The sequence below is a fragment of the Lycorma delicatula genome, chromosome 1 (assembly GCF_047948215.1).
Source record: "Lycorma delicatula isolate Av1 chromosome 1, ASM4794821v1, whole genome shotgun sequence".
Taxonomy (NCBI): domain Eukaryota; kingdom Metazoa; phylum Arthropoda; class Insecta; order Hemiptera; family Fulgoridae; genus Lycorma; species Lycorma delicatula.
In genome coordinates this window covers 25704818-25848996 of record NC_134455.1, presented here as the reverse complement: position 1 = coordinate 25848996, position 144179 = coordinate 25704818, and the positions used below count along the sequence as shown (strand labels likewise).

The 144179-nt window shown below is 30.0% G+C and overlaps 1 protein-coding gene across 2 annotated transcripts; it reads right to left on the bottom strand.

The window, feature by feature from the left end:
- Positions 1–54138: 54138 nt before the first annotated feature.
- LOC142333297 (uncharacterized) lies at positions 54139–112740 on the bottom strand. 2 transcript variants are annotated; one of them, XM_075380353.1, is made up of 4 exons: positions 112265–112740; positions 81279–81326; positions 63401–63547; positions 54139–58175 (listed from the first exon to the last, which is right to left on the bottom strand). In XM_075380353.1, exons 1-4 carry the CDS (start codon positions 112340–112342, stop codon positions 58074–58076), a joined length of 375 nt encoding a protein of 124 aa, XP_075236468.1. In that variant the 5' UTR covers positions 112343–112740; the 3' UTR covers positions 54139–58073. The 2 variants fall into 2 exon arrangements, with proteins under 2 accessions (XP_075236468.1, XP_075236538.1); XM_075380423.1 differs by lacking the exon at positions 81279–81326 and having other exon boundaries at positions 112265–112733.
- Between the last annotated feature and the right edge of the window lie 31439 nt (positions 112741–144179).

The window sequence follows — 144179 nt, the reverse complement described above, 5'->3', positions numbered from 1 at the left end:
ATTAATGTGTTAGTTTTATTAAAAATCTTCATTCACAAAGGGTTTATTTGTGCTTCTCCTCTTTAAAAAAAAAAAAAAAAAATATATATATATATATATATATATATATAAATTTCTTGTCTCAGTTCACATGAACGAGATATAAATTACCACGAGAGAGCCATCGATATCACTATAAGTGCATGACTGTAAGTGCAGTTGTAAAACAAAGACGTGTGTTTAGATCCCATATCCTTACATATTTTTTGAGAAATCTTGCCTAAACGGCCGCTTTACTATATTAATTACATATTCTAAGACCTAGTTCAATGTAGGATTCAGATACTTTTATACGAGTGCTACCTTTGAATAACGTAGTGGATCAATAGTGCTTCAGGAGCTTTGCATAAAATAAAAAAGCTTTTATGCACTCCATAAAAGCCAAATATAGAACGCGTACCATCAGATACCAACGCACTTAGTCTTTTCTAAAGTGTTTTCGGATAAAAATATCAAGGATCTTGAACAAGACTTGAATGTTTTTACTAGAGTGATAATTTGATAATAGAGGTCTTCCATAATGTTATTGCCAACTATAAATCGTACATAGGAAATAAAGTGAGCATCATTATTGTTATCATCTGTCATTTAACTGCAAGCTAAATTCCTTCCCTTTTAATTTTTTAGTTAATTGATTATTGAGCTCCTCCGCTATGAGTTGTGTTCTGTAGTTGATGGCGTTATTAGACAAAGACACTTTTGAAAATAACTTCCCAGCAGACTCACCGACCATAATGTTCACCATATCTGCAGCAGCCAGTGTAGTAACTCATAACGCAATATGAGTTATTCTGCGATTGTATTCTTACATTCTGATATCTTGTAATATGCTAGCGAAGCACTGCTTGATATTAATGGCAGCTTATAAAAAGTACTTTTTTGTTGATTTAACTTTTTAAAGAGTTAACTCTTTTAAAAAGGTCACGATATTTACAGGAATGAGTGATTTCTAAACGGCTGTTCTACTGCTTGGTAGCATGCACTCAGGTGCAAAAACGTTCTTGAACAGAACCAGTGTGGGGTTAGTTAAATTTCTTTATTGTTAGTAATAGTCAGCGGCATCTCTTTAAAATAACTGGGCGTTTGCAGAAAGGAGTTCTCACTGTTTATTTCTATATTTGTTTAAAATGTATCTGGGGTGGTTGAAGGTCGTAATTATAGCGGTTGCGAACAGAAATTTTCTTTGGTATGAGAAAAGGACCTTTGATATTACATAGACATAATTATAAGTTGATTATCACAGTTAAGCAGCTTCTTAAAAATTGTTTGGTTGTGATTAGCCTTTTTTGGTGTTAAAGTGAGGCGCGGGGATCGCGCTTCCGCAAACTCAGTCAAATAGCTGTGAGAGCTACGAATTAGGGGGAAGAGAGAAAATGTCCGAAGAAACCTACAATGAAGGCAAAACCTGAGTGAAAGTGACTGATGGAAATGTTTATCAAGGCAATGGCATAAACATTTGGTCATAGCATCGGTGGCACCCTTTTTTTTTTTTTTTTTTTTTTTTCTCTTATTCTTTTACTTCCCTGGGCCGGACCAACTTGATGGTATTACGCCACCCAGGGGATGTCCGTTACTCTAATAGGCCCTCCCCGCCTACCGGCTATATACCGGCATGGCAGGTCAGGCCTACGGTGGCTCTTTTGAGATTTTTTATTCTCTATTATGTCCTCTATGGAACCACATCATACCTACAAGTCGTGATGTGATCCCCGGATCTTTCATAATACTCTCTTGTCCCTACAGCACACCCCAAGGAGTCCACAGCGGATCATTGAAACCAGCACACCTAAGCATGCTGGCTCTCACCGCTGAGGCTGTCCACCCAACCTAACATACTAGAAACCCATACTTCTTTCATCTTCATTCTTTCGGTGGCATCCTGACAGAGGCCTAGCTGATGACTGTAATGTGTAATCAGTGTCTGAGGGTCAATAAGACGATCTCCCGTAAAGCCCATCACACCTAGGAATGGAAAGGGTAGTGTGGCAACCGGAATCTTCATAAGGTGGGTGTCTTCTTTCTAGGGGTCAGAAAGTCGACGTAAAACCAACGTCCAAGTAGCTGTCATCATATTTTCGATTTGTCACTTTATCACACTCTTTCCACTGGTTGATGATATGCCCTCTTCATTTTCTTTCTTACAACGCTTATTTTTGTTTAGTAAAAACCGATCCATTTATAAAAATGCGTACAAGAAAAAAATATTTCATAAATTTCACTTATTTGATTACCAATAATCAGTCGATAAAATCCCCAAAAACAAATTCAATACTAAAACCGTAATACAGAGGCTTTCGAAAACAGTAACTTACTGATTTGAACCAGCTCAGCTAGATCTCGCGTTTTATGACATTGAATTGAAAGTGGAAATAATAGTATTAAAATAGTTCTCGGTGGCCCTGAGAGGAAGTTGCAGCTTTCCAGAGCGCCGGCGGGTACACTTTGGGAACCACTAGTATAAGTAATAGTAGACTACGCAGTAATTTCGAAATCATTATTCTATGCCAGATGATTTTATTTATTCTTGTCATCCTCTCATACAAATTTAAAACAAAAGAGCACAGTACGAGAAAGAATACTTTGCACAGTAAAAATTTTAATTTTAAATTTTCAGTTGATAAATCCAAATTTGTCAGCAATAATATTTTATTCAAATTCAAATAAACACCCTATATTAAATGGATAATTCACAGAATAAACATATCAATTTATTTAACCTGAATATTTTTTTTATTTTTAGATAAATAATATTGTACAAAATTTTCAATTTAATAATTTAAACAAATTATTTTATTTTTACCAACTTCCTACTCATATCATCTTACCTCATAATAATCCTGTATAAAATTTAATTAAAAATAAAGATTAGCTGCAAAACGTACCATTAAACATTGAAGTTTTTAATATTTTATTTTAATCAATTTGAAATCCATTTTAAAATGATAATTTTGTATTTTGTAACGATTTTTGACCATCTTCTTGTTTTTAATTTATTTCATTACCATTTAGCATTGCACAGTTTCTTATTATTTATTTATTTTTATTTTTTCGAAAATAAAATGTAGCAAATATATTATTCACGTAACGTAGTTTACTTTATTCAGTTTGTCTTTCCTTAATAAAACACCTTGATATTTTCAAATACGAGTTATTACAGACACAATGAACAATCAGCTTATTACTTTTTCTTTTATTTTCAAAAAACTAAAAACAAACGCCATGATCATGAAGTGAGAAGGAATGTAGTGAGGAGAGTATTTTTATACATATAGGTCGTTTTACTACCGACCTACTTTTGTCCGTGATTGTACACCTGATTAAAGAGAAGGCGGGTGAGTACAGTCACTTGTGATTGACTTTTTGTTTTAATCCAGCGGGACTATTGTGCTCAAATTTGGTCACAATTTCTAAGGAGATTCTTATATGGCGATATTCGGAATGAATGTTCTCTGTTAGAATGCGTACAGAGCAGCAAGAATAAAAACAAAAGTAAATTGTTCCAATAAATAAATGGACGCATAATCGCACTTTTATATATGGGGAGGAAACAACAAATTTTAAGAATGAAATCTTATCCATATTTTTCTTATGAAGACTTGAATGGATGGAACAAATATGCACACATTTTTCAAGTTACTCAAATTTGTCTTACGGCTTAAAAGTAGTGTTAGAAATAGCACCATTTTATAATTTTAATACACATTACATTCAAAAAGCAAGGATTAACTCGAATCCCTTTTTTTACTTTAACTATAAAAAAGTGGAAAATCATATCCTGAATTTTTAGAATCTTTCTTTTTAAACGAAAATTTATTTACGCTTTCTCGTTTACACTATCTAAAAAAGGTGAATTTTTAAAATGTGTTTATTTTATTAAAATTTTCTTCTTTTTTTGATTTTATCTATATATTAAAAACTTTAATTAAAGTTATTGACTAAAATTAATGATAATTTGATCACCTTAAATAGAATATATTCAGTATGTTTAACACCTATTCCTGATTATACAAGAACTGTTCAAAATCCTGAATAAATAAAAACTATATTTTATAATAAGTAAATTGTTACCAGAAAGTAAATCTAATTTACAATGTGACGTATAAAATTATTATGTCAAATTCATGGATTAAATTTTCTAATAAAATAATTCGTGCTGAGAGGAAAGAAAGATATTTTAAGTGCAGTCAAACATCCTTTAGGCAGACTTGAAAAAACGTTTGCTTCTTATTTCTCTTAATCATCAATTACAAAAATGTTTATTATCAGTTTTGTATAGGAGTTATTAACGCCGGTATTTATATTTATAATCTAAAAATTTAGTTTTTGCTCAGTTTTTCACTAAAAAACAAAAAAGAATAAAATTTTTAAAAAGTTATCATAAAAAGTAAATTTTAACAGGATCTGACCACGATCTCCCAATCACCGGAAGAAATAAAAAACAATTTTTCTTTGATTTAGCTGCACCTGCTTTGAAGGTCCTTTACTTAAATTACAATTTTTGAAAAGTTTTAAGCCATTTCATTAAAGAAAAATTACTTATCAATACACCAAAGCCTTGCTAAAAGATAACATTTAATTGCACGTTTAGATTAATATATTGAAAAGTTAGCTTACCACTTCAAAAAAAGTGGCATAAGGAACTAGACAGATGTACAAACCCTTATTGAATAGAATAAATCTGTTCTTTTCTGGTGAACAGCATTTCTAAGTATAAATGCGCTTAATCGACAGCACGATCCGAGAAGCTGTCATCCCACGCACAATACGTTCTAATAAGATAATTTATCCATTAACTTGGCTATTCGGAATACAGAAGTAAACATAAAAATCACTGCAATGTACCATTTTATTGACTACTTTCAGTTATGAATTAACATGTAACTCTAAATAAAGGCACCGAACTACTAAACTGAATCCTCGAATTGACAGTATGCAATCATTTGTATTTTAGGATAAAATTTCAGAAAAGACCCTAAAATAAAAAAATTATATGAGTAAAATAATAAAGAAAACGGAAGATAAATTTAGAAATTAGTAGCCAATTTAAAAAAAAATAGCAATTTGTTCTGATAAATTGAAATTTTAATATTCGTTTGATGAAGATATATGAATTTCATTTAAGTAGCTTTATACTTCAACTACATTTTAAACGGAAATTTTATCCTAGAAAGAGTCAAGAAATTATTTAAAAAGCTATAATAAAAATAATTTGTACAAATTAGTGTAGAAAATATCTATCTTTACTTTCAAAAACGTTTTGACATTTTGATATAAAGCGTGAAATGCACAACATATTGCCTTCACGCGCGAGATAGGGAAAACATTATTCAATGAATTGTGTGGATATCTTTAAAATTCTACTAGCATTTACCCTGTTGCATTCCTACATACTTATTTTAACTTAAAATTATGATAAAAGCTAAAGTCATTTGATAATGGTCACTTAATACTACTTTTTTTCATCATTTAATTTATATATACTCCAAGAAAGTTATTTAAAATGATACCAAAATCAAGTCTGCATTAATATTTCATTAAGCATGGAGAAATAAACTTTTATAATAATTTTACAATTTTATTACATTTATCTTTTTAAAAACACCAATTTGAAAAGTTGTTTGGTCAATTAATTTGTTTCATCAAATTTCCGATATTAATAGGTATATTGTTAAATTATAGGTTTCCAGATGGTAGAATAATACTTAATATACTATTAAAGGGAATCCCATACAATTGATATTAATACAGGTACGTGAATATGTTTTTTTTTTAACTGAATACTAAATCCTGAAAAAAAGGGAAAGAATGATTTGTATGTAAATTATGTAGTTATTTATTAATATCCTAATGGTATTTTCTTCATATAAATACCAGAATATTGTTTCAACTCTGGCTATTTTAAATAATAAGTCATATTTACTTAAAAATTAGTTAAAAAATCATTTCTGAATCAAAAGGTTAAGGTCATACATAATGTATAATAGAATAGAGATAATAAAATTAAAAGAAACGAATTAAAGGAAATAGTATAAGAGTAGGTGTTTCAGGTAAAAGTAATAATAAACGTATATTTTATACCATTGATTCCCAAAGTGGTCCAAGTGGACCCCCAGGGATCCACGGGAGACTCGACGGGGGTCTACGTTGGCGTGACAAAAAAATGTGAAAAATTCGTAAGCGGGGGTCCACGAAAATTCATCTGGTTTTGATAGTGAAGAACCAAAATGTTGGCTTGACTTGCGTACCAATCTAGGCAGATAATGTTTTGAGAAGCTCAGCGACTGTTGTAAAAATTTGCATATTCCATATTCAGTACAACGAACGTGTCGAGACTTGCAAAGCTAGCAGTTTTCAAACTTGTCACAGGTAGAATGCCTTGATGAGAATATTCAGACATACGTTCAACATTTAATTGCCCTGCATGATGACTTCAAAATCAGATTTGAAGATAGAAACACCACCATCGATCATAAATCCATTTGATGAAACGGAAGTGGAGAATGTGATATTACAAGAGGAGATACTCGAGCTTAGTACTAATGAGGAGCTGAAGTGAAATTTAAAAGAGGGTATCAAACATTTTGGCTGCAGGCAGAAATACCAGAAAAATATCCTGGACTAGGGAATTGCGAGAAAGCTTTTGATAGCATTCCCCTCGTCATATCTTGTCGAAAACAGTTTTAGTGTCGTTACAAAACTTTTATCAAAAAAAAAGGAGAAGATTCAATATCACAGAACGGGGAGATTTGCGCTTATTCCTAACAAAACTGAAGCCAAATATTGATAATTTGCTGTCAATCCATCAAGTAATGCCTCCCATTAAAATTGTAACTATTTTGTGATTGTCATTGTAGAAGTTACATTACGTTATTAATGATTAATTTTAATTATATTACGACAATTTTATTATATTACATTGCAATACGATAACAATAATAATTAATAGCGTAATGATTACATATTTGAATAAATGTAACACAAAAAAATATACTATTTTTCTTTTGCTTTTTACCACTCTGAATGGGAAGTTTTCTAAATAAAATAAGTGAGAATCGATTGCTTTCTTGTGCTGTGAGTAGATGTCAAAAATGTAAAGTTAGATGGAAGCATTTTTTTTGATCGGCCAACTTTACTTTTTTGACATCCACTCACAGCACAGCCGATCAAAAATTAACCGATCAATTCTCACTTTTTTTTCGGAAGCTGTTAGTTTTTGGAACTCAGCCGTAACGCAAATTTTCATAGTTAGATCTAATCTTCACATTTTCCGTCGACTGGAAATATGGTAGAAATGTAGCTGCAGGGGGTCCACGGGAACCAGCAAAATTGTGAAAGTGGTCTATGAGAAAAATAAGTTTGGGAACCTCTGTTTTATACATTTGAAATAATAAAAAAGGAAATACTTTTAGTAAAAATCTAAGATAATCCAATTTTTAAATCAAGAGAACTAAATTGAAAACGAAGTTATTATTATTATTAACAAAGATAAATTTTGTAATAATGCTATTAGATAGCAATCTTTCATTATGCCAGAGCTTTTAAAAGTATGAAACTAAATAAATCTTTTAATTCTTCTCTGGTCATCAGTCATGTGAGTGGTTTGGAGCTATTCATCATTCCTTACTGTTCTGGAATTTTTTAACCTCAACGTATTCATTTCATTCTACAATCTCAATATCTTTCTTTGTTCTTTCTTTTTCTGTTTAAATTCCGGAATCACCGTAAGGTAATACTCCAAAGGCTGAATGAGGATGATATGTTTGAATGTAAATGAAATGTAGTCTTGTACAGTCTCAGGTCGCCCATTCCTGAGATGTGTGGTTAATTGACACCCAACCACAAAAGAACACCGTTATCGACACTGTTTTTTATATTATACTTTGTGAACCTCTTTCTTGTCCATCTTACTAAATTAGGATTTTTATTCTTATCTTAATTTTCCCATCTTACAAAATTAGGTTTTAGATCTTACTCTATATATTACTAAATTAAGTAGTCCCGATTATCGAAATATATATAATTCAATCAGATACGTCTCTTAACAAGATTTTGCGTCAAAATTCTTAACCTTTTTATATGTTTTAAGATATCTTCTTTTTGAATTTATCTACCCGCTTAATTTTCAATGTACTTCAGTCACTTAAATATTTTATATCAAACACCTGTATTATTTTATTCTCTAATTTTCCTACTGTGTCAAATTGATATAAATTGCTACAATCCACAAATATTATTAAGAATATTTTTCAATTTCTTTATTGTGTATTTGATATAAGTAGACTTCTTTCTGTTCGAAATTACTTTCTTATGCCAGTCTGTTTTTGATATCTACCTTAGTTTATCTAACCTTTTATTTCATTTTTTTTACTACTTACAATACAAGAACTTTAATGTATTGTGTTTCACTATCATCTCTCTCTTCCTTGCTTTATTAATATACATAATGATTAATATTACGTATATAATTCCTGTTGTGAGACAAAAGTCTCCAGGGTAAGCAGTAAAACAGTAAAAAATTTCAATTCAGTTTGGTCTCATTGAACGGAGTGTCATTCTGGAGTTCATTTTATCGTCCTTCTCTTATCGGGTCAAGCCATGTTTCAATCGTCGATCTTCCAACTGCCTACACCAACTGTTCTTCGGTCTTCCTCGTTTCCTGACTGGCGGGATATCAAGAGCCATTATATTTTTTGTAACACTTGAAGGGTGCTGAGAATCAATCTTTTCGAACCAATCGTTTCGCTCTCGAGAGATTTTCTCCGCCACTGACTCTTTTATTTGAAGTGTATTCCACTATCATAATAATTAATTCTTTACGAATCCTTTATATGACATATTGCATGTCCTTTTTTTTTATCTTATTTAAATAGATAAATTTTTTTCAGGGTAAATTTTAATTACGTAGTAAAATTAATATAATTTGTAATTTTTCATTAGTATAAGATATAAAAAAAAGTTTTTATAAATCGATGTACTACGTGGTTAAAAGCAAATTACAATTTGTTTTATGCAAATGAATAATTAAAATTAAGTATACTTTTAAAAAAGCTTATAGGCAGCTTATAGCATTACTATGAAATTGTTAAAGTATTACAAATATAATTTATTTCGTAATAACTCTACTTAAAAAAAAATATGAATGAAATAAATACGTTTGGAATTGAAACACAAACAATTGTTATTAATACCTTAACAGAATTTGTTAAAGAGGAGAAAAAATAAGTAATAAATCCAAGAAATTGCCCAGGTTTTTAATCTGAAAAAATTTATTTAGAATACTATATTTAAAAAACAAAAATTTCAGAAAATAAAAGGATTATAAAATGCGACATAGATAAATTACGTTAAATAAATGGAAATGATTTTTTATGGTAATAAAATCTGATTTAGTCTATTAAAATAAATTTCAATTAGAGGGTAGCTATTTTAGAAAAAATGGTTTTAAGAAATCAATGCTTATTTAGCTTAATATTTTTCTTTAATTTATTTATTTTTTTGTTTTTTTATGAAAGGTATTTTTATAAAATTTTCATTGAGAAAATTAATTTAAAAAATTGACCCTTCAACTGTGTTAAATGAGAAGTTTATACAGATTTTAGTAAATAATAGTATTATCGTGTACTAAACGTTTACATAGTAATTAAAATTTTTACTATTTAGCCTTTAATATTAAACATATACATATTAAATAATAGGCATATTAAATACAATTTATTATAAAAAAATAATTTTGAAATTCTTTTATTCGAAATAAAAGAATTACCAATCCATAATTATCTATCTAATGCAGTATATATTATCCTCCTTCAGATAACCGTCGCATGTAAAATATTTAGCTGCACATTTATAATATTTGCTAGTTTGAATTTTTTATTTAAAAATAAAACTCTTTGCTGATTCTACTAATGAGATGTAAAATTGAAATGAATTTTATTGTTATCAGAATGTACTTCTTACTAGTGACCTAAAAAAATTAATTGCTTCTATTTTAACGTAACCAGTCATTTTATGAAAAAATAATAATATATATAAAAAATAAAAATTAAGCCTACAATTCGTAAATATTCGTACTTAGTTATAATTAATTGCTCCATAAATGGGCTAATTTTTCAAACAAGTTTCTAACTTCAGGTTTCTATCTGATGCACGCGACGCAAATAATACATGTAATTTTTTATAATATATAATTTATGATAGTAAATAATTATTTACATTTTTCTAAAGTATTTATTAATTTTAAATTAATACTTTTCCATTTTTGTCACATCAAATTTTATTTTAATTCAGAAAAAAACGATCGAAAGGGAACGTATAATGTAGCTTAGTGGTTTATTAAACTCATTAAACCAAGCTGTTAATGAGATTTTATATACTGTAAATTACAGTATATTCGGCTGTTTAAAGAAGGTACGGAAAACCACTTCATTCCTTAACTTCTTAGCAAAACTGTCATATCATAATTTGTTACTTTTGAACAAGAATGGTAATGAGATTTTTAATTTATGTATTTTTATTGACTTATGAAACAATTTATAAGTTACATAAGGGATAACGATTATGTTATGACATCTAACAAACAGTGAACGTTATCGATAAATCCATCACGATTTCGTGTCCGGTAGAACTATCTTTCAATTCTTTAATTATAATTACTTACATGATATTTTCTTTGTTAATACATAGGGACTTTATTTAAGAATAATTGCAGTTATGGAATATTTTAATTAATATTCGCTTCTAAAATCGTAAAAAAAGAATTAAATTACTCCTAAATTTTTAAATTCAAAAAGATATGATAAACGATCGCGCCAAAATTAAAAAAAAACAATGTAAGCGACTTATTCAGTTAATGAAATCTTTTTTATTTGCATAAATATAACTGAGTATTTTACTGTTCAAGTAACAGGATTTAAAATAAATAATATGCACGTGGAATATGTTCACGTGGTACTTCATGAAAAAAATAAAATAAGATATGTAGATTTTATTCATTATTGTTTAACGTTTACTAGTCAAAGGTAATATTGATCTTACAAATGAAGATATATTATATCGTAAAAGGTGGAAGATATTCAATTCTGCGGGTTATTGTAGACCACGACAGTGTGAGGAAGGCAGATCTTGTCGATGACTAGTGGAGGCGATCTAGTGTCTCCAGGATGGGCTTGGCGACTTATCCAGTCTGGTCAGAAGGCCAAGGCTTGGGTCTGAGTTGCGTAACACCCACTCGGACCGATTAATCTGCACTGCCGGCCGGTCGTCGCTGCTGCCATCTCAACTGACCAGTTTCCCTAGCAGAGCAGAAAAACCACAATTTTCACAGGTGAAATACCGTACCGTAGAGATCCTCTCTTAAAAGTCAAGGTCGTCTCAAGGTCAATGTCACGTGATAAAATCTCAACTAGCCACTGCCATGTAAGTTGTCACCCCCAACGTCCTTAGTAGCCATCTCGTCACCGTATATCTTCACATACATACAATGTAATACATACTGAATTTCAACGATTAATTATAAAAGATTGCTGGTTCGGTATCTGTTCTATAATTATTAATTTTCAAAATTACTTCAAGTTATATCTTAAATAAAAATTAACAATGAAATCAGTATTATAAAAATAAAAAAATAATTTAAAACGGTTATCTTAAACAAGACAAAGAATATAAAGGAAATGAATTCTTCTTTATCAATAAAATTAAGAATACCTTTTTCTTCTTTCTTTTCCTGTTTAGCCTCCGGCAATTACCAGTCAGGTATTACTTCAGAGAATGAATGAAGATGATGTGTAAATGAAATCAAGTATAGTCTTGAACAGTCTCAGTGCGATAATTCCTGAGATGTGTGGTTAATTGAAACCCAAAAACCAAAAAACATCGGTATCCACGATCTAGTATTCAAATACGTATAAAAGTAACTGCCTTACTAGGATTACTAGGATTTGTAAGTTGGAATTCTCGACTTCGAAATCAGCTGATTTTGGAAAACGCGTTCACCGCTAAACCAATCCAGTGTGTTAAAATTAAGATTACTTGATTTATCACTACGTAATCATAAAATATTTTTTAATATATTTTAACAAATTTGAGATATTGAACATTTTTAATTATTTAATAAATTTTACATAGGAGGTTGTTTAAATTTAAACTATAGATTTTTACATTAAAGCTACATTTAAAGAGAAAAACAGTGCTTTAACGTCTGTTTTTTTTTAAAGTGTTTATAGCAGCAACATTTACTTTTTTTAACAGAGGAGGAAATGCAATAAATTTCACGAATCCTTTATCTAAAAGAAGATAAACTAAATGTCATTAACGCATATATTTGATAACAATAGTGACCAGAATAAGATTACTATTGTTCTCAAAATATTGAGTAATCTTATTAATAATAAAACTACTAGATTGAAATCTGTAGGAATAACATTTAATTACAGTAATTAAAAGAAAATAATTGTTTATGACAATAGTATATATGAATTCTATAAATATTATAACCTTTAAGCAGTTTATTAAATATATAATGTGGTTTTTTATTACGAAATTTTATTGTAATGTGTTGTTCGTCATCGATTTTTTTTTCCAGCACTTTGTTAATAACGTGATACTCTATAATAGTTGTATAGGGTAATACCTATTAATAAACACGGATGTAACTTTAATATTACGATACAATTTCCTGCCCAATTTCCGTGAAATATTAATGGCCTGATAAACCAAGTTGCACTGCTTTATGTTAAAATTTAATGTTAAATAAATATTCATTGGTGGCAGTACATTACACTAATATGTATTTAACATTACAGATATCAAATTTATTAATTTTATTTAACTTTATTAGTTAATAAATATCATATAATTAATGTAACGAGAATTCTACTTTCCATATTTTAAGTTTATTACATTTCACACGTATCAATAATATAGTATTTTTATCAAAGTATATTTCATAATATACTGCTAAAAATGAATATTTATTTATGACTAGTGGCTACCTGCAGCATTGCACGCGTATTATTATAACCTTTAAGCAGTTTATTAAATATATAATGTGGTTTTTTATTACGAAATTTTATTGTAATGTGTTGTTCGTCATAGATTTTTTTTTCCAGCACTTTGTTAATAACGTGATACTCTATAATAGTTGTATAGGGTAATACCTATTAATAAACACGGATGTAACTTTAATATTACGATACAATTTCCTGCCCAATTTCCGTGAAATATTAATGGCCTGATAAACCAAGTTGCACTGCTTTATGTTAAAATTTAATGTTAAATAAATATTCATTGGTGGCAGTACATTACACTAATATGTATTTAACATTACAGATATCAAATTTATTAATTTTATTTAACTTTATTAGTTAATAAATATCATATAATTAATGTAACGAGAATTCTACTTTCCATATTTTAAGTTTATTACATTTCACACGTATCAATAATATAGTATTTTTATCAAAGTATATTTCATAATATACTGCTAAAAATGAATATTTATTTATGACTAGTGGCTACCTGCAGCATTGCACGCGTATTATTATAACCTTTAAGCAGTTTATTAAATATATAATGTGGTTTTTTATTACGAAATTTTATTGTAATGTGTTGTTCGTCATCGATTTTTTTTTCCAGCACTTTGTTAATAACGTGATACTCTATAATAGTTATATAGGGTAATACCTATTAATAAACACGGATGTAACTTTAATATTACGATACAATTTCCTGCCCAATTTCCGTGAAATATTAATGGCCTGATAAACCAAGTTGCACTGCTTTATGTTAAAATTTAATGTTAAATAAATATTCATTGGTGGCAGTACATTACACTAATATGTATTTAACATTACAGATATCAAATTTATTAATTTTATTTAACTTTATTAGTTAATAAATATCATATAATTAATGTAACGAGAATTCTACTTTCCATATTTTAAGTTTATTACATTTCACACGTATCAATAATATAGTATTTTTATCAAAGTATATTTCATAATATACTGCTAAAAATGAATATTTATTTATGACTAGTGGCTACCTGCAGCATTGCACGCGTATTATTATAACCTTTAAGCAGTTTATTAAATATATAATGTGGTTTTTTATTACGAAATTTTATTGTAATGTGTTGTTCGTCATAGATTTTTTTTTCCAGCACTTTGTTAATAACGTGATACTCTATAATAGTTGTATAGGGTAATACCTATTAATAAACACGGATGTAACTTTAATATTACGATACAATTTCCTGCCCAATTTCCGTGAAATATTAATGGCCTGATAAACCAAGTTGCACTGCTTTATGTTAATATTTAATGTTAAATAAATATTCATTGGTGGCAGTACATTACACTAATATGTATTTAACATTACAGATATCAAATTTATTAATTTTATTTAACTTTATTAGTTAATAAATATCATATAATTAATGTAACGAGAATTCTACTTTCCATATTTTAAGTTTATTACATTTCACACGTATCAATAATATAGTATTTTTATCAAAGTATATTTCATAATATACTGCTAAAAATGAATATTTATTTATGACTAGTGGCTACCTGCAGCATTGCACGCGTATTATTATAACCTTTAAGCAGTTTATTAAATATATAATGTGGTTTTTTATTACGAAATTTTATTGTAATGTGTTGTTCGTCATAGATTTTTTTTTCCAGCACTTTGTTAATAACGTGATACTCTATAATAGTTGTATAGGGTAATACCTATTAATAAACACGGATGTAACTTTAATATTACGATACAATTTCCTGCCCAATTTCCGTGAAATATTAATGGCCTGATAAACCAAGTTGCACTGCTTTATGTTAAAATTTAATGTTAAATAAATATTCATTGGTGGCAGTACATTACACTAATATGTATTTAACATTACAGATATCAAATTTATTAATTTTATTTAACTTTATTAGTTAATAAATATCATATAATTAATGTAACGAGAATTCTACTTTCCATATTTTAAGTTTATTACGTTTCACACGTATCAATAATATAGTATTTTTATCAAAGTATATTTCATAATATACTGCTAAAAATGAATATTTATTTATGACTAGTGGCTACCTGCAGCATTGCACGCGTATTATTATAACCTTTAAGCAGTTTATTAAATATATAATGTGGTTTTTTATTACGAAATTTTATTGTAATGTGTTGTTCGTCATCGATTTTTTTTTCCAGCACTTTGTTAATAACGTGATACTCTATAATAGTTATATAGGGTAATACCTATTAATAAACACGGATGTAACTTTAATATTACGATACAATTTCCTGCCCAATTTCCGTGAAATATTAATGGCCTGATAAACCAAGTTGCACTGCTTTATGTTAAAATTTAATGTTAAATAAATATTCATTGGTGGCAGTACATTACACTAATATGTATTTAACATTACAGATATCAAATTTATTAATTTTATTTAACTTTATTAGTTAATAAATATCATATAATTAATGTAACGAGAATTCTACTTTCCATATTTTAAGTTTATTACATTTCACACGTATCAATAATATAGTATTTTTATCAAAGTATATTTCATAATATACTGCTAAAAATGAATATTTATTTATGACTAGTGGCTACCTGCAGCATTGCACGCGTATTATTATAACCTTTAAGCAGTTTATTAAATATATAATGTGGTTTTTTATTACGAAATTTTATTGTAATGTGTTGTTCGTCATAGATTTTTTTTTCCAGCACTTTGTTAATAACGTGATACTCTATAATAGTTGTATAGGGTAATACCTATTAATAAACACGGATGTAACTTTAATATTACGATACAATTTCCTGCCCAATTTCCGTGAAATATTAATGGCCTGATAAACCAAGTTGCACTGCTTTATGTTAATATTTAATGTTAAATAAATATTCATTGGTGGCAGTACATTACACTAATATGTATTTAACATTACAGATATCAAATTTATTAATTTTATTTAACTTTATTAGTTAATAAATATCATATAATTAATGTAACGAGAATTCTACTTTCCATATTTTAAGTTTATTACATTTCACACGTATCAATAATATAGTATTTTTATCAAAGTATATTTCATAATATACTGCTAAAAATGAATATTTATTTATGACTAGTGGCTACCTGCAGCATTGCACGCGTATTATTATAACCTTTAAGCAGTTTATTAAATATATAATGTGGTTTTTTATTACGAAATTTTATTGTAATGTGTTGTTCGTCATAGATTTTTTTTTCCAGCACTTTGTTAATAACGTGATACTCTATAATAGTTGTATAGGGTAATACCTATTAATAAACACGGATGTAACTTTAATATTACGATACAATTTCCTGCCCAATTTCCGTGAAATATTAATGGCCTGATAAACCAAGTTGCACTGCTTTATGTTAAAATTTAATGTTAAATAAATATTCATTGGTGGCAGTACATTACACTAATATGTATTTAACATTACAGATATCAAATTTATTAATTTTATTTAACTTTATTAGTTAATAAATATCATATAATTAATGTAACGAGAATTCTACTTTCCATATTTTAAGTTTATTACATTTCACACGTATCAATAATATAGTATTTTTATCAAAGTATATTTCATAATATACTGCTAAAAATGAATATTTATTTATGACTAGTGGCTACCTGCAGCATTGCACGCGTATTATTATAACCTTTAAGCAGTTTATTAAATATATAATGTGGTTTTTTATTACGAAATTTTATTGTAATGTGTTGTTCGTCATAGATTTTTTTTTCCAGCACTTTGTTAATAACGTGATACTCTATAATAGTTGTATAGGGTAATACCTATTAATAAACACGGATGTAACTTTAATATTACGATACAATTTCCTGCCCAATTTCCGTGAAATATTAATGGCCTGATAAACCAAGTTGCACTGCTTTATGTTAAAATTTAATGTTAAATAAATATTCATTGGTGGCAGTACATTACACTAATATGTATTTAACATTACAGATATCAAATTTATTAATTTTATTTAACTTTATTAGTTAATAAATATCATATAATTAATGTAACGAGAATTCTACTTTCCATATTTTAAGTTTATTACATTTCACACGTATCAATAATATAGTATTTTTATCAAAGTATATTTCATAATATACTGCTAAAAATGAATATTTATTTATGACTAGTGGCTACCTGCAGCATTGCACGCGTATTATTATAACCTTTAAGCAGTTTATTAAATATATAATGTGGTTTTTTATTACGAAATTTTATTGTAATGTGTTGTTCGTCATAGATTTTTTTTTCCAGCACTTTGTTAATAACGTGATACTCTATAATAGTTGTATAGGGTAATACCTATTAATAAACACGGATGTAACTTTAATATTACGATACAATTTCCTGCCCAATTTCCGTGAAATATTAATGGCCTGATAAACCAAGTTGCACTGCTTTATGTTAAAATTTAATGTTAAATAAATATTCATTGGTGGCAGTACATTACACTAATATGTATTTAACATTACAGATATCAAATTTATTAATTTTATTTAACTTTATTAGTTAATAAATATCATATAATTAATGTAACGAGAATTCTACTTTCCATATTTTAAGTTTATTACATTTCACACGTATCAATAATATAGTATTTTTATCAAAGTATATTTCATAATATACTGCTAAAAATGAATATTTATTTATGACTAGTGGTGACCTGCAGCATTGCACGCGTATTTGACTTGTAGCATGAAGGCTTTGACGCTCATTTATTAGATCTTCAGTCTTAACATGTCTTGATGGTGCTTGAAGTTCAGTTTGTGGATTGTTTTTTGTAGTCTATATGATTCCTTAAAAAAAAGAAACAAAATTAAAAAAAAATATTCATTGAAATCGGTGCAGTAGAACTCAGTTTTTGAATTAAAAAAATCACACTTTTACAAACTAATAAATGTTTTAAAAATTACATAATTTCTTCATTTTTCGAAAAAATTAATTAATTATACTGGGTTTTAAAGATTCATCGAAATCAGTGCAGTAATTTTTGCGTGAATGAGTTACGAACAGAACTTTCAGATTTATATCTTAATATGAAAAAAAATTCAAAATATTCGTTAATGAAAGTATCTACCCGTTTTTGTAAATCTATAAAAAGCTTGAATCGATTAAATTTTATTGAAATATTAGTCGAACGATCTTCATCCCGCGGGGAAGGCACCCACCATGTGACAGGTCCAACCGTCCCGCCCTCTCTTCGTACCTAGCCCTTAGGGACTTAACCGGAGGTTATTTTCATGGCCTCAAGAGATATATCATCTAGCCGCTGTCAAAATGCCACCGATGGGAATGCCATAAGCGACATTCACATCGGTGTACCGCGTCTAGCTCGGAACCCACAATCATAAATAATCTTATCAGGTGCTAAACAGGACCACCCGACTGAGCTGATGCAACCACTATCCTACCCTGTGTTAGGGAAGAGTTCAGCACACAACTCAAGCATCCAACTAACCTACAAAATAATAAGCAAAAAATTGAATTAACTGAACAAATAAATAAAAACTAAACCATCCGTAATACAAAATACTAACTGAATAAATAATAATAAATACCAAACCAAAATAATGCCTTAAGAATACAAAAAAAAAAATTAAAAAAAAACCTATAAACACAAAATATAACAACTAATAATAAAACTACACTAGAAAAACAAACCTATTAACACTAACAAACAAAACCTAGATTTAAAACCTAATAAATCACAAACGAGAAACAAGTGTGGACAGTCATAAACACAACCTAAACAAATCACATAAAAACTAACAAAATACCTACAAATAATTAAAAATGCACAACAAAACTACAATAAACTTATAAGAAAACATTAAACTCAAAATTAACCTAATCAAAACAAGAGTAAACAACACAAGAAATGTATAAAAAACCTAACACATCACAAACAAGAAGTGCGAACGGTAATAAACAAAAACATAAACTAACGCTAATAAACACAAACTAAATAATTCTTAAAAACGAACAAAAAACCTACAAGTAACTAAAAACTTACAATAAACGCAAAATTAAACTAACCAGAGCAAGAATAAACAACATAAGAAATCTACTCTAACTTCATCATTAAATTCAGCTAATCATAACCTTAAAACCTAAGCGAAACAAAATAAAAATATAACAGAATAATCAAACCTATCAGAGCATAAAAAATAATATAATTCCTGAAACATAAAACTAAAAACTTAACAAACAAAACACAAAGGATAAATCAACAAAACGAAACAAATACCCGGAAGCCAGGAAAACATTTAACCCTACTACTAACCGCCTAAATATCTATTCTGCCGCTCGAACGTTCTCACGCACGTTTGTATGCGGGACATTACTCGAAACGACAATCGTGATTCACCGGCTTCCGAGCACGAGAGCAGTTTATGCAGGTAGGGGACCACCGTCCTTTCTAACTTGACAATCTTTCGCCAGATACCCATCCTACAGAAGAAACAAAGTTCCTTCTCCTTGCAAATCCTGGCTACATGGCCGAGGTCCTGACATCGAAAACATCGACATTTAAATAATCTTTAATTTTACATAACTGATAGTCTACAAACAATATACTGGTTTCTAGAAAATTTGTTCGCAATTGCTTCTTGCATTCGACTTCATAATGCGCCACATTAGATTCGTTGCAGCCAGCCTGGAATACCACCTTAAAAAGACACGCAAATTCTTCTACACACTTATCCGTATTTTGAACTTTTAGTGTGTCAATAAACCTCTCCTTACCGACATCTCGTGGAACGTAGTATACAATCATACGTGGCCTCAAGACCTTTGTAGTGACAGTCATGATTGGATATTTATTTAATGCTTCATTTTTTCTGATTCCTTTCTCAGTTTCACTATCATTGGCCACGATTCGTACACTTTTCGGGTTATCCCGAACACTAACTATCCTCAGTCTTTCCTGGCTTCCAGGCTGTTCACCTTAAAGGATGAGGAGGTGAGACCTTCTGGCTTGTCAAACAATATCACCTTGGATCTCTGAGCCTTCACAGCTTCTGCTGCCGTCCTCTTTGTCGGCGTCATTTCAGTCATTTGTCACTTTCCCATACCAGCCCTGAAAACCTGTATGTATTCCTGTAGTCTATCAACTCGCTTGGTTGTTAAAAGGTGTAAAAATCGTAGCTTCCTCATTCGTGTCATTATATACGTCGCATCCATCTCCCTAACGTTCTTTGAATCACCGACGAACTCCTCAACGTCACAACAGAAAGTGTTGAACATACCAATCACCTCTGTCACCACGTCTCCCGAGGTCACATCGGATGACAACAATCGCGCTTTTAGATCTTTCATGGCCGCTACTTCAACCTTTCTTCATCGGTGGCACGATCCGATTAGACTGACTGTTGGACCGGCTTGTTGTATGACCGAATAGTTTCTCCATTAATTTTAGGATCCTGTGTACATTTCTCATCTTTTTCTTACGCTTCTTTTTTCCCTTCTCCTTTTGCCTCATTTCCCTCTCCATTCGTCTGCATTGCCTATTATGGTGCGCTTGTATTTTCGATTCTTTTGCCTTTTGCATTTTTTCCACCTGAGTGTCCTTTCACCACAAATAATCAGGCGAACGCCGACTCTCGTCCAGTTCTACTTCACTACTCTATATATATATTAAACAAATATAAACAACTAAATAAAGATTTACCAATGACAAGAAATGACAAAAACCTAACAGCCAATCCTAAAATGTAAGCAAAACAATCAGCCAATCAAAATGCTAATATGGCAACCGCTTTGTCAGGCGGTTGCAACAATTAACAAAAAGATAATAACAAAATCAACTATAATAAAAAACATATACTTATAAAAAACAAAAAAACAAAAAATATAACAAAAGAAACCGATAAACTACTACAAAACTATAAAAACAACCCTAAAAATATAACTAACGAAACCCAAAATAACCAAGACAGCATAGGACATCTTGATTAGAACAAACAAAACTAAAGTAAAAATAACGCAAAACACAACGAAAACTAGTAACTAACATAAGATATAAACATTTAGCAGTAAACAAATTAAACAAGAAACTAAATAACTAATATCTAAGTAAACAAAAAATAACTAATTAGAGCATCCAAAAACACGTCCATACTGGCCAGAGTTGCGAGTTGAACTGGTATATTAGTCGAATATCCACCTTCATCTCTGTCACTCAAAATCCCATAATCATAGTTATCAAATAATTTACGAAGAAATTAATCCAAAGTTTAAGATGTGGCCATTTAATCTTACTCAGAAAGTTTCGAAAACACTGGATATACCGTTCGTATGTAAAATAATATTTCACATATAACTCATTTCCGAAAGGTAATAAAAAAATTAATTCTTCCAATAAGCCTATACATATTTAATAGAAACTGTATAGGCGATTCTTATGCAGGTATTTCTTAAACGATTCAAAGAAAGAAATCAACCAAAATAATCCAAGCGACTGCGGTCTTTACAACTCAAAGAACAGTTGGTTGCAGCTAAAGAATTCTAGTTATGATTACAGGTCCTCAAATTTTAGAAATCTTGTGAATATGATTTATAGTAGAAAGCGAAATTCCAAAATTCATTATATACAGACACTGTAGTAATTAGTCGGTTCTAGGAAAACAAGAAATTAATAGACAGTTATTAATTTATTCTGATATTAACACAGTTACTACTTGCTTTTTTCATTGATATTCTATTATTTTTTAGGTGATAATAGGTGATAGATAAAAAAAATTCAAATCCTACCGCGTACATATAAATATAAATCATATACTTTCTCGTCATCATATATCATAAATCAATATCTCGTCATCATATCGTCAATATAAATCATATACTTTTTTTTTAAATCATATATAAATCATATTATTTGTAAATCAGTAAAGTTTAAAATATCGTTAACATTTTATTGTAATGATCATCCATCTTACAGTAGCAAAACTAAAAGAAGAAATTACTATTTTTATTTTATTTTAATCTCTCCACACCTTACTGAGTCATCTGCGGAGTAGGTTGTAATTTAAATTGATAGACCGGCTAGCCATGGTTTTACCGCAAATTATCATAAAATTGGTCCTTTGTGTAATTTATAGACCAGTATTTTAGTTAACGTTGTGTATTATTAATCCACAAAAAATTTTAAATGCAAAGTAAAATTTGTGACTCATGCAGCATAAAGTAATAGATTCGATAAAATATGTGAATCATTCGGCCATTTAAATGTAAATTAATTATTATAATAATATAAACATCATTAACGTTAATTGTGTAATTTAAAAAGGGTTTCATTTAAATTTTATCTGAGTTATATTAAATACTAAGAGATAGTTCTACTACCGGGTTAAACCTTAACTAATATAATCTACCCAGCCAAAATGTAACATATATATCCTGTTTAACAAACCTTATTAAGTTTTCTAAACTTTAGAACCAAGGTGACAATTATGTTAATAGTCCTACGAATCATCTAGGTTAATACCTCCCTTGATACATCTATAACACGTAAGAATCGGAGAGACTAATTCCATATTAAAACAATCTAACTCTTCTTTAGTGAAAAGTATTATCAGTCGTAGCGATTTTTAGCTATAATTAAAGTATCCCTAAGCAATATAGTATTTCTGTCTATTCCATTGGGCTAAGTAATTTCTACTAATCGAAAACTGTGAGACGCTCAGCGTAAGATATTAGGTTAATCTTTCTTTTTTATCGACTTTTCTTTCAAAGTTTTTTTGTCCCAAATCTGCGGACTATTTCTAGAAAATCCGTCTATCACTACCAAAAGTCTATAAACGAGCCTTTCTATCTTTGTACGTCACTGAATGAATGTTAGTTACATTAGAATCTTTTAAAAGAGGTATAAACTAAACAGAAAGCACCCTATAGACTTCCAAAGTGTAGGAATACACCATATGATGTGGCCAATTCACGATTTTCTCTTTAGAATTTAAAATAGAAATTCAAAAACCGAAAGAATCAGACGTTAATTTTTCTTATAGATATCACATCCATTAATAAACTTTTGAATTATTTCCACTGGCGGCAAACTGTACGAAAAAAAAACTAAAAATTATGTAATATGTAAATGTTATTACTAAGGAATCCTTACCATTAATTTTCTTTTTTAGAGAAAGTAATTTTTTTATTGTTTGAATGATTATTTCTGTAGAAGAATTCTACTGTTCTTTTCAGTAGAAAATAAACATTTTAATCTCGTTCAAATCGATTCATTAGTTCTTCAGGTATACAGAGAATAATTTGCAGATACATTGATCCTCAAACTTGTGCGCATAAATATTTTCCAAAGTTGTTGCTGAGTAGATTCAAGAATGATAAAAAATTAATTTTAATAATTTTCGTACGTTTTTGTATTCAAAATATAAAACTGATGTTAATTGGTAAATTATATGTATTTACTGTGAAGCTGTGTTTGTGCTTCTACATATTTTGTATAAAGAACTTGAAAACTACATACACCAAATTAAACCTGGTTTTAATTTACATATAAAAATGTTTCATTTGTTCTAGGAACTGGTTTAAAACGCAAAAAACGTATCCTTTAGACTTAAAGATAGAAAAAAATTACATCCTTTTAGTCTATGTAATTTCCGACAACAGTAACTTCCACAAAAGTTTGTAAAATCTGTAGTAAAATTGAAAGTACTTTTTCCTGTACCCTCAATAATTTTTGTTATAAAACTATTTGCTATGGTTAAAAGATCATTTTGCTTTCCTATCTAGATAGAAACAATTTGTCTTTATACAAAAGGCTTACTATTGTCGAAACAATCAAAGAATCATTCTGAAGTTTGATGAGGTTAAAAATTGTTATCATTAACCTAATCAAACTTTATTAAAAAGTGAATCAACTAGACGTACATAAATATTAAGTGGAAATTATTGAGGTATAAAATTGAGCACAAAATATATGTAAAACTATGCTTTATATGATTTCCTTTAAACTCAAAAGATTCGTTTATTTTTTTTTATCATATAACATAGTTTTTAATAAAATAATGCAAATCAGAACAGGCTTTAATTTGGTGTACACTATGTTTTTTTCCAAATCACTTGGTTACAATATTGAGATAGCTCAGACTCGCATATCGTTTTTCGTTAGCAGTCTATAGTCATATTACTCGAACTTAGAAAAATAAAAAAGTTTGAGCAAAAAAAATTGTCTAACCGCTTAATAGCGTGTCCCGAAAATGATAGTTTTTATAAATGAGAACCATTTAGGGAATGAAAATAGAAGTAAAAAAATAAAATATTACCGCAATGGAAATCCACATAATTCTTCAATTTAATAGTAATTTAAACTTTTAATTATGAAATCACATATTTAAACGAATAAATTATAACATTACTGGGAAGTTAAACAAAATGTCAAATGAATATATTCAGATGAGGTGTAAAAAACCTGATTATTACGATTTAGTCTTACCTTTATTATTTTATAAATAGCGTTTTCACTTATAATTTTCATTAGTTTTAAAAATAGATAACAAGCTTTAAAGGATACGACGAATTTTTTTCTTTATTAATCTGGAAGCGAAAATGTTAATTCTGGAATTTTAATTATTTAGAAGTAAGGGAGTGGAAGGCCATTAATTTAATACTGATTATATAAAAACATGACCTATCGTAACTGAAAAAACCTATCAGAAGTTGTATTAATAAGATTTAAATTGTATCCTACTATGACATAACATTAAAAAGTTGTAACACATATTCGTATTTATTATATTGAACACGAGTCCGTTTATGAGTACAAGCAAAGGTTTGCGCCTGTTAGTTACTGTCTTTTAATAAGAATGAATTAAAATTAGTAGCAAAAAAACCGCAATAATAATAATAAAAATCGGTTCGAATTATGGCGTTAAATAATCTAAGATCAGATTTAACACTTGTTAATATCTTAAACAGAAAGGGAAAATCCTATCGTATAACTTATACCGGCTGACTGACTCAGTGACCTGCTTAGCGGCTTTAAATCCGGCTATGGAAACTCCGAGCTTCATCCGAGATCACCAACCTATCCGGAGATGGTGTATTGTTACTCGTAAGTATAGCTCCATATGTTGTATGCAAGAGGAAGGACAACATTTATTATAATTACTATGAGAGCTGTCGGTAATCTGAATAATGAATAGCCTTCTATTATGTAAAATAAAGTAGGTGTGTTTATAACAGCTTAAGTTCCGAACTAAGTAATAATAATATTAACAACAGAAAACAAATTGATATATGTTAATTCATAGCATGAAATCAGTGACGGAAATCACAACTTCTTTTAGCATCAACTTTAATAAACATACAAAGGAAGCGCTAAAAATTTTCATAATTTTTTTTTTTTTTAAATTCAAATAAACATGTGTCATAACGTAGGCCTACAACTTACAATCACCCAAACATGTAACAAAAAAATTAAGATTTTTTACTTAACGCAGTATCCTAACAAACTGTGGATTCAATTAAAAACAAATTAATGTTAGCGTAATGTTTTTACGCTTCCAGGTTTTTTTTTTTTTAATAATGTAATCAACAGATATCAAAGACTCGATTCAGTTGTATAAATTATAGTGTTATGGATTTGAGAAAAAAAATGTTTTTCAGTATTACGACCTTGGGGTACGCTATATATGTATTCTAACAAAGAACGTGTGGTGGATGAAATGTCCAGTAGACCCTTCCTTATCTGGAACTGAACCTCAGACTAGCTGATCTACAACAGACGCCAGCTGTTACACCAAATGGTGATTTTAATATTTAAAAAAACTTTAGTTTATTAGTTAAAAATAATAACAAATTTAATGAAAAATAAATTTCAAGTTATTGAAATTATTGAATATCTAGACAGTCCGATTTCTCTATGTCTATTAATCTAAGCTTTTTTCAAAATCGGAGGTGCTAACAGTAATCAAGGAAAGGAAGACATTAAAAAAGACTTCAGACTATGATTTGATCACTCATAAGATGTTAGTAATGTTTCCGCACAAGGCCATCCGGTACGTAATAGAGCTTTTAAATCCTCCGAACTGAGGATTACCATTTTTTGTTTCCAATCTGAGTGGAAGGTCTCCCACATAGTAATACTCCCGAAGCCAGGTAAAACTGATGATGTTACTTCCTACAGATATACTGTATAAGTCTTCTACTGGCACTATCCAAGTTGTCTGAAAAGCTGTTTGTTCGGAGGCTGTGATCTACCTTGGAGCAAGACGAGATTATATCAGATCATTTTACCATTGAAGAGACCCATAGAGCTGCTACCATCAAAAACAAGTGCTTGTAGGAGAAGAAGTAATGCTCAGCAGCGTTTTTGGGTGTTCAACAGGTCCTCTGATAAGGTCTAGTTGCCTGGTCTGCTGTATAAGATAAAACAGAGCCTCTTTCAGCCATTCTACTTAGTCCTGCAAACTTATCTGGATGAGCGCTTTTTCCAGGTTAAGTTCAATCAGGCATTATCTAAGTTCACCGATACGAAGTTGGAAGTTCCTTAGAACTCTGTTCTAGGGCCTGTTCTGTAATCGATTTTCGAACGTCACCGTCGCATCTTTTACACATGACACGGAAATCATAGCTAATGATGAATATCCGAATCAAGCTTAACTACAATCAGAGTTAAATGAGATTACCGCGTGGCTAACAAAATGGAAAATGAGGGTGAATCAGAACAAATCGAGTCAAGTAACATTATCAGAAGCGGTGATTGTCTACCAGTCCACGTGAATGGCGTCTACATCACTCACACGGATCGGGTACGTTACCCTGGCCTACACTTGGATCGTTGCCTGATCTGGAAGGGCTAAATGGTAGAAAAGAAGAAACAGCTTATAGGGAACTTAAATAGTTGCTGTGTAGAAACTCACAATTATCGTTATCTAATAAACTGTTGATCTACAGAGTTATCCTAAAATCTGGACAAATGGAAGCTAGCCATAGGGTACGGTGAGTAACAGCAGCATTGAGACAATTCAAAGATTCCAAAATAAATTGGTGAGGACTATAACAGATATGCCTTAGTTTGTTAGGAGTAGAGAAATTCAGACTATCTAGATTAACTTCTGTTTACGAAGACGTGAAAAAAATTTTCTTGCGTTACAGAGGTTGACAAACATGTAAACAATCTGGCAGTAAATCTATTGGACAATAGAATTGACATCAGGCGACTGAAATGTTTCCATGAGCTGAACTTGAGAGATGTAACCAGAGGAGAGATCTAGAGAAGGAACCTAGGAGTGGAAACACAGGACGAGTCTGTCACTGAGTAGTGTTCGTCACTTACATAGTCTACAAATTATAGCTATTTCTATTTATCAAACAATATTTAGTGCTGTTTTAATACATTGATTTCTTTTTGTCTTCTCGAGATATACGTATTTCTACTGCTATCTTAAGTATTGAACTTTACTTGGTATCAAAAAATCACATTTAGTACACGTTTGAGGACTTTTACTAGAATCAAAATAACAAAATAAAATCTTTTAAGCATATATTTAAACTTAGTTAATATATCATGTATTCTGGCCAATACATCTGACAAAGTGTTTGGTTCGAAAATACACGCTGAAGCACCAAAGAGGTTAGTGAATTTACAAACTCAGTTATATTATTTTTCAGTTAATCCAGGTATGAGAATTGTTATTTTAAACAGATCCTTTCATTCTTCTTAGGAATAAAAATCTGTAGGTGTAAGATCTGGGGATCTTATTCGCCAGATGTGGTTTGAAATTAGTCCTTCCTTGAAAACTTCATGCAGCAAATTTAGGGAAACATTGGTGTTTGCGCCTTTACTCCATCTTGTTGGAAGTACACTCCAATAATTTCTTTCTTATTTAGTATGTCTCGATGAACGGCTGGATGAAAGCATTGCAATAAAATTCTGAACTTATTATGTTGTAGAAAAACTCAATGATTATCCTCTTAAGTTTAACCTACTAAACTTTAATTTTTTCGTCTCTTAATGGTTGTTCCAAGATCTCATGAGAAATATATTCTGTGTCTAAATGTTCGTTCATGACGGTTGATAAAAAAAAATATATAGGGTTAAATCAAAGGAACATACCTCAATACAAATGTTTAAATACTGCTAAAGGAATGGTGAGATACTGCCTTAATCTTAGAAAGAAGTAATTTATAAACGTGAATATCTTATTTTTTATTCAAAAAATATAAATTAACAATAATTATGTTTATGTGTGTGTGTGTGTGTGTGTGTTTTTTTTCTGTGATAAAGTTTGTGTCCACTCTTAGCAAGCCTAATTATTCCAATACAACTGGATCTCCAAAGTATTTCTACTGCAGTGATTTAATCATTTTTGTTTTTGAGTAAGTTAAATTTTCTATTACTTTTTTAAAATAACATTTTATATAGATTCAAAAACCGGTGTAACATAATTTAATCGTTTCTAAAAAATACAGATTTTACTGGAAAGACCAAGAAAGGTTTAAAACGTAAAATAAAGAATTTCTTTCTTATGAATTTCAGTGTTATTCAATTCTAGTTATAGGGAAAATGTTTTCAGGTAACAGTTAAATTAGTCAGTTCTGACTAATTTATTACTAACGAGTTAAATTTTAATTAATATAATTTTTAAAAAAAGTGCTAAGATAATTTCGTATCTTATACACAACTTCTCAAAGAACGTTGCAGCCTGATCTGAAATACAGTCATTTTCTGTGAATGAGGAATCACCTGTCATATACTTACCTCAGCAGTTGTAACTAACTTTTGTTACGCACGAAAGTCTACATCAGAAAATTAATGAGACGAAATGTCACTTTTGATGTGAATTTTACTTAACCTAAATATGAGCATCGTCCAATTATTATTGTAACTAATACGAACGGAAAATATAAAATAATATATCGATCTAGATTCAGTCGCCCTGAATGGAGAAAACACCTTTATGAAAAGGAAGTCATTTGACTGTACTCTGCACAAAATGCATTGGTTCCATCGGCCCAAATCACTACGTTATCCGTAATCGATAAATTGAAAGTATACGAGGTGATTCTAGATTCGGTATGGACGTACTACAGTGTACATAAAAGAATATAGGAGTGTAAAAGCTGAGGGTTGGTCTAGTGGTTAACGCGTCTTCCCAAATCAGCTGATTTGGAAAGTCGAGAGTTACAGCGGTCAAGTCCTAGTAAAGCCAGTTGTTTTTACATGGATTTGAATACTAGATCGTGGATACCGGTGTTCTTTGGTGGTTGGGTTTCAATTAACCACACCTCTCAGGAACGGTCGAACTGAGAATGTACAAGACTACACTTCATTTACACTCATACATATCATCCTCATTCATCCTCTGAAGAATTATCTAAACGGTAGTTACCGGAGGCTAAACAGGAAAAAAAAGAGTGTAAAAGCTATTTAATATCTCCTAAATTGGAATGAATCGCAAATAAAATGAAAAAATACCTCTTACAGTTTTACCATACAAATGTTCAATGTGAGCACCTTTCGTAACGTATCCAATCAACAGGAGTGTTCAAACCCTACGTTAAAAAGCATCTCTGAAGTTATGAAACCGACTGCTGCTTCAATTCTTTGCCTCAAATAGGGTAGATCAGTAGGTAGCGGAGACACATATACAAGATCCTTTATAAAACGTTATTGCAAAAATTTACAAGAGGTACGATCAGGGAACCCTGGATGCAACCACAAACAAGCTTTGTCATCGCTTTCATGCCAACCGATCCAGCGTGTTGGGGAAAGCGTCATTCAACTGATCTAGTATAAAGTTATACCAGTGAAAAGGGCGCCATAAATATTTGTTACCAAATAAAAATTGCCATCGGGATATCGCACAGAAAAAATTTAGTTTCGTGGAATCCCTGTTGCATATAAGAATTCATGGATATTTTCTGATCCCCAGATACGGATATTACGTGTTAATTTTTCCACTAAGATGAAATATTGACCCTTCAGTAAGCACAATACAATCATGAAGGTCTTCATGCTTCAACATTTCAAAAATCATGAAATCTTCATGCTGTAACATTTCAATTGCAAAGTCGGCAGGACAACGTAGTCGATAGACTTCAAAACCTGAAACAGCTGTAAACGATATGGACGCTATCAGCAATGCCAGTCACGAATCTGTTGATATTCCTAATAGATTTTTAAGACAACGCAGGAAATATTACCTGATACGTTCAAGAGATTGTTTCTATTGCTTGATTTTCTATTAATAGGTTATTTGATATTTTATTTTTTGTTATTTTCTTCAAACCCCCTTGGTTATCCCGTACTTTTCCTTTTACACACACATCCGAACTGGTTATACCATAGACGAATGTTAATGTCACTTGAAGGATGATAATTAAACTTTCTACGGAACGCACACTGAACTGAAACTACAAATTCACATTTAGCTTACTGCAAAACAAAGGAGGTTTTCTGTTCATCAGTCACCATTTTGCTAATGGCACTGCCAATCGGATATGATTGGCAGCATTGTTACCTTCTTAATCATAGATTACATTCTTATTTAAAATATTTATTCACAGAAAAAGCTACAATAGAATTATATTCAAGATTTCACGTAAAACTACTAGTTTATAAGAATCAACTTGTCAAATGTCTGGGAATCTACTGAATTTTACTTAAAAATTAAAAAGAAGATGAAACAATCGGACCTTTTTCATTAATAATTTAATTAATTCATTCATTTTGAAACAATTTTATTCATGTTATTGTTTTTGTCTTCTTTTTTAAATTACGCATAAAATAATAAAAGTATTATTGAATTTTGCCCTGAGGTAGATAATCTCCACGTCCGGAACACAACATCTATGTTCCACGTCCAGGGCGGCAACAGCTGTACCTTTGTACATCACATATAGCTGGCTAACGGGGTTCCGAGTAAATTCCTCGGTTATGCTTTGTTAAGTTTGACCTGGTTCCAACTTCAGGTCACTAAACGGACTGGATTTTTGGCTACCTGCAGGAAATGGAAAAACAAACGATTTTGGAAATGGATTTATACCACTCTTAGAGCTGGCGATGTGGCGGCCAGGGTCAATGTTATTGCAGGTGTAACGGAGACCCTTCCGTTGTCCACATGCCCCCTGCGATGGCAAGCATGTAGCAATGGTGCCCATGTATGTCGGTGCATGGGAGCTCTGAAAGCTTCGGTGAGTAGGAGCCTGGAGTCAGTGCAGAGACTGCGCATCCGCTCTCTGCCAGGACATATGCCGGTTCCACCGGAGTACCGGATCGGACCTCCAAGGTTAGTAGCCCTGGAGTGGGGGTGTACCCCGGCGGCTAGCCTTGCTACAGAAGGGATCAATGTTCATGAATTTTCCTGAACCAACTAACGTGGTAGAGGGTGCACGTAAACACCCTCGTTTAGAAACCGCCGATTCGCCACAAGCGAAGAGGAAAAAAAGTAAGGAGAGTGATAAGATTAGAAAAGATGCTGATAAAATCAGTAAAGATTTAAGAAAAGCTTTGTTTGGAAATAATGTTCCCAAACCAAGATTTTTGGTCATTACAAAAGAGAATGGTAACTTCCAAAAGGTAAGTCCATTCTTAATTGCTAGAGAGATTACAAATTGTGCTGGTGGTCCTGTCAAGGAAATCCGTAAGACGTTTAACAGATTACATGTCGAAACTATAAACGACATGCAAAGCCAGAAAGTCCAGGCGTTGAAGAAGATCGGTGAATTTGCGGTTACTGTCCAACCGCATAGTACACTTAATTCATCTAGAGGAGTTGTTGTTTGCCGTGATCTTCTTAACTGTACTGAAGAAGAAATAGTGCAGGAAATGTCTAGTCAGGGAGTGACACATTGTCGCAGACTTTCTATGAGACGAAATGGTGAGATTCTTCCTTCGGCCTCTCATGTTTTGACATTCAATAGGCCAAGTCTTCCTGAAAAGGTACGAGCTGGCATCCATCGGCTTGATGTACGGGCATTTATTCCGAGGCCGATGAGATGTTTTAGATGTCAACGTTTCGGACACACTGCAGCTAGATGTGAAGCGCAGGAAATTTGTATATGCGGAATGAAGATACATGAGGGTGATCCATGTAAAGACCCTCCAGTCTGCATTAATTGTAAAGGGCACCATAACTGTCGATCCAGGAACTGCCCAGTATACAAATCAGAAACAGCCATTCAGGAGGTTAAAACGCTTCAAAAAGTCAGCTACCCTGAAGCGAAGAAGATTGTAAACCTACGTACACCTAGACCATCGACTACATACGCAGAAGCAGCTGCTGCTCCCCCCACACCTAAAATCAACGTGGAGCAGTTGCTTAATACGATGGCACCAAGTCTCGCGACAATGATAGAAAGAATCATTGATTCCAAGATCGAGTCGACTCATCAGATACAACAAAGTAAACATGAGAAGGCTCATTCCCGGACTGACGTCGCCGACAGAAGACCCGTACCAGCGCAGTTTAAAAAACCGGCAAAATCTTCGATTATAACTCCAGCAATAGACGTAATGAAGAAAAATCTTGATTTATCCGACAAAGATCTAAAGATCACCCCGACGACGAGTCATATAGCTAAGGATACTGTGACAAGAGTACAGGAAAAATCTGCGTCAACCAAAATGGAGGTGCAAGTAACTATCGAAAAAGCACCAGACACAGACGATATTAAAACCGTACCTACAGAGGCCCCAAAAGCTCAGAGAACAACTGTGGCGAGAGCATCTGTATCAGCCGGCCAAGCACAGCCTTAGACATTGAATCAAGTTCATCAGCCACCGAAAGTGCATCGGTTGCAAGTTTAGACTCAATTGCAACGATGCTCACAGCACCATTGAAGCTTTCATCACCTGATGTAAGCCGGCGAACGTCATTGGCGTCAGAAAGAGAAGACGATGCCATGTCCGAAGCCTCAGACACTCTGTCGTCGGAAGTTGAGGCAGTTCGCAGAATGGAAAAACGTAAGAAAGGATGGCCGAAAGGAAAGCCTAGGCGGTAATTTGTTGGATTTTAAATTAGAAGATTGAAATTTTGATCACTTATTTTCTTCATGGAAATATGAATTAAAGAACCTTTTTTTTTATTTGTTTTTTTGAAGTGGGATGGGGCTAATGACCAAAGTAGTCGATGCCCCTAAAAACCTTAAAAAAAAAAAAAAAAAAAAAGTATTATTGAATATTTATCTGTTTTATTTTCATGTTATATTTTTGTTATAATATCTTGTTCTGCTCTATAGTACTGAATTAAAAGTTAAAATCTTATATATATATATATATATATATATATAGAGAGAGAGAGAGAGAGAGAGAGAGAGTGAGAGAGAGAGAGAGAGAGAGAGTTAGAGGATGAGAAAGAGAGTTATTAGACGTCAGTAGCGGTGATTGTGTATAAACAAATAAAATTTTTCTCTGGTATAAACTTTTATTTATAACATTATACAACGAATACAAAAGATTTGATTTTATATAACATTAAAACTGTAATGTATTTCTTTTGTGTAATTGATTTGTGTTTTATTATTTTCCAATGAAATTTATATAACCAAAAAACAAAAAACAAGTGATATTTGTACATTGTATGTTATCTGCAATCATATTTTTGTATTATCTACAAAGAAATTATTATTATTTTCACTTTAAATTTCATATACCTATAATTATTAGAATATATTTGTTAATATGACAGACACACGACAGCAGTGTACTTCTTAATGACAAAATAGCAATACTAACTATTAAAAAATGATCGCTTTTATTTATTTAATCTCAAAATTTGTAGGAATATTTTTCGGATAGAAAAATTTAAAAATAATACGTCTTTTTTTTAGCTGAACTAGATTTAGTAATTCAGGTTTCCAAATGTTTGTTATTTAATTAAATTTTTTGTATGTAACAAATGACTGATTTTTTTTTTTTGTTTTAAAATATAATTATAAATGGAGCTAAATTCATTAACTAAAAAAAAATGGAAATAAGTACTTTTTGTAATTAAAAAGGACGAGTACAGCATTTTTGCAAAAAACTAACATATAATATTCTGATTCACACTCTCTCGTTTAAATGCTTTAACTCATTTTCATCATTCCTTCAACATTATATAATTTTATGGCATATCTTTCCTTCTGAAAGGGACAGTTTTTAAAATAAATAAAGTGAGACTTTAGAATAAGAGGTAACATAAAATAATTAATCTAATAGATATTTATGCATTGTCTACATTCAGGCTGATTTATTACTATTAAACGTTAAGTTAATAGTTGGATTTTGCTATAAATTTTAATCTTATTTCATAAAGCGGTTGTTAGCCATATTTCGGCAGCCATCCGTTTTTTTCCATCTTATGTTACTTACGTGGGTAGATCACCTGAAATACTACTACTATTCAAGTACTCCAGAATTATATATTTATTTTACTGTTCAGTTACACTTATTATAGTTTTAATTTCATCTTGAAACGTTAACTCTGAATCCGATCAATCCTTTTCGCTTCTGATTTGGACGATGATAATTAGCAACAAGTTCTTCTTTGGGTTCATATGAAAAGGAAATTTTCATTCCTAATATCAACTTGGCAATTCATCAAACTGAAAACAGTTTTTTGTTAAATATTTATTTCTTATCGCGTCACTTTTAACGGTTTTTTAAGTGATTTCAAAAAAGAAGATTTTCGTTTCGACTTCCTTTTTTCTTAATTTAATTTCAAACGTATTTTTCCTCAAATAGACCGATAAATGAATATTTTATTTTATAGAAGAGGTTTCTCTGGTAGTCCGTTATAAGCTGTTTTAAGATAACTTAGGAGGACGTTTTTTTTTAAACTACGAGTAAATATTACATAAGCGACTGGTATATTTGAAGAAATCATTGATTTTTTTTAATTTTACAGTTTAATTATAAATAATCTGATATTATTTAATATTCAAAAAATATTCATCCTAAAAGTCAAGAAAATTCTGTAAAATACTTATAATGCACATATCCATAATCGTATAGTTACAGTTCTTAACATGAACTGAAAGTGTTGCAGAGAAATTTTGTTTCTTGATTCGTAGTAATTTTTATACTTTTTTCGTTTATCCGTACTTTTTTTATCAAAACGCAGGATACTTATAATTTCGTTTCTTAGAGAAGGGATTTTGATCCACAAGAGCAGAATTTTTTGTAGGCTTATCTATATTTTAAATAAAAAAGGAAAAATAAATTTTTTTTAAATGAAGAACGATTTAAAACTACCCGTACTGAAATCTACAAAATAACACATTTTCCACAAAGTTAGATACATTCTAAATGTATCTAAACATAATACATTCTAAATGTATCTGAGTGCGTAATACATTTTACACATTCTTTAGACATTCATATATTGGACTCATCGCCAAATTAACAGTTAGTTGTTTTTAGCTGTGTAGTTATTTTAATTTAGCTCCAAGTTTTAAAATTCTAAATTTAAACAAGAAACTCCTAGAGGAAAGAATACCCAGTAACTTTTTTTTGTATCAGTTTTATTAATTTATTTTTCTATGTTTATAATATGTTATGAAATTTAATTTCATAGCTATTACTTTAAATATCATAAAAGTTTTCTTTTTTCAAAAATTCTGTATGCACTTTTTTTAATTTCTAATAACTGAACAAAAACTTATGAATAAATGTGGGCTAAACTTTGCCTTTCACTCACAAACTCTCACTGTAACAACAGTAAAAAGCACATTACCTTACAAGAGCCTATCGTGAAGCACTGTACTGATTGTAACGAAGCATTTACAGTATTTTCTTAGAAATATATAGATATATTCTTCGTATGCAAGTAAGGTTTTAAGTCTTCATGCGTATAAACTGAAAATAGATACGTGACATTAAAACAAAAATATATTTATGCAGCCATTCATAAATTAAAAATAATATTTAAAAAAAAAATACATTGATAATAATTTATAAATCATCTTTAACCCGTCTTTATATTACGGACCGAATTGTTTATCATTGCATGTATTAATGTCCTTGACATTTCAGCTGCTGGTCATAGGTCAAATAACAGCAGATACCGATGGTCTAATCCCTATCACATGAAAACGTCGTCAATTAATCTTTTGGTTCTGCACGCAAAATAATTAATTTTCATTTTAAAAATACATGAATTTAATCAATAATATTTTTTTTCAATTCTCAAAGTATTTTTTCAAACAATCTGATATTTTGTAAAAATAATGTTAATAATTGTTTATACTTAAAACGTAAACAATTAAGCACATGTAGTCCTATATTGAAATTTAACTTAAGATTGGCAATGATTTTAAAATTTAATACTTTACTGATAAATTTTGTAACTATCTTCAAAAATGAATTTTTTCTTATTAATTTCACAGGGTGTTCAAAATAATTATTTTTATAATTAAATTAGCTTTAATCTGATTACCTCATCCCTTTTTCCGATCTACGTAGGTTTGTTATAATTAATAATAATAATAAATAAATTTAACTTGAGAAGTTAATAATTCATTTTTATATTCTATTTTAACTTTTTCGGTGGATCCATATTCTTCAGAGCTACTTGCATTAACAAAAGTCCATCGAAAACTTTCACCTAAAATATAAAGGGTAAATTATAAAGGGCATTTTCTCTCTTTTTTCTCTCCTTACAATCTTTAATTATAAAGTAAAGATTCTTTATAATTGTTAATAACAGAAAAGTTTGCAGAATCTAAAACAAAAATTTATTTTTAATTGAGACTTATAATATCGATGATGTTGTTTCTCAAAATTAATAAAAGATTAATACATTAAAATTGATATATACACACTAACAGTTAGTGAGTTGACCTGAGAATTTATGCGTATTATAAATGATTGAAAACTTAACACAAATCTTTAAATAAAAATATTCAGTTTTTGTGCGGTTATCATTTCTTACTAATTTAAAGGGTAGAAATGAAAAAAAATGTTTGAGATAAAGATATATTGCCAACAAAATTCAAGTTACTTACGCTTACGTAAATTTTTTAAGATATATTTTTCACTTTTGAATAATCATGAAAATTTAATATAACCTACTTCTATTGCAGGTGTACATAATTACGTATACAGGTGTAATCTGATGAGATTAATATTTGTTCGTTCATATATCACATCTCTATCAGGTGTTATCGCAGATTAAAGTAAGCCGCAAGTTGCGCACTAGAGTATATTCAGCCAGGTAATCGATCAACAGAATAAACCATATACATTAAAGACGGAAAATATAAGCATAATAAGAATATAAGTATTATAAAATAATATAAATGTATGATTTATTAAATAAAAAATTTTTCTTTAAAAAAATGTACGTTTTTATTATAAGAAGATAAATAATAGACGGATATTTAATACTAATTATTAAACCTAATTAATTTCAATTTCTTCGTAGTGTAAAAATTTGAACATGATTGTACATTTAAACCACATGAAAATGGTTCCGCTCCGAACATGACACAATACTAAACCCAGACGAAAGGAAATCATCTCAGCAGTACGAATGGTAGCCTCTTCTACCAGGATCCATTAATTAAAGAAAACTAAAACTGGCACGTGCAATATGATTAATTAACATAAGATAAAATCATTTATTTATTTTGTTACTGAATGGGATATAAGAAAAAAGTGATTTTTCTCTCCTTCTACTATCTTGATTAATATGATTAAGTTGGGTTTAATTGATGTATTAGAATAGATACAAAAACCATAAAAAGTAGGCAAAAAAAATGTTCGATTAATTTTTCAGCTTACCTTATTTCATATGACTACTTAAGATATTTATCACAGATGAAAGGTTTTAAAATTCCTTACGATAAAATATTTCATTGTAAATTGAAAAATAATACTGTTATTTAATACCTGTAATACATACTTTTTGTACTACAACAGGTTTTTTTTAGTGTTCTGACAATAGATTTAGTAGAGGGAGGTTTAGAATTTGGTATAAAACATATTCTCAATTTTCTTTTGTCTCGCGCCTTATCAGTTTTCTAGCTGTAGATATAATGAACCACACCGTCTTCTCTCTCTCTCATTCATTACAGGGCCTAGCTTCTTCAGTTATTAATGAACTGATGTCGGTAAAACACATTTTTTTTTTTTTTGTCTTCAGTCATTTGACTGGTTTGATGCATATTCCAAACGTGGCCTGCCTACACAATATTTTCCTTCTACCTGTCCTTCCAATATTAAAGCGACTATTCCAGGATGCCTTAGTATGTGGCCTATAAGTCTGTCTCTTCTTTTAACTATATTTTTCCAAATGCTTCTTTCTTCATCTATTTGTCGCAATACCTCTTCATTTCTCACTTTATCCACCCATCTGATTTTTAACATTCTCCTATAGCACCGCATTTCAAAAGCTTCTAATCTTTTCTTCTCAGATACTCCGATTGTCCAAGTTTCACTTCCATATAAAGCGACACTCCAAACATATACTTTCAAAAATGTTTTCCTGACATTTAAATTAATTTTTGATGTAAAAAAATTATATTTCTTACTGAAGGCTCGTTTCGCTTGTGCTATTCGGTATTTTATATCGCTCCTGCTTCGTCCATCTTTAGTAATTCTACTTCCCAAATAACAAACTTCTTCTACCTCCATAATCTTTTCTCCTCCTATTTTCACGTTCATTGGTCCATCTTTGTTATTTCTAATACTTATATTTCTAATATTTCATTACTTTTGTTTTGTACTTGTTTATTTTCATGCGATAGTTCTTGCGTAGGACTTCATCTATGCCATTCATTGTTTCTTCTAAATCCTTTTTACTCTCGGCTAGAATTACTATATCATCAGCAAATCGTAGCATCTTTATCTTTTCACCTTGTACTGTTACTCCGAACCTAAATTGTTCTTTAACATCATTAACTGCTAGTTCCATGTAAAGATTAAAAAGTAACGGGGATAGGGAACACCCTTGTCGGACTCCCTTTCTTATTACGTTTCGTATAAAACACATTATATACAGATATCTTTCTCTATTTATATTTTTAAAATTGGACACGTCTCGGCTGTAGTTATTTAGTTAAAGGAGTCTCTGATTATTTTCAAGTTTTAAAGAAAACGTTTTATGTTCATCTAATTCTTTTAAACGTTTTATGTTCATCTAATTATATTCATCGATATAATTTTTAAATAAGAATTTGTTACATTAAATTATTAAAAAAATCATGAAAACAAAAATAATAAAAAGAGTAAAAAGAGTAAAAAATAAAAAAATTGTAAAACAAATCTACATTTTACCTTTTTAAAATCTGGTAACCTTAAAAGCCAGTTAAGGGTTTTTCTAGAAAAAAAAATAAAAATATTGTCGTAGTTTTATTTATTTTGAATTTTGTAATTTTTATTTTTAAATATACTTACTTTACTTGGAAAATATCTAGAGTATTTTCATTTTAAGATTATTAGTTTTATTCCTACATAATTTGTCTAAACTATTTTTTCTTCAAATTAAAAGTATTAATTTGCTTAACCTCGAGCAGGTCATTTTTTTATAATAAAAAACCTTTAGTCAAGCAATCTTACATTTTCATCGCTAAAAAAAATAACAAGTAAACACAAAAGATATCAATGATAATTTTTTCAAAAGCACAAATCATTTAAGCACTACACTTTTATTTTAATAACTTGAAATTATGTATTCATTTGTTTTTTTTTTTTTATTACAGATTACAGAAATATCTATATTTTTGGCTGAAACTCTTTTATTAGAAAATAGATGACTTTGAAAGAGAGATAAGTGAAAAGTAGTTGCACGATCATTTTAAAAATTAGAAATTTATATATATTTCCGATCATTACATCCATGTACTCATGAACCAATTGTATTATCACAGATATATTTTTAATTTTTAAAGTAATTAGTAGTAAAACACAGCTGCTTCGAGCTGTGTTTTTCATGTTTGTTTTATACGACCAGGGTACGTTTCCCGATTAAGGACAGATTTTGGTACACTATTCTTTCTTCGATATTACTATGGCTGTTTTACAGCTGTTGCATATATATCATTTAAAGTAAAGTACATAAAAGTAAATCAAAAATAACACAGACAAAGGACAATATGATTATATAGTCAAACATTATACATAGGTGGTTCAATTCACAACAGCTTTCAGATCTGTAACATATTTAATACAATTTATTTTCTGAAGGTAATAAAATAAACATATACATTCATAAAATTTATTAACAACTTATGAAATTTATTCAAGTAATTGAATAAGCAAACAATAAGGCTAAACTTCTTTGTATCATAACCTTGTTATTTTATTAGGTCTGTTTAACTACTGTAATGAAACATAATAATTATTAAAGCGGGTCAGAAAAACAAGGGGTAAAGTTTATTCTAAAAACAATTTTCATTTACATCCTATAATACAACATCTTATTATTTTTTATTCATTTATTTTATTTATACTTAAAAAACACAGTAGACATTTTCTAAATTTAATATTTAGACAGTGAAGAAAATATAGTTGCATTTTTACACGCCAGTGGACTTCCTAAAAGTCTATAAAATGGAAGTTTAAAGCTGTGGTAAAAGATACTCTAAGCATATAAGGGAGTCTCGAAGCGTGGCACGTATAGTGACGGGAGGTAGCCCTCTTGCCTAGGCCATTTTGGCTCACCCGCATTCAAGAGCAGTGAGTCGGGGTGTGTCCGATGATGGCATGGGGGACCCTCAAAGGTGGATTGAGGGCGCGAGGCTATGGGTGTACGCCGTGCATGTCTATGGCCTGATATAAGAAGGATTCAACTGCCACGGCACCCTGGCACGACTGATATACTGCTCAACGGCGGTTCTGGTCGCCCCGAGGGTGCTTAAACAAACTATAAATGAGACTTCGTAGAAGAAAGAAAGAAAGATATGGTATTGATAAGTTTAACTTTAATTTTAATTTCATGGTCTTTTGAGACCTATCTCAAATTTTAATATTGGGGCCCTTTACACCCCGTAAGTGTTTGTGATTGTCCTTGTCTTTTATGTTTTAATGTTTATTGTGAAGTTTGTGTTTTTAAATAAAATGTAAGGGCCCTTTACACCCTTACATATGACGATCCTGATGGAGATAATAATTTCTTTTAAAGAATGTGACGAGGGCTAATGACCTTAGCAGTCGATGCCCGTAAAAATTCAGTTAAAAAAAAAAAAAAAAATATTTAGACAGTTTTTATCTTTCTGATTAGCCTCCAGAACCACCGCAAGGTATTACTTCAGAAGACGAATGAGAATGATACGTATGAATGTAAATCAAGTGTAGTCTTATACAGTCTCAGTTCGACCACTCCTGAGATGTGTGATTAATTGAAACCCAACAACTAAAGTACACCGGCATCCACGATCTAGTGTTTTGATCCGTATAGAATTAACTGACTTTACTAGGATTTAAAACTTTGAACTACGGACTTCAAAATCAGCTGATTTGCGATGAAAATTTACCATTAGACCAACCCGGTGGGTTTAATATTTAGACGGTAGACAAACAAAGAATTAAAACTAATCAGTACGAGTGTTCTTTTTTCAGAGATTTTTCTAAGTCTGTTAAACAATATTTCATATAAACATCTATTGTAGTTATGTTTATTTCTGTTGGAATAACAATATTAAAATTAAAATTTTAATATCTGGAATATTTACATGTTATATTTCACGTAAGATTCCGCGTTAATCTTAAATTAACCAATTTTAATGATATTTATTAGTTTTGTAGGAAATACTCTTTTATTGTAAAATTTTCAAGTTTTTATAGTATCAGATACTTTATTTTTATTTGCGTAAAAACGTTTCTAGCAATTCTTTTTAATGAAATTTCTGTTCTAATAAAGAACAAACATTAGCGAATTTAAAGATAGCAATCTAGTAAAAGTGACGTACAGTAAAAGAAGATTAAAATAATATTTATGATCGAGACAAAATCTGTGATGGTAGTAGGGTGACAGTTATTCCTTTTACAATTAAAAATAACATTTAGTTCCTAAACGAGAAACTGGTCATGAACATTAATGTTAACGACTTAAGTATTTCCAATATATTTACAGAAAAAAAAATTTAGCGATGATTTAATTAAAAATGATTAAGATAGTCGGTTAGATTTGTATAACATCGTACCCTTATAAATCATGTAGCAAAATTTTCTGCGATACCCGTGAAATTGAATTTATCTACTACACCTGTGATCAGACATATAAAATGCTTCATTTATAAATGTTAACGATGAGAAATTTGTATTTTCTTTGGTATTAAGAAATAAAATCTAAAATACAACTATTTATTTTAAACAGATACCACTTCAAAAAAATAAAAGAGATAAACATTAACTTAATTAGGGCTAGTATTGATACTATAACTGATATTGGAAACCACTTAATATCAAGTTCATGTAATTACGTTATTCTAGAAAAAAACTCCTAATATCGTTATCTTCCAGAAAACTTGATCTTTTAAAATATAAGTGATATATTAGTAAGCATTACAAGTAAGCTTTTTCTAAAAATAATTTTTAAAATTTTCTAATTTTGGCAATATTCAGAAAAACCCGCGGAATAGAAGGGTTCCGTAGCCGAGAAAATATTACACACTTCATCTTGTCGGATGAAAATGTGAAACCAGCAGATCTTGAACAAGCCTCAAGGCGAAATATAGTGTTCTGTAGCAGTCGCTCTGCTGTGGGTGTTGAGCGACTCGCAACGTAAATAACAAAATAGTCAACGAATAGAGAACATGAGACAGGAGCCTGTAGACAATTGGTAATGCTGATTATGGCTACAGAAAACTAGGAGGCACTTAATACACTACCTTGAGGTACTCCATTTTCCGAGACGACACTGTCTGAAAGTGAATCGTCTACACGAACACGAAACGTTCGGTGATTTAAGAATCCCCAGATAAAAGCAAGCATACTGCCCTTGATTCCCCATCTCCTAAGGGTGTTAAGAATACCACGTCACCAGGCTGTGTCGTACGCCTTTGTTATATCGAAGAAGATAGCAACGAGGTGTTGCTGGTTCAGGAAGGCGTTTTATATGGCTGCCTCCATTGACACTAAATGGAAGATCTTCCTTGTCGGAAACCACACTGTTCCGAAGAAAGAAAGCCATGTTTCTCCAAGTACCATGTAAGCCTGCGGTTTACCATTCTCTCTATTATTTTACACAACACGCTTGTTAAAGAAACAGGGTGGTAGCTTGAGGGATCGGTTTTGTCTTTACCAGGCTTTAGTACTGGTATAATAAATGCGTCTGATCAACCGGGCGGAAATACTTGTTCAGAGAATAAACCATTGTAAATATTCAAAAGATGTTGTAGTGCTGAGGTAGGAAGGTGTGAAAGCATACAAAGGCGAACGTTGTCTTGTCCAGGGAAAGTATCACGTGAGTTCTTTAGAGCGTGCAACAATTCTTTAAATAAGAATGGGGTGTTCAATTCACCAACCGAATCACCAATGTTTAACGCCAATATTTCTATATGTGCTTTGTACCTCTGAAAGTCGTTACTATATGATGAAGTGAGAGACACTGAGCGGAAAGATTTGCTAAAGTATTTGTTACAGCCGAAGATGATGAAATGAGTTCTCCTTCATCAATGAGACCGAGAATAGATTGCCTTGGTGATCTGAAAATCGCATGGATTTTTTTCCACACAGTAGACGTAGGAGTAGTACGTGAGATGGTATTCAAATATTTCGTCCATGAATTCCTCTTAGCGTTCAAGAAGACCCGACGGCATACCGCTCTAGCCCTGCGGTACAAATTTAGGTATTCAGTTGTAGATCTATTATTAAACCTGCGTAGTGCTAGCCGTCGATTCTTGATAGCACATTTGCAATCATCATTCCACTATGGAATGGAAGGACGTTTAGGGTTACCCGATGTTTGTGGGATATATCTGCAGGCAGTTTCAAGTATCATGGACGTAAAAGAGGAACATTGCTCAAGGATGTTCACACGGTTGTCATACTGTGATTGGAAGGCTTTATGATATCCATCCCAATCTGACCTTTCAAGAATCCACTTCCGTGGCCTTCTCTTAATCTCGTTGTCCACACCGAAACCAATAATAATTGGTTTGTGGTCACTGCCATGAAAGTCATCACAAATAGACCAATCAAGACGAGGGAGTAAATTCCGTGAGCATATGGAGAGATCGTTGTTAGACATAGTACCGGGTGATAAAGACGTGAATGTATGAGATCCATTATTCAGCAAACATAGGTCTAAGTCTTGTCTCACACTGTGTTGTATATTTCCTCGAGTGGAGCAGAAGGTCGAGCCCGAGGAGAAATGGTGGGCATTGAAGTCTCCTACTATTAACAATGGAGATGGTATTTGTGTGAGGAGATTCGAAATATCAAGAGCACTGAACTTAGTGTTCGGCGAGAGATATAGATTGCAGATATGTAACTTGAAAGGGATAGAGATCTTTACTGCAACAGCAGGAACGAGAGTGATAAGTTGAATCCTTGTAGCTGATATTTCATCCTTCATGAAAATAGCCACTCCACCACTCTCTCTACCGTCTACTACACAGTCGTACCTCTCACAGAAGTATCCTCTGAGTGCTATTGGGTCACGTTGTAGAAGATGAGTTTCCTGGAAACACATGATTACCGGATCATGTTCGTGTACCAGTATATCTTCAATGCGGGATCGAAGACTTCTAACGTTCCACTGAAAAATGTTCATGAAGAAAAAATAAAGACAAATAAAAAACAAGAAAAATAAATAATAAAAAATAATAAATAATTAAAAAAAGAAATTAAATATACTTAGGAAACCATATACAATTTAGTTGTATGTGATTCTGTTTTTCTTTTTCGTGTTCTTTAATTTAGATAACTCCGACGCCTTTGGGTCGGGAGGTCCTTCAACCATATCCTCCAGTATATGGTGTGATGGTGGAGGAGACTTATGAGAATGGGATGTCGCTATTGACATCCCAGAGGGGCTGGTTACGTGGGTTCCCTTTGTGGGGAGCTTGTTAGTTGGTTTACTGCCAGCTGTAGTAGCTTCTGCCCGTACCGGTAGTATTTTGGGTAGCACATCGAGCACAGATCTCCGTCCTCGAGCAAGATGTTGTAGTGTGACCGTACCTTTCGCATCTGAAACACTGCCTTGGGTTGGATATGAATGGGCGTACTCGAACGGAGAGGTAACCCACTTTAATCTTCTCTGGTGGAAAATAGGAAGACTGAACGTCAGTATAAGAGACGGTGTTGGTTCTTCTGTTCCGTTCTGCCGTTTCATTATTCATTTCACTTCTACAACACCTTGCGTACGAAGTTCATCAGCAATTTCACTTAAATCCATTTCCAGAAGCTCACGACAAAAATTATCCCTCGGCTGGTATTTACGGTCGTGGTATGTCGTACTGACAGTTATGCCACCCATATTGGTGAGACGCAATAGGGAGCGACTCTGCTCATCGTTAAATTTTTCAACCAGAATTGTCCCATCACGTAATTTCTTAATGTTCCTCGGAGAACCAATACATCCTGTGACGCTTTTGTTAATCAGGAAAGGTGAGACCTTTTGAAGGGGGCCACCTTCCTGATTATTTCGGATAACAACAAAGCAAACATTTTTACACCTGACACCATCTTCGTCTGCTGTAGCAAAATTATCCGCGTCAGATGAAGCTGACCGAGGCCTTTTCACTAGACTGAAGTTGGTGGTTTTTTCAGATGGACCACAAACCATCATAGAATTTGCTGTAGGAACTGAAATTTTGGTCCCACGAGAACCGGCGATACAATAGACCACTCCAACAGAGCGCACGCGTACTGGAGCTACAGCTAAATACAACTGGGTTTGCTCTGGTGCCCAGAGGACATCGTTGGAGACTCACTACATAGAGCCATTACCCATCGGCACGATAGTTCCCACCTTAGATTACGGTTGCGTTTCGTAAGATGTCGCAACACCATCGAGTGTAAATGAAAGAGAAAATTGTGTTGGTTATTGTTGTGTAGTTGTGTAAATGTATATGTTGTAATTCGTGTAGTGTTTTTGGAGTAGTATATGTGTATATGGTAAAGTATTCTGCAGCTTAGTGTGCAGTGGAAAGAAAAGCTGCAGAGGCTAGATCCGAGGGGACCCAACCTTAGGAGGTAACAGATTAAATAGTGTAAGTTGTATAATTATTCAGTAGCAAAGAAAACTAAAGTCTGAATAAGCAAAAGTTATGTTAAATTCCAAGTAATGGATTTAAAATGATTTATACGATAAGAAAAGTAGAATATGAAGTAATAACTTGAATTTCAAACTAAAGAAAATATATAAATATTTTACTACATCAAATACAAATTCTCAAAATATTATTTCATGCCTTATAAATGATTGTGAGATTTGTACACGAAGAAAACACGAAACAAAGAGAACGGAACCATTGGAAATGTGTATACGGAAGAAAAAACTAAAGATTCAGTGATCGAAAAGGTAAGAATCGAGGAAATTAAAAAATAAAAGAAAGATCAAAGGAAAAACTTTTTTAATAATACAGTCATGAAAAAAATAAAGAACTCTTTTGAAATATATACTAAGGAAGGGATGTTTGCCAGAGGATTGGAAGGAACGGTGAAAGTTAAGTAAGAAAAAAGGAAGTGGAAGAATCAAGTTTATAGATGATGTGAAAGGGATACGCTTACATCGTTGAACATGAAGAGAAAGAAGTATAATACCTTACTACGATAATAATACTAGATAATAACTAAAATTTGTAGAATAAAAACTTAATAGTGTTCAAAATCGTGGGGCATTATTGCTAATTTCTTTTTTTAGGATTAATTTTATTTCTGATGCAATCAAAAGTTCTAAATAAAACGTCATGTGCGCCTTTATTGACATGCTAATACGATTTTCTTCTGAGCATTTTACTTATTACCGGGGCAGGATTTCTTTTTATAAATTTACTTAGTTTTGGTACTTATTTGTTACGTTCCCTTAACCTAATTTACCATGTTGCCGGCCTTCGTGGCGCGAGTAGTAGCGTCTCAGCCTTTCATCTGGAGAACCCGGTCAATCATGGCATTTTCACATACGCTACAAATCATTCATCTCATCCTCTGAAGCAATACCTAACGATGGTCCCGGAGGTTAAACAAAAAAAAGAAAAAATTTACCATATTAGTTTTAAGATTAAAAAAATGACTTGTGTGAATAGGTTTCATACTTAAGACTCTATTCAGGATTCGAATTCCTTTCCTAAGAAGCAATTTTTTAGATCTGCAAATAAATTGGTATTACCTTAAAAAAAAAAAAAAAAACTTAGGGCGTTAAAATATATTCTTATGTTTGAAAGTAATAAACTTTAATTTAATTTTATTCTTAAAAATTAATATTTGTTTAAAGCAATTAATTTATTTTTAAAATGTCATAGAAAATTTACGCTTAGTGTTACCGTATTCAGCTACGTAAAGTATGAAAGAATTTGATGTGTTTAGAAGTAATGACAAATGTAAACTTATTATTAATAATAAGTTACCGGTGCATAGAAAATTTAAGTATTTGAAATATATAAGTATTACGCGTGTATGTTACAATTTCTTTAGATGCTATAAAAAATAATAATTCTTTTTTTTAAATAATGTAGCATTATTTTTACTTAAATACGAGGATGACAGCGTTCAATTGTACATTAGAATACTTACGTCTGGTTAATCGCATACAGATTGTGTTGTAACAAATTAATAATATCTATCTATTACACAGAAATTAATCTACCACTCCAAAAATGGAACACTAAATAATGTTCATTTTATACTTTCACAGATCTGAAACACCCTAGAAAAAGAGGTGCATATTTACATAATATTAGCCATGCTTATTATACATTATGTTTAGTAGTGACTTAGTAATGCCTTGAAAAGATAGTTACGGTTATGGTAGAAGGATAATTAAACGTTGAACATCATTAATACTTGTTAGTCATCGGTAGATAATACAATTAACTGATTTATAACGCAATTACAGGAGTACTGCGCGTAAAATAATATCTGATTGTCATCTATCCTAATAGGTCTTCAGTTTCTTCTTGACCCAGAAGAACGACCTTAAGGACACATTTCGATAGGCTCCTGCAGATATTAATAAAATCAATCCTATGTCCAAATATTTATCTATAAATTGAATTATAAAATACAACTAGGAAATAATAACTACTTCTTGAAGTGAATATAATGGGTTAATTATGTAAAAGGTTAAACAAGATTGCTAATGAGAAATATTGATTTTCTTTTGAAATTATCTTTTTTTATACAAGCTATACAAGTTTTTGTATTTCTACATAATTAATAGGAAACTTTTTTTTAATTTAAACTCATGTTTTATGAAAATTTATGCGGCAATAAAAACACTAAGGAGCAGTTTTTTTTTTTAAATACTGAAACATAATTAATGATCACAGCTATATTTGTGTCAGACGAAGTACTTCCTTACATTTGTCTCGCTTAATGGGTCTTACTGCAAGTAACATATACAGATTGAGAATTTTGGGGAAGAAGTTACCTGAAATTTACTCGGGTTTAATAAAACGTTTTAGTACATATAAAATAAATTGGATAGGTTTTCGTAATAGTTTTGATTTAAAAAATAAATACATTTAAATTACTATTTTTACACATATTTTACAAATATCAAAATTTCTAGGCTTATTTGCTAGCATCCTTAAATATAGTAAAGGTATTTTTATCATTAATATGGAAAGCTCTGGATTTTTTTCTCAGACCAGGAAAGAGAAATTCAACTCTTAAAACCGAGTAAACTTAATTAGACTTCGGCATGTTAATAATAATAAATGAATAAATAATAAAAATTTACCATTATTACTAATATATCCATAACTCACATTAATTTATCCATCACAAACCTTCATAACATGATACATCATAAAAAATTCATACTTTAAACGAAATACCAGGTTAAAATTTAAACAGGCATACTTTAGTAGGAAAAAAAAACATTTTTTCACTCCTGAGTTTATTTTACCGTCTTAATTTATAGAATACTCTAATTTATATAAAAGCGTATATTGTTAATAATTTACTGTCGTTAGTCTTCAGTCTTATGATGAAAAGGTTTTTAATCGACCTGTAAATTTAGGTTCATGCTAAGCATACTAACACATAAGCCTATACTGGTCTATTTAACAGAGATTTCTCTGTATAAAATAATGATTGTTAACTTTTTTTAAATCATAAAACAAAATTACGTTTGAGACCAGATTATTGAGAAGAAATTAGATAAGAATGTGTAATGATTTAATGATTCTTTAGAGATTTCGATACCGAATTATGGTTTGAAAATTATGTTCACGAGCAGACATTGATTCTGACATTCTACGTAGGATGAAACATAAATTAAAGAAGTTAATGAAAAGTATGAGTATAAAAGGATGGAGTACAGAAAAACTAAAAGAGAACAATTGAAAGTTAAAATTTTAACAAATTATAAGTACAAAACTATAAATTATTTCCAAAATTAATTCAGTTGAAAAGAAGTGAATATGATCACAATAAATGAGATATGATTTTCGAAAAAAAAGTAGTAAGTATTGGTAAAAAACCACATATTTAATGGATGAACATTATCTAATTAGCATTTTTTAAAGTAAAAAATTCTAAAATTGAACATAGGAAATACTGTACTGTACTAATTCTTTAGAAATGAAATCAGTAAAAACCCAAAACTGCAGATAAAAATTATATTTTGATGCACAGATGTAGCGAAATTGAAAATAAAATGATTAATGGAAAGATTAGATATAAAAAACATATAGAAAAAAAAACAAAACTATAACCGAATGAATCGAAGTCAAACCGAATTTGTATCAGAACTCCAGATGGAAAACTGTTTATAGAAAAAAAACAAAGATTAATCTGTCTCATAGAAACTATCAGAAATGTATACATGAACTAAAAAAAAAGAAGAAATTACCTGATATCGAACTGGAAGAAAAAAAGAAATTTATGATTACATCAGCACAGTCTTTATTTTGAGAATCATTTATATAGATGTCTGCTAGACTTAAATTTAAAATAAAACAGAAGGGAAAGAATATATACCTTCAAAATCTTAGTCTTATGAGAAACAAGACTGAATATACAATAGATTAGCATCCAGAATTTTAACATCCATAATGTTAACACATCAAAGAAAGTTAAACAGATAAGAGCGAACAGCTACCGCATTACATGTACGGCCAACATTCCAAGCATTCAGAAATATTCACTAGGTTAGTTCACAGACTAATATGACGTGTGGTGGAAGGAGAACTAGATAAAAACCAGTTCAATTTTATAAAGAGCATATATACAAATAGGACGTCTGACTATCAGATTAAAACAGAATTATGAAAAAGTGAAGCAAGCTGAATAAGATTTATAAAATGGAACAAAATGTTTCAAATTTTGGCTGAGAAGATATGGAAACAAAACTATAATGTGTTCAAGAAGCGGATAACAATTACTAACACTAACCAGGGTTAATTAGATGACATTCATTCAGAAAGGCGTGAATCTTGATTTTGGTTGTTTGTCATTGCTTTTCAAAAAATATGCAGAAGCAATATAAGAATTAAAGGATAATTTAGAGAGTGTATTTAGGCAAATTGAAAAAAAATTAAATATTAAGGTTTGTCGATGATATTCTTAAAGAAACAAAAGATGAATTTAATGATTACTAAATCGCGTGGCTTTATGCAAATAACTTAATTATTTATTTGAGGTAGAAATTTAGCTTGAAAACGAATAATTATAAAATGTTTCGGAATCTGAAGAAAGGTTATTAGGAGTTAAATGTTGAGATAGGGACTACAACATACCAGAAAATATAAAATTTTGTTATTTAGGTAGTAAAATTATTAAAAAAGGACGAATTGATCGAGATATCAAAAACAGACTAGAACAAGAAAAAAGTACTGTCATACAGAAAAATAGTCTGATTGTATTTTTAAGAACTAAAGAAATGTTCTTATAAATATCATACGGAGTACACCGTACCATTTTGTATTAGCAAAATACTGATTAACAAAGAAAACAATAGAGACTTTGTAATTTTGAGTAACATGAGGTTGTTAAAAATTAGGTCATTATTAAATACAAAATGAAGAGGTATAAAAGATAAAAAGAAAGAAAATTAAATATTACACAACTATATTACTAAATAAAAATGAAGGTGAAAATCTGTTTGCGTGTTTCCCCTCTTTCAAACTCGCGCCTTTTTTGTATTCTTGTAATTTTAGCCTCTGATAACTCAAATTTTTGAATACTTACCGAAAAACGTGTTTCAATATCGTACTTCTACTCAAATTTTACATTTGTACCACACGGCCATCTTGCAAATTAAAAACTTATTATTTATACAAAATGATGGACAGAAAGCTCAAGTTTCTATAAAATAGTGTTTAAAAAATAATTTAACAAAAAATAGTTTTGTAACTGGATACAGTATGTAGAATGCGCTGTTTTTCATACAAAGAGGTTCATTAATTTGGTGTTTTAAGCTATCTTAATGTTTCTTACAGCTGTTAGTCACAAACGAGACTACTCAGAATTTCTTTCACTGAGAGTGATGGTTCTCATTATACAGGCAGCCACTCCGTGAATTGAAAAAAGGCTTCACTTGCAAGGTTGAATATCTCCTACATTCGCTGGAGTTGACGTACTAATGAGTAACTAATGAGTAATGAGTACTAATGAGTAATTTATTCAGTAAAGAAGGCAATAGGAACCCGCTTCACTCACTTTCTTAATTATTTTGGAATTAAGCAACGATTATCTCAATTTTGGAAATGTTTATAGTGTCACAGTCAGTTGCGGCACGTAATATACACATTTTTTTTTGCTATACATATCTGCATCTGTTTCTTCTATCTAAAACAGTTTTAAGATTTTTCTAACAGTCTGTATGAAGCAATTTATTTACAGTATGTAATTAATTGTGTTTCCGTGGCGCGAGTGGTAGTGTTTCGGCCTTTCATCCGGAGGTTTCGGATTTGAATTCCAGCACGGCTTTTCTAATACGCTACAAAAATTACATTTCATATTTCTATAAACAAGCTTCGAGTTTCTGTATTAAACATCAAAAAAAAAACTGTGTTTCTGTTTTATTTTACTTAATTCCAAAGAGAATGTAATCGTACTTGAAGTAATAAATTTTAAAAGCCTACTCATCCAGAACATGGCAGGGCTATAACGGCAGTCTAATTGCTATTATTATTCATTTAAATGTTTAAATATATAACTATTGCAATTTATTATGTAATAGACTTATTTATATTTATATTAGTAAAATAACATCAGATAAAACCGTGCATTTGAAAAAAATAATAACTAAGAAACTATATACGCACTTTCATATCAGTTGATTTAGATTCAAACTTTTTTTTATAATTATTTTGGTTGAAGTATACAAAAACTTCTCCTTTTGAACCTTTAAGAATGCCCATTAAGTGTTATTTGACGTTATTGTAACATTCATAAAGTAATCTGATCTAAAACGATGGAATAAACACACTGTTCAAAAGGAAGTAACTCAGTACACAGCAAAGGAAAACGGCTATATAACATAAAAGTTTATGCAGGTAAAAAAAAATACATCCAATAAAATGCGATATATTTCTCTGATCTAATAAAATTGTCTAATAAAACGTTGTTACCCAGGTCACATTACATGTCCCTGAGTAGCCTTAATATAAACTAAAAGGACTTTCCATTGGTTTGTCACAATTTCTGCATTCTTAATAGAACTCATTTAGCTTATTCGTAAATTTTTTTAAAAGTAACGTCAGAATCTTGTTTCTTCCGTTACCTGATTTCACTTTTTATAATCCTTCCTACAATTTCGTAATTATTTTAAAATAAATTTAAAGCGAGCCAACTTCTACTTTATTAATGAATATTAATTTAAAAAAATATATGAATCGTAATAGATTGAAAAATCATTCAAGCAACCGTAAAAGTATTACAGTTATTGATTACAGCGTTGTAAGTTTTCTCCTCTGCTTATCTCCAATTTTGTAGTTAGGAAATTGTCGTAATTATTTCATTAAATACTCGAGATTTAACATCCTTCTGATAAAGATTCAGTCGATTCATGTTTAATCTTTTGTTAACCCATAAAATAAGTATTTGAATATATTCATCCTCCCATTATCTTTATGTTAATTACAAAAATAATAACCCCAAAATGAAATCTTTCATTATATCTCAAACGATCTTTGATAATTTTGAAGTGAAATGATAAATTTGTTGTAGAAACAATAATATATCTTTGTAGATAATGTCTTTGTAGAAACAAAGACATTATTTCAAAAGTTGAAATGTTAATAGTTAACAATTTCTCACTAAATACTAATTGTTTTGATAGTTAATCGAGTTTATTAATAATGATCATAAAGTATTTTTGTAGCCTAGATAATCTTATTTATTCAAGATTTTTTGGAAATAGGATTCTATATCGTGAGGTTGAAACCTTACACTATGAAGCACGCACCTGTAAATATTGTACAAGCATTTCTTAGCGTATTAAAAAAACAACAAGTCTGGAATGAAATCGAACCCGGAACCTTCCGAATGAATTAAAAGGTCCCCCAGTACTTGTATGAGACCTTAACCTTAGGGTGGGATTTGAGAGACTCTCCAACGGTTTTTTCATGCTTAGATCGTACATTTTATCCTAAACCGTCTTCCGACCAAGACGATTGGATTCACTCTAAGGTAGGGGATACCGATAGAATCATTTGCAACTTTCGGGTAAACAAGTAAATAGCGACTACACCAATAAACGTGTCTGATACTGCAGGACGTATTAGTGTAATTTGTAGCCTGATGATGCAGCCTAAGCGTGACTGCCCCTGACTTCAAAAAAATTATTTAATGAAGTTGTATAAAAGTGCTCCCTTAATGATTCTTGGTAACTACTAATTAATTATTGTTAGTAATCTGTGTAGTTTATTAGAATTTCTTCACATAACTTAGTGCTAATAATGGAGTTATTGTGATAATCAATTAACTATCTAAAACAAATGTTACTGAAAGGTTAATTAAGGAAATAAAAAGGTAGAACACGTTTCCCATTTTAACATTTTATTTATAAGAACATTTCAAGTATAAAACTGTTTGTGTAAAATTTAAACAATAAAAATTAAGTAATCAAATGAAAACAAATTTATCAATATTTAACTACAGTTAAAAAAAATATTTACATAAAAAAACATTAAGTTGAAACTCCCAAGAACGGCAGTTGAATGCAACCTTGTAAAGAAAGAATATTTATAAACACCTGGTTGTGAAGAATAGCGCTTTGGCTGGGAGGGTACAGCAAACGTAAAATTTACATTTATAAGTTATTAATACAGACATTAAAATATCATTAACAATTTTAGCAAAGAAAAAATTATCAGTTAGAATAATATCAATATAAATTTCATTAAAAATGCAAGAGATCTTTTAAAAAATTATTCTAAACTTAAAAGTAGTTAATTTATTTTTTTAACTAAAAAAAAGATGAAGTTAAGTTCAAAATTATTAACGATATTTCATTACACAATGAAAATAATAAAATACTAATATTTATTTAAATAAATAATAACATCACGGTCCACTGACCCTCCAGGAACTGTTAATACTTACAAGGGCAGTAAAATAATAATTAATTATTCTTGAAGAGTTTTTACTTAACAAAAAAGGGAATAAAAATTATTTCAACAATGAAAAACAATAATTTTTAATAACAATATTATTCCTAACAGTCAGTCAACGCGACTTTAAAATCGACGTATAAAATTCTTAATTTACAGTAATAATAATAAGAGTAAAACTTAATAATAACTTAAATATATTTGTATATATATAAAATAAATTTAAATATAATAATTTATAATAGATAATTATAATTTTAATCAGTTTATTTATTTTCATAAAATAATGTAAAAAATAAAAAAAAAACCTTCAGGATGTACAGATTCAGAAAAATGTAAAATTTTGAACGATCAAATAATTGACAATAACAAAAACAATATTTCTAAAATTTAGCTTTGTTGGATTATCACGAAATAAGTAAAAAACAAAAAAAATCGTTTTTTTGTTAAATAAAAATTTACCGAACCAGAATTAAATAAACAAAAATATAAAAAAGTATGAAATAAATACATACTTCCACCTAATATTTCCCATAAATAGTATTTTTCAATTTTGTAAATAAGCTGAATCTTTATGAATATAGTTTAAACCTCAAATTATAATAAACCTCAATTATATTATACGTATATATTATTTTATATTATAAATTTTAAATTTATTTCATAAAAATTCGTTGTTAATAATGCACTTATACAAGTAATACTTTTTTTTTGTAATTTATATTTTCTATAAAAATAAAAATCTGAAATTTAGTCTTCGTAAAACATAACAATATTAAATATAAATGAATGATTTTTCTTCATTCAAACCAGGAATCTCAGACAGAAATATCATTAGATCTTATGTATTAGCAAATTGAAAATAGATAGGTAAAAAAAAAAGTATATAGTTCAACTTATATCAATAAAATATTACAAAACGAACGGTTAGATTAAAAGTGATGGAAGTTAGAGAGGAAGTATATTGTTAATTTGTTAGTTAAAAACAAATTATGTTACAAAGGTATCGTCACATTAATAATATACATATATTTATGATAAATATATATATATATATATATATATATATATTATTACAAATAAGCGGTTAAGAATAAGAACTGCGGTTACAGTTAAGGCATATGGTAACTATATAAATATATATATAAAACATTGCTTCATTTATGATAACAGATAATGATAACAGCAGAATTAACCATTACCATGAAAAAGAAGAAGAATAATAATAAAAGAAAACGGTAAAGGAATTCAATTAAAGCTAAAAAAAACCTACAATTTTTTTAAAATAATAATAATATACAGAATTGTAAACTTAACGACTATTTATAATAATAATAATAATAATAATAATAATAATTATAATAAAAAACCTGTAACAATTTATATAATAAAAAACAATATATTTTTTTTTATATTTACTTAATGATCGTAACTAGTTATAGGGCAGTGAAATATTCATTTGACTAATCGAAGAGTCATAATTATATTTAATGGCTTTAAAAGAAAAATCAACAAACACAACGCTAAAATATGACTGAATATTTTTATATTAAATTTAAAAAACAAAAAAAAAAAAAAAGAAAATAATATAACATTAATAAATACGGCAGTAATATTTGTTATTAAAATTATATAAACATCACATAATTAATTAGCTAAATTATCAACTTTTTTTTTTAATTTATTGTCCTACCCATATTATTATTATTACGTAATAGGTTACTATTATAAGAAATCTCAAAAAATGTGGTAATAATCTTCACATTCTCATATCAGAAAAGGTTACACGTCAATTACGGATTTCGTATGAAAAGTAAAAAAATAAACTTTTTCCATGGTTCATTTTATCACCTGTTTAACGCAACCAGTATCTCACGTCTCGCCTTGCCTGATATAAAATTATCTTTAATAGTAAAAAAAAAAAAAAAAAAAAAAAAACCCAATATTGTTGATTACAAAGAGAAATTACTTATCATATTTTTTTATTTAAGAGTAGTTTACATTCAAGTATAGGCAGTAGGAAAAGTCGTTAAAAATATGTATTTTATATAAATATATGAATTTATTTATTGGTATATATATGTAAATTAAGGAACAGATATATATGAACTCTTTGTTGGCACATAAATTCAATGAATATGAATTTAACATTGACATTATTTAATAATTAAATTATACGATATTTATAAGGTATCTACAATCAACAATATTAATGAAACAGCTTTGTAATTATCTATTTATTTTAAAACTAGGAGTCTTTTACGTACAAAAGAAAATCTTATGCGTTTCCGCTAGGTATTAATAATAATAAAAAAATAAATAATTTTATTTACCAATAATTTATATACACATTTTTTAAATTGTTAAACAATTTTTACAAATTCAAATAATCAACAGTATGTGATAAAATACAATTATGAATATATAAATATATTAAAATTTAAACATTATATAGACTCTGAATTATGCCAGCTAAATATTTTTCATCGTGCTTGGACTGTAACCGTTGATGACTGCAGTACGTCTATAAGATTTTAATTTTAAAACTTTTTTGATAAGTTTTATAATATTCATATATTAAAAGATTGGCAAATTGAATATTAAAAACGATTTTTTTTCTTTTCAATTAATTAAATATACCCCATAATTTTTTGTAGCATATTTTAACGAAATATTAAAGGTGATTTCACTTTACTTCTATTTTTTTTTTTTTTTATTAAATTGATACCAGAGACATGATTCAGTGATCACTATGTAACACACGAAAGTATAGTTAAATAAATGAGAAAAAATTATTCTTAAATACCTTTACAAGCCGATTTATTAAAAAAAAAAAAAAATCAAATCTTCAACATAGATTTTAAATTTTAGCACCAAAACAATTTTACACACAGACCCGCGCACGTGTGTGAGTGTGTGTATGTGTATATACACTCGAATTTTCCTGTTAATTTTAATTTTTACCAATGTTCTTATAATACGAGCGATAATAACCGATTTGGTTGTTCTCGCCCAGGAAAAAACCGTTCATAAAATAGCTCATGTAAATTAATTTAACGTTGTTATATCTCATAGCGCTTCACATTACATGCCTCTAGAACATCCACTCTTAATACGATATCTTACACAAACATAAATAATAATAATTTTAAATACACAAAACTAATACACAATTCAAATAAATAAAAAATCCTTATAACTAAAAACACTTAAAATAGCTTTCCTAATAGAAACACACGTAATAAAAAAAACAAAAAAAAAACAAGACGCATTATTTTTGGGATGAAAGGCGAAATAAAAGAATACAGTACGGTACAGTCTGGTTCTGGTTTAAATATTTGTCTGCTGGCTGACTGGCAGTGATTTATTTGTGGCAGGCAGTGATTGTACAAAACCTCAGTCCGCCTAAGCGAACAGGGGGTGGCAGTGATAGTAGCCTGTGCGTCATCCAGATTATATGATTTCTCTGAAACAAAAAAAAATATAAATAAATTATATATATTACACATACATATTAAAAATAAATTTATAAGTCTTAATGATTTTAATATTTACAAGGAATGAATTTATTTTATTTAGAGGCGAAAGCAACACTCTCATTGTGTTGTCAAATAAAATCAAACAATTATAAATTGCTATCTCTAATGCTACCCAATTTCTAACACGGTTTTACTATTATGCCCTTCATATATACATATAAATGTGCATTTCCCTAACTTCATTTAGTATTACATTACATCACGATAATATAAATGACGCTAAATCTACTTTTAGAAAAGAATTAATTTCACCAAAGACCGGATCAATAGTTATAAGTTTTATTACACATACGTATGTAACTCATTATCATATGAGTACATTTTGGAACTTAAAATTATATTCGTTTATTTATAAGAAATAAAACAGTCTTGTGCCCAATTACAGTCACTTTATGAGAAATAAATTTTGTATCGTATGAAAATGAAAATTTGTCAGGAAAAGATTTTTGAAAGTGTATGTTTGGAGTGTCGCTTTATATGGAAGTGAAACTTGGACAATCGGAGTATCTGAGAAGAAAAGATTAGAAGCTTTTGAAATGTAGTGCTATAGGAGAATGTTAAAAATCAGATGGGTGGATAAAGTGACAAATGAAGAGGTATTGCGACAAATAGATGAAGAAAGAAGCATTTGGAAAAATATAGTTAAAAGAAGAGACAGACTTATAGGCCACATACTAAGGCATCCTGGAATAGTCGCTTTAATATTGGAAGGACAGGTAGAAGGGAAAAATTGTGTAGGCAGGCCACGTTTGGAATATGTAAAACAAATTGTTAGGGATGTAGGATGTAGAGGGTATACTATAATGAAACGACTAGCACTAGATAGGGAATCTTGGAGAGCTGCATCAAACCAGTCAAATGACTGATGACAAAAAAAAATGCAAATATCATGCCTGACCCGGATTCCAACCCGTAACCTCCAGGTGAAAGCGGAAACGCTACAACTCCGTCACGGATATCGCCAAATAATAGTAGGTGGACTAGTTTAATGGTATTAAAAAGTCCAAACATGGAAAAATTACTACAATTTTCAGTAGCAGAACGTTTAATGCTCACAAAGTTTGCTTTTAGGAATTCTGTTACCGAGTAACAAGTAAGTTTATGTTGACTCATATGAAGAAGCAAAAAAAAAACTATCTCCATTTCACAATAAATAGATATATGCATATTAAATTTAAAAATAAATAAGTACCGGTAAGTGTATTAATACGAAAGAAGACAATTTTAAGTACGAATAATTATAAGATAAATGTAAATTAATAACTGTGCCACCTGATTTATGATTTAACATAATTGTCCTGGCTATGCAATAAATAAAGTTCAAATTATAGAGACTTATTGCTAAGAAATGCCAAGGATAGGGTGTATGAATGATAAGAATATAAGCTACAGCATCAAGTATCAAGCTAATTTCATTTCTCTGACTTATGTACCTGGCGTTAAAAAATCATTCACCCTTCATCTAAATCAATGGGCTACAAAAAAATCACAATAATAAATGGGGATTTAAGTTAGTCTTTTTATTCAAGTAATTATATATTATTATCATTATTAATTGGTTTGGATCATATTCTATTTCCAAATGATTGCCCAAAGATTTGACAGTAAAATCAAAATTTCAGGATATTGGCGTAAGTATGAACTTAAGAAATACTCATTTTACAATTCTAGACCTCGAAGGAGGAGAAACACATGTTATCTTTAAACTGAATATTAATCCTAAAACCACTCTCCGATCTCCATGGCTGAGATGTAACGTTTCCGTCATTTATCCAAAGGTTTTGGATTCGATTCCAGTGAGACATGGAATTTTTTCTCACCATATAAAAATCATTTTAATATTAACCATCGGCAGCTGTTACAGCTAAAAAAAGGAAGAAGACAGAAACAGTATATAGAGAAGTTAATTGCTGTTCGGATTTTCTCTCATTCAAGTCAATTAAATACATTCAATGTCTTCTATTCATTGTTTTGAGAGAACAGATTGTAAATATACTTAATTGTATGAAAAAAAAACTAAGCATCTAATTCAACCCTTAAAACAAAGACGACATCTTAACATCACGGCGGCAACTTTAGATTTCCAATTTCTGAACACAAACATTTATTTATTTTTTACATCGTTTTTTTAATCGGAATAGAGTTATTTTTTATTATTATTATTTCAATGCTGGCAAACAATATCTGTGACATTTGCAAGTATTTAGCTTTTTATACATATAAAAATTTCAGGTCATATTTATTTTTATTCTACGATTTGTTCTCCCACGCGTACGCGCGCACATGCACACACATACATGCAATTTCCTAATAATACAATTAGTATTTACTCATCTTGTGTTAAGTAAAATTGAAAATAATTCTACTGGAACAAGGAATTTACGTGATTTTACAACACAGTTACAGTTACACAGTTTACAGTTTACAAACTGTAAATTTGTAATTATTTGTTACCGTACATGAACAGATTAATATTTCTATTGCAGCTATGGTGATCAATGCTTAGTCACAGAAATGTTCTACGCTCGTAAGATTATTTGTTACATCGTTTTTAAGCCTACTGAATTTAAATCAAAGCAAAGGTAAATAAAAATTCGTTATAAAATAAAATCAATTAATTTCAGGAAAGTAGTTTCAGATTCGATTCGGTAACCTAATGTTAACCCATTAAGCTTGTAAATTTAATTGAAATTAAAACTGAGAAAAAGAAAATACTAATAATAACTTATCAGCCGAACAAAAACTTGAAAAATCTTAATTTTACTCAATAATCATGAATCAGTCCTTGACCTTTAATTTCTAGGATCATTTTCTTATAGGCTATTTCCTGTAAGGACAAATGAGGTGTCGATTTTTATGTTCTGAGCATGTTAGGCACGAATAAATAGATATCAGCCTTTTATGGTTAGCCCTGACCTTTGATCTTGATGTAATTTAAAATACAAGAATCACGCTTTAAAATTCTTGATTTAATCTTGCGGTTAATTCCATATAAAATAATTATTATAAATAAAAAGGAAATACTGTTATTCCAACACAGTTATTTAAATAAAACAAAAGTTTACAGTAAGTACATACTTAAAAGAAAAACCATTAATTTTACATTGCGTAAAAATGAGGGGTCATCTGCATAAATACATTCTGAGGGAGACTTATTTATATTATTGTATATTTATCACTGAGTAAACTAAAAACAAATTAATTAATCATAACAACTCTATTTATCTCATACTCAATTAACTTGACCAGTGAATAAAATAAATGAGTGAACAAAAAGCCTCCTTTGAATTCTATCTCTACAAAAATGAAAAAGTGGTAAATAGGAAAAATAGACGTACATCTGTCTGATAAATAATTAAATTGGAAAAAGACATCGGGTCAAATTATTTAAACCAAAACTTTAACAAAAATATATCTTAATTTAAAAAAAAAAATATATATATATAAATAGAAGAATATATTTTTATAGTTGCATCATCTCACAAAGTATTTTTATCGGTATAGATAACTGTTCTCAAGAAATCGTGTTAGGTTTACTACTCCCTGACGGAACACTTTTCATTTAACGATACAGAATTATTTGGTGATAATACTTTTATTAGATGCTATTCAAGCGGTTTTGATGTACAGTGAATTTACAGGTACTCCGTTTGATAAAAATTACGGTCAACTGGTATCATAATGCCCTAGCAATTTTCCTCATGTTACGCTATGCTGCTTCTTAGTTCTTTTTTGTGATATTTAAGAACTGATTATTTTTAGATAAATTAGGAAAAAATAGAGAAAATTAAATTCCTCAGAAAATATATTGAAGGGTATCACACTCCTCTTTTTTCGTTAATTTTAATAAAAGAATGTTTATAAAATCTAAATAGTTACGCGAAAACAAGTAAAGCATCATTGATAAGACTTAACCGAAAGTTGTAATGAATGTAATGAAGATATAATGTGACTATAGCTAACTCTTTAAAGATGATATATAATTAATCATTAATTTAATTATAATTAATTCCTGTATTTAATTATTAAAGTTACTGACTAAAACTTACATAATGAAATAAACAAACACCGTTTCATCAAAAATGTTTTATTTAGAGCAACTTATAACAATTATGAAATACCTATTCATTGCAGCTAAAATTTAAAACATAACTCCTTCCTACTTTGTACTTTACAGTCCTTCAAGAATCGAAGGCGTACATTAAATATTGCATTTTATGAGCAATAAATTTCATTCGCCCTTGAACCACTCTCTCAAAAATGATTTGCATAAACTATAAAATAATAATTGCGAAGACCTTGTCACAACAGTTTGCTCTTTTTATAAAATCATTTATGTTTTCTTAATCGAAAGATTCCGGATCATCTTAATGGATGAGGGATTGACAGATACATACAATCTTAAGTAAATACGAAATTAGATGAAGAAATGTAGGCTAAAAATATTAACATTAAAACTGTACGGATGAGATAAAAAATCTAAATAAATTAAAACAGATTTATTAAATCACATTTAATATTAATGCGAATAATAATGAACCTTTCAGAGTAACAAAAACAAAATTACTTTCATATCTAATGAAACACAGATGTAATATAATCTAAAATACATAACTTTTTATCATAATTATATAAAATTCTCACTTTAAACAGCTATATCTTCCTTAGATATTACAGAGCAAGATATAACCAGTTCCGGTAAATATTATGTTAATTATTTATTAATAATACTTCTTTTATGCTAATTTTGCCAATTTTTTTTTATTTTGTACGACTTTTTAAATAAATTTATTAAAAGATATAGGAATTTCGCCGGATTTTTATTTGACTAAACTCGATTGATTAGTTACATTTTTTTTTTTTTGTAACATTGTAATTTTTTAATTTACAGATTAGATATAACAATAAAAAATTACGATACAGAAAATTACTGTACAGAAAGTACGTTATCCATTAAGAGATACCAGTGGGAAGCTGTTTCAAAGAAAAAAAAATGAAATTATCTAGTGCAAAAAAATAACTGCAAAAAATATTAATTGTAAAATTATGTTCGCTAGATTATAACTAACATTAAAAACGAATTATTAAAAAATTCGTTTTTAAATAGAACAATAAAAAGAATTTTATATTTATTTAGTAACAATTTACTTACTTCATTATGTTTAGTAAAAATGCACTGCGAATGAAGCCGTCTTCTCACTGAAAACGATTTTCTTAGATGCCTTTTTCTTTCCATGAGACAAGAGCACCGTACTTTTGTTTCATCAACTTCTGATCTGTCTGCGTGGTATTTTAAAATCTGTAAAAAAATAAGATTTCTACGTAAGAAATTATAGTAAATATTTTACAACAAAAAGGATGAAAAGGATGGCGTTAATGCAATATTTTAATTTTAAAAAAAATATATTGCAATTGTAAACAAGATAAATATTTTCTCATAATTATATTTCATAAAGAAGAACAATTTAATTAAACTATTAAACTTAAAAATTGCACATAAAAAGGTGAGAGAGAATTGTAAAAAAAAATATAAGAAAGTATAAATAGTGACATGAAATATAAAAGTATTAAATATGAATTTCATATGCAAGTGTTATTAGAATCACAAAACACACACACACACATATATTTTACGAAAAGATCATTCAAAGCACGGATTTAACGTAAATCCAGAACAAAATTGATGAAAAACATTAGGATACAAAATAAGAAATCCTGTAACTAATATTACTTTTAGATTTATGTCTATTACTATTATTATGTCCATTGTATGCTGAGATGTAACCGGATTGGTTAGTTTCACGAAATTAATACTTTCAATTTTCATTATTAGTACCATAACCGTAGTTATATTTATCTGAACTAACCAGTACAATTACTTTATTGAGATTTGAATGAAATACGAGTAAATTTAAATATTTTATTCTGATTAGTACATAACTATGAGCTTATAAAAAACTAAATGTATGGAGATGCTCTATAAATAAAATAACGCACAATAAATTGCAACAAAGGCGTTAATGAAAATCATAGAACATACATATATAAAATACTTTATACAGAGATATAGAAAAGAGTTTGTTTAAATTTGGTATTATAAAAAAATACCAATCATTTAAATTGGTCCAAAGATTTTTTAAATAGCTATGTAATTTACTAAAAATGATAACGGAAACTGGTAAAGGCTCTTTCTCGTAAATCGAAGTATCTTGCCGAATTATAAGAAAATAGTAAGCTGTCTAGTTTGATAGAGGTGAATACCGTTAGTAACGTGAGTATTGTTTTAGCAAGAGTTCCACATTCATAAATAAAAACACATAAATAAGTCAAAAAGTTTAACTTTACTAAATATCGATTTTTTTGTTGTTTTTTTTCTTTTTTAGCCTCCCGGACATCGTTAGGTATTGCTTCAGAAGATGAGATGAAATGGCAATTTTATAAAGTGTAAAAATGCCATGCCTGATCGGGATTCAAACCCGGGATGCTACCACTCAAGCCACGCTACCACTCGAGCCACGGATGCCAGACTAAATATCGGTCAACGTTTATCATATTTGTGGGTGCCAAACAATGTTACGACAGTCAATTTTTGTTTATTGAAAATTCGTTTGAGGGAGCCTGAAGAAATGATATTATATTTCAGACGGATCCAAACATAGGCATAATAGATATTTAATATTGATGACAAGCTTAGCACTTATTAAGTCGCTTCAAAGCAGAACAGTAGGGTTTGATTTTGTAATATAGAAATTTATCTATGTCCCACAATAATTTTCCATCTAACAAATTACCCAGAAATCCGCACTATGAGAAACAAAAATATAAAAATCGTTATCATTAATATGAATTCTATTCACACATTAGTGATTTTATTTTTACCTGCCAAGCACAAAACAAATTTATGACGACAAAAATTCGTTATGTACACTTAAAGTTCGGCACACAGGAGCTTAATAAGATTAGATTATATGGCTGCAAAAACTAGTTGCAATTTTCTAGCTTTAGTTAGTGATAGACAATAAAAAATAAAATAAATCAACACCAGCCGACCATGTCAAATTCAAAATTGAAGGTAGTGAATAAAATCTATTTATAATAAATAAATAAATCACATTTTCAATAATCATTTCTATCAGATAGAGATAAAAAAGACTCCGGGTTAGCAGACTGAAGCTTGCAAAAGCTCGGTTTATATTACCTATACGATTACAAGGGATCAAATATTTCCTTAAATGTTGCAGCCGTTGGGCGCCAATAAGCTAGTCTACATAAGTGAAACCGGTCTGTTCTTGATATCTCACCACCTCAAGGACAGAGTCAATCCTATATCTTCTTTTTAGTTGCTACAGAAGGCCTACATAATATTATTTTTAGCACAGAAATTGGATCGCTTAACATATAAACTTATTATTTTTTAGTTCATCTGAAAACGCATATAGCCTACGTGTATTTTTTAGCTTTTTATAAGAGTTATTGCTGAAAATATTACTTTATTTTAATTTTATGGAATTTAAAAAGTTCTAAGAACAAATTTATAAGGATTTATTTTTCAACGGTAATGAGCAGCGGTAACAAAACTTACGTACAAAAATCTTTCACTCAATTGCTAAAAACCAATTATCGTTTTATAAAATGTTTATTTTTCATAGTTTTGATCAATAATACAGATTTTTTGTCGATCAGAATTCGAATGAGTAAATACAGATGCAACCACAAAACACCTAATACATGTTTGGGTTATTTTTTTTTAATTACGACATCAACAAATAACAGGATATTTAATTTATACATATATGTATATAAAAATAATCAAATAAGATATCATATAAAAAGCGCTAAGCTTTTTTAACCTTCCTACAGCAACAGCGTAGGTCGTGGGTCTTTATGTTGTATACTTCGTTAAGTACCTGAGGCATCTGTTCAAGGTTTGCATTCAGGCTGCTCATAAAATTGTGCACGTGTAGATAAATGAAAATTTTATTCACAATCTGCTACGGCATTATTTAACAGAGTTTATAGAAATACATTTTCTTTAAAAACTGCCTCTATTTTATAAAAGTAGTGGAAAATGTAAACAGATCATTTATTTAATAATTGATAGAAAAAATGGTAAATAATCATGTTATTCTCAGTTTAAACTAACCGCTTTACATATTGATAAACAATAAAATCTTTATTTTTTTTTAAAAAGAGGTAATTTAATTTTACAAATTTATAATTAACTTTATTATTATAAAATTAGTAATGACATAATGGATTATAAATCTTTTACATCAAGGAAGACGCGTAATATAACATTAAATTAATATTATAACATTAGGAAGACGTTTTATTATATAGCATTAAATGAACTGAAAATTGGCGCCTATTAAAAGTTTGCATAGTTCTGTATAATAATTTTTTTATTTAAATTAATCGATTCTAATATTTACAACAATCTTTATTACATCGTCTATGATTGTAAATTATTAAATATGGGAGCATTGATTGCAATGTTATCAATGCTAATTATTTGCTTCGTAGGAGGATCAACTAATTTAAAAATGAATTAGTGGAGGCCAAGATTGTCGTAATTAATATTATTATTATTATTACACCAGCATTGAAATATTTGTTACTGACCTTTTATTTAATGAAAAAAAAAAGTTTAACATAAGGTAGTAATACCTAATTTACCTGATCGTAGCCTATAATTTTGTAAGTTTAAATAACTGTTTATTTAACATTTGCATAAACAAAAAAATTATTACATTCGTTATGCTCTTTTAAAATAAATATTGCATGAAATCTAATTAAAAAGGTAACTGACATCTCATCGGCAAATGTATAAGAAAGTAGGTCAAAGTATGGAGTCGCAAATAATAAGTGGTGAGTCAGGTGTAGTGAAAGCCTTCCAGGAAGAGAGAATCTGGGACATGAAAACAGGATGACCAGTGTAGTGTTGAGATCGTCTGCAACACCTAGTGAAGGGAGTGAGAACAAGATCGTGCGGTGGAGGGAGGGCGGATGAGTGTACCTCGGTGAAAGTACATTCGCTTCAGCCTGTCCGCGGCCTTCCTCAAACAACTCGCTGCCTAAACAACTCTTTCTATTAGACCCGTCGTGTTGTAACTAGGTTTATAAAACCGTTTAAACCCCTGTAAAGAAAATAACACGTTTAATAATCATTTATCGTAAGCAGTTAGGAGATACATAAACGTCATAAAAGTAAGCTATACAAACTAACTGTTTTAAATAATTGTGTTAATAATTTAGCTTAGTAAATATGCGAAAAAAGCTGATGAGCTCAACGTTCAAAGTTGCGCTCATCAGCGTTCAAAGTTTTAAAAGGCTTTTGTGCGAAAAATTTCCATTAATTTGTACGTTTTCCTAGAGACCAATAAATGAACGTCAATTATTATTTTTTAAAAAATAAAAAAGATGTTAGTAAATAAATTACTAATCATCATTTTAAATTAACTACTTTTTCTTTATCGTTGTAATTTTAATGATATTTACTATATGAAAATTATAATATTTGTCTATATAAACTCATTTTCTTAGAAATGAATATTTTTGTTCCTGAGAATTTAATGCTATATATCCTAGATAATAAAACGAAATAAATTAATTAACCTTTCTTTTCAGTCATTCTCATTATGATTTTTTTTTTTTAAATACAACTTTTCTAATGTGAAAAAAGTGAAATAATATATTTCATTAGATAAAATTTATCAATATATAAAAGTTTGGAACAATTTTATTCTCCACAACATATTCGATTCATACATATACTACTGATATCTGTTCTTTTTAATTAAAATAAGAAACCTGAACTATCAAGGATATTTCTAATTATTTTTTCAATAATAGTAAAGAAATGTAGAAGGCGTACATAAATATGGCTACTTACAAAACTTTCTTGTCAGCTTACCCAAATTAACCAGGCCTTATAAATATTATATATATATATATATATATATATATATATATATATATGATATGCTATTTATTATAAAATAGTTTCGGATCTAAGACTTTATTGATACACTTAGTTGATCACACGATACATTAGACCGCACAACGTATTTCTGTATTTTCATAATGGAATACAGTAGTAGATCTTATACATAAAATCTGCTTTAATTTAAATGAGAAGAAAGATTTATAATAATGAAATTTTGAAAATGATCAGCAAATCTTTTTTTAAATTCATGCCTAACGTATCGAAATAGTGATGGTTTTAAAAATAAGCTAATTTCACAAATGAAAAAAGTTCGCATTAAATAACTTATTTCCTGTTAGTCTGAAGAAAAAGGAAGCGAGGTTAGTGACCTGATATGACGTAATTATTATGACCACTATTCAGGTCACTTAAGATTTAATCTCCTGTGGAGGACGAATCAAGGAATCCAAAAAAATAAAAATAAAATCATTTACCAGATTTAAATTATTACTACTACGCACATATCCTTATTTTACTTTTAATCAAATTAAACTATGATATGTCTTGACATAATTGACCAATTTTACATTAGACTATCCATTAATCAGTACTATATTACTGTTGCAACAATAACGAGTAACAAAGCAATTACTACAGTAAATATGTACTTGCGCGCGTTAATACATATTTAATGTTTTATTTGCAACTTTAATCGCATTATATCCAAGTAGATAGTAACGATGCTAATTTTGGAGTTAGATTAATCACAAAATCAACTCGCAAAAATTACTGCAAAACTACAGTTAAAAATGAATTAGTATATTAGTGCACTTTTGGCACTAACTTTTCTTTACTTGATATTATTAAAAAAACTAACTTGGTATTTTCAAACATCAATGGAACTTCACTACTTTTTAGAAATAAAATAATTTTGTATTTAATTTCTGCTACCTTTTATTACATTTTAAAGAAAATTTTTTTTTTATATACTAGCAAACCCAAAAATTTGAGGAAATATATCGTTTCATAATTCCAAAATAACAGAAGTGTAACGGTAAATGTCAAGAATATAATATAACCTTATTATAAAGCGATCCAAAATGTGTTGTTAAAACACTTCACATAAGCTGCAAAATTATTTTGTAAGGTTTGCGGAATGACTCGACTACGGGCAAACAAAGCTTAAATGAAATGGATTGTAAAGAAGACTAAAAAAAGACAACCTTAAAAAATATCGAAATATTTTTCGCACATTCGTTTCAGTTCATAAAAAAAGACCGGAGACCCACCTTTTAAAACCTTCAGTAATCAATACACCTCCCTTCGCAACTAACCCCTATTGATATGTATAAAATTAAGAAAAAAAATTGGCGACAGTTTTATTAGTTTCATTGTATTTTTTTTATTTTTTTTGCGAATTGTCTGTTAGGGATGTTTAGGACTGACACGTACCTGCAGAAAGGAACAATTGGTTTATTTCCTGGAGCATCTTACAACAATAAAAATGTTTTTTTTTCTCTTTTTTTTTATTACCTGATTTGTTGCATTGTATTCAATATTTTAACGGCAGCACGGCCAACAGCATGTTTTTTTTATACTTAAAATACAGTTTCTAAAAAGGTCTGAAAGTACACTTTGCAAATAAAAAAAGAATTGATTTTTTCTTTTTAATATATTGTTCTTACAAAAGCGACCAGCAATAAATCTGAATTTAAAACATAATGCAGGAAGAAAACATACGAAAAAAATAATGTAGTATATCCATTTTAAAGAATATAATAGTAGTTACTACCACTAATTAATTGATTATTTAATTTACATTATTAATTCTACTCATTTTTTTACTTCCTTTTACGAAGTAAAGGAAGTATTGTGATCGTAAAAAATTTCGGTTTTTAGATTTCAATGGAAATATTCATTTTGACCATCCGTGAATCCATTTTGACTAGTTTCGGTGTGACGTCTCTACGTACGTATGTATCTCGCATAACTGAAAAACGATTAGCCGTACGATGCTGAAATATTGGATTTAGGACTGTTGTAATATCTAGTTGTACACCTCCCCTTTTGATTGCAATTTACTGAATAAAAAGCGTCCAAGAAATCCAAAAATCCAATTGGATTTTTCTTAACTGTAATAATAAGCCCGCACTGACAGCTTTTCAACGATGGATTATAAGTGGTACTTATTTTCATTGGTTCCAGATTTATAGCCATATAAATTTTTTTTTTTATGAAATATTTGGATATTACAAGGGGAAGACACATCGGTTGGAATCAGATATCATCTCATTTTTTTTTTTTTTTTTTTTTTTTTTAAATTTAAATGTATTGATTTATTAATAATTATTAACCTCTCATTGTAAAAAAAAAATGACAATGAATTTAATGTACTTTTCATTTAAAAAAAAAATGTGAATATGTAATTTAATAGGCATACAAGGAAGTCATGTGGTGTCCCTATCAGATTTTTTAAATTTATATAAAAAAATTGCGATTAAATTTTATAATATCCAAGAGGGGAGATTATAATATATAGTATTTCCTACATTCATTAACTTACAATGGTATCATTCAACGAATGCTGATGATAAAGAAGCAAAAGATTATGATCAATCATAAAAAGAGAAGAAAAATTCTAATAAGTGTATAGCGATAAAAAATTAATATAAGAGAATAAACACAACTTCTTAAAACTAGTAAAAGGTGATAAATTTTTAAGTACAGTTTTATTATTAAAAAAAATAATAAAGTAATAGTTACCGTACGTATAAAATGTCATTAAAAATTTTGCAACAGCCCATATCTCAAAATACCGTATGATAATGGAATAACAAAAAAAGGAAACAGAAAAAATGAATTCATTATAATAATAATAAGAAGAAACCATATTTTTTAATCTTGTTCATTAAATAAATCTCTTACGGTGAAAAAAAAAACCCATAAAATATAAATTACATAACACGCTTGTTTGTTGGCAAAGAAGTGACAGTAAAAAATACGTAGATTATAGCCATGTAAATAAATTACACAGCAGTCTAATTTAATATAAATCTCAAATTGAATGTACTAGCTGTACAAACGTATTTCTCTACATAAAGAATTGTCTTTTCTTTTGAATCCGTTTACAATATTCACTACATTAGTTTCATCATTATGTATGTGGGAGAATATAGACAGTGATTGAGGTAGGTTAGGAATTAGTAAGTTCATCCAGCTGTTCTGGTCATAGACGTAGTAAAAGAAAAAAATAATAATTCATTTAAAATTTGCATGATGTAAAATGAAACGTAAATAGATTCTCAATGAACTACTCTGTTGGTACTATTTTTAGAATCTTCAAGGTCAAATCTATCAACGTTCCTTATGGTCCTAAGGCAATTCATTCAATATTATGCGAGTACAACAAATAAAATAACAATGCTTATCGATACAATCTCTTTCCCCTCCTCGTATTTTTAAAAACTGAACGTGTCTGTATTACGCACATACATAGGCTACACTCAATACATGACAAAAGACACAATCAAACCGAATGCAAGCGAATGTGCACCTGTTACGTTTTGCAAATTATAAATGTTGTTTATAATTAACGAGTTTCATTCTCTTTTGAGGGATGCCAAATTAAAAGTTTTTTTGAAGTAGCTTTGAATCACACGCCAATGAAAACAGAACACGTGTAGTTAAATTTTATTCAACTTTACTACTCTCATAATTATACATTACTTTTTTAGTAAAAGCAGGGAAAAAATTAAATAAATAATTTTTGTCGTGCTTTTAATTCAAGATAAAACAGATTATTAAAAAAAATATTACAAGATTATGTTCCCATTTAACAATTGATATTACTTTGAAATATAATGCAGTGTATATTTTCAAAAAATAACAACAGAATGTCCGAAAAACGGAAAGAAACCCGTTTTTAAATAAGAAGTATAAAATACTTCTCTAACAATTTAAAAAACAACAGATGAATAAACTAAACGAAAGAATAAGCTTTACGACGAAACGAGAAGTTTTTTTATTAGCATACACCGAAGTGTGGAGATAAAAAACTGTCTATATATTATATATAATACAGAGATTTTAAACATAAAGAAAGAAAGAAATAATAAACATTAAGATTAAAAAATTGGTCCAGCAAACTCGACCAAACAATTACCTTAAAATAAATCTGATGACGAAAATTGACCTGAAAAACACAATATTTTCATGGTTCATCTTTATATTGAAGTATATTAGCAGTCATATTTCGTTTAGTAGCAGGAAAATAATTATATAAAGTATTAATATATAGTTTAAAAATATGTAATAAACATTTGTCCTAAACTATTACAAAATTAAAGGTTGTTAAATTTTCAAAACAATTATAAATATCGTTGTTTTTTTTTTCATTTTACACAAAAAAAATTTATAAACATTATTTAAAATTCATATAATTGTGAGCTCGAGAGAATATTTTAATAAATAAAATATGTCCCTGAAGTTTAATAATTTTTAAATTTACTTGTAATTATGTAAAAAAAAATAGATACTGGATATATATCATTTCTACGCTTTTAATAATACATTACAACTAATTGTTGATCATTAAATTTGTTTAAATTCGATCTCTCTATTTAAAATATTATAAAATCCAAAACCGGTTGATCGTTAATAGTGTGGGTCGGTATGTAGATGGAGAAAGCAGTCTCGTGTTTGCGACAAGTGGGCTACTGGATACGACAAAGACGATGACAACGATAACTGGAGTGTTCTGGAGTAGCAGACAACTGTTGGGTAGGTGGGGTTGTCGCGGGGGGGAGGTAAATACTACTTTTTGCTGAGAAGCCCGCCAGTGACATTAGAATACCTTACAAGGCAGTAGGGATTACAAGGACGTTGTGCGAAACCTGCCTGCATCTTCACACCACTGCAACTGGAAGACTTCACTCTCATCAACTCACCGCTGGCGCTATGCGCAAGCTCAAGGCAGTTAATTCTAACAGTTAAAGGTTCACGGTCCGTCACTTTATAATCCGCTCTACTTTGAACTACGAATACGAAATGGATAGTTTATTTTTGTAAAATTAAATTAGGAACTACATTTTTGTGTTAAGATAACGCAGAGATAATTTTTAACTATTGTAATTTTGTTGATAACACAATTTGTATTTCTAGCGGTTAACCTATTTATAGATTACACTAAATACTGGTTATTTGCATTCGGTTGTAGTTAAAAGATAATATTTCGGTAAGAATTATGACAAAATCATGAGGTTCATGAAAAGATCAATCGTTGATAACTTATTTCTTCATAATATTGTCAAAATACTGAATTTATACCCTACTACTTCTGAAAATATTTTTTCGCAAATACTTTTATTCTTTATGAAATTCCCTTCTCTCTTCATTCGTATATTAATTTAAAGTTTGAATATTAACCAAATATAATTGTCATCGCATGAGGAAATAAATCTTTATTTGTTTAAATAAATTTTAAATAATGTTGATGAAGCTGCACACTATCTGCATAAATATGTGGAAGTAAAATTCCCATTATTTAACTACGTTAATATTAGGGCTACAAAAAAATAATTGCTTTAATATAGGCATATTGTTCACGTTACTTATGACACTTTAAATAGCATTTTAAACTGCTATAACAAGATTATTCTATACATGAAGATGGAGTGTTTTTATTTCGAAAACTAAAATGACAAGCAATTAAATAAATTTACAGACATTTCATTGGTAAGACAAATATCAATGATAATTTGCCACCGAAAAAATAATTCTTACATTTTTTTAATCTTTCAGAAAAAGGTTCTATACCTTTAAGTATATAATTTTATTTAATCTGTATATCATAAACACAGTAGGGTCATTGGTGTTTTCTTTGAAATTCAAAAACTATTCGAGCCTAGAAATAAGTTATATTACTTTAATAAAATTTCTATAAAATATTCCAATCCTTCATGCATTTTTTTTTTTTTTTTTTTTTTTTTTTTGCTTGATGATATCGTCATAAAAGCTTGAAGCTTGTGCATGGGATATGATGTGGAAATTAAATTTTACAGCGCATGAAAAATGCCATGCTTGACTAGAATCCAAACTCGGGACTTGCGGATGAAAGGCCGAGACGCTACCATTCCGCCACGGAGATCGGAGAATTATTTTCGAAATGTATGATCTCTGTATTCAAGTATCCGAAAACTAATGAATATGTACACGTTAGCGTTAAATATTACATAGAGCTGTACACGTTACAATAAGTTTTAGGAAAATAAGCTATTTTTTCTGTTGCTAATTTAAAAAATAGAAAATGTAAAATGTTAGAGATATAAACTACATCCTCCTCAATATTTGATAAATTTTATTAATTTATGATAATCTTGCAACATTTTCTTTTGATTTTTAACGTTTACTAATTCTCACTAGTTATTTGCACGAAGTAATAATTTAGTAATTGCCAACACCTAGTTTAAAAATCATAATAGAAGAATATACATGTGGAAAAATACAGTAATACTGCAAAATATCAGATAGATTACATCATGCTTAAGCAAAGATTTAGAAATCAACTAGTCGACTGCAAAACTTACCCTGGAGCAGACATTGGTAGAGACCATAATTTGGTGATAATGAAATGTAGTTTGGGGTTTAAAAACCTAAAGAAAAGGTGTCAGATGAATCTGTAAATTTTAGAGAAGCTTGAGGAATAGGAGGTAAAGAATATTATTGAGAAGGACATCGCAAGAGGTCTGAGTAAAAAAGATAAGGTAGAAAATGTAGAAGAAGAATGGGAGAATGTTAAAAAGGAAATTCTTAAATCAGAAGAAGCGAACTTAGGCGGAACAAAGAGAACCGGTAGAAAAACTTGGATTTCAGACGATATATTGCAAATGGTGGATGAAAGTAGAAAATAAAAGAATATTTTCTGGTGATGAATTTAAAAGGAACTATCGACAATTAAGAAATACTATAGACAGGAAGTGCAAACTAGCGAAAGAAGAGCGGACTAAAGAAAAATTATCATTGGTAAAATAGACAGAACATACGGAAAAGTTAAGGAGAATTTTGTCGTACATAAGTTAAAATTTAATATGTCTTAAATACAGATGGTACAACGAATTATAACACGAAAGAAAAGGCTGATAGGTGGGTAAAATATATTAAAGTGCTATACGGAAAAAATAAATTAGAAACTGGAGTTATAGAGGATGAGGAAGAGGGTGAAAAGAGAGATACAGTACTAAGATCTGAATTTAATTAAAGGATTTGAATGGCAGAAAGGTTCCTGGGATAGACAGGATACCTTCAGAATTATTGCGCAGTGCAGGTGAAGAAGTGATTGATAGATTATACACAGTGGTGTGTAATATTTACGAAAATGGGAAAGTTCCGTCAGACTTCAAAAAGAGTGTTATTGTCATGATACCAGAGAAAGCAGGAGCAGATAAATTTGAAGAGTACAAAAAAATTAGCTTAACTACTCATGCATCAAAAATCTTAACTAGAATTCTATACAGAAGAATTGAGAGGAGAGTGGAAGAAGTGTTAGGAGAAGACCAATTTGGTTTCAGGAAAAGTAAAAGGACAAGGGAAGCATTTTTAGGCCTCAGATTAATAGTAGAAAGAAGATTAAAGAAAAACAAACCAACATACTTGGCGTTTATAGACCTAGAAAAGGCATTCGATAACGTAGACTGGAATAAAATGTTCAGCATTTTAAAAAATTTAGGGTTCAAATACAGAGATAGAAGAACAATTGCTAACATGTACAGGAACCAAACAGCAACAGTAACAATTGAAGAACATAAGAAAGAAGCCGTAATAAGAAAGGGAGTCCGACAAGGATGTTCCCTATCTCCGTTACTTTTTAATCTTTACATGGAACTAACAGTTAATGATGTTAAAGAACAATTTAGATTTGGAGTAATAGTACAAGGTGAAAAGATAAAGATGCTACGATTTGCTGATGATATAGTAATTCTAGCCAAGAGTAAAAAGGATTTAGAAGAAACAATGAACGGCATAGATGAAGTCCTACGCAAGAACTACCGCATGAAAATAAAAAGAACAAAACGAAAAAAATGAAATGTAGTAGAAACAACAAAGATGAACCACTGAATGTAAAAATAGGAAGAGAAAAGATTAGGGAGGTAGAAGAATTTTGTTATTTGGAAAGTAGAATTGCTAATGATGGACGAAGCAGGAACGATACAAATGCTGAATAGCACAGGCGAAACGAGCCATCAATTAGAAATATAATTTGTTTACATCTAAAATTAATTTAAACGTCAGGAAAAAATTTTTGAAAGTACATGTTTGGAGCGTAGCTTTATATGGAAGTGAAATTAGGACGATCGGAGTACCTGAGAAGAAAGTCCTGAGAAACTCCTATATCACCACATTTCAAAAGAAGCTTTTGAAATGTGGTGATATAGGAGAATGTTAAAAATCAGGTGGGTGGATAAGTGACTAATGAAGAGGTGTTGCGGCAAATCGAAGAAGTGTTATGAAAAACATAGTTAAAAGAAGAGACAGACTTATAGTCCACATATTAAGACGTCCTGGAATAGTAGCTTTTATACTGCAGGGTCAGGTAGAAGGAAATAATTGTGCAGGTAGGCAACATTTTAACCCACCAGGTTGGTCTAGTGGTGAACGCATCTTCCCAAATCACCTGATTTGGAAGGCGAGAGTTCCAGCGTTCAAGTCCTAGTAAAGCCAGTTATTTTTACACCGATTTGAATACTAGATCGTGGATACCGGTGTACTTTGGTGGTTGGGTTTCAATTAACCACACATCTCAGGAATGGTCGAACTGAGAATGTACAAGACTACATTTCATTCACATTCATACATATCATCCTCATTCATCCTCTGAAGTATTATCTAAACGGTAGTTACCGGAGGCTAAACAGGAAAAGAAAGAAAAAAGGTAGGTAACATTTGGAATATGCTAAACAAATTGTCAGGGATGGAGGATGTAGGGATACCGAAATGAAACGACTAGCGCTAGATAGGGAATCTTGGAGAGCTGCATCTTACCAATCAAATGACTGAAAACAAAAAAAAGTTCTCATTACAAGAATTACTAATATTTAAATTCGTACGAACTTGTCCCCCTGAATTTAAATATATATTTAAAGTAAATACTGAAGATAATTTATTTATCTTTATTTATTATTTATGAAAGCAATTAAAATATTTATGATGGATTTGATACGTTAATCAATTACCTAAAAAAAATTTATTAATTTACCAGAGCTTAGAACATTGACGGTTAATATAGTGTGTTTATATGATACATGTGATATTTATTTAAGAATAAAATGTACTCCACTTACACAGAGACATTTCATTTCATTAAAATCGTATTTTAAATGTTAATTTTTACAAAATCATTTAATCATAAGATGTAACACGTCGATGGTAATTTAAATTCTAAATCCATATTCAACAAATTAACCGAATAGCAACAAGAGAAACCCTGGAGCATCGTTTAATTCTACTTTCCATTTAAACCTAATATTAAATCAAGTTTTTAATAATAACAAAATCAAACTGGATTTAATCAACTGTCATGACCTAACATCGAGGAAAATCCAATGGATGGTTATAAAACATGCTGTTACTGCTTCAAAAGATACGCGGTCTTAACACCTGTTATTAAAACTAATCATGGGTCAATAAACGTGGCTCAACACAATCATGCAGCTCGTATAATTTTCAGAGATATCGGCGCCAGTAACCTACCTATAGTTTCTTACAAACATTTTGTAACTTAAATTGTACACTAAGTAAAGTTCGGTTTGTTGATAGCATATTTCAAAGTACAGCGGTTAAAGTCTACAATTAAAAAAAAATCCCAATGTAAAGTTTAGAAAAATTGTATGAATTATTATTTTTTAATTTTTAAATATAAAAAAATACATTTATTAAAAGTATTAATAAAAAATTATATTACATTTATGTGTAATATTTTTTTTTAAATCCATAACATTAAACATTGCGATGGTTTAAACGCTATAAATTATTCATTGATTTGATTTAAACTGTATGCTAATAGATTAGTCTGAGAGGTTTTCTGCATAACCAGAATTTGTTTTACTTGGTTATATAAAATATACATAAATAATATCCTAATTTAAAAATAATAAAAAATAAAATTATTTTACAAAATTATGTTTTAAGTAAAGTGATTTAATCATATACAATTAAACAATCCGATAAATTTCACGAACATAAACGACATGTATCCTTATTTAAACGTTATTAATATGTTTAGTAAATTAAATTATGAAAATATAAGTAAAGATTGTAATATTGTGATCTTTTTTCTTTTTGTAGCCTCCGGGACTACCGTTAGGTAGTGATTCAGAGGATGAGATGAAATGACAATTTTTGTAGCGTGTGAAAAATGCCGGGGACCTCCGGATGAAAGGCCGAGACGCTACCACTCGCACCATGAACGCCGGACAATACTGTGTCCTACTGTATATTTCTGTAACTGGTTTTTTATGTTTACAGATAAATGCGAACTATTTACAAGATAAAATAAAGCATTCATATAAAAAAATAAAACTTAAAAATAAAGATAAAATAAAGCTTTCATATAACAGCTTTTACGCTTATTTCAAATGTTGATGGTTGTTCATCTTCGGATAACTTTAAGGTGTTCGATTTAAAAAGTTATAAATAACCATAGTAACTGACGGTAGAACGAATCATTATGGAACTAATATTCGTTATGAAAAATCTAACGAATAACAAATCCTAAGATAAATAAAATTAGTAGATACAACATTTTATATCTTCTCGCAAGTTAGTTTCCGGGTTGGTTTTTAGAGCTTTTTCGTCAGCAGTATGATATAATGGTGAAAATATGCAATCGCCAACATGAAAGGGATTTTCAAATCTAGAAAAGAATAAAGCATTATTCTGCGGCATGTATGGTTTTTTTTATAAGTATAAATTATACTATATTTACACTACGATTTTATCAAGTTTATAAAAAAATATATGTAAAACTTAAAAGACATTTGCAAGGTATCTTTACCACACAAAACAGAAAAAAATAATAGAAGTACTTCTGAAATATTATTTATAGAATACAACCAAACAATTAAGTATGTAATATATTTTAAACGTAGTTAAGAAGTTTAAGCTGGAGTCCTGAGAAAATGTATTATTACTTTTAAAAACAGCTTGATGGGCTCTCTGCTATCGGCTACGCCATTTATTAATAGCTGTCCAACTAACTCAACCTGGCGCCATCTAATTCTCCAAGGATATTTCATTTAAACGCCCGACCGTTCGATCTCGTTTACGTTTATCAAAGCGAGAGTTTATTCTTGTAGAGGGATAAATCTTATATGCCTTAATCATTTCAAATTATATATTTTGTTTGTTTATTCAAGTATAGTTTGAGTAATAGAATTTCTTAGTTTCTAAGTTTGCAGAATATTAATTTTCTTTTGATACCCTTATGTATCTCTAATCCCAAATCTGTTATTTAATTGAAAAGTAATAATATAAAACTAATTTCATAAATTGAAAAAAATATATCTATATTCATAACAATTATTTTATATTAAAATGTTTATGTACACCATTCTTTTGGAAATTACATATCCGTAACAGAAGCAATATCAATAAATCGATGTAAATTGATTTTATTTTAATTAATAAAATAAAACCTTAATAATTTTATTTCACATTAAAATTTTATTCATCAAAATAATATTGTTGATACTACTGATTAGAAGATGAACTGTTATATGTTAATATTGAAAAAACTTTTAAATCATAAACTTAGGGAAAAATTATGATAATCTGTATAATACAGAAAAATTATGTATTATGTAAAAGTTCTAAAAGAATCTAGTAAAAATATAAAGACTTTATTTTTATTTAAAAATAGATTTGAACTTTATCAATCACCTACTAAACCAGATATTTAAACCAATGTATCCCTAAAACAATTATTACTATTTTACGTTTAAATAATTATTATTGGTTACATGATGGAAAATATTATTCTTTTATAATTTCAAGTCAATCCACTTATCGCTATCGAATAATAAACATCAAAAAGCAAAGAAAAATTAAAATAATAATGTAAAATTATTACTTAATGATCGAAGTTGTTAACTGTCATTGTAATTGGAGATTACAGACTGTTGTGAGACAGTATAATCTCGAAATAAAATTAAAAAAACTATAGAAGTATAAAAAGATAAACTGAATAAATTTACTTAAATAATTTCTGAAAGCTTATATACGCACACACACACACACACACACATACATATATATATATATATATATATATATATATATATATATACAAAATTTACTTGTATGAAATGAGGGGGAGATAGAGAGAAACCTAACTAAGAATGCATAATATACATGTATGTTTATTTTTTTATTTAATGTGCAGGTACAGAATAATGAAACCTACTCAAAATTATTGAAATATTTGGCAGTAAAGAATAGATAAAAGACGCGAATAAAAATAACTATTTAATAAATATCGAAGTTTATTAAAATTTTATTACGGTCTTAAGTTTGTTAAAAATTGTTTATTTCATAAATTATGAACCAATTAAAACCAATCACAGAGAAATAAATCAATTAATAGGTGGTGCAAAAAAGTTAATATACAGCATAATAACTGAGGATTGTAAAATATATATACGCGTGAAAAATACGCCGATATAATATATATATATATATATTTAACATAACAATACTTATAAAGAAAACCGCATAATGCAAAAAGTAAAGTAGTATTATAGTGCGATATTGAAATCATTACATTCCAGTGGTATGTTCATTATCAGGCTATTTATAAGAGATGAGGTAGTTGAACATACAGCAGAAGGTTACAGGAGCTACATAATAAAGCTGGTCTTCCGGATTTCAGCTGTTATTTTATTCAACATACAAACTTATGTATGACACCGTAACTGATTTTATGCATCATAAAATAACGATTATTTATTTACACATTGATGTAAACAATGCTAATTAACCACGATTTCTACAAATACACATTCGGTTTAATTAAAAATCAGTATTAATTTTAATAAAAAGTTATCAATCGACTTACAGAAATAACGGCAAAGGAATTGCACAAATAATGACGCAGGATACTCACCTGAAAATAAAAGAACAGTTTAGTTAATGTTTTTTACAAAATATAATAATTATAAATAAAAACTTTGAAAACACAAATTATAAGAAAAAAGATTATATATATGCGTAACTATAACTATAGAACATTAATATAATATTATTTTCTTTTCCAGTGTAATTTATTCCTCCAATACACTAAAAAAAAATTATTTATATTTTTAAATAATGTGCACCTTATCATACAAGCAAAATGCGAAAGGACAAAAAAGTGTTTTTCTTCACAATTCAATATGTTTGGCAATACATACGTACTTGTTTGTTGAACAGCATCTTATTATGTTTGTATTATCTTTGGTACTAAAATTGAAAATGAATGTCTAATTGAAGCAAAATTATACAGAAAATTTTTTTTATTACGATTCTCAATTACTCGGTTAATTTATTTTTATGAAACTAGTTGATAGTGGTAAGGCGCTCGTGTACAGTCGGCAATACGGAAGGTTACCGCTGAGATAGAAGATGACTGCCCGCTGTTCCTGGCCGTCTTGTTTGGCCGGGAATGTGCCGGGAGGGGATGGACGGGGTCATTGACTGGAATTTCCCTGTCTTGAGTTCACTTTCTTGCATCACTTTCCCCTCTTTAGAACAATCCACCCCCCGGAGAGCCAAGGACAAGGAACCGGAACTGCACGCATTATGAACGGCGAAGCCAATTCGCACTTCGCATATAACAAATTTTGGCTCTTTTAATGCAAAGTTTATACGAAGATTAACCGTTCCGTGTCATCTGAAACTCATACGTAAGTTGTAGTGTACTATTTAAGTATTTAAAAAAAAGTTAAATGTTCGGTAGGTTACGTCGGTAACTAAACTATGTGACACAGAAAACTTATAGTATAATTCATATCAGTAAAATATACAATTGGTTTTGAAAGAGATATCAAAAATAATTCAAAAATTCTTCCCCGATTAAATTTTTAGAGTAATAATAGTTATCCGATTATCAGTTAATTTTTCATAGTAATCTATCTATTGAAAAACGATAACGGGCTGAATTTTAAAACTTCGTTTATTTGCAGTTAGAGTTATAAAATTATTCAGTGTTTACAAAAATATTTATTTAATTTTTTTTTTAATGAAGCAGCGGATAGTATCAAAAGTATATAAAGCTAAAGAACCCGTTGTAAGAAAATTATTTTCTTAAGTAAAAACAAATCTACTCAGGTTTAAATATTTTTCTTAAATGTAGTACATTAGAAGCTAGGAACACGTAAAAATTTTATGGGAACAATAAACCAAAATAATTACAGTTTAAATACATAAAACAAGCATTTTATTATTTTAATTTAGTAAGAAGTTCACGAAATTTTTTTGTGTTCCTAGCTTACTGAATGTTCAACATTTAAGAAAAATGTTTAAATTAACGGAACATTATGTAATGTTATAATCGATTAAATATAAATTACATCTCAAATATATGAGAATGCTTAACAGTATTTAGAACCTAAATGTAGAATTACGATGTGTATTTCAAATTGCCGTTGTCTTGTACGTAAATTACATTTTTTATTTTGACCACGAATATATGTAATATGCCAATATTATATATTTCATCGATACATTCATAAATGTAATTTCTTATTGTATTGTACTTTATTTAAAACATCTCTTATAATCTTTTAGTAGAGAGAACTACTAAAATAGTATAATACTAAAATATCAAAATAGACTTTTAAAATATAAACGTTTAAATCACATAAATTAGTCAATCGAAACACATCTGTAATCTATTAACTGTCAATTATTTCATTTTAACGATTTTCGAAAATTAACTATAAATGTTACTGGCCTCCGTGGCGCTAGTGGTAACGTCTCGCCCTTTCATCCAGAGGTCCCGGGTTCGAATCCCGGGTCAGGTATGGAATTTTCATACTCTACAAATCATTTCATCTCATCCTCTGATATAATACCTAATGGTGGTCCCGGAGGATAAACGAAAAAAATGAAGAATTAAAAGAAAATATCAAGATTATATAAGCATTTTTTTTTAAATACACCTTTAGTTTAGTGATAAAAAAAAAATAGTTATAAAAAAACTGAAAGTAGGTAGTATTATATATTTAACAAATTGTACGTATAAATTACATTAATTGTAATGAAAATATATTACTGCATAACAATGTTAGGCTATTTCTATGAAAAATAAAAAATAATAAAACTTATTTAATTTTCTAACAGCTTGTGTCTTTTTACAGTATTGCTTGTAATTATGATTTTATATTAAGTAAACAGGCTAATTGATGGAACAAGGTATGCAGGTATGTTAATCGCGGGCAACGATGAACAGAAGTTACTTTTAACAAAACGTTTTACGTAAAGTAAAAGAAAAATAACGAAAAATATTATTAAAACTTTTGTTTGACTAGGATACTATCTTATCAACTTCATGCTTTCGTATCAGTAAGCTATGTGTTTTTATTTTAAAATGAGTACTTTAGGTTTGATAATGTATCAGAGTTGGTTTATAATAAAAAAATATATCGCATTTTTTATTTTATATTAACGAACAAAATCGCAAAACATCCACAAAAGCAGTAAATGATAAAGTAAACTGGATGCCCAAAATATTACACTAAGTCAAACAGTTCTGGTGTAAGTCGTTGTTTATGAGTGTCATTTATTACAGAGTTCTGATGTGAGTAACTGCTTGTTTAACGTGTTAGAGGATCGCTTCTTCTTGCTTAGATATATGCACGCGTCAGGTTTCATCGTGTTTTTCAAATATTTTTGTGTTTTTTGCCATTTCAGAATTGTCGTGGTTCCATGGGTAGTTTTTTATATTTATTCATGCACTGCTACTTTGACAAGTAAATAACAACTTAGATAATAAATTAATATAATAAGTAACAGAATATAATCCTGATTTATCAGATGCAAAGTCGCTTATATTTTGCATACATCGTTCTGGACGTTATCGTAGTAGAAAAGTAGTTTAGTCTTCAAATATACGTTAAATTATGGTTTATGTATATGATTTAAATTCTAAACGACATTTAGATATGAAATAATAGTTAACTCGCATTAAAGATGAATAACCTCTTTGTAACCTCATGATTAACAAATTTAAAATAGTTATTACGTTTTAAATTTAAATTATTATTAGGTATTATTACCATCTTCAATTTATGGAACAAAATGCTGAGAGTTTAAACAATAAGATTTTGAATAACTCCCTCCCTTTAATTTGTAAACAGTTTTTCGTAACCGATAAAAGTATTTATAAAGTTCCGTGAAAGCAGAAACATCGATTACATAAAAACTGAAATATAGAATAAAATTTATAGACGCTTGATGATAAATACGGCTACTGCAACAGTCTATTTTATAGAGTATATAAAAGAAATTGAATAAAAAACTTTTGATATGCCTTTTTTGTTAATAAGCCAGAAATAAGAATAATAACAACAGTATTGTTTGGAAAGGTAATGAAATAAATAAAAAATGTCATCCTTTAAAAAAAAATATATTAATTTCATTATTTATCAACCGTTAAAAAATTACCGTAATTTAGGCCAATGTTTTATACAAATAATTTAATTTAGTTTGTATAAACAACATTAGATTAGAAATAAGAGCTGTTAAAACAAAAGTCACGCTCTTTTATTTTAATACTCTCACAAGATTAACACAAAACAAAATTTACAGATTAAAAACGCAATAATTCAAGATGGGTATAACAAAATTTGGATTTTTTTTTTGTCTTCAGTCATTTGACTGGTTTGATGCAGCTCTCCAAGATTCCCTATCTACTGCTAGTCGTTTCATTTCGGTATACCCCCTACATCCCTAACAATTTGTTTTACATATTCCAAATGTGGCCTGCCTACGCAAATTTTTTCCTTCTAACTATCCATCCAACATTAAAGCGACTATTCCAGGATGCCTTAGTATGTGGCCTATAAGTCTGTCTCTTCGTTTAGCTATATTTTTCCAAATGCTTCTTTCTTCATCTATTTGCCGTAACACCTCTTCATTTGTCACTTTAAACACCGATCTGATTTTTAACATTCTTCTATAGCACCGCATTTCAAAAGCTTCTAATCTTTTCTTCTCAGATACTCCGATCGTCCAAGCTTCACTTCCATATAAAGCGACACCCCAATATTCAAAAATTTTTTCCTGACATTTAAATTAATTTTTGATGTAAACAAATTATATTTCTGACCGAAGGCTCGTTTCGCCTGTGCTATTCGGCATTTTATATCGCTCCTGCTTCGTCCATCTTTAGTAATTTTACTTCCCAAATAACAAAATTCTTCTACCTTGTTTATTTTCATGCGATAGTTCTTGCGTAGGACTTCATCCATGCCGTTCATTGTTTCTTCTAAATCCTTTTTACTCTCGGCTAGAATTACTATATCATCAGCAAATCGTAGCATCTTTATCTTTTCACCTTGTACTGTTACTCCGAATCTAAATTATTCTTTAACATCATTAACTGCTAGCTCCATCCAGAGATTAAAAAGTAATGGCGAACGGGGATAGGGAACATCCTTGTCGGACTCCGTTTTTTATTACGGCTTCTTTCTTATGTTCTTGAATTATTACTGTTGCTAAAATTTGGATACGTACATATATATTGAAACAGAAATTTCGTAATTTTTCGATAATATGTATTCTCACTGCGAATTTTTCTCGCGCAAAACCTAAGAAATTTAAATAACGTAGGCTACTATCACTGCCATCACAGAATATAATTTTAAGAAATGTTTTGAAGTATAACAGCATTTTCCGCACTGCATTAAATTTTTGGTTTCCCAGGTACCTCTTGGTTTTTTAATCATTATTACAAAGAAATTTATGTTATAATAAGTTAATTTTGCAGTACACGTTTTTTTTCTGGCAAAAAATATTTTCTTCAATATCTGATTAAAAATTTTCTATTATTGTCATTGATAAATTTCAAATGTATATTCGGACAAATGTACACCGTACGTAATCACAAACGGAAATAACAAAATAGATACAATGATACTGACAAACTGAACATACTTAATTTTATTTATGAGAATTACGTTTAGTTATGGCATTTGTGGGTCAATTACTAAATTTATATAATTTAGGTGAGTAGAATATATATTCAACAGTATAATAAACTATAAAATATGACATTTTGATCTAAAAATGAGAAGCAGTGAGCAAAAATGTAGAGAAAAATTGAAAAATGTACTGAAAATCATTATATGCCCAATAAATAGATGTATTATTTACAATGTTTGGAAGTTTCTTAACGATTAGTTTTATAACAAAATTTGCCATGAAAAGTAGGACGACCGGCTTGTAATGAAGTACAAACCAAGCGGGCTTTAAAACATTAGATCAAAAGTGACATCTGGGTAAATATAAACATAGTTTTTATGTATTTGTATGTTAGGTTACGGTGTTTTTTGCAACGGTAATAAAATAAATACAAAATTAACAACTTAAAGTTACTAGTAAACAGTAAAAATCGATAATAAATTCGTTTTGATTGAATAAACGATAGATAAGGTAACCGTATAATTTCAACTAAATATTAAATCAACCCGACAACAATTTAATAAACCGTTGAATTAAATAGGTTTGTATTTCGGCTGGTGTAATACATTATACTATAAGCAACTCGATCGGTTTATATATACTTCCTGCAAACGAACAATAAGGCCACTAGTTTAAGATATTATAGAAATATTACAAACAGGTTTTGCCATTTGCAAATAAAAAAGCAAAGTAAAGCGTACATACGCGCAAGTATACACAAATATAAGATCAACAACGTATATATTAATTGTGGGTTTTTTCTTTTGCTTTTTGGATCTTGCTATGTAAGAGATAATTTCCAAGGTGTACTGGTATTTTGCATCGCTATGTAATTGGCTATTGATGACTTCCCTCATGCTTGCTGATACCGCATATGCGGTTTTTTTAAAATTATCTTGTGCAATAAGTGCTAAAAAATTACATAAATGGTTATAACGGAATAATTAATTGCACCTTTTTATTTAACAAAAAAAAGTACTAATTATAATAGTAAAACCTTTTTCCATCCCACCTAAGAACATAAACATACCGTTTTGCTTCATTTGAGTCCTTACGTTTTAAGGACTTACCCGAATAAAATACTTTAATTTGATAATAGTAAGATACAATTTTTAAATTATAGTATATTAGTATAAATATATAGCGAATGAAGTTTTAATAATAAAAACAATGTTAATTTTATTTATTCAAAATATTGCGTTTAATAATTTGAAAATAGATAAAATAATATAACGACTAACATAGCCGAAAGTAACTGATTGTTTACATATTGATCCCAAATATCCAAAGTAGCCAGCTTTTTAAAACTTAGACTCATAGAAGTTACTGGAGAAATTACTTTGATAGAAATGATTCTGTAACTAGCATTCCTTACAATGGATTATTTGACCCCTAATGAAAAAATTGTTAGGAACGTCAAAATACATCAATAATAATTCGACAATTATAGTCGCACAGCTATAATGTTTTTGTTAATTATTTTAATAATATTTTAATAATTTAAAAATATTTAATCTCAGAAAAACATTATTAGATGAGTTCATAATTAAATTGGTCTGATTAAAAAAAAAATTAAAAAACATGATTAGTAAATGTTGAAGTGTTAATTATATTACTTAATTGAATATATTTAAAACAAATTTTTCAGGAAGAAAATAATTAGTAAAACATAAATCTGTCACCAAAACAAAATTACAGAATTCCGGTTCTTGATTAAGAATATAGGTGTCAGGAAATGAAATTTATTTGCCTTTAAAAAATATAAAAGTAATAAATAAGCAATTTAATAAATTAGTTTTTTTAATTTCGATTAACGCCCTATTATTACTTTCTTAAAATAAAGATTAATATTAGAATCGACCAGAAAACATGTGTCATTTATACGGAGCAGAGAAAGAACAATACAGTATAAAGAAAAAGTTAAGAAGAGGGTAGAAGTCCGGGGGGAGAAAGATCATGAGGAAGTTCAGAGGGAGAACAAGTAAGAGAGTGAAAGATGGGAAGAAGGAGAAAGAGTAACCGGACCTAAGATTCGTGGAGACAATGGGTGGAGGCGCGGAGGAGCAATGCGGCAGTGTTTAGCAGTTATTGGTTCACCTGATGTCATTGACCCTAGGTCGAGTTCAACCATCGACACACATTTCCGTTCTCCCACTTCCCTATCTTCATCGCTTTCCTACTCCTTTTATCTTTATACCTATTTGTTATCTTCTAATTATAATAGTCATTCCTTTCTCTTTAAAAATTACTAAAAATGAAGAATAAAAAACCTAAGTAAAAAAAAAAAATTAAAAAAAATTATATTGAAATTAAAAACTGGTTATTTTTTAATGAGATATTATATATATTTTTTAAAGATTTCTTTTTTATATATATCACAACCTATACCGTATGTGTAATGATAAAAAATTCTAACAATAAACCTTGACAATATTTTGGCATAATTTAACGAAATAAATTACTATAACCTATAATTTCAAAATAAAGTAATAATAATGTTAATAAATTGGACGTTCAGGATGTGTTTCGCCCTTACTTTTGTTTAAAATAAAAATAAAAAAAATCAACATTTCTAAGTCAGCTCGAAGAAACAGAGCAGGTCAATTTTAACTTTTTTTAATGTAAAAATTTCCCGATTTTGTTCCCTTGTGATGAAAAGTGGAAAAAACTCATTTTGTAGTTCTAAAACTCACAATAAAATATCCAAAGAATTTTTCACAAATTTTTTACTCCGTGAAATATTATTTAAATTATTTTTTTTTTTAAATTAAAGAACAGAATTTATGTATTTCTAAGTTTAAAGCTTAAGATTGTTGGAGGACATCAAAACGATATTATTTTTCAGCCAAAGTAATTCAATAATATTTTGAAAAATAGTGGCATAATATTTTTTTGAAAAATAGAGTGAAAAGGGTTTTTTCAGATGTTTTATATTGTATCTTGCACATGGTTTTTATTTTGTACCTTCACGTCCATCGGAGTTAAATATTGCAGCTAGAAGTATACGAATCCACAACCTGAATCTACCTTTTACCGAAATTTTTATTTGGCGCATTTTCAATTTTTATTGAAATGCGCCAACGGAGGAATGCGGAACGTACATTACTTCAGTACTGTTCCTACTCACTTTTCATACGTAGCCGACAGTTATACTAGAGTACCTCAATTATATTTTACTTAGTTTAAATTGGAGTTGATTCTTCATGCATCATAAATAAGCTAAGACAATATAGCCCTACACAATGGCAAATTCCTTTTAAGTTGCATCAGAAGGACACGGAGCTGTTTTTCGAGTCATCGGCATAGTTGTCAACATCAGATGATAAGTGCCCGTTACTGAAGAATTATAATATAACAGTTTAACTATATAGCTCATGATTTTTGACAAAATGATACTTTACAACATTCTAAAAACGTTCGGAATTTGAATTTACATAATAACCACTCTTATCATAAGGAAAGTAAATTACTACAAAATTGTAGATAAAAATCTACAATGCTATTAATTTATGCTATTAATAAAAATAAGTTAATTTTACTATTAATAAGAAAATCTTACGTTAGTTCTAAAATTTTCAAGCATTTGTAATAGGTAGCCGATTTACTGCAACTATATTTCGTAAAATTAATTTTTCTCTAAATGTTAATAAAACAAAAATACGCAACGTAAATAACAAATTAATATTAGTATTAAAAACACGACTGGAGAAATGAAACTGTTAGTACATAAACATATAACAAAAGCTAGAACATCCAACAACAATACAGGCACGACTTAAGCTTTGTACTCCAGTTTTGGGTCAGGAAGTGTGGAAGGAGCCCAAGGACTTTTCATCTTCTCGCGTACCGCAGGTGATATTCTTCATCAACAAGCTGAATACAAAGGCATTGTTTACATACACACAGGAACAATCAAACACTATACTCGTACAACGACGTCTTACATAACCGACATACAAAGGGATACGGATAGAAGGAATCGATGCGTTGCAAATGAATCAGATACAATACACAGTCAGTTAATTTACTTTTTTACGAAAAATAAAAAGATTGATTTTTAAAGGAACACATGTTTTAAGACAAATCAATGAAATACCTACTTCACATCAATTCAAGCCTAATTTTCATTAATATATTACATATAAGAGTAAAACAAAAAAAAAAACAAAAAAAAGTTTAAATTATTTTGACTAAGAAGCAGTACATATATATTTAAATAATAATAATTAAAAAAAAAAAAAACAAATTTTTAGAAGAGAGTAATCATTTTTAAGATGTAAAAACAGTATTCTTAATTAAATCTAATAAAAAAAAAAAATAGTGTGTGAGTATTTTTAAACATCTTAATGAGTAGAATCTCTAGGGAATAATAAATTTCATTTTGTCCTATACCAGCACAAAAACCAGAACTATGAAAGCCTGGAATCTTAAAGAGATTCATAATTAATCGCGCACAATCGCTTAGCCTATAAACATTCTCTTTTTCTATTTAGCCTCCGGAACCGCCGTTCAATATTATATCAGAGGATCAAGGAGGATATGTATGAATGTAAATGAATACAGTCTAGGTCGACCATTCCTGAGATGCTATAAACATAAAAAAATTCTTTTTTTCTTTTTTATCTCGTATAAATGATATAATATTTTTTTTATAAAATTATTATCCCCTAAAATATATTTTTTAATGACAAAATATTTATTTCAAATTAAGTTTTAATTAGATATATGCATATATTAATATAAATTAATATCGAGTCAGCCCGCAAATATCAAAAAGATACAAACAAACCAGATGTATTAATCTAATGAAGAAATATTTTTTCTTTAATTAAACAACAAAGAGGTATACCTGCCATTTATGGAAGTGTTATGATGAAGAAGATAATCAATTTTTCATTCTCACTGAACGCATATCTATTGAATTTAAAAATAATAATAAAATAAAATAAATATATATAATATATAATAATATATATATATATATTAGTGTAGTGGTTAAATTCGTCATCGCAAAAACAGCTGATTTTCGAAGTCGAAAATTCTAAGCTTCGGGTCTTTGTAAAGCTTTTATATGGATTTGAATGGTAGACATGGATACTGGTGTTCTTTGGGGGTTGGGTTAAACTAAATATCCGTCTCTGAAGGGGTCGACCTGAGTCTGTTCCAGACTACATATTTACCGGTACATTTACATTTACATTGCACTGCATCAGGCCCGGCAAGCCGGTAGCGGTAAATCCATTTGCCTATATGCACACAGTCAGAGCCGGAAGTAGTTGCAAACTGGTTGGGGAAAACAAACACATATGTTACATAAATACAAAATATGAATGATTTATATAATCAACGCCCGCAAAAACTACTGAAGATAAATTGATGAAAAACACATTTTTTCTTACGGTTTAAGTGCACAGAAAGGAATGATTTTTTGAGGTTCTGAGTTTAAATAGTTAAAATGAAGTAACAGTGTAATTTACTATTTTTTATTTTTTAGTAAGAAATAAATATACCAACTCGATTTTTCTTGTGTGTAATCTTCATTTGAATTTCTAAAAACCAATTTCTAGATTTTTCAAAATTCGATCTTGAAAGGGACGAAGAAAGGTAAAAATATCTTGAACAATGACTGCAAATTTTCCCATTACTCACTATAATAAACAAGATATATAGTAGATTTGGGCTTGAAAATAATCTTTAGATAGACATCTAAAAACCGTTTTCGGATATTTTTGAATTGCGATATTTTAAGATGGTGTACCTCAAACAACACAGCCACTTCACTGTTGAAGTGGCTGTGTTGAAGTGTACTTGATTAAAAAATATAAAAGAAAAAAATTGACCGCGAAGAGAAACGTAAGTACGGTTACTTACGTATAGTTCGGGAAAAGCTGCGACGGGAAAGCTAGTTTAATATATATATATATATATTTACATATATTTTTTTTTATCATGTTGAAAACCTGAACAACTAATTTTTATCATAATTAATGTCTTCATTAAACTAAGTGTAAAGTATAAGCTGACCGATAAAATAAAGTAAAAACTTGAAGTCTGTTTCGTTCCTTTACAAGAATGCAAGAAAACAAAATTAGGCTGTATAAAACAACCTAGCATGATAAGAAAAAATAAAGTTTTATAGTAATCTTTGAAACATGCAGAGTTTTTAGTTAATGTTAAGATCCAAATTCGATTACCGAAGCAGAAATATGTTAAATCATTAATAAAAGAAAGTAAACACATAAACAATAGAGAACTAATTTGAAATGAATTATCGATTTGTGAATTACTGATTTTCCTTTTTTTTAAACAAAAGCAAGTCGTAGGCTAACGTTAAACTTTAAATAATGAAATAAACTAATCTAACACGAAAGTTTAATCTAACATCTCAAATTTAAATATAGCTCTTATTTGCGTTGTCCCTAAAAAATTCTCATTTAGATTGTTAACTAATAACGTTTTACAACGGATAGGGTACTAAAAATTTGATTGAAGAGGGAAAAAATAAACTGAGTGAAATAGGAAAAGATAAAAAAAGTCATAAAGAAGAGTATAGTGAGAGAGAGAGAGAGAGAGAGAGAAAGAGAGCATGATTGGCCGACACGACCAGGAAATGGTCAAGTGGAGAGTAGGCCAGAGAGGTTATCGACCTCTTATGTTGGTATCAACAACTGTGGAGGAATTTTTAATAAAGTTAAACAAGAACGCGATACAGAGCACGCGGTGTGCGCCCAGCAGTCAAATATTACGTGTAAAGGAGTAAAGATCAAACAATCGAGAGCAATGAAAAGCCAAAAACAACCTACAGGCCTGAGAAGAAGGTAAAATGCCTTTTACCATAGTTTTTAAGGACTGAATATCAGATAAAAAAAATTAAAAGCATTCCGAATGCAGTTACTTGCAAACTAAGAACTTCGGATTTATTTGATTAATTAATTAAATTCTTGATCGTTGTGTAAGGGTTTGATTTACCCTAAACGAAATATAGTTGTAAGTATAATTACAGTGATTAATTAAACACAATGTATATGCAGTAGTATAAATAGTTGACCGATGCCGTGCCTATGTGGAATTTAGTTTAGCTTCATTAAAATTAATCCTGTAATTCCTTATTTGACGTGTGAACAAGGCAGTTAAAATTAATACTTTTTTACAACAAAAAAGAATTATAAAACGTGAAAAAATTACGCAAAAACTGATTAGTATTTTTATTTATTTATTTTTTATGGGAATCCATAAGGTATATTAACGTAATACAATTAAAAGCAATTAAAGATAATTATAGAAATTTCTATTACTTAAATTCTAATTAAGATGTTTGCTTATTTTACATTTTTTCATTTAAAACAAAAATCTTCCGTCGATGATCAACGAACCACACGATATGGATCTTATAACAATAATATTTATATAATGTAGCGTAACATTATATTTTTTAATTAATTTTTTTTCTTTGTTTAAAACTAGATTATTTTATCTGGCATACGGCCAAGCTGTATGCTATTTATTTTCCTTAGTACCGTGTAGGAATTAAAATGAAATTTTGAAGTACGATTACAATGTATCTACGTAATGTACGTTTTACTAATTAAATATCAGGTAGGTTACTTTTATGTAGTATTATATATTATTTTAACCTGAACAAAATAAAATAATCAGGGTTTTATCTAACTGTATTTTTAAAAATTATTATTATGAATTTCAATTGCTAATTTTTATTTTCTTCTTTGGTTAGTAGAATGGTTAGGATGGTTAGTTTTAATTTTATAAAAATGTATATTTTACAATTATTAACATCAAAAACGATTATATATAAAGTAAAAAATTTAACCGATCAGAAACTAAAAAAAAATATTGTATTTCCTTTAAGCACATTGATCAATTAGGAAATTTATTCTCAATTATTTCAGGCTAATAATTTATAATACGTTAATAACTGAATAATAAACAATTGTTAAATAGATTTTTTTTTAATGTAAATTTTTTCTTCTAAAAAAAAATTGAGATTAGCTTGAAAATAAAAAAATTGAAAAATATTTGTTCGAAATCGACCATTAAAACATAACCATCCACAGAAAAAATTTCAGTTCATACTATTTATCCCGTTAAAAGTGCACAGTAAGATGTATACGCACAAAAAACTAGAAAACTTCAGTCAAATAAATCAAGCAATTAGACATTTTCTTAAATTAAATAACTTTTAAAAATTAACCTTTTAAACATTTCAAAAAATACGTTTGGTATTATGTTAGGTGTAAGAATTTAAAAAAAAAATTTACTGTAGATATTTAAGATTTTCTCAATAACCGTAAAAATATGTAATTTTTTAAAGTAAATATTACGTTATAAGTATTTAGTAGCTTTTTACTCAAAACTGTTCATAAATCTATACACCTACATATCAAAAATTTATTTATTTATTCTTTCGATTCGCCCACTTAGTATAAAAAATGTTTATATTGACTTCGGAAACGGATTATTAAGAAATCTAATACAATTTCACAAAAAGAACTTTTAAAATAGGTTATATATGCAATATTTATTCAGAGCTTATTATTAATAATCTGAAGAAGGATAAAATAGTTTCTATAATTTTGTAATCTACGAGGATTTAGTTAATGTAATGAATTCACAATACAAGCTGAATGTTTATTAATCGTATATGTACATTTTATACCTTACATTATTTAAAGAAATCATACATTATTTATTTCTTACGTTATATAAGAAACCTTCACTCGAATAAAAAAAGAAACGAACAAGGCTGCTGGTTTTTTTTTAACTTCTCTACCGTAAACTCACACACATACACACACAAACACAAAACAATATCCAGTAGCAACAAATGGCTCTAATGAAGTTAAAAAAATAAAATATACGCTTCATGCGTGTGCACTCCGACAACAATGTTATAAAATTAATTTATTAATATATTTTACGAAATAATTTTTTTTATGAATTCCTCGCCACAAATGTAATAACGACCTGACCGTTTTCAACACGTAATAAATGTGATTATTCAGTGGAATAAAAACAATATTAATAAATTATTTAAATAAAATACCTTATGTGTGCAGTTATTCGTGTAAAAACTGTTGTGAATCTCATTAACACCGTGTAACACAAAATTTAAACATGATTGGATACTAATATTAAAACTGAATTTAATTGGGTTCTCTCAAACGCATATTAATATTTAAACATTTAAAAAATTATGTAACTCGTTTAAATTAAGTGGAACAATATGCAGGCATTTTAGTTTCTAAAAAATTAACAAAAAATAAATTTGAAATATTAATTAATTCATGAAAAAATTAATTTTTCGTTTAAACAAACTAGAGGAAAAATGTGTAACAAACACGTCTAACAGAATATAATTAACTAAAGGAATCGGTGATTGCATTAGTTGATTTATATCTTTATCGATAGGTTTTGAAGCTTAATAATATAATTATTATAGGGTAACCTCGTTTTATTCTTCATTTTCTTTTAATCTATGCGATTTTATTATCAGTTTTTTGCTCTAAAAATTGATAAATAGTTAAACAAAACGATTTTATACCCGCGTGAATTACTAAAAGTACATGTTGATAACGGATACGGTGAAAAACCTGTGATAAATGCGTGGAAAGATAATAATTATAGTTATATGTGTTTTTAATAAAATATTAAATAAAATTATTATACACCATTTATTTGATTAACTGATAAACAGTTTATTATCCCTATTAATGAGATTTAGTAAAAGAAATGATTCATTATTTATGAATCGCTACCAAAGAATTTATATACCAAATATTAAGAATATGGTTCACCAAATAATGCAGTACATACAAAACATAAAATTTACAATAAGAAAATATTTCTTAGTTTTTAAAATATGAAACATAAATCCGTCTAAGATGTTTTATAATTACATATCTCTTATCCTACAAATTAAAAGCCTTCAAATTAAACTTACTTAATATTTTTTACTATAAGGCAATACAAAGGACAACGGTGGAAGGTATTTTCCAGTTCTCTGTGTTTTTTTTATTGAAATAATAAATTTTAACCTTTAAATATATTCATTAAATAAAAGAGTTTTGACTCGCATCATACAAACGCTAGCCGTAGTCAATTATGAGAAATATAGGTAAGGGTTCTGCTACGATAAATTATTGTTTACTAACAAAGGGCGTATAGAATTTTAATGTAAATGAAGAAGTAGCTTTATTATTATAACATAATGTGGCCAGTACCGTTATACAATTGTAAACAACTGTCTATTTATAAAAGAACGGGCCCGTTAACTCATGTAAATAACAACCCATCCGCCCTTCACGCTGTTAAATGTTACATAAAAAAATCAAGCTACCTTTTTTTATATCCTTTTTAAGACAGGTCGAAACCTATTATAAGGGTACAATTCAACGTTTACGATTTTAAGTGCACAAAATAAATCATTAAATAACAAATATACATTTTTCAAAAAGCAAGTAATTATCTAATGTATTTTGAAAATACAGCTAGAATTAAATACAGAACAGTTATCTGTATTTATGCATTTAGATAATTTTAAATCTATTTACAGCGCTCTTCTTTCCTACTTTTGTTTTGGGAGTTTCAGGGGATCTTGATACATTGTAGACTACCTATAGTCGTAATTTATTAGGAATCGTAAGGCGAAATTTCACTTACCCTGTTAAGCCTTATTACTAATAAAAATAACCTGTGAAAAATATTCACGTAGCAATCAATTCAGATAACCGTTTGGTGAACGGTTACAATTCCAAACATTATGTATTTATTTCATAACAGTTGTATGTCTTTTATCTTTCACCTAGCCGAATACGTAATACAATGAAATAACGAAGTTTATTTTATAAAATTTAGGTTAACAACTGCTACAGTTAAAATTGCGGTATTTAAATTATTAATAAACGATCACTATTCCAATCAAAGATTAATTACAAACAAATAAATTTAAATTCAGTCTCTAGATTTATATTATATATTTTATCTCGATTTTTTTTCTTTAAGAATGAGCTATAATGAATTAATTATCGAATGCTTTCTTAAATATTTTTTTAACGGTTCACAATAATGAATATATCGTGCGATTGTGATGAAGTTTAAAACTGGCGGTAAGCCCATATACGCATGGGTGTGTTTAGAATTATGTAATGCGAGCAGAACATCTGGAGTTTGCTTGGATCATAATTCACACTTGTAGACTGACAAAACAAACATTTGCATATAATTTATGCTCCGTTGTTTTGTCTTCAAACGAGATAAGAAGGGGAAAAATTTTTACACATCCTATTTGTAAGCTGAAATCTAGTCCGGGAACGTGAAGTTTTCAATTAAACAACCATTATATTATAATTTATAATCCGATCTAATCATGAACAAAATTTCTCTACTACTTTTTACTTTCAACACATGGTCACGCCCTGTGAGAACATATAGACATGATAATTTCCTCTTCCTTTATTTCTTTCGTTGTTCGATTCTTAGAACTCTTATTTCCGTTCGTTTCTTTATGGCTTCTTTTCTTCTTATGAATGCAAAACATATTTTGGCAACTTACCCCGCCGACTTATACGGATCCTTCACAAATTCACGTCAAATGTTACCGCAGAATTCGTATGTTATTTTATTATTTTTTTGTTTCAGAGTATATTCACACTTAAGGTTTTTATTTACAGACAGAAAATACTCCGCACACTTAAACAATTGGATAAATTGTCTCACATGTGTAATTAATTATACATTATAGTTGTAACTAACAGCGAGTAGGATTACCAAATTTATGCCAACTTTTACTTTAAACCAGAATTTTTAAGATGTAACCGCTAAAAAACTGAATTGTGGTAATGTTTATGAACATTGGACGTTATTCCACACTTTCTCTCTCAAACAAACAAAAATCACATTTAGCCTTGATTAATCGGTAATTTAAGCTATTGCAATATTAATTAATACCGTATACACCCACGTAAGACGCGCAGTTTGGTTTGAAATGTTTGTTTTATGTAGATATCTCGAGGTTGAAGAATAATATCATTCCACTAGGAGTAATATCCTAATCATACTTTCCAGCATATATCATCGGTCGTGGTTTCTAACATTGTTTATTTCAAGTATAATGATTCTGGTAAAAAGCGCCTGGTCGACGCTCCAAGACGCATTTAATCTAGTCTTGTGCTATATAAGAAATATACGTATAATTCATTATACTTCCACCTCTTTTTTTATGCACATTCAACAATATCGGCCTTACAGTACATGGTAATACAATACGCATTGATATAACAATATCATATCTCGATAGATGTTTTCTTTTAAAAGTTATATAAGGGGTAACTTTTCCCTTCCGAATGTATTATTAACCTCACCGAGTAATGGTTTGTTTTCGTAACTGGTAGTTCGTATCTGGACACTCTTGGCACATATATTTTTACTTTTTGTTGATAGCATTTTGAAATTCAACGGTCTGGTCCGCTTCCCAATTTGATTTAGGGATTAGCTGGTCGGTGTATCTTCATGAGCTTCTGGCTGCAAATCTATTTCCGGGTATTTCGCATTGTTCCGCCAAAATGTGTTAGTCCAATAGCTTTACATTTTCTCAAATTTTGCTGATACACTGGCTTCATTGAAACACGAAGTATCCAAGAAAATTCAGAATGAAACAGATAGCGTATTTAGAGACGTTTAACGATTACAGTATATTAACTATTATTAGGTTATGAAGGAAAATATAAGTATACGAGTTAACCGATTAATAAGAAGCAGACAACATCGAACGAAAAAAGTTAATTATGATATAGGGGAAGGAGATGAATTCATATTAACCAAAAGTTTCATGTTGTGGTTTAACACCTAATCAAGTATCCATACAGAAAAAGCCGTGGATCTAAAGTAAAGATTATCCAAAAAAAAAATCAACGTTTTATTTTGAAGAAATTTAATTTATCGACTGAAACAAAATAAACATTCACATTTTTATTCATTACGAATTGTATTTCGTTAATAAACCAGATTATAGTCCATAATTTCCCTCCTTAAAAAAAAAAAAACAAAAAAACAACAAAAACCTGTACTTCCTAATAGCCATTCACCCCCCAGTTTAACACTACCAGTACTTTCAGAGAATTAGATATGCATTTATGAACGCATTATTAACTCGGTTTAGCACGAATTTTTTTTAATAACTTATTTTTCTTTAACGTGTTATGATCAATGTTGTATCTTGAACGCAAGAGAACACAGGTAGAAGAAGAGGCTGAGTAAAGAACACTGAATTCGTGATGTCTCGAGCGGTAAGCTTGATAGACACGTCATTGACCTTATAGCACACAACATGCTATTGCTGTGATAGTTGCTCAGCATCTGATTTACCTATGATCAGCACAAACGTCTCCCAACCTTTATTCCATCAAACCGCTCGACCGGCAACTGCAGTACCGATTTATATTAAAAATATGTCCTACAGATAAATGATATTTTTAAGGTTACGCGTACTAATACACTATTTGAACTAGACTGGAATACTATTGAAGCAAAGTGAACATTTTCAAATACTCCCTGCTAACTTAAAAGAGATCGTATTGCTTTTTTATCTTAGCAATATTGTAGAAAGTAGCACTTCTATAAGTATTATAACTTTTAAAGAGAAAAAAGGTTATCACATGTCTAAACATATTTTATAAACATAATTTATCTAAATATATATATTAGTATTCTACTTGAAAAAAAGAAAGAAAAGAAATAATAGTTATCTTTTAAGAGACAATAAGAATATTTTACGCATATTCGATGTATTTATAAAAGGTTATAGTTTTGTAATAATTTACAAAAAAATATATGTATCTAAAAAAAAAATCAAGGTAAATTTTATCTTTAGGGAAAACGATTTTAATTACTTTTTTTTTTGTTTTATAACGTTCCAGGAATTTAACGTTGTTTATAATACATTAAAACCAAAATATCAATTCGCAGAGCTTATTAATATTTATCTAGTAAAACTATCAATTAACAACCAGTTCCGATGATAGAATTGTTCAATAAAACGTCTTACTGATATATTTTAGATACGATAAATACCGGAAGGAAAAATTACCAGGATGTAAAACGTAAATGTAATTTTGAACTTTGGATGTTTAAATAACTTATACAGAATGCTTAAGTTAATATAAACTCAATTTAAAAACAATTAAATAACATCCTGATAAATTTATCACTAAGTTTAAACTACAGAAACAATTTATTAAAGAGAACGAAAAAAGGATAAAAAATATTTAACGACCTCTAATGTAGACGAAACAGGTTCTAAGCAATAGTGTTTAGTGTTTGATTCTCCCTAAACGGGTATTACCGATGTAAAAAGAATAGCCGTGGAGGCAATTCTAATTAAACAGGTCAACACCGTTCAGAACAAAGAATATATCTATCTATCTTCTACAACACTATTTAATGTCAAGAAGTAATAACAATGCAAGAAGTGGTATCGGTAACATCATCCGGCCGTGCTATCCAGCCTCACGTCAGGAAAATGAAAGTATTTCAGATTAAAAAAAAAGTTAAGAATAGAAAAGAAAAGATGAAGAAAAATAATAAAAAGGAAAAGAAAACGAAATGACGTGACACACAGAATCCTGTGGATGGCTTCATGCAGGGTTCATTGACCTCGTCCAGAGGAACACCTTTAAACTGGCCGGGCCAGCGCTGCTATTTACATAACTCAAGACGCTGGAACAAGCCGTCGCGTTCTAAAAAAAATATACATGCGCGCGCGTATCCACATATATACTTATTATACGTGTATAAAAATAAAGAGACCTACACGTACATATTAAAGTTGAATTTTCATAATTAATCTTCGTTTAATTAAAGTCATAAATTTAAAAACAATATGATGATCGTAACATGATATCCATAACAATTCCGATCTATTAATAAATTTAAATATCAAATTAAACTGCGATATCCACATTATTATTCATCTCTTATTTCAGTATTTTTCGCCGGAAGATTTGAAAACGAACTAAATTTAAAATAAAATGAGACATTTCTTATTTCCTTTTATAGCAATATAACTGACCGCTTTCATGTGAATTGTATTTAAAAGAAAGTTTTAAGCTTATAAAAAATGAAATGGGAATATCTAATATGGAAGTTACTAATTATACTTTTAAAATAACATTCCGACTTTTATTTATTAATTGTCTTTTGGTATTTATGAAAAACAAATATAAAGGTATGTTAAATGTTTACAGGTTTTACTTTTATATTGTAAAAATTAATTTACAAAAAAATTAGTTATTTTAGGCCTCCCAAATTAAACTAAAAGCGTAATTACTATTTTTTGTAGTCAAAAAAATTACCTAAGACTAAATTTTGAATTTTAAAATGTGTGATTAATATTAAACAGATTCTATTTTATTTTTACAATTAAATTTTAACATTCAACGAAACAAAAGATAAGTTAATACGACAACATCCATATGATACCATTAACTTTTACGATTCCCTCGGAACCGGTAGTATAACAGCAACCAGGTAAATATAATTATAAAACGTATACTCAACAGAACTCCAATATACTCACAAATAAATGTATATTAGTCGACAGAAATTAATTTTAAGGGAATATTTAAGAATAATTATTTTATTTTAACACAGCTTTAAAACGTTTGATCCATCATGACCTCAAGAAGCTATCAGAGGTCAATAACTTCTCCTGCGGCAATATCACCAAGTAGCTGTACGATTCATCTTTTAAATGTAATTTTATTATATACATTTAAAGAATCCCTATGACGAATTACGTTAATACGATACTTTTACTTAATTTTATCCGTTAATCATTATTTTATAATTCCATATTAAGAAGGCAATATTTAAACTTGTCTTTAACTATCGGTAATTTAAAAATGAATTATTATATCTAAGTTACTGAAATTTGTGGAGCACAATTAATAACCAAGTGAAACTGAATGAAACGTTCTAATAATTAAAGTATAAAATTAAAAGAATACTGATAATTATTTAGTATAAATATATTACATTACTATATTACAATATATTAAATATTTCTTTGAAATTAAAAAAGAAATATATCAAAGATAATTTAAATATAATTTTGGAACGATTCTTATTCTAAAACACAAACAAATTATATTCTTTAGAAATTACAATTCATGATTATACAAAAAATTAAAGTATTGTATTTGTGATACCGGGTATTCCTCCCTCCTGTATTAATTAAAAAATGTATTTTATTAAAGTAAAATTGCTTCCTAAAATTTTTGTCGATGATAAACTGAAGTAATACTACGACTCTGACCTTGAAGTGATAAATGCATAAATAAAGATCCTACACTGTAATATTCCTTCAAACATTAACATAATTTTATATTACTTTTTCCCTATTATTATTATTGATTTAATGTGCATATATTTTTTAATAAATGATATTACGCAATGAAAAAAGAATACAGAAATATAAAAGATTCATTTTCTCTGGCCGAAATTGGAATCGAGACATTCAATAGATTAACCGGTCGCTAAATCAAATAATCTAATAAAGAACTGATAAGAAGTAAACAATTTTTTTTCCTTCATTTACGTATTTTTTAAATCAACATTGTAAAATTCATTGAAATAAATGAGGTAGTTTTATTATATCACTAATCCATTTTAATGAAATACATTGTAAACTATTAAGTAAATTAATGATTAACCTTATACTAATGATTAAGCGACGAATATTTAATTATTTTATAAATTATAATTCATACTTAACCCTAAAGCCTAAATTTAAATATGCGTTTAAAATGTGCGACTACGATATTTCAATAACAGAAATGAGTAATTTAAATGCACGTCCTGTTGCCTATGCATCCCTTAAAAACAACTATTAAAACATCAACAACTTGACGCAATAAAAATTAATATCCATAAAAAATTGTATTTATTTTTTCTTTAATGAGAAAGGTATTTTTTAAATTTTACAATTGATTTTTACTGATTGAAAATAATGTAGGTGTATTTGTGTGTTCGAGTGATAAATAACTCACAAATGAAAACATAAATAGCATGTACGTATAAATTTATACTTGTCTCAAAAAAGAATAAACGCTGCCATGTAAACATATTTAAATTAAACTATAACATAAAACTATCGCTGTAGTCACAGTATATAGTCTTTTTTTCTAGAATTTCATCGCAATCCGAATTTACAAATCTTGTACTTCTATGATGTGAAAAAAATATTCTATATTTTTCATACTATTATATTTTTGTATTTATTTCCGTTTCTTATTATCAGACGATTAAAAAACTACATAAAATATTACATGACCTTGAGTAAGAGAATTAATTTAATACAAGGGTTAACTCTAGATTTACTTCTCTAGAAAAAATTGTATTTAAAGTATTAATACATGTATATAATAATTATATATATAAAAAAAAAAACAATCGAATTCAATATTAATCTAACTTACATATTGTGTACTATTTAATAGCACACATACCAGTTGTATGAAAATTTATTTCACGCTCTTAATGATCGTAATAACACTTACGATCATTTTTAAGCTCCTGTAAAAACAAATGGGTTGTAATTTAGAATTAAAATGGAACATTATATAAATGGATCAGGGTGAAACAAGAAATAAACATTATATATTACACAGAAAAGTCGAAGATAAGTAATTATTTTAAAAAAGTTTCAATAAGTAATTTCAGCCTTGGCCCAGATATATCATATGCAATTCACTAGTCTGAAGGAGTGACCGATCGGCATTAAACATTATTTAACGTCTGTTACGTCTATTCATTTACGTCTGAAGCTAAAATATTTTGGATAAATAAAGTACGGTGAGCTAAACTAATATTATATCGTAATAATTTTTAGGTGACTTAATAGTTTATTCATTATGAAACCGGAAATTAATTTATAAGAGATTAAATTATTTTTAAAAAAATCACCGATCTGAAATAAAATACGTTAATATAAAAACTTAATAAATTACAAAAAAAAAATAAATAAAAAAATAAAAAAGCGTATATAAAAGAGTGAGAGAGAGAGAGAGAGAGAGAGAGAGAGAAGAATAAAACGATAGGGATGGAAGTACGAAGATAGGCCTACAAGATATTCCGATATACGATATAGGGACTCAATGTCAGCCTCCACCAGTACTCCATTTCTTTGTTATATATATAAGCCTACACAATGAGTTTTCCCCCTGCATTGAATACACACACAACTGCCTTTTATATTATCAAATACGTCTGTAAAATTAGAGAACAGGAAAATAAATAAATGATGTATTATCATAAATAAAGTATGTGTTATCATAATGTTAAATGATAGTTTTAACACTGCAGAATAACCTGTTTTCTCTTGTAATGAAACTTTCTTCGAAAAAAAATATATATGTCTGCATAAACAAAAAATAAAATACACATATTTTATATACATATATAAAATATCATGATTCATTATTAATACGCACTCACAGTTTTGTGTAACCATAACTCTGTTTTCTTCTAATAGCCTACTTACATCTTTTACATGCAGGTACTGTTTTTGGATAATCTAATAATTCTGCTATGCACCTATTATAAGGGAGTAGGAAGTTAGAAACATGATGTATTGTAAACAGAACCATAAGCTTATCGTTAATCAGCAAGATGAAATATTAATTTGTTATGAAATTGTTTGCTTCCGATTTTTTTTTTTTAACTTTGATACGCTGTTAGTAGTATATTGCAGGTTTCATACCACCTATTTATTGCGCCCGACTATAAATTCTTAAGATACTCTTTAGTGCGCGAAATATTTTATGTGTGTTGTTTTTTCGTTAACATGTTTCTGTTAAATATAAAGGGGTAGTAAATTTCATAGAGTTATAAAATAACTCATATCATTATATCAACAACTCATATCATAAAATAACTCTATCGTAATATGAGATCGTTGTCATATTTTAGCAACGTATAAAATGTTGCATAGTGTGATTAATATAATCACACTATATATTTGCTTTATACGTGGTGACATAGAAAGATTGATTAATTTTTACGAGTATTGATTGTATGTGTTCAAAAAGCGTAACACTAATTAAAAACCTATGCGATATCCCTGAAAAGATGTTAGGGACACAAACAACTATTCCACATTGCATTATTTAAAAATTAACACAAACCTTTATTTCCTTATTTTTTTGCAGTAATTTTCTGCATATCTTAGATTATTTTGCTGATAACATTAGTCAGCTAAATAGCTTTTATATTTGAATTATATATTTTTTTTTTTAAATGGAATTATCCAGTAATCAATCTATATATACAGTATATATATTTTTAATATAACATTCTTTAATGTTATCAATTAAAAACGTACACCACGTAAGCCCTAACGGATGTCATTCGTATTCTCTATTTAGATATATTGATAAGACTTTGTTTCTGGTTTCTGTAATACAACATAAGATTAGATTAGATTAGAGGGGCGGGGTTGTAATATCGGTAGCTATTATATTTATTCAAATGCTAATAGAACGTTTACAATAGTTCTATCACATTTTTGTAAAATATTAAATAGACTAGAAATTAACCGGTATCTAGATAACGCCATATATTTTTTAACACAAAAATTATAATAATTAATTGTAGCAATAACTAGGGTAGCCAACAACACAAAACATTTAACATTAAGTGAAATTAAATATTCTTAATGTCTTGGGTATACATTAGAAATAATTAAATTAATAATAAATAGAAGAAATAACAGATTAATCAACATAAATCTGTACACAATATTAGTGTGTATGTATAGCTATGAAAAATAGATCGTAAAAAAAAAAAACAAAATGAGTCAAAATCAGGAACTGTTAGAATTGAAATGTCACACTGAAATTTTAATGCTGACCTTGTATATCAGGAAGTATCGATTTGTTTAAATCTTTCCAGTATATACTTAGAACATTTAATTTTGTTTAAAAAAAAATTATATAATTATATAAAATGGAAAAGCTATACGAAAAGATAACATTACATAAAAAATTGCATTAAGATAAAAATAACATTTTCTGCAAATATAAAATTCAAAAACTAATTTGAAAATTAAGGTAAATTTAAATAATGAAGATTTAATAAACCTTGAATTCAGAGAAGGAGAACGTAGAAAACTACTACGACATATGCATATTTAAGAATGGCCTACACGGATAAGCATAATTACTATTATATTACGATTATAAAATTCCTAATTAGTATTTGCGTATCAAGGAGATAAGAAAATACACTGAAACTTTACAGACAAAATTTTCCTAAACTTGACCCAGTAGTAAGTACGTAAACATATTGTCAGAGCTTGTTCAAGGTTCGAAATTAACTTTAAAACCGGTCTACCATCGGTACCTAATATCCACATGAGCAAATGATAAAATTTAGTACTTAAATTCCTGAATCATTAAAGACACACTTGAGTTACACAAAAAATATATTCGTGGGCGACTATAAATATGGCCGTCCACATGACTGCGCAGGTGTTAAAACAAACTATGTTGTGTTTACTGCCTTTTGGATATTAGTAAAAATATAAATAAATAATTGTAGAATACTGTGCACTGTAATTAGTAACTTCAATAAAAAAATTTAATGTCGGGTAGTTTTTTATAATTACATAAGGTAACCACAAGGACATACAGACTACAAATAAAGTTATTAAATGTCATTCCTAAAAACTTTGTAAATCGTAAAATTATGTTATTATGATTATGTAATAACAAAATATAGGTATTAAATATTTCACAGGCATATATAAAAAGAGCACAATATTATAACGATCACTTCCGTAAAAATAACGAAATATTTTATTACTTTTTTATATTAGTCTGACTTTTATGTATTCTTTCTCTTTCAGTTAGGGGACTATATGTTTATAACATATACATTTTTTATCATTTAAAATTGGAATCTTATTTATTACAGGAACCTAATTCTAATAGATTACTGTCTACAAATAAACTGAACTGAATTATACGAATAGAGAATTGCAACAAAATACTAAAAAGAAAATCCGTTATTTACTTCTATAAATATATTTATAACACTGTATACGTAAGTTAGCATTTCATAATTAATTTACTCCTGTGAATGATACGTTCCTAAAGGAACTTTTAAAAATGTTTTGAAATTTTGAAGTGCAAACTTCTGGGTAATAATTTTAGTATTTAACAAGGTGATGTACCCTTTAAGAAAACTTATAATACAAAGTTACAACCAAAATATATTATCTTCTTTGCTTATCAACTTAAAGATGAACAATTACTGCACAATAGTAGAGCATAACGTTAATCAAAGTTAAACGTAGTCCATACGTCCATACGTATAAATAAATTCTATTTAAATATAAATTTATTTAAAACCAGCATTTTATAAAATTTAAAATTTCAAAAAACCTTTAAATAAAAATAAATTAGCATAAAAATAATATTATTATCAACTTGCTCATGTAAATAAATGCCTTCCAACGCAATCTTTTCTTATTTTCCAATATTGAAGTAGAGATGTATAAAATTATTTTCAATATACCAGAATTATCTGTATCCTAAGCTAAATCATGACTAATATTCCCAGAAAATATCAAAATAAGAGCCCATATCTGATAATAAATGTTAGTACCGTCGAATAAATCATAAATCCAAGTACAGAAGTGATTACTTGTAACCTTCATTGCAGAAAGTCGAGGTTATGTTTTATAAATACTCGTGATGCAGCAATCCCTCAGGATAAAGATCTATTATCGAGGATCGTATTATTTGTTAACAAACCAATATATTAATTTAGAATATTATTATTCAACATACCTAAATTAATTCCAGCAGTCCTTTATGTACAAAAAAACAACAAAAATCTTCCTGCCTCAAAAAATGTTTTATTAAACTTTAAAACAAATAATATAATGTTTTATTGAGCGTGTAGAAGGGATTCTTCCTAAATTAGGAATTAAAATAATTTTTAATTCTGTTATGTTTTAGAAGTTTTATCCAATAACCGGTCCTTCTAAATGCATGAAACTCAGAATTCAGTTCCAATATGCCAAAACTTTATCATCTCGTACAATCAAATTTTGGTCAGACTAAATTTAACAATTCACTTAAAACAGACCAGATTATGATAAAAACAGGTCATTAGTATTTATATTATATCCGATCTTTCAAACGATTATAAATTCATGTATCGAGGAGCTGATAATCTAATTACACAAATAACATTTTATTACATTGCATTAGGAGGATTTCTACATATTTCTGTTTATTCATCAGCTTTATTACTTTTTTTTTAATAAATCATATTTATTGTACGTTAAAATATTTTCCATAAATGTTTTTCGATATTAATAACATATTTTTTCAATTAAATTTATCTTCCGTAACTGTTAATTTGGTTTTTAATGGATTTGCCATTTTTCTACACTTAGGTGATTAAGACTGGATAAAATATTTTAATATTCTTGACAAGATACATTTTTTTTATATTCAAAAATTAAGAAAATAAATAGAGTAGGCTGATTTATTAATATTTGTACAAATGGAACAAATATTGAATACTGAAAAGAAATATTTTTACAGATAATTATTATGAAAAGTAAATTATAAGAATATAAAACATGGAAAAGAAGAAAGAATAAATAAACATCAACAACACTATGGAGTTTCAAGAAATCTTCTCACGAAAACAATTACTTTTAGAAATGTTTTTTTTTTAATTTTTATAATTATTTTTACTCTTGTAATGCGGCAAACATTAAAAAATTCATAAATCATACATGTTAACAGAATTATCAAAACAATGTTTATTTCTTTGCGCCAAGAAAAACTATTAACATTACTAGTTAGAAACAATAAAAATTACTTTGCAGAGATGTCTGTTCTTTTTTGTGCCAAGCTTCTAATGAAGGTAAGACGGAGAAGGGAATCTATTGAATGAAGCGCGCGGCACTTGTTCCCGACTAACTCACAGCAGGTGAAGATGAGGGGGTATGTATCGACACGGTAGTGAAAGTAATAGGCTAATCCTTTGCAACAGCGAAAGTACGATTTCTAAGAATCAATCTCTCTTTATAATTTCGTTTCTTAGAAGCTCTAGAATTAGGTCAGAAGAGTTTTTATCTCCGTAAATAAAAGTTTAGATGTCAGTTAAATTATCGAACGAATTCTCGATAATTGTTACGTACTGAGACATAATAAACGACTTTTAATAGCCTCAGTTTGAAAGACGTAAAATTTAAAATTAGATATAATAAATCTTTTAAAAAAAGAAAACAATCTACAACTGCATTCTATTCTATTTCACGTGTAGATATTTCGTAAAATTTCATTAAACGTAAAATATTTAAAAAAGTTCTATTTTCTATTTATTGAAATGAATTGTTGGTTTTATTGCATTGCTATATGAAAATTTGTAATTAAACGTAGATTAAAGATATTTATATACACAAACACCTGATTCATAATCAAATATACAGGTCCTTGCCGAAGAGTTGAATATAATTTTAAGAGCTAGTTAAAATAATTTATTTATTTATAATAATTAATTCAGATCTTAAAAATAGTACTCAGTACGTAAGCTGTCCGGTAAAAAGACAACACTAAACACTCTACATGATGTTAAGTATATTATAAAACTTAAATATATATGTTATAACTTACATCGTAAATAGGTATTTCTTTTATTATAAATCAAATACTAAATAATAAAAATACGATATGAAAAAAGAACTGAAGAATAAAAGAAATAACAAGCACTACATTGTTATTATCTATTCTTATAAAACCATTAAACAACAGACTGCAGTTTTGATTCAAATATTTCAAAAAAAATACTTGGTTAAATAGGTAAACGATTGTTTAATATTCTACATGGTGTTCTTAGCTGTAATGTTCCAGTTAAAGAATATTGACTGTAGAATAGGCCCAATCTAATAGAGTTAGCAGCTAACACACATTTGCATTTTTAGTAGATAATTTATTAGAAAATCTGGCGGAAAAATAAGTCGGGTTAAAGTTCGAGCATATTCAAGAAAATGATAACACTGACTTTAATCAGTGACCTTGTTTTAATTTTACGTATCGAATAAAGTATTTCAAATACTTTTTCGTTATAAATTAACTAAAATCGGTAATATATAAAAAATAAAATTGCATTACATCACATATATGTATGAGAATTACACATTTAGTTATATTAGGATATATATATATATATCCTAAAATGTTATTTGGATAACCTTTTGAACTATTACAAAATTATACGAAACAATTAAATGACCATCTAATTTATCGTAATTAGTTTAATTATGAATACGTACTTATGTGCAACGGAAATACTTATGAACAATTAGTTGAAGATAATAATGTAAATGATTACGTAATCTTTATTAATTTTTAAGAAATAATCAAGGATAAAATTTCTTATCTAACAACAAATGATTATGTGTATACATTAAAATTAAACGTGCGTTGACAAAATACAACTACACGTTTTGTGGCAAGAAAAGACTTGAATACTAAACTTCGTTTGTGCTAAATCAAAAATAAATAATAATAATAACAACAAATAAATTCATTGCAATACATATTAAAAATAAAAACAAACGTGGAATATTCTGTGAGTAAAATATTAATATGAGTTAAAATATAATATAATAATATATTTATTATATTATATTTAATTATCTATTATTAATTATCTATTATTATAAATATATTATTACATATATTTTGAAATTTTACACATGATACGAGCTGAAATTGAAAAAAATATAAATAAATCTCAATATTTTTAATTAACTACCTACTTTAAAATGCATATCCAATTTAAACTAGTTAATAGAGTTTAGAGAACAATTTCATCGTTTTTCTGATGGTACTTCATTAATCAGACTGATAAAACGGTTTATTTCATTTTAAGAAAATGAATAATATTGTATCTAAGTATAGAAAGAGAATACTTAAGTTTACTGCTCAAAAATATCTAATCATTTAGAATGATTAAAAAATGTTATGTGAATAAAATTAAAACTTCAAAAATAACTCTGAAATTACTAGAATAGAACTTACTATCAAAATAAAGCCACGTGCTATTAATTGTGAATACTTAATAACATATATTATTGGATTTCGTCATTTACTAAACACTTTGAAGAGAAATTTAATTCATGAATTAATAAACACTTCCGCTGTACGATAATGTTTTTCAATTATTCATTTATTTATTAATTTTATTATTATTATTATCTTTTAAAATACATTTATTAACAAAAACTCTATAAAAATACATGTTATGAAGTGAAAATTTAAGAGGGACCTTTCCCGTTATGATTCATAATCCAATAAGTTTGTAGGAGCGTTAATATTTTTGATTCAAGAAAACATCAAATTTATACTACAATTAAAAAAACCATAAAATTTCATCACTAATGAAAATAAATACTTTCAAATAAAATTTACTGATTTCACTAATTATTTAAATATGTATTAAATTTATCGGCTCAATCTACCTTTGGGAAGAAAATACATAATGTTACCTCCAAAGTTTTACGCATGAAAAAAGAATACAACTTAACTATTGGAAATGAATATTAAAAACGATCGGTTTTAGTATAATTTCAACTATGTAATATTAAAGTAAAGATTATTTTTAACATATTATTATTAATAATAATTATGAAAGACTTTTAAATTAAGTAAAATTTTAATATCTTTACTCGTTATTACTATTTTGACCTAAAAGTATCCATGAACAACTTATGAATTTAAAAATCCTTAACTTATTAAAATAAAACATACAAATAAATGACAGTAAATTTTTAAAAGTACTTACATTAATCCCGAAGGGAAAATATCGAATGCTTCTACTTTCCTGGTACTTCATTTTTGAATTTCCGTCCGAGTCCTGCATTCAGTAAATTTCTGTCGGATCGAGTTGTTCTGGTCCAGCGGATGAATTCATTTCGCTTTTAGATAAAATATTTGAGTTAATAATAAACGACGATGAATTACTGAGTGGAGCGCACAGAATATCTCAGTAGAGACCGGTGGGATCAAGCGTTTCGGGAAACATCTTGCCGCCTTTATAATTTTTCAACTGATAGGTAACTAATCACCACCCGCGGTCGATCCAATACGGAAGCGGCGTAATACTCGTTCAGACGACGAGAGTAGACTGAAGCCAGGTCATGGCATGGACGAAGAATGATATAAACGCGAGGAGAGCCACGGAACCTCTTTGGTGGGAACCGATCACAGTGCGCATGCGTCGTGGAACCGGCTAGACCTCTCTCGTGGTGGGGACTGCTGTTTGAGGTACTCCTAGCCCGGAAGTGTACTCACGGACATGTATAATATTCATAAACACTTATCTGCCATTAAGCACCCTTTTATCCATCCCTCCTCACGTCTGGCGCACGCGCCAGCAACCCCGCAAACCTCTCCTACAAAGGATTCGCTCAATTTTGCCACGCCTTTTTGCAGTCATTGGCCCACAGTTTTCCACCGAATCATGCTTAACTAAATCATCCAACAATTCCCTTACGACCGAATATTATTGTTCGTTTATAGGTCAAGTTAATTTTAAAAGTTACACCGAGTTAACGAGATATTCCGCTATCTACATTTACGTAAGAAAAATTAATTTTCACTAGTTACAATGCTTCGACTAATAAATTGAAGCTTGTATCTAGTATCAATTAATATACACATTTAGCTTACTATACGTTTATAATAAATTATGTAATAAAACAGTCATGTCAAATTATTGTGTACATGACATACTTATCGCTTTATAATAAATTTTCTGATAAGACAAGATTTTTTTTTAACTTCTACACATCGTAGGAGGAAATAATCTTTTAAATTACAGCTAGTCACAATTAAAGTAAAGCTTGTTTAAGTCGATATCCCTATTTAGTGAAAATCTCACTGAACGACTATTTTTACAATCAGTATTCCAATCTACGTGTAAAATGATTCCTATTAAGCAACAAACCATTATTCTCACCATTAACAGGTCTTAAACTGTTTGGAAACCTTTCAACAGCGATAATGAATTTAGTTCTTCAGTTTATAAATATATTAATTTTTGTGTTGTCATGAAATTAAAAAAAAAAAATTTTTATATTTCTGCTTTAAATTAAAATTTATTTTTAATCCCTTCAAACTGATTGGTTTTCCGTTGAACTAAGAAGCTTTGTTAAGACAACCTGTTAGGAAAATTTTTTGTAATAATGTAATCGAGGTTTTACAGTTAAACTTAATTTTTTTGCACATAGAATTTAATTACGATTCAGTAATTTTAATTTCATTTAAATACTTCTAATAATTTCAGTAAGGTATATTTAAAAAAAAGATCAACCGCGGATTTCAATGTGCTAGTAATGTAACAGAATAATTGAGATTTATCACTTTTAATTCACTTAAAGTAGATTTTTATATTTACTCAAATAAATAATAGTTGTTTGTAAGGCCCAGGAGATGCCGTACCATTGTCGTTTGGACCAGATAGCAACTGATCCATGTTTACAATTTACTAGCCTGAAGGGTAGTAAGGCTTATCCACTAATTATAAAATAAAAATGTAGATACATATAAAATATTACAAATAATATAGTTTTCTTATAAAGTTCAGGAAGTAAAACTAGACGCACCAGCTTCTATTTCACACATAAATTAAAGATTAAACGGGCGATAGAAAGTGTTTCTGAAATTGAAATGATAGACTCACAGCCAGATCGCCTTCCGTGGCAGACAATCCTAGTGCCTCGGAAACAACGGGTACCAGAATCCCCAAAATGTCCCCCTATGAACTGCCGTTATCGAATCGTTTCAGTAATTTTCTAGTGGAGGATTTTATCGTTGAAGTAACCCAGAAGAACGCTGTTAAAACTTCACCGTTAGTGCTCTATTGTATCATGGGTGTTATGTGGTTATATGAGGTAATTGAAACGGGTGTAAGCAAGAATGACTACTACGTATGTTTAGTAGGTTCGAAAAAACACGTGTGCTCTCTAACAACATTGAGATATATAGGAAAGTAATTAGTTTGAACGAGAATAATAATTGGACACGGAATAATAATCGAATAATAATCGGACATAATCTCATCGGACACACGTTCACATGGAAAGACGAAAGGGCTTTCCGAGTAGCGCTCAAGAAACTGCACCTCGGTTACAGTGGATACTATTAGAGAAGAGATAGAAGAACAGTGGAATAAAGTCCGTAGTATTATTAACGCCTGATAGAGAATGATGAAAGAACAGAAATAAACGTTTTATTTATTAATCTTGAACCTCAGGACAACAACAAGGAGATACTGTACTGAAATATGTCGCTAACAGTAGTGTAACTTTTGAAACTCCAAGCTAATCCCCAAGTCTAATACACTGTTCGTCCTGTCAGCAGTATGGCCATACCTTTACGCAACCATACCGCTATCAACTGTGCAAAAGGGCACAGTACTGCGAACTGTTCGAGAAAGGATAGAAATACTCCGGCAACTTGTTAGTCTGTTAGTCAGTTCACCCTGCCGACTATAATAGTTGTACAGTAAACACAGAAATAATGGAGAGGAAACAGAGGCAACGAGTGCACTCCTACTCTACCTGAATCTGGTGGCAAAGGGTTGGCATGTTTCGACTCGGCAATGAGAGTTTTCCCGTAACCTTATTGATTCCAATAAACTCCCGTGAACCATATTACGATGGTGGAACGTGGCTACGGAGATGCCGAGGGCAAAATAGAAAAAAATAAAGTCTTTTTCTACATCTGTTGTGCTAGGAGTAATCAATAAAGGGAAGACATTATAAAGGCTCTAAGCTTTAATTTAATTAATTATAACATATTAGTAACGCTTCCATTCAAGACTATCCGGTACAAAACAGATCTTTTCAATGGGATCCTCAGAACAATGTGTTTTCTATCTGAGTGAAACGTATTTCATACAGTAACGGTCCCAAAGCCAGGTAAATCTCCTCATGATGTTACTTCCTACAGACTTATATATCTTCTACCGATACTATCCAAATTGTTTGAAAAGCTGTATCTCCGAAGGCTTTGGTTTATGTTGGAGCGAGAGGAAATTGTACCAGATCATCAATTTCGCTTCAGGAATGAACACTCTACCACTGAACAGACCCATATAGCTGTTACCACCATAACTAACTTTGGTCTCCTTTGATGCGGACAAATTTACGTTGAGTTGAGTCTCTTTATCTGTGTTTTGAGCTGCAGTCGTGTGTGTACCTTCTGCAGTTCCCGACGATTGAAAGTGCTTTATCCAACGGTGGCATCAGATATAGACTCGTCGTCCTTGATTCCACACAGTGTTGGGTGAGAAATTTGTTCGGGAACCCGCCACAGCGTGGCGATAAAGTGGCAACGAATCTTGGTCGTAAGTCCACGTTACAAGTACAGGGTTCGCCCTTACTCCTACTATTAAGAACGAAGGCAGTAATCTGTGGTTAGTGCTGTACTTCCTAGTACGGTATTTAGCTGATCCAGTAGTGGCGAAGAGGTGCATAGTGTGACAGGAGAATATTAAGGTCTCCAGCTATCCGTCTTGCTGCGGGCAGTTGTCACGTTCGTGGGCTTCCCAACTTAGTGCGTTAGGAAGACAGCGAGAATCTTATTTAGTCTGGTAGGTTAGGGAATCTTTGGTCATGGAAAGTTTCCAGGAGGTCTGCAAGTCCAGGCGGAAGCCCAAGCCGGAGCTTGTGTCGTCTACCTCCTCCGAGGATGAGTCGAACGCGATGGACACGGGCGCACCGCCCGGGTCAAAACAATTCCGGCTGTGGATGAGTTTCGAAAAGAAAAGTGAAGACCAGGCAATTCTGCCCCGCTGGCCAAGGAGATCCAGGAGGATCTGGAATACCTCGTAGAATCTCTTTCCCTTCCCGGCGGCGTCAGCGTTGGGACGAGAAAGACTATGCTTCCGAGGTTGCTAAAAATTAAAGAAGCGGTTTCGAATCCTTAGATTCTAAGCCCAAGGAGGTCAAGGTGGCCCCCAAAAAATTGTGTAGGCCCCAGCGCAGCCCAGGCGCTACGCTGATATCCTTAAATCCAAACGGGATGCAAGCAAAGTGGCTAAGAAGACAGAGGTGCTTTTTGTTAACATGGCGGAGACCTAGAAGACCACGAGCCAGGAACTCAAGCGCGACATTCAGGTTGCCCTTCGCGGAAACCGAAAGGAGCTTCGACTTGGATGAGGCTTCGTTCAAGGACCAGTGTAGATTAGTCTTCAAGTCAGGCAAGCGTGATGCCCCACGGTATCACGGAGTTTTTGAGTTAGGGGCTGAACTCCACCAGAAATTCGTGTCGGAGGGACGAATCTTCTTGGATTTCGCATCTTGTCGTATTAAGGAGTACCTTGACGTGCAGAGGTGCTTCAAGTGTTGTAGGTTTGACCACAGGGCCAAGTTCAATAAGTATGCGTCGGTCTGTGCGCATTGTGGCGAGGAGGGTCACAAGCATGAGGACTGTCCGCAGCAAAAGGAGGCTCCGTCTTGCGTTAACTGTAAAAGGTTGCGCAAAAACCATAGGGACTCCGTGAAGAGTAAGGAGTGTGGTTGTTACTTAAGAGCAGTTGAGATATATTTTAACTCTCTCGAAGTTTAATTCTGTAAAATTCTGTTAATTCATCAATTCGAATCAGATTTCATCTCCTTTTTTTAAGTATTTTTTTAATTCGAATATATTGATTTATTAATAATTATTAATCACTGATTATAAAACAAATTACGATAAATAATAATTCAATAAAAAGAAGACATATCAGAAGTTATTAATGAAATAAATTTTATTTTATTATTTTATTTTATTTTATGTACTTTTCATTTTAAAAAAAAATGTGTATATGTAATTTAATAGGCGTACAAGGAAGTCATGTGATGCCCACATCATGTTTTTTTTTTGGGCGAAAAACGCTTTGGCGTTATCATCGCCTGGATTAAAATAATAAGATGCTCCTCAAATGTTAAAGTAGGGTTAAAACTGATGAAAACTAAGATAATAATAGGAATAAAATTGAAATTGTAAAAGAAATGCAACAATTAGGATAATGCATGTAACGCGAATAAGAAAATAATATCAAAATTTATGACGTGTTAAAACTTTAAGTATAATAATTCTCCTTAAAAGTAGCAATACCCGGTCTAGTACTTTCTTGTCATTTATAGGACTTGCCGTATGTCCCACGGCAATTTAAATTTGCGACGTAAGGCCACATAACATACGCAGTCCACAAGGATATGGTGCACAGTCAAGCGGCAGCACATCGGACGCACAGTGGTGCGTTCCCGCTTACATCAAGTATCCGTAAGTAGAGTTCCGGCATGTCCTAATCGCAATCGACACAGGACCACTTCTTCTCAGAGAATATTTCTGCATGAAAGGTCGCATGGTAACACCGTATCTTTGATGTGTCCGAGTTATTATCTATCTCAATCTTAGTGGAATTAATAAAAAGTACATTGTGACATTACATTACAGTACGGTTGTAGGCGACACTGCAATCGTAGCTAATGATGAGGATTCGAATCAAGTCTCTACTAAACTACAGTCAGAGTTAGATGAAATTGGCGATTGGCTGACGAGATGGAAAATGAGGGTGAATCAGAACAAATCGAGCCAAGTGACATTTACGATGAGAAAAGAAGTGATCCACGGGTCACCAGAATGGCATCTCTATCCCTTTCGCGAATCGGGTACGTTACCTTAGCCTACACTTGGATTTCTGCCTAACTTAGAAGGGCAACGTAGTAGAAAAGAGGAAACAGCCTAAATTCAAGTAGAGGGAACTAAACTGGTTGCTGCCAGACTCAATTATCCTATCTGCTAAACTTTTGAACTACAAAGTTATCCTTAACCCTATCTGGACATTTGGGATCCAGTTCTGTTCGACGACGACTAATGGCAATATAGAAGTAATTCAAAGAATCTAAAATAAATTTGTGAGGACCATAACAGAGGCTGACATAACAGAGGTTTGTTAGGGATACAGAAATTCATCAGTATCTGTGTAATTCATTATTACTTTCTGTTAATACATATACAAGTAACAAAGTTCATGGTACGAAAAAAAAATCGATATTTTGATAAGAATATATATTTTTTTAATATAACAGTAAATCTGTCTGCTGGAACTAAATTAATACGCTACTTTTGTCTAAATATTAACATTATTATAAAAATATTGAAAAATTTAAAATGGTGGCCAAGTTAACCCATCATTAATATCATTATCATTAATATCTCAACGACTATTGGCTTAGAAAAATTATGTTTTATTATATAAAATATTTAGTCATTTTAGGCAGTAGTAGTATTTATTGCAAAAAATTATCTAGTTTCTGTAATTCAAAAGTTCAGATTGTAAACTTGTAAAGTTTACAATCTGAAAGTAAGTAAACTTCTGTAAAGTACAGAAGAAACTGATCGCTTGATCAGTTAAAATAATGAGTTTTTCTATAATCCTTTTCAAACGACTCTTATATGACTATAAATAATGATTTTATCCATAAATCTACTACTTAAATGTTAAAAACCAAAATAAGTTTCTTTGAATGGCCTACAATTCTGGATATAAATTATCTAAATTAAAATAAAACATAACTAAAAGTATATATACTATAATAAAATTAAAATAAATGTAATTAAAAATAAACATGATCTGAAAATACGTATTTTATCTTTTATAACAATATTTTCTATATCCACTAGGCTTATCGTGATTGATTCGAGTGTTATTTTCTGTCGTTCCTAGGACTGTCACTATAATATTTTTGAATTGACGCGTTTCGGAGTACTTCCATTCTCAAAACTATTATGTTTATTCTCAAAAATTCATTCATATAAAAGTCATTATCAAAAATTATTAGTTTAAATTAGGGAAAATTATTATTAAAATTGTAATCTTTTTAAATTTTACAGAAAGCCAATAAACAAGAAAAGATTTCTTTCTGTTTTAAAAGTGTTTTAAAAAAATTTGTTTTGAACGTGAACAAAGATTCATTGTCAAACATCAAAATTTATGCTACGGATGTTAATGAAGGACAAAAGAAAAAATTCTTTGTCGGCCGTCGGGAGCTTTAAGATCGATTATTTTCTAAAAACTATAAAAACGGATAATAAGTTGTGAATGTACGGTTAATACGAGGAAACAATGTAGCAACCATCGCAATATTGCAACGGGTGGAAAAACATAGCTATAGTCAAAAACCACCATAAAGCTATTTTGACATCAAGATTATTCAAGTAAAAAATGTCGTCAATAGAAGTTGCAATCATTAACAAAGAATCTTATTTAACATTAAAGGAAAGAATATTTCTGAACTAATAATTTCTTCAATTTCCTACAGAGAAGAATACGTAAACAACAGTATTGCATCTGATGAAATGAGAGATAGAGAGGTTTTAAACCCGAACTAATATTGTGGTGTTAAATGCAACAGAATTAATTCATCAACGATTTTCCAGACAAGCCTCTTTGGTGGCTTGTCAACCATTCTTCAGTCAAAACTGTCTCATTTCAATTTGTCACAGGACAGCCATATAGCTGTGACAACCACAAACTTCCTTAAAAATTGAGAATAAATTTTCTAGTAAGTGTTTTAAGGTCAGAATTGATCACTTGTAATTATCTATATTCTATTATCTATATTGTGATTTACAATGTGAGACAGTTATTAACTATCACAGCAATGCTCGAGTAAATGGCATCAATAGCAATATTACTGATTTTAACGTTTTCATTGTAGGATAAATGGGACTTGTCAGAATTAATTTAGAGATACTTATCCCTACACCAGCAAAATTCGCAGCTTCATTCGTGATCTCAACTGCTTTGAAAATTATCTCCTAACCAAAAGGACGTTACAGTCATAAAAACCTTGCATGGATAAAGTAAACTCAATGTTCTTAATGTGTTGATCATCAGACAACTTTCCAAAACAGTAGTTACAGAAAAGCACTATTTGTTTCTCTGAAGAACGTAGCTTGATACATGAGAAGAAATAATTATTATATAAATCTTTAAAACATATATATATATATATATGTGTGTGTGTGTGTGTGTGTGTGTGTGTGTGTGTGTGTGTGTGTGTGTGTGTGTGTGTACGCAAAAACACACGCGCGCGCGCGCGCGCGCGCATATATTTATATCACCACTTTGAATTTTGTAGCGTGTGAAAGATACCATCCATGAACGGGATTCGAATCAAGAACCATCCGGATATAGGGATGAGGCAACAGTGTAGTAATACTTTCCTGTAACTGGTCACTTCCTTATATCGTTTAAAATAAAGGTCACTGACCTGCTTTAGGTCACGAACAATTTCTTCAAATTCCCGGTAAGATGAACATTTCATAATTTTGGAATTCACGATTAAAAATAATAATTAAAAACAAACTTTGTAATACATCTTTTGTCTATATTTTTTATTTGAATCGTTCTAAATCCATTATTAATAAAAATAAATAAATTATCCTACCACTTATACACCTACTCGTACATAATATAATTATATTTTGTTTAGTCAAGTAAACAAATACCAGACGTTGGTTTTAAAGACTACAAAATTTTAGATAACGTTCTCTTCAGTTGCCAGAAATGTAAGTAACTATATAAATACATCTAACATAAAGTGATTTTAATGAAGACAAATATATTAGATGGTGCTATAAATATTATTCCTTAATTATATACTTTTTTTTTTTTTTTTGTCTTCAGTCATTTGACTGGTTTGATGCAGCTCTCCAAGGTTTCCTTTCTAGTGCTAGTCGTTTCATTTCAGTATACCCTCTACATCCTACATCCTACAAATTAGTATTATATACTAAAGAACACATAACGGTGTCTTATAAAAGATCTATTCAAAGAATTCCCTACATAATCGCAACATATATCTTGCTAAATATTAACGCATGAAACATGGGTTGATAGCAGTATAACTTAATCCTTTGGGAGGACGGATACATTCATAAAATGTATAGCCCCTTTCCATTTCACAAGGACCCTGTAGCATGTGGTAATAGGTTTAATAGACAAGGCAATCAGCCTTCATGATTGCAATACGAACATGATTTGACAATGCTTAAGTTAGCCATGAATTCTACTTAATTGTTTTAATGTGACCATACCTACACTGAAATAAATACTTATACACATAAAAAGATATGAACTGCGTAAAAAAGTAACTAGCTTTACTGAAAACAAAAAGATATGTAGGCCAAATATTACTCTAGATTTTAATAATCTTTCATTTACTTTTGTCATTTTACAGTTATATTTACATAGGTGCTTTCATTATCATAGGCTAAAATTGTAATATTTTGAATTACTTTTTCTGTTTTTACATAATGAAAGGTTTCATGAAGTAGCAAATAAATTTATTTTTAGTCACATAAACATAATAATTCCAATAACGCTAAGCACTGTTCTCTAAACACATTTACGTTTTTTTCATAAATGTTCTTTTATAGTAGTTAGGTAAGCATATGATTTGACCAAAAGAAAATAAAAAAATATACTCGTATTATTTGATTTTCACAAAATTATTAAAAAAAAAAAAATGAACACAACAACTCTTTCGGTACACAGTATTTTCCTCAGGTGTTACAAATTGAATATTAAAGGTAAAATTACATTCAACGAAAAAGGTAAATACAAAAACCAAAAGATATACATGCATCAGCATCACATAAATTTAACAGTAAGTACTATTGATCAGTTCAAAAAAAGAGACAGTACTTCCTATAAGAAAACCATAATTTAAACAATGGCGAATTATTCAAGTTTAATTGAACCTTTAAAAATAAATAAGAATTTTTAAGGTTATTTAACCAAGACTCTAAAAGGTAGAGCGTCAAACCTTTTTTCTCAACATGATATCCTTTGAAATTATCAATTAAACGACATGCGTAATTAAAAATCCTGTTATTATTGGAAAAACAAGATTTGTGTCCCCTTATATGTTTTTCAAAAGATCTATCAGTCTGTCTAATATAAACTTTATTACAAGAGCCACATTCAAGTTTGTAAATTCTTGATTCTTGAAGTTTATCAGTTTTACTTTTGTTATTCTTAATAAATTTACCTAGAGAAAACTTTTGTGGATATTTATATAAGTGAGCGTATGAAATTTCTTTTGTTGGAACGATTTACTTGATGAACATTTTGCTAATTGCAATTTTGTATAATTTATTCTGAAGCAGTTGATAAATTAGACTCGTGTTTAACCATTATTTACCCCTATTTATCCTATAATATTAAGTTCTTTCTCAAAATTATCATCTGACTTCTTCCTGTTTATCCTTCGGAACCACCGTAATATCCTCCGGAATAATACCGTGGACTGTAAATGAAATGTAATATTTTACAGTTTCAGGTCGACCATTCCTGATATTTCTGGTTAATTGACCCCCACCCGCCAAAGAACACCAGTTTCCACAATCTAGTATTCAAATCTCCATAAAAGTAACTGTCTTTACTAGGATTAGGACCATAGAATTCTCGACTTTGAAATGAGCTGATTTGCGATGACGAGTTCACCATTAGACAACCCGATGGGTGTTGTCATCTGCCTCGGGACAACTAACAATCTACGAATATAACTACTAAAAGCCGCAAATTTATGTGGAAATGGAATTTTAGTGACGTACTATGAACGATAACATCAGTGTGTGAGCGTTAATGATTTATGATAAAATCCAGTTTGTTACTGATTTCAGTAATATTCAAATCTAAAAAGAAAATAAAATTATTTTGTTCAACATCCAAAGTAAAAACTATACTTTTGTGTAATATGTTAATAAAATTCAACAATATTCCTAGTAACCTCAAGCTACCCATAAAATAACCAAAAATATCATCTACGTATCTATACCTAAATTATAAAAATAAATTCTCAGTTAAGATAAATCCTTTGACAAAAAGAAAAAAAAATTTGACACTAAATTAAAAATTAAAACAAAATTGTAATTATTTATAGTTCCGTTTAAAAAAAACAAAAACAACTTTACTGACACTCCACCATGCACTATATAATTTAAAAAGAGTGATGTAAATAAAGTTTATTAAAATTAAATTTTGTCTATTTTGTTGGTACTGGTACATTAAAGGAAACTAAAGTGTTAAAATTAAGTCGAATACAAGCATGTATAATTATTTTTGTAAAATTAAAATTTGTTGAAATTTTACACCTGATTATGCAAAATTAATCAACGAATTACACAAAACTAACTTTGTTTGTAGAAGTTACATCAATATTTTAGATTTTATTACGTATGGTGTGGTGTAAATAAAATAGTTTTATTTTAACAGGGAACTATAAATAATATACTTTAATTTTACTTTTCAATTTTTTATCAATTTTTTTTTTCGTTTTCGTCGAAAGATTTATTTTAAATGACAATTTATTTCTGTAAAATATCGTTGATTTTATTCTTGATAAGAATAGATTTATATACTGCAGTTTTCCAATTTAACTGCAACACAATATGTGGGTTTCTTTTTAATTCATTTAAATATTTTTAAAAATAAATATTGCTACGGAAGTATAGAAATTAGGCATATTAATTCAAAATGTTATTTCAAAATTTTTTTCTGTAATTTGTTTAATAAATATTTTCTCATACTATTTATAGCTGAACGATTTCAAAATGTTAGCCGGCTATCTTATAATAACAGGTTAAAGTTAAATATTGTTTTTCAACAAAATATATAATTTTCTTTCTTTATATAAATTTGTAATGTTAGAATAAAACGAGGAAAATGTTACCTGTTGTAAAAAAAAACGAAGGTACGACCTAATCATTAGGTCATTTTTATCCCCGCAAATAATAATAATGTTAGGACCAGTATCCCATGAATCAACAGAATGGGGCGGATCGACAGTATTCAGTAACATGGGAAACTAATTACATAGGTTTTAATGATTTGTAAATGATTTACAATATCATTAAAATCAAAGTGGACATATCTTTTAAATTTAAATTGATTGCGTACGATTGAAGTAAATAACTGATTTATAATTACCTAGGTACTTTTAATGGGCTAATATTAGGATACAAACATATTCAAAACTTAATGATGTAGACTTTGAGCTAATTATATATTAATTTAAGTTAACATTAGTTAAACATATTACTAACACACGATTACTGCACTTAGGCAAGCAAATATAAATACACGGATCCAGGCATATCCTCGGTGTGTGGGTGTAAATATAAAAAACATGCCGTGATTGTAGATAACGCTACTAAAAATAATTAAAGCTAAGCTATTATATTTTTATAATGTCAGTGTAATGTATTTGAGATAAGTACATGAGCCACCTGTTACGTCTGCATTCTCTAAGAGTAATGATATTCAATATATAGCTGATATTCTTTACGCTGAATAAAATAAAAGATTCTAAATATCACATTGGACTGAATGCCACCTGAGCTCGGATAGGACCAGCAAGCTGATATTCAACAATATATTTGTTTCAGTGAGAAGACAATTAATTCTGTACTCACATTCGTAGAAAGTTCAAGATATGTTTTATCGTGCGGTATAATCACTTAAGACACTTGGATCGCATTCCTATCATTTATTTATGGTACCTAAAACGCAGATTTATCCTGAATTATTGACACAAACAAATAAACGAAGAGGAATAATACATAATTTTAAGAACAGCTTACGAAAATTCCATCTGCTTTCCTCCAGCGCTTTTGGCTATTCTGCATCTTCAGGAGGAATTTATAATTAAAATATATAAAAAATGTAAAATTCAGATTATAAAATTAAAATTAAATACATAACAATTGCTGCGATTTTGTAATGTTAAAGTCATAAGTTAAAGTAACTACGTCCGTTTTATAAGAATATCACAATTGGTATTGTTATTATTACGTAACAATTGTGATGCTATTATAAACCGATTGATTGCAATCGACTGGGCCAAAAATGTGTATACAGTCAAACCTCTAAATAAATCGGGGTTTCAATTTTGAAACATTTGGATTTTGGACTTTTTCTTAAATGTGGTAATAAGCCCTCGTTGAGAGCTTTTCAACGATTTATGATACTTGTACGTATTTTCATTGGTTCCAGGATTACAGCCAAATAAAATTTTAATTAATGGAATATGTGGATCTTACAAGAGGAAGGCGACTGAATCCGACTTCATATACATATTTTTTTTTTTCTTAATTTAAACATATTGATTTATTAATAATAATTATTAACCTCTGATTGTAGAAAAACTCTTAACTATAAATAATATTCAATAATAACAATAAAAAAAAAAAAAATATGAAAAAAAATCAGAACTTATTAGTGAAATAAGATTAGGTTATAAGGAAAACATGTGGTGTACATATCATTTTTTTTTATTTACTCATTACTCTTTTTAAGAGTTCTACAAATTACCGAATTTCCTTTCAAGATATGTATTCCCTATGGCTTACTTACGATTTTTACGCATTCTTTTTCAACAAGTTTACAAGAGGTATGGTTCAGTTAAAAAAAAAATAAAACTGATTTATTTAGCAACGAAACCTCTAAAGCATATAACATTGGACATATATCGTGTTTATTTATTATTTATTTATTCTTTAATTTAATGCATTTTAATATAATAATACAAGATAATTAATTGTACGAGGTATGATTGGAAAGTTTTACGACCGGGCTTATAATTTCAATATAGCAGTACTTACTGACTGCTGAGAAAGATCTCCTTCAAAGTAGTCCCCTTTTGACTGAACATGCCCACTCAAACGGTGTTTCCAATTTTGGAAGCATTCCTGGAAATTTTCTTTCTTTAGGATGTTAAGAACCCTCTCCTTATTTGTCTGAATATCTTCAACTGAATCAAATCGGTTCCCTTTTAGCAAAAATTTCAATTTAGAAAAACGGGTGAAAGTCAACGGGGGCTAAATCAGGGTATTGGGGAGGGGGTTGCGAAAACACAGGAATTTGGCCAAAAATTCCACGATCGAGAACGCACGATGAGCCAGTGCATTGTCGTGATGGAGGTCCCAATTCTTGCTTCGCTAAAACGCAGGCCTTTTCTTCGGTACATTTTTGCGCAAACGCCGGACACTTTTATAGTATTTCTGGTTGACAATCTGTTCTATAGGGGCATATATGCGATCCACGAGACCCGTAGAATTGAAGAAAACCACCAACATTGTCTTCGCATTCAACCGACTATATCACGCTTTTTCGGTCATGCGTATTTTGACCCTTTCAATGTGATGATTGTAACTTTGTTTCTGGATCATACTTTTGAACCCGTGATTCTTTGCTTGAAATTAGCCTTCTTAACAAATCTGAGTCACTTTCGGCCCGATTAATCAGTTCTTGGGACACACTTCAAATTGGTGTTGTTTCTGCTGGTCTGACAATAATTTCAGGGAATGAATTTCGAGGACACTCGACGCATGTTCAAATAATCAATTAAAATAAACTGAACCACGTAGAAACTTAAATTAAATTCTTCAGCTGTCTCTCTAATTATAAGTCTACGGTCAGAATGCACTAAATCACAAACTTTTATGTTTTCATTGGAGTTGAAGTGGAAGTCCTGCCGATCGGATGTTGATCTTCGACTGATTCGCAGCCATCTTTGTTTCTGATAAACCATATAAGAACATTTGATCGGATCAGGCATTTATCCCCAAAAGCTGTTTTTAAGAGTTAATGTCTCCAAACTGATTTCCCGGTTTTCAAACAAAATTTGCACAAACTCATTTCGTTTTTTCTTCTATTTTACGAAATTAACAATCTGCCGAGAACCGAGAGTACAGTTCCTTCACTCGCTAGGATGTTCTCATTACTGATCAAACATACCGCGAAGATCTTTTCAGGACTTTTTAAGTACAAAATAAGTATACCCTTCCAAACTCCCGGCAAACTTACCACCTCCTATTGAGCAGTGGCGACAACTTTCTTATAACTTTCTAATCACACCTCTTATGTATACACAAATTAGAGAAAAGTAATACAACAGAATGAATCATACGATACAAAACTAATAAAAATTAATAAGCAATACAGTTTACTGAGTTGGGCGATTTTTAACGTAGATTGATTTGATGCTTCAGTGAATTTATTACACATTTCTAGGTAACGAAAATTACGGTTTTGGCTGATATTTTATTTTCTGATAATTAGGTTTCCTTTATTTTATGAGTTCTTAAATTTGATATATTATGTTTTTATTTTATTTTCTTGAATATTTATTTATTAAATAATAAAATAGTTATAATTAATTTAGTTTTTAGTTTTTCACAGGAAGAAAAACAAAAAGTAGTTAACAAAGTAAACATTCAGCTAATGAGCTTTTTATGTTATATATAATCAGAAATATATAATATTTCTGATTATATAATATATTATATAATATTTCTTAATATATTTTATGTTATATATAATCGGAAGTGCAAACTGGCGAAAGAGGAGTGGATTAAAGAAAAGTGTTCAGAAGTGGAATGAAAATTGGTAAAATAGATGGAGCATACAGGAAAGTTAAGGCAAATTTTGGGGTACATAAATTAAAATCTAATAACGTGTTAAACAAAGATGGTACGCCAATATATAATACGATAGGTAAAGTCGATAGATGGGTGGAATATATTGAAGAGTTATACGAAGGAAATGAATTAGAAAATGGTGTTATAGAGGAAGAAGAGGAAGTTGAGGAGGATGAAATGGGAGAAACAATACTGAGATCTGAATTTAAGAGAGCAGTAAAAGATTTAAATGGCAGAAAGGCTCCTGTAATAGACGGAATACCTCTAGAATTACTACGCAGTGCAGCTAAGGAAGCGATTGATAGATTATACAAACTGGTGTGTAATATTTTAGAAAAAGGGGAATTTCCGTCAGACTTCAAAAAAAGTGTTATAGTAATGATACCAAAGAAAGCAGGGGCAGATAAATGTGAAGAATACAGAACAATTAGTTTAACTAGTCATGCTTCAAAAATCACTGTAAAAAGATTTTGTTATACGTAATTTTATTTTATTGTAACCGTTTTATCCAAAATTCTCGTTTTTATTAAGTTATACATTACTTTTTTCCCCTCCCTAGCACAACCGGACCTAGCACAACGAAGCCCGACACAGTCTGGGGGTGTCCATTTACTCTAGCAAGCCTCCCTGTCTACCGGCAATGCATCCGGCAAGACAGACCGGCTTGCTGGTCATATCTTTTGTTATCGCGTGCCTTTAACTCCAGGCGTAGGGTTACCAGACCCGAATATGTCGTTCCTGTATCCCACCGCAGGAGCCGGAACTCGATCTTGATGCCTTATTGCCTCTAATAGAAACACCCAAAAGGGCATTCCCGCCGGGACTACGGTCTTTTCCATCCCCCCACAAGAGGACAGGAGTCTCCGGGCCTCATCACTGCCATATATCTGCCATTCAAAAATGAATGGCAGCTCAGCAGAGTGCTACCCCTCATCCCTCGTCCGCTCCAGCAGCTCTATCCTTCAGTCGAAGGATTCGACAAGCAAGGAAGTGTAACAATTCCATTAGGGCTGTACCACACTCCAGTATGTGGCCCTCCAAACCACAGACACCACGACTCCAGACTCTGCGAAATAGGACATTGGGCTGCTGATGACCCTCCTGGCCACAACTGAAGCACAGTTTTGTGCGGTCAGGACCCGTGAATCCAAATGACATATGCCGCAGGCCCCAACAGCTGAAGAATTGGTCCCAGTGTCATGAGTGCGGACCGGACAATGCAATCAGCTTACCTTCAACCGCCGGGCAATCAATTTCTTGGCCACTCCATTCGTCATAATGATTCTTCGTGCTACAATAATAATATAACGATGCTATTATAATAATGATTCTTCTTTTTGTGTGCTACCAAACGCCGGACGGAGTGAAAATACCGAAAATCGGCGTCATGTCCAACCACCCGCCTCACAGCCACCACCTTCAGCGATCGTGTCATCATCAGCTTCAGAGATCGTGTCCTCAAGGTCGTGAATATGGACTAAAGCTCGCCGGCTCTCCTTCGACTGCAGGTCCACCCGGAAATCCGCCATACTACTACGAATAGTCGTTTTAAATGCCGCAGCCCTGTCGGCACCCCGAACACTTATGCACAGTTCGCCCCCACCGTCCCGCCGCAAAGGAATATCACCCACGTCCTGGTTCTCCATGGACTATTTTACCTGCTTTATGAGGTCAGCGAACAACCGGTCAGCAGATCGAACAACAACCGTATCGCTCACCTTTCCGGCGTGGAACACCTGGGCGGGGGTAACCACAACTCGCCCTCCAGCAGAAGCTTGCTTCCTCACCGTCATGTTGCCAGATCCCTCCCGGCTAAACAAATTCAAGACCATACGTTCCTGGTACTTACCAAACCGACCAGGAGGAAGAAAGAAACTCGGCTCAACCGACTGACATACTCAACAACGCACCCAAAATCGTCGGAAGAGTCAGTTCATCCCCAGCTACAGCATCATAGAAAAAGGCAAAACGCCGTGGAGATGACGCAACCTCCCCTCAGCTGAATAATCGGAAACAGTCCTCCTTGACGGAAAATCGTCAAACCAAGCAAAAAACAGCGGTAGTGTTTTTTTAAAAACGAAAAATTAAACAAAAATCACAACAAAAACATGAATAACGAATTAAAATAACACAAACGGAACAAAAAACGAACAGATAACGTAAAAAACAGAACTCTCTACTGGAGTCAACAAAAACACCTCTAGTCATCGCAACCTCGTAACGTCCTCTTACTTAAACTTTATTTGGTAAAAATTTCTCTTACGTTCAGCAATCAGATTACCCAAAATTTTGATCTTTATTCAAAGGAATCATCCTCACGAATCAAAATATTAATCAAATCTTTAACTTTTTAGACCGTCATAATAAGGAAAATAAATCTTAAATGGTCAAAAGAAATCTGATAATACAGTTATAATTGAAAAAGGTAAGGTGGTAGTCACTTTAAAAAGACGCGAATTGAAAGAAGGGTAGCAAAATAAGTTTTTAGTTTAAATATAACAGAAGAATTCCTAGCAAAAAAACTTATGAAATATGGTTAAATTATCTAAAAACACCTGAAAATGAGGATAGAGGTGGAAAAATATTTCAAGAATCAATTTTTGATAGAGAAGTTAAATACACATAATCGCCAAACAAAATTAATAACAATCGCACAACGGGAAAGGATAATGAGAATTTAAAATATTTAAATAACTAATGTCCATCATCTATATTAATAAACCCATAACTTCATAGATATATTACCTTCCTAAAAACGAGAATATATTAGTTCAAATGTTTATCCGTTCAAATATATCAGTTTTGTGTTTGTAAAGATTAAGGATGTAAGGTAACCAGTTTAAGTTTGTTCAAAGGAGAGACAGTGATTCAGTGGTTATAGGTTCTTAATCCTACAAAGTCGTAAGTATTGTACGTTGCTCGTTCAGCAGTAGAGAGAGCTAAAAATAATTTAATTTGTGAAGAATGTAATTGATTCCCCATTTTATTTTTAACAATAAAATTAATAGCGCTTGAAAATGTTAACACAGGTGTTATTAACAACAGCAAATAAATAATCAAGATTTAAACTATTCCGGATTTCTTATTCTTTGTTTTCGTTAAAGAGAGGAAACTTAACTCGGTATTTATTTAAAGGAATCATTCACACGAATGAAAACATTAATCAAATATTCAACTTTGAAGATTTTATAAATGTATTAACAATTGTTAATATTATATAATAATTTACTAACTTTCTTATTTATTCAAATACAAATTCTCAATTAAAGTAACATTAAATGTACGCAAGAATTAGAAATACATTACAATATTAGCTCGATTAACAAGAAAAGAATAATTTATTTTCTTCGTTGTAAAAGTAATGAGCATAATACTTAATACCTAATGAATAGTAATGAGCTAACCGCATTATTCTAACGAAATATATTACTCTAAAAATTTAATAATGTAAAGAATAATGTTAATAAATTACTACAAATATCATCTGAAACTTTCTTGAGTACAGTGAAGTGCTGACAAATGACTTTCTTCCACTGGATATTTAAACCGCTAATATAAAAATTACCATCGAGTTCTTCCGTATAAACGTAGGATATATCTACGTATTAGATAAAATATTAGGATGGTCAGCTTTACACGATAAGTCCCAGGTCGGTTTTTCATTTAGCTGTTGGATGGAAAACAATTACCAAACAAGTACACAGAGTACAGCTGTCATCTCAAAACTAAATTAATTTATAGAATATAGTAATTCTACAGGTCACTGCAATCTTAGCGCGGATCTAAAGAAAGTCTAATCAAAACCCAATCATCACCCTGTAGGAAAGATTAAGTACAAGTAAAGGAAGAGAAAGAAAGGGACGATCGATTCATAAAGGGACATTTGAGACAAATGTCTCACCACAGGCACTGCGTACCCGACTCACTCGTAATTCCTCGGTAGATGGGATTGTCTTTTCTCAAAGTAGGAGAAGGTCGTTTCTGTTCATTTATTTTTCAACTATCAGTTCAAGAAATGCAATGGTACAACTGACTATTTGTAAATAGTTTGTTGCAACCGGCTGCAACAAATTATTTTATTCATATATTAAGGAGCCGCATTTTAGCAGATTCAGAAATCGTAAATCCTCGCCCCACAACAATACTGTGAAATGTATAAAAAGCATAATGACTGAGTTATACTACGTTAAGCAAGACCCTCATGGAGGATGCATACACAGGTTGGAAAAATGTTGCGTGATAACGGTAAAATATATTCCTCTAATATTTTATATATATAAGTAATTATATTAAATATATTCAGTTATATTTTAAATTATATTGTAGTCAATATTAAATATATACAACTAGCTTTACTTTTCGGGATTCCCACTCTTGACGCCCTCAAGTTTCCTTTCTTTTTCCTGTTTAGCCTCCGGTAACTACCGTTTAGATAATACTTCAGAGGATGATATGTATGAGTGTAAATGAAGTGTAGTCTTGTACATTCTCAGTTCGACCGTACCTGAGATGTGTGGTTAATTGAAACCCAACCACCAAAGAACACCGGTATCCACGATCTAGTATTCAAATCCATGTAAAAATATCTGGCTTTACTAGGACTTGAACGCTGTAACTCTCGACTTCCAAATCAGCTGATTTGGGAAGACGCGTTAACCACTAGACCAACCCGGTGGGTTGCCCTCAAGTTTCCTGAAGTCAAGGTTTCTAACTTCTTGAAGACGTTATAAAATTTGGAAGGTAAGGTAACGTGATGTTATCTTCCCAACATATCTAAAGGAAAGTTTGGGTAGAATACACAATTAACGAAGAAAAGTCTTTGATTTCTGGTTACACTGCTCATAAAGAATTTTACTATTACCTTAATTTTTACTTTTTGTATTTTATACAACAGCTAAATGTTTTATAATAAATTGTTTGTTTTTTATTAGAGTTTTTGAGTTTGTATTAATTTTACTGATTGCTTTTTAAACATTAATGGCGATTGTTTACAAATCACAAAATATGTTGCAGTGAAGAGTGTTGATATTATAAAAGGTACGCAATGAAAATTGTTATTTGAACATATTATTAAATGTTCTCTTCCTGTATTTTAAAGAAAATTAATTTTATAATATTATAATTGATTTATTTTTTTAGTACCGAGTTTCGTAATATTATCGCTCAAATGTGATGAAGAAACAGATGTAACCGATCACAATATCTTTATGTCTACAATTCATAATTTAAAAGAAATTTACCAAGTATAAACAAAAGACGCAAGCAGCGTAACGGAAACATGCCACCTGCTTTAAATATTCTAACCCGAAAAATTAATGACGCATTCTTCATTTTCTAATAAAGTTAAGAAGCCCGCATAAATAACTAATAAGCGTACAAATTTTTATAAGTATGTTACATTATTTTTATTTTATAATCTGATACCCGCATAAAGATGAGTATTAAATTAAAGAAGAAAAGAAACATACGGTTCAAATTCGGTTGCATTATAATTTGAATGAATGTAGCTCAAAATATTTTTTTAATGACAGAATATTCCTTAAAAAAATCTTGAAAATTTTATTTTATATATATTATATTAAGAATCACACAAACAAACGAATTTAATTTCAATGTACACAAAACAGAAGAATCAAAATTAGAATATTATTTTAGAATAATAATATTAGAATATTATTTTCTAAATAATAATAGGAGACTTTACGCTTAATAATTCGATTATCTGATAAATATTGGTAAACCGCAGTGGAAGCAAAAATTAGAGGAAGTCTCTTTCATTAGCAACATTATTTATACAAACAAAAAGATAAAGAAAAACATTAGATACACACAGGATGTACATTTAGCTTACAACAATGAAATATGAAGATTAACTAGAAAATTAGATTTCTTGTATGTAGTTATGTCATTCAAAATTTAACGTTGTAAATTAAATTTCCATTAAAGGAATATAGGAAGTAATTAATTTTCTATTTTTAAAATAGGGTTACGTTTTATCTATCTCTTTCACAAAAATAAATTCCACATTGAAATTAAATCTTCCTAAATTAAATAATAGTACAAGCTATTTTTGTTTAGTATTCGTATCGATTCTACTTATTTAGTATATGTAATTCGATTTCTTAATTCGAACGCAGTAATTACATTAAAGTAAATTTTATTTGTTAATATGTCGTTTCACAATAGTTATTATGAATAAATAATTACTGGTTAATAATTATTTAGCTTTTTACATCACCAATTCTAATTTATTTTAAATAGCCTAAGTTAAATACTTAGATATCATAAATACCTATATCATTTCAGTGTAATAATAATTATTATTTTTTTAAAATAAGTAACTGAAAGAAAAGAACAATATTTTTGGCTAAAAAATTTAATTGTTTTGATAAAATTATATATTTTTCACTACCTGTAATTTTTTTAAATCAGAAAAAAATTTATTTGTATGAATAAAAGTTAGACACATTACAAAATAATTTGCATTACTTAATTTTATTCGATTAAATTTTAACCTTTACAAAAAATCATTTAATAATATTTACCTCCCACATCTTAACAACGAATACTCATCGATAATAACACGGTTTCAAAAAGTTCTTCAGTAAACATTTACTTCTCCTGTTGGAAAATCAGCAGGAAAAGTAATTTAAAACATTAAATTATAATAAACCTATTTCAAGAGCTGAAGTCCAAACATTTTTCACGATTAATTTAAGGAAGTGCAGCATGAGGAAGAGAGAAGAATGGATTAAGGTTTTTGAGGTGTGTATATGATGGAAGTATGAAGTATAAGATGGACGGATAAAGCGATGAAGTGAGGAACTAAAGAACAGGATTAAAGAAGAAAAAACACTTATGTATGAAGTACACGAAAGCAAAGAAAACTGGTTAGGATATTTGATTAGAGGAAGTGGAATCTTGTCAAATGAATTGGAAGGGTCAGTAAAAGGGAGAAAGGATGCGAGTAGGAAGAAGGATGAAGTTAATAGATGAGTTGAAAATTGTAAATTATAAGGAGACTAAGAAGACCTGGGAAAGAAATTGATGGAGTAAACAATGGCATAAGGGACCTGCCCCTTTACGGAACACAAGAAGCTCTTACAATTATCATTTATTTGTTAATTCGTAGTATAATTTAAAGAGAAACAGTGATAGTTTTTTTTTTTTTAAATCATTCGAGATGAATTTAATTTCCAAATTTCACTTTCTTCATAAAAGTAGTTGTAGGAATTAGGATTTTTAAAAACACTATTTTGAAGACTAAAATACAGAGGTTATAAATTCAATTACAAGACATACATTTTGCACTTTTCTTTATTGTTGGCTCTCAAACTGAAAATAGCTTAATTGACATACATATTTTTTTTTTTTTTAAGTAATAAAAGAGATTTTTCTCTAGAGTTCTCCCTGGGAGAGAAAAATGATGTGGATTTTCTTGGGTAAACAAAAAGCTAAGTACAGACATTTAGATATTTACATTTAGCTATAATATCTAGATATTTCAGTCTCGTTCCAGAAATGATTCAAAAAAGTTAATTTAATCGGTATTGTTTACTCAAATGACATTAAAAACTTTGAATTGTCTTAATCCATTTAGTTTTCTGTTAATCTATTCGATTTCATTTCATTGCAAAATAGATCCAAAAGCAATGAAGGAAGACGAATAATTCTCTCTTTTCACCCGTTGTTAGAGTGGAATTTATTTCGGAAACGCCCAAAAGATGCTTAATAACAAATGTTTTGACACTCTTCACGTCTATTTTAAGTGTTTTGAACCACTTTTTTGGTGTTTTTGGTTGTTTTTCTATTCATCAGTCATTTTTTATATGAAAGCTATTCCAGAAGAGAATATTTATTTTTAAGATAAAAAGGTACTTTCATAAGTTTAATAATAATCTACAGGAACTTTACTTTGAATATACGTATTTTGTTAATATATATAATAACATATATATCGTATTCTTATAAATCTGGACAAACTGGCATTTAAATAAAAATGTAATTACACATTCATTAGCTACTGAAAAGACGAAAGTATTTTAAAAACCATCTTCTAACATTATGAATTGTTACTTGTATAATAAGAAACAAATGAATCGTTTTCTTGTTGAAGTTACATCACATTATACAGATGTCTAATCACATTCGCAAATAGCATACAACTGAACAACCATTAGTTCATAATTTAGACAAAAAAAACCTCAGTTATTTAAATTCCGATTGAATGAAATTCTAGAATTTTTGGTCTTTTAATACATTCTACATGGACATAAAGTAAAGCTAGGTTAAAAAGTAGACAAAAATGGTAATTTTCTTTAGTTTTTCTTCATTTTATTGAAAAAAATAATTAAAAACAATTATGTAGATTAACACAAAAGTGATTTTGAAACAAAATAACTCCAGTAAACAGTTTTTCGCCGAGTTATGAAACTTTTAACTTGTTGCAAAGGATATTAACACAATATCCAACATGAATTATGAAGCTTGCCTTTGAAATCTGATCATCAAAGTCATGAAATTTGAATTCATGATTAATTTTAAAAGTTGTTAGTTTCTTCATTTAGAAAAAAAATTGTTATTTCAGTTCTCAAAACACTGAGTGCAGTAGGTCAAACATTGTTATCTTTGTACTTATAAGGAAATACAAAAAATCTGGACCACGGTTTAGAACACTGGGTAATTTTTATATAAATTAATGTGGAATAAGAGAGATGAATCTTTTAAATGTTTAGTTTAGATGAGCGGCTTCATAATATAAATTCAACGTATAAAATATTTGCCATCAGAGTAATACACAAACTGATTTCACTCCTACAGCCGATCCGCGGAGCCTAAAGACCTTAAATACAGAGTTATCATAAAAGGATGGTGCGGTTTAGGTGATTCATAGGAAGATTGTAGGGAAATTTCTAGATGTTATATTGGTATCCCTGAAAGCCTCCAACCCAAAAGTTTGTTTATCAGCAGTTATAACCACAACGTCAGTTCTTGTATTGTTGTTGCGGTGAGGTTAGCGAGTTACTGTATTCTCGGATAAAGACAAAGCAAAGTGTGTTTTATTGATGGCCGAATTAAAATCCGTAATTTTAATTCAACGTGCGTTTCAAAGAGAATTCAGAAGAGATCCGCCGCACAAAAATAACATAACACGTTGGTTCAAACGATTCGAAGAAACCGGATCGGTTAAGAAACAGAAATCAACCGGCAGACCAAGTGTACCAGACAAAACGGTTGAACTAATTAGACGATCGGCAACTAGAAGTCCTGGGAAGTCCATCCCCCGTCGAAGCGTCGAATTAGGTATTCCAAAATCAACAGTTCACAAAGTTTTTCGTAAAAAAATTAAATTACACGCTTATAAAATCCAGATACTGCAGGAACTGAAACCCGATGATGGTGTAAAACGTTACAATTTCGCCGTTGAAATGTCGGACAGAATAGGTGAAAACGAATCATTTTTAGACGATATAATTTTTACAGACGAAGCTACATTCCACGCGAATGGATGCGTTAAAAGACACAATTCACGAATATGGAGCTCTGAAAACCCACACGCAAACGTCGAGAAACAACGCGATTCGCTTAAAGTTAATGTTTGGTGTGGCGTGATGAAAAATCTTGTAATAGGGCCTTTCTTTATTGCTGAAAAAACAATTAATGGAGTCGCGTATCTCGACGTGTTAACCGATTATTGCTTTCGTCAGCCGGATGAACTCGAAAACATTCATCGACTTCATTTCCAACAAGATGGTGCTCCCCCGCAGTTCAATGCGTCGGTCAAGGACGCTTTGAACGAAAAATTTGGAGATCGATGGATAGGCCGGCGAATCCTGGTCCTCCAATGCTGGAGGACCAGGATTCGCACAACGTGAAACTCTAGCCACAACAAACAAATTATTTTAATTTTTATATGTTTAGAAAAGATTTAGAGCCATAAATTTGTATTATTATACTATATTGCTAACTCTCATTGACAGTGAATAGTTTCCCGCTCAAATTATCAAAATAAAAACGTTATTCTGTAAAATACGTCACGCTCTCAGTTTCTCCTATTGCTTCCTCATTTATGAACTTATTTAGATAAATTTACTCATCAAGCCATTCGTAAAATGGCTGCAAGCTAGGAGGGCGGAAGAGAAATACGCGGCGCTTTTGCATCAAAGGCAGCTGCTGTCCAATGACTCTTTGCCTGAGGAATGTGAGGTTGTGGATACAATGATTGAGGGCCATGGGCCGACTCCAGCTGCTTTAGGGTCCTAGGTGGAGGAAGATACGGACGGAGGTGAAATACCATCTTCGGCTAGATATAAAGCCAAACGATGGCTGTCCCCATCCCAGATGGAGAAAGTAAGAAGAAGGCAAACGACCTGGAGTCAAGCGGGATGAAGTCCCTGGTGAGTGCCTTGGACTCCATGGCCACGATGAATGAAGGTGTCCATGACACGTCTGCCCAAGGACTGGTTGAACCTCGACCAGCTGATACGTTAAGTGTGCTTGTATTCAGACTGGAAGAGCTGACTGGAGACCTGGACCGAAATATCGACCGCAATACGAAGAGGGGAATTAAATAAATCACCGCGGAGCTTTCTACTCTGCGAGTTTAAAGATTTTGAGAAGACATCTTCGCCGGCTACCAGGACGTCGGTGGCCACGCAGACCACAACCATCCTCGATTTTGGAATTAGAGAGAAATTGGAAGTTTCAGACGACGAACTTTTGCTGCTGGCAGCCCAGCACTGGCCCGTGGACTACTTTTCGACTACGGAAGTTGTTGGTGAGTCTCCAATTGACTCTGGTGGACTGATCCGACTCGTTGATCAGGCGGGTACATTCCATTACTCCTCAACAGATCGTTGCGCCTCTGGGTCCTGTCTGGTCTCTTCCCTGCTGTGTGAGGGCAGAGCCAGACGGGGTCAAATCATCCGAGATGGGATGAGGGAACCGTCCTTCTCGATGAGGACCTACCTGTGGTTGGTGGTACCTTCTGCACTGCTTTTTATGACTCCACTTGCGGAGATCATGAAGTTCTATCCAAACTTCTTCGGGCGTTTTGGCTCATTCTTGTTGATTCTAGCAGCCCAGTGTTTTGTCTCCCAAGTAATAACACTGGACATTCTACAAGAAGGCTTTTGGCCTATCTGAGTCGGGATAGAGAACGGCCTATCCGGGTCGTCTTCCTGAAGTTAAGTGGTCGGATCCAGCATGACAAGATTTCCCCAACTGCTAGACCTGGACCTCCTGAGACCAAGACGTTGGTTGTACGGGCTCCCGAAAAGACATACGCAGATCTGCTAAAGACCATGAAAGACCGGGTGCTGGCCTTTGAGGCAAATGATGTATTATCACTTCGTAAGGGCAGTGACGGGGAATTAAGGATCAGGGTCAAGGATGTCCGGGCGGCCAAAGCCTTCAGAACTGTTCTGCAGACCAGGGCTGACAATTTCACGCTGAGTCTGTAGTCCAAAGCTGATTGGCGGTTCGTGGCTCATGTCATTGACATCGATGCAAAGATAGATGAACCGGCTGTAAAGGACGGTATCTCCGCTATTCTAGGCGGGAGCAAAGAATTCAAGGTGTCATCTCTTCGTCCCACGTATGGTTCTACCCAGAAGGCAACATTGATTATGTCCCGCCAGGCGGCTGAGTTAGTGACAAGGAATAGAGTGCAAATTGGATGGATGCACGGCCGTGCTATCATCCGGGACATGGAGACCCGATGTTACAGGTGTTGGGAGCAACGCATATTGCGTCGAGGTGTTCCGGTAATGACCGATCTGACCTCTGTTTTAATTGCGGCAGGCCAGGGTATCGAAGATAGCAATTCACCAACAAGGCGTCGTGTGCGTTGTGTGGCGCGGAGGGTCACAAATCGTTCATCGGTTTCTGTGCTAAACAGTCATGAAGATTCTACAACTCAACGCGCACAGGTGCCGACAGGCTGTCGATAATTGCTGGCAGGCGGCTCTCCAAACTGATGTGGATGTGGTGACCAACTCTGAGCCAAACAAGGGCGCCGTGATGGTTGACCGCTGGCTTATCGACGCCAATGCTGATGCCTGTTTGGGTTTTCAGTTGCGGACATTCCGTTAGTCAATTTCAGGAGTGTTGATTTTATGTGTGGGCTGATTTGAGGTAGATAATAATCTTCTCTTGTTATCACTCTACAAACTCTTATTAGGATACCTACATCGACTTCTTGGATTGCTCTTCGGTGACGTCGCTGGGTTTCCTGGAAGGAAGCTCGTCGTTCTGGGCGACTTCAATGCCAAGTCTCCAATTTTTCACTAGTGAAAAAGGAATGCACGCGAAACCTTTCAGGGCAACATCAACACCCATGACCTGGTGTGTGTCATTGATGATGTACCACCTTTTGTAGAGGTGACTCGACATGTTGCATTGACTTGAATTTTGTCAGTTCTCTCCATGTGAATTTTGTCTCGAGGCGAGTCCTGGATATTGAGAATTTAAGCGAACATCTATCTGCTGGGCCGGCTCCTGCTGCTGAGTCCGCCGTCCAGGGCGATTGAAGCCCGGTGAGCTGGAGCTGGAGCGGGAAGGTAGCGTATGCGTCCAGCGGCTCCCTTGGCGGGCCGGCCAAACCTGTTGCTCCGGCGGGGATGTTGGCATCCGCCGGCAGGTCCCACGTTGTGGCGGCCAGGGAACTTCTGTCTTCTTCCATCTTCTTCTTCAGGCAGTGGTCGACGATGAATTGAAAATTCACTCTCGTGCACGCTCTTTTATTGGAGCCTGTGAGTGGTGGGGCTGCAGCGCCGCTGCGCGGTGGGAGTGATGCTTTTATCAGCGCGTTCGTATACTGTGCGCCAGCTCACATCGTTGCTGCCGCTATCGCCTACCGATATTAAATTAGGCATATGTGTGGTAACAGTATATATAATATATATACATACATATTTTGTATTCCTAATGTGTTCGTTGCAAAATATTCAACTAGTGAACAATAAGCACCACCCCCCCCCCCCCTCATTTGCAATGAGATGAAGATGATGTAAATGAGGTGTAGTGTTGTACAGACTCAGACTGACCATTCTTGAGTTATATAGTAAATTGTATCCCAATCATTAAAGTAAACCGGTATGTGTCTACTGTCTAATACGCGAATCAGTATAAGAGACAAAACATTTGATTTCGAAAATCAAACATGTGATTTTGCAATGATGAGTTTACCACTAGACCAGCGCGGTGGGATATTTATGTATAAAATTTGGAAAAACTTTCCCAGAAATTTTTGTAAAAAACAAAATATTTTTATTGTTCAGCTTATAATATAAATACAGGTTAGTTTTTCGAATACTAGTGAACATATTTTTATGAAACAAAATCTGAAAGATCAAATCATTATTACAATTGTTAAGTAACTTCTTTACTTTTTCAAGAAATAAAATCGTTAATAGTCTTAAAACATTTTTCTGATTGAAAATAAATTTCATACTAAATCGCAGTTAATTTCTAATAAAGTATTATCACGTTTATATAGCTTACACTATAAGTAAATTATGTTTTTATGTATGTTGATTAAATATTAAGAATTCCTTGACCAATTTAAATTATTCTTTAAATTTTACGAATGGCTTGATGAGTAAATTTATCTAAATAAGTTCATAAATGAGGAAGCAATAAGAGAAACTGAGAGCGTGACGTATTTTACAGAATAACGTTTTTATTTTGATAATTTGAGCGGGAAACTATTCACTGTCGATGAGAGTTAGCAATATAGTATAATAATACAAATTTATGGCTCTAAATATTTTCTAAACATATAAAAATTAAAATAATTTGTTGAAATTGGAAAACCAATAGAGACATCATCGATTTAATAGAAGATTGAAATTTTTGTAACAAGTCCTACCTAGTACAAAAAATAAAATTTTTGGTTATGAATTGTTAATAATACCAGTTTCTCTGATGTAATATTTTGTATAAAACTGAGGCATGAGGCAATTGACCATTATATCAATCTGTGCTTGTCATCCTTTTAGCTAGATTTCTGTGATTTGTGTAATTCTTTTTCTGATCTAAGTAAAAAAGGTAATCTAATTGTAACGTTATTTTCAGAATAAATGTATCTTTATCCCGATTAAATCTCATAAATAGGAAGGGTTAGAAATAACATGATAAGCTTGATGTATTAAATTAAAATATTTCTCGTGGGACTTAATAATTTTATTTTTATACTTATGAAGCAGAATGCTCCATAAATATAAGAATCATGGAAAATACCCCGTTATAAAGTAGAAAAAATGCAAGCGAATGAGACTTTTTAAAATGTTTAATCCATTTTTTTATTCTCAAAAGTCAATCACCCGGAAGAGGAAACTTTTTGTTATTTTCCTGAAAGGATTAATCTAGTAAAAGATATCAAAGGTACATCTTTTCTAGTATGGATAATTTATTTGTTGTTTTAAAAGCTCTGAATACATTTAAAAAAACATTTCGGATTAAATGTGAAATAATATCTGAAAACTTTTTCATGGGTCTTTTTTTCATTTTGAGCGATGGACGAGTGTTTTCAATCCTCTCTTTGCAAAACTGACATCATAATTTACTCTCGCTGATGAATTTTAGCAAACAATTTTTGAAGATAAAAATTAAAGTATATAAAATAATAAGAGGAAACGGAGTAGACTAACCGAATCAGTATTATTTAGATACAGTATAAGTAATAATTTTTTTTTTTTTAAACATCATATCCTTTAAATAGAGTATTCATTCCCAATAGAGTTTTATTAATAGGTAAAACTTAGAAGTGCAATTTGGATAAGGACTTTTATTAAACTCTAGAGATTATTTGAGGGAGAAATGTGAAATACACCGTATTGCAATATGCAATACAATATTAATTTATGCATACGGTTAGTCCTACGTAAGCAGAAGAAAGTTCTCCATTATCTAGAACCTATTAAGGTACACAGACGTCTTATTTTTCTCTCTTTCAGTTGCATGTTTAAAATAATCTGCGCGCCCGTTAACAGAAAACACACACACACACACATACATTTGTTTTTTCTGTTGCCTTTTAAAAAATACAGTAAATCAGATTGTAAATGTAAAAACACAAAAGAATGCAAATATAATAGATCTTTAAATAATAATTATAAAGGCGATGTGTAAAGAGGTCACTAGAGTATTAATTCTATTAACACAAAACACCGTTATTTGTAGAAAATGATTCCATAAAATTAAATATGATTTAAAACTAGTTTTAGATCATGTCAAATGCAATAAAATTATTCACCGTTCTACTTTTCAAACTATACAACATTTAATTTACTCGTCATAATTTACTTTTAAGATTTACGTCACCAACTATGCAGTAAACAACATCAAAACTACTTCCACTCATCTTTTCCTTTTAACAAAACTATTTTTTACAGAACCCTAATTACACGTAACTTTTAGATGAAAATATTAGCACACTATATCCTTAAACGCTGTTTGAAATAGTTTATATGAAATTTATAGTTAATTTACGTTTACACCTGCATAGAAATAACTGATAAATATAAAAGATAAATATCTGATAAATATATAAAGAAAGCTAACTTATTAAGATTACCCTGCTGTTCTGAATTTGGGCGTCACTTTCTTATTTTATAATTATTTGTATGATCTGCAAATAGGTAGCAAAATCAATCCTTAATTTTCTTCATCTGAACAAAAGTTTGAGAATATTTTCAAACGATTATCAGTATTGCTGTTAAAATGCAGAGAAAGTATTCTATCAGTGATGAATCTTCTCAAGTGATAATTTCACTTAAGTAAAACTGCTTTAACAAAACTTGTAATGGATTTTTACTAACACAGTATGAATGCACTAATAATATATATAAGATGTTTCTACTTTATATAAGATTTTAAAACGATTATTTCGCTTCAATAAGATGTTCTACACAAAGAGCGGCAAAATTTTGTTAGAAACAAGTGAAATGATACTGAAAACGTATTCGCTGAATCTGATTCCACAAATTTCTTTGTTTAAAAATTACGATTACCGATAGGTAACTTAGAAATTACAGCATAATGTTATCACATTATGCTGTAATTTCTAAGTCATTAAAAGGAAAATAAAGTTAATTAAATTGTATTAGCTTCCATTTCCTTGGTGCTAAAATTGAAAAATGTATGTTGGATTCTTACAATACAAGTAGACATTCTACCATTTGAATTTATAACGGAAAATTTACACTATTTAGATT

What these genes read in the sequence shown, in the direction of transcription:
- LOC142333297 (XM_075380353.1), bottom strand. Translation starts at nt 112,342, where the DNA reads ATGCAGGACTCGGACGGAAATTCAAAAATGAAGTACCAGGAAAGTAGA. An exon ending in ATTTTCCCTTCGGGATTAAT is followed by an intron (nt 81,327 to 112,264) that starts GTAAGTACTTTT and finishes TTTTATTTTCAG; the next exon opens with GTGAGTATCCTGCGTCATTA. An exon ending in ATTCCTTTGCCGTTATTTCT is followed by an intron (nt 63,548 to 81,278) that starts GTAAGTCGATTG and finishes ATTTTTTTACAG; the next exon opens with ATTTTAAAATACCACGCAGA.